Genomic DNA, 144,179 nt, shown 5'->3' on the forward strand with positions numbered 1-144,179 from the left:
GATATGTGGCGTTTAACGTCCCAAAACCACCATATGATTATGAGAGACGCCGCAGTGGAGGGCTCCGGAAATTTCGACCACCTGGGGTTCTTTAACGTGCACCCAAATCTGAGCACACGAGCCTACAACATTTCCGCCTCCATCGGCATATACCGAGCAGCTTACCTCAAATTATTAGGGCACAAGCTACCGCGCGGTGTTACAGTGCCCCGTAATTCTGAAAAATCTACTTTGATACTTGACACCATAACTCGGGCTCCCACCCCAGGTTGTCGAAATTTCTAATGGCGTGGTTTTGAGACGTTGAACCCTAACAAATGTTTATGCTATAGAATTGAAAAGCTCGTTTCACAGAAATTCTTCGGTCGGCATCAGTGTCTGCATGGGCGCCGTTGTTTGTGAGCAAAAAATCATCTTAAGCGCTGCCTAAAAATTCAAAGACGCAAATAAAATAAATTGTGGGTAGAAGTCAGGATCGTACATATGCCGCTTTTGTGGCAAGCAGGCGTTCTACCACACAGTCATACGCCTGCTCAGATACACAGTTAAAGTAACTTCCTCTGCTTGGAAATGCAAGGAAAACAACCTTCATGTTTTATGGCCACGCGTCATACAGGCTTCAAACTGAAACTGGTAATATCGCAGTAATATTGCTTGGTAGAAGCGTACATTGCCATCGGCCATCAGAACATGTCATCATAATCACTTAATAGTTTAGAGCCAGCCACCGATAACAAAACACACACACGCTACTGCGCATATTCTCTTAGGACCATGTGGTGGCTCCATAGCAAGTTCGAAGAAATTTCACGTGCATAAGTGCTCGTGATCTAAAGCATGCCACCCGTTATACATAATGCAGCCATCTGTGAATGCTTCCTAGACACAAGCAGTTTTCACCTTTATGAATTACATTGCAGTAATCTACAATTTGAACTTTTTGTGTAACATCAAACAATTGAAGTACGCACTAAGTTGTTGAGGCACGCACTAGGGACAAAATATTGCTATCGCATCCAACACTTGAAGATGTAGATTAGGATCCCCCAACTTTCTCTCTCACGCGTATACCTTTTTCTTAATTTAAAAAAAAACACAGGTGATCCTTCCGTCAAAAGAATTGGTTTAGCCAGAAAATAAAATGTATCTTTTTAGAAGTAGTTGAATGTAAAGTTTTATCTTCAGTGACACCTATTTAGCATGACACTGCGTAAAAAGGAAAGATTCGGCAGATCCCACATACAGTGGGAATTGCTGATTTGCGAAGCACGAATGAGGAAGGTTGATATGTCACTTTAAAATCAGCACAGCATTACAAAGCGGGGGTAAATTATGCCGTATATGACTTTCATGTCATGATTATCATGTTTGTACGGGCCATTTATTTTCGTCATCATTCACGTCCCTTGATACGAAATTTGGTATATGTAGTGCTAGCGAAATGGCCGTGAGTGGGCTATGAACATAGCTTATAGTCAAGTTTTACATGGCACGAATATCATTATTATCATGTTTGGACGTGTCACATACCTTCGTCGTCTATTAAAGTACCGTAATACCAAACTTGGTATATGTGAAGCTAGTGAAACGGCGGCGCGCACACGTAACATTCACACGTGCGCACGCTGCGTGCAGGGACGTTACTCTAGCAAAACGCGAGAACTCTATAGTCCGACCACGGACGCCTGGAACGACGTTACCCAGACAGCACGACGTCTGTTTAGCTTCGTGACGGAAGGACGCAAAGCGCGCTCAAACGCGCATGCGTCAAAGCAACGCAGCGCACCGTGCGCCTGCGAGTATATGCCAGGCTAATCGGCGCCTGGCGTGGAGTCGCCGGCGTGACGCGACGAAACGAACGCCGACGTGCACGCGCGCCGGGTCACGTAGAAGTCTTTTGGCATCTTGAGTGTGGCACGAATCATGTTTTTACATGACACACATCTCAATATTATCATGTTTGTACCAGTCACATACCTTCGCCATACATTCAAGTGACGTAATACCAAATTTGGCATATACGAACCCAGCGAAACGGCCGCGAGCACATCATAAGTGTGGCATGTAGTCATGTTGTTACATGACACGCATGTCAGGATTATCATGCTTGGACGTGTTAGTTACATGTCATCCGTTGACGTAACGTAATACCAAATTTGGTACATGTGAAGCTAGCGTAATGGCCGCAAGCGCATCATGAGCGTAGCATGTAGTCATGTTCTTACATAACACGCATCTCATGATTATCATGTTTGCATCAGTCACATAGCTTCGTCATCCATTCCCGTCCCGTAATACCCAATTCGGTGCATGTGAACCTAGCGAAACGACCACGAGCGCATCATGAGTGTGGCATGTAGTCATGTTGTTACATGACATGCGTCTCATGATTATCATGTTTGCACCAGTCATATACCTTCGTCATCCATTCACGTCACGTAATACCAAATGTGGTGTATGTGAATAGGGAAACGACAGCAAGTGTACCATGATCATGGAGCTAAGTCATGAATCATGACTTACATGGTTTAGATGACAAGCATGTCATGATTTCTACGTTAGAGTTTGTCACTTGTGTTCGCAGTGCAGTCATTTCATATCATACCGATTTTGCATGATCTCATGTGAACGAAACCACCGCAAGAGCAACAAGACCATGAAATGTAAATCATGACATTCATGACTTGACATGACAGTCATGTTATGACTAGCCAGTTATACTCGCCATACAATCATGTTATGCCATGCGGAATTCGGTATTTATAGCACAAACGGAACGACCAGGAGAGCTAAAAGCCGTAGGCGGATAGATAGATAGATAGATAGATAGATAGATAGATAGATAGATAGATAGATAGATAGATAGATAGATAGATAGATAGATAGATAGACTTTTACATTGAACAAAGTATTGAACAGAGTCGAGCGTTGCGGTTGGTGGAGAAAGTGCAGCGACAGAGAAGTGTGTTGGGAGTGGGTGAAGGAGCCGACAGGTGCGTGTGCTGGGGCGAGCGTGCTGCGTGTGACGGTGAGAGTGACGTCAGGGTGCATCTGCGACAGAAGCGTGTGAGGGGAGCGTGATGTGAATGTGCAGCTGCGGCTTAACCCCCTTGGCAGAGCTCCAACAACTGTGACGAGGAGAACACGTCGCGGCACGTTCGTACAGATGCACGTACGTACGGCATGGCACGTGTGGGACAAAAAGCTGCTGCGCATATAAAAATGAACACAAAAGGCACTAAAAACGGTGATGTTGTGTTTCTGACTTGCCTTCGTTCTTTTGAGCTGCCACTGTAAGACATCCATATATCATGAAACCCAGAGCACTTTGAATCAGATGAGATTGATAATAACACTGTAGTATAGCAGTGCTACTACATATGTCGGAAGTTTCTTTGTTGAATACAAAAGGGGTGGGTGGAATTCCCCCAGAAGAGCTCTAGAATATCTGTCGAACATTATGTAAAACTGCTATGATGCTTCTGGTCATTTGCTTTCGACAGAGGCGCCAGCGTGGCAGCGCGTTTCTTTTTACAACTAAACCCGTTACCACACCATCGACCATTTTTGGTTCCGTAGTTGTCCACCGCCACTCCCACCAGTGTCCTCAATATCACTCGAAATGAAAAAATCGCAGCATATGCATAGCGTGAATTATAATGAGTGGGGTGAAGCGTTCATTCGTCCGTGTGTCCGAACGTGCGAGCGGGCTGATGGACGCATGGATGGACGGACGAACGGAAGCATGGATGGACAAACGCATTGGCGGACGTTCTTCCAGCACCCGCGTCGACGCCTGTTTCAACCGGGTCAACGCCTTGAGCACCACTGCTGCTTCGCATCCCATCACGGTTTCCTTCAGGGAGATGGTGAAAATTTTTCTACTTTCTCGCTATAATGTTACGTGCACCGACCCGCCCAACTGTCGATTCAAACGCATGTACGGGGGTAGCGTTTCATTGTTCCTTTTGTTGCCTAAAAGATATTGACTTATAACGAAAATGTAAATTCAGTGCTTGTCAAAAGAGATAAACCAGATAAGAATGAAAGAATAACGACGTACATTTAAAACACATTGACCCATCTTTACATAATAGTGTTAGCACGACTACTTCCACTTTCAATCACTCGAGCCCACTGTGTCGTGTCGCAATTGTGTACGTAACTTTGCGTTTAAATACAGATCATCGCCATCTCACTACCTAATACTTTTATGAACTTTATATGGCGAAGCAGACAGCCTACTAGTGAGCACCTGCGAGAAACCGGGTTCGTTCTACATCAGTGCTACAATATTTATGTACAGATATCATGCGTACTGTTAAGGGGAACACTAGCGTAACCGCCATACTTGGATTTAAATCTTGCAAAATCACAGTGGCTCAAGTTTACGTAAAACCACCGGTGATCGAGAGTTTCACTCCTTTTGACAGACTTGGGCCAAGCATGAACATTTTTTTTATCGACGCACTGTTCGAGGGTCCGAAATGAACGGTGCCCCTTGTAGTGTTTTATCTAATAGAGGACCACTCGTGCTGTAAATTTGGGTGCTTTGTTAACGCAATATATGCCAATATATTATTCACTACAATATCAATGAGAACCAACACACAGTGATACCGATATTCTACATATATACACCACAAAGTAGAAGGGGGGAGGGGGGGAGGCCACTGTTGTAGCTCAGTTGGTAGAGCATCGGACGCGTTATTTCAAGGTTGTAGGTTCGGTCTTTTTCAACGACAAGTAATTTTTTGTCCACTTCTCTTTCTTCCCATTTGCATTGATGTGACAACTTATAAGATACCCTCTACATTCATTGACCTGTCGTATTTCTCAATAATACTGCGTCTATCAAAAACAAAAACAAGCTTGTAAGTTGGCACTGCTAAACCACGATATCAAAAACACGTTTATCAATTATTTATCAATTAACTCATTTGATACGATGCAAAGACACTTTACCAGGTAACGACTGAATCTAAACACTGCTGTAAGCTTTGAAGATCAGTGTACATGTCTACGCTCAGAAAATATCGCTTGTTTTTCGTAGTGATCTGGTCCCGGCCAATGCGCTGAAGCAACACGTAAAAAGTACACATTAAAAACTGCCACATATACGTTTTTATTACTGTTGTTGGCAGGATATTACGTATGTACAAGTATGCTGCTCGCCGTTTGGTCTGGCTATAATTGAAACGCGTGGACCTATCTCTTCAGCTTTAGCCTGGTCATATACCCAGAGAGGTCGCAGATGGGTTGTTCGTCCGTCGTAGTGCTGCAGCGGCTGCCTCGCTCACTTGCTTGCGCGTCACACTGAGGAAGATTTGCTCTAGTGAAGTGTCGGTGATATAGAAGTCCTGCAGCTTGAAGCGCTTTTTTATCCTTGCCATGCGGGTGAACATCTCGCTCCAGAGCATCTGAATCCGGGATACCCGGAACTCAAGCAGTCCCTGCACTCCAGAAAAGAAGCGATGCGGCTCTTTGAGGTTCGATACTATTGGCACAAAAGTGCTCCCGTTTCTGTTTTTGTGTCAACGACCCGTTTGTTACATGCTTAAGAATTGCCTAGCACAGGTTGTGCCGAGATATCTCGAAAAGTTCCCGAATGATTTAGAATCGTGCGATAAGATTACGCGCACATTGCTAATGATAAGAGTTTATCCTAGGATTACTGCAGCCACTAACAATGCTCCGGAAATATTTCAGGTTACAAGCATAAATGCCGAACTGCTTTACAGGCATTTATGCTTGTGAATACAAAATACGTAATGGTTGTGCACCGTGTCGAAGACACAACGCCGCCGATATTTCCTCGCGAGCATACGTCGATCCCAGACCCGACATTGATGTCGACCAGTGACATTGATGTCGACCAGTAACCTCGGTTGTCATGACACATGGTGCGCAGCAGTGTAAACGCTACTCATTGCTATGGGTCGCGTGCCCCCTTCTGGCATTTGTGTACATGAAATCTCGCTACCATCAATTGCATACGAGGCGTCTGCCACCAGCTCCTTCACTTCCTCCGTTGCCGCCGCAACAAAGTGATCCTGCTACTCTTCCTCTGGTTCTCTTTTATTTCACTGTACGCCTTACAGCTAATTAGATCACTTGACGATCGATTAGTTTACGCGCCGTTACGCATTCAGTATCAATATTTTTCTTGGCACAAGTTCACCAATAATTGTTTTCTCCAACGTCACAATCACGTGGCATTATCTGATTCATACAATCTTTAAAAGCGCTCCTTTATGACAAAATGGTTTTTGAAGGATATGAAATATAAAACAACGCATTTTGTTAGAAGCATTTTGTAATGCGTGGCAGAATCTTAAAATTGCACCAGGGGCCAAAACGTGCAATATTACAAAGTACGCAGCTGCGCCGGTACGCGTGCAACCTTACGGACTTATTATCAGGTATTTCGGAACATTTAAAATAAAACAATATGTCGTAGAAAGCACTTCGAAGCAGAATTTGCTGTAGGCATTCTAGGATACTTTGGAACAGTCAGTCATACACCTTCAAGTATTTCTTTCCTGGAAGTGTGGTTGAAGCGAAGCTATACAGCGTTCTCCAGCTTTTCTGCATGAACGCATGTACAGCTGTCAGCACCTTTAACTTGAATGCTCCGGCGCGTGTCCTCAGCTTGCTTGGACTGAGGTCAACGCCACCAAGCGTTGAAAATGATATGTTTGCTGCAGTTAAGGATAGATGTAGCGCGCGTATGTTTCACTGAGCTTCATCGATTTACCAAGTCCCGGATCACTCGCCAGCGGCCCGCAGACGCCTCGGCTCATAGGCGGCTACGTCATATGCACGTGGTCTTAAAGTCCCGAACGAGCCCGATCGGCCTCAGGCCATCTGCGCGCTTCATGCTGGCTGCATCCGCTGTGGCATCTCCTATGCCAGGCTATGCTGTCTGCTCCCTCCATAGCTGTGACACAGGCCACAACGCTGACCTAATTTCAACCTAAGCAGCAGTTAGGTAGTGAATAATACCTATTTCTGCTGTGATGCAACTTACTGTAAGTGAACTACTCGAGCACGTGCGCACCATAGACCAGTCCAGTAGTTCCACCGCTGTTTCTATTAGCGAGTATAACGCGTGTTTGCCCGACTTTCAAGAATACGCACATCCTCGACGTGGCTCAGAACACCGATGACAAGAACTGTGTGCGCACACAATGCGAAATCCAGAAACATGCAAGAAGCGGACAGGAAAGCAAAGAGAGAGCAAGAGCACGTCAAACATTTCTGTGACTAACTTAAGGTGGCCGCACTGGCATGCGCCCCACGTTGTCGGCTGCCGGCTGTCTGAAAGAAAACATTCGGACGGTCCCGGGCCGCCCGCAGGCCGCCAGGCACGCAAAAAAGCGAACATGCGCCCGAGCGATCCCGGACCAGTGGGCGGAGATTCCAGTTCGTCCCCTAGAAAAACGAATGCGGCGCCGGTGTCCAGGGCCGTACGCAGCCGTCCGGGACGTGTAAATCGATTAAGCTCACTATTACATTGCCGTTTCCAGTCTGCCTGACCAGCGGGTCGAATGCATTCGCTTCGCATCCAGTTTTCGCCACGTTTCGCTCGTGTCTCTGTTATCGCGTGCACCTATGACGTTCGTTGTCTTATATTTATCTCGACAATGAACCATTGCGTGCGGCAGGTCACGCACTTTTCGTGCAGGAAAGAACGCCATGGGCACGTGATAACGTGGCCACGAGCAATACTTGGCGAAAATGGGATGCTAAGTGAGTGCATTCAACCCGCTGGTCAGGCAGACTGGAAACAGAAATTTACTAGTGAAACAGACGTGCGCTGCATCTATCCTTAACTGCAGGAAGCATATCACTTTCAACGCTTGGTGACGTTGACTTCTAAGCGAGTCGAGACCACGCGTCGGAGCGTTCAGATTAAAGGTGCTGACGGCTGTACAAGCGTAATAGGGTAGCTTGTGGTCTTTAAGTTTCATCCTTGACTACCTTGCTACGAAGCTCTGCAAGAGTTCCGCGCACATATTTTTTGTACTCATAGAAAATGTCAAGCGGAACCTTATCTTGACGGTGGCATAGCCACAACGAATTAGGTTTACCAATTTTATGCTCTCATCCTGGTCACCACAATCACAATGAAATGGCGGCAAGTTCTCCTTGTACAGTTCACTTGAGTCCGCATGAAATTAGAAGTGGGGCTCCTTAGTGTCTAGCAATTCTGACATAAATGACTAGGAGCTTGAGAGGGTAACTCTAGACGTTGTTTTAACGAAACTTGCCTCGTAGCTGTGCATAAGCTCCACGTCTTGGAAATTCTTCCTGACTTCCCGGGCCACATCTCGCTGATACAAGATGTCTTGTTTGCGGTCCGGGTATGTTTTCACGGTGATAGTGTAGCCCTGGCCGAACTTTTGTTTCAGGTGTGCCAGCGAACCCAGGCACTGCAGCCTTCCGTCTCCAAGAATGGCAATGCGATTGCATAGAAACTCCACATCTGCGAGGCTACAGATGACAGAGTTCAGAGCCCATTATTCATTACAGCGAAACAAGAATATTGCTTCGTAAATATATAGAAAAGTCACAGTTTCGCCACAAGGGGGAATCAGTGAATGAAATAACAGCAAATTAGACTGTCATATGAAAACAGCCTTACCACTCGCACAGTTACTAAGCATGGGTGCTACAGTAAACGAGGTGACCTTCGTGGGGTCTGTGGCTTCCATGCCCTGTGCGTCTAAGTAGGGCGCGTTACCGCCACCTTGCGGGTGGTAGCGAATAAGCCTCTGCCACGGCTTAATCCTCTTCGCAGTGTGTTGTAAGGGCAGCTCCGAACTGGCAATTGCTCCATGTGTGCAGTTCTATTTGTGCCCTTCGTTATATACTTAGCGAGTTTTGAACAGATTGTCTTTAGTCCGCCAACACAAAGTGGTTCCCTGAAGCTTCGACAGCAAGTGTGGTGTCTCGTAATTGTTTTTCGCATCGTAGGTAAAACGAATTTTTGGGCTTCATTTCAGTTTACATTAAATAAGTTGGTGCACCGCCCATTGTTAAAAACACTCGCTATAATGAACCACAGAGACCCGCAGGCAGAGCTTAGCCGCAGAAAAAAAATATTTTTATTTATTACTAAATCAAAAGGCATATACGTCATCAAACATGAAACTTCAACAGCGTCCCGCGTTGGCAGTGTCAAGACGATTCCTACAAAAATATAACCACGCGATGACGTCACACGTGATGGGTCCATTCCCCCATAGGGTTAAGTTTAGGAAACTATGCATTCCCACCTAAGTTCCTTGGCGAGTATAATGTCTGAGATCAACCACATTTTGTCATTATGACTTAACTAGGTCGTCGAATAGTGCCGTCATTGCATGACATCATCGTTTGGGCAAAGGTGGGTCAATCATGGAGGCAGTGTTAAACCAGGCGGGTGGCTCCCATCGTGGAGGCAGTGCATAACTGCGTTCAGTGCGCTAATCACTTGGAGGGCAGTGGGAATGGTTTAATTAATCGACTGAGAAGAAATAGATTGCTTCTGCCTTTCTGTAGGGTCAGGTGTATACATAAAGGACGCCGTGAACTATTTCTTTTCTGTGCGCAAGCTGTGGATGAGGCCGGATATTGCAACATCGCCAGCTGCACAAGTTAATTCTATTCACCTTAAGTTTATCGGCAAGAATACTTAAAATAATTTTGGTAACATTTTCGCCTGCGTTTTGCTGACATCAATTCTGTGAGAAAAAAAATGACGTCGAAAAAATTCGCTGAACGCTGGCGCAAAGCGCTTCTGTTTTCAAAGATGTTGACTTTCGTTGGTTAGACTACTCTATTTCGCCATGTATGGGTTAGCTCGAGTCTCTTACCTGTGAGAGGATAGCACAATAGAAATCTTCGTGCGCCTCTGCAGGGAGCTAATGTATTTGACAATTCGCTTCCGCGAAAGGATTCCTATTCCGGAGTAAGGCTCGTCCAGCAGGAGCATCCTCGGCATGCCGATGAGCGACACGCACAGGCACAGCTTGCGCCGGTTCCCGGCGCTGCACATGCACGTGGCAGTAACGCATGTAGGCGCCTGCACACTTTCATAAGCAGGCTTAGTGCTATTCTAAAGACATATTCTTCACCAGTCGGGAAGTTGCTAGTCGAGCCACTCTGTCTATATTGTTTCTTAAGGAAACAATAAATTAGTGAGGTGCTTTTTGCCAAATTATTGGGCACGAAAAACAAGAGATTTCAGTCTGCAGTCTGACGAACATTTCACGAGGTTGGTTGCATTTAAAAAGAAACAGCTTGGAGAACGCTTGAGCCTCACCCTCAAAAGAGCCACGTGATAGGAAAACTGGATTTCCCTAAACACTGCCTTCTCAAACGCTGTGCTAGCAGTGTGGCAGTTTGGGCTAGGTGGTATGACATGACGATAGCTTTAGCGTGAGAACAGAACGACAAAAGAGAGACAAGAAGGACACGAAGGACACGAGCGCTCGTGTCCTTCTTGTCTCTTTGTCGTCGTTCTGTCCTCGCGCTATAACTATCGTCGTGCTGTGCTAGCATCGGTTCTCGGCTCATGCCAGAACCATGCTGTAAGAAAATGAATGACTATGCGTGTAACGTTGGCTGTTTCAAAGTATCCTTGAAGGTATACAGCCAGTTCAGTTGTTGGGCCTCCACTACGCCATAAATTATGCCTCTTGCAAACATAGAAGGGCCCACTATGCTTCCGTAAGGCGACACGCGAACCTACGCAGCTGTATATTCGCTTCGTATCCACGCACTCGGCTGTTCGCGTTTCACTCTATACCACTAGTAGACTCATTGTTGACCTACTGCACCATAATTAGTGGCTGTAAATATTGGACTAATTCAATTTTCAGAGATTCCTGCAGCTTACACAAAGGAATTACAAATTCTCCTGAATAGTTGGCAAGCTGTATCATTCATTACAGAACAGGATGACTCAAATTTGTTCCAACACATCATGTCTTGCTACCAGCTCCAAATAGGCACTTTGATCAAAGCCCTAATTTGGCCGGCATACTGACCTACTTTTTCCCAATTAAAGGTGACGCACATTGACTTGGCTGAAAGTAAGCTTCGCTTCTCCCTAATTAACAAAACAGAGTGGCAGAAGTGTAAATTACAATTGAATATGTATGCGCAGTAAAAATGAAGTTCAGGTAAAGGGCCAGTGGCAGAGAAATGAACGAGATATTTAGTGTTGTGACGGGAAGATATAAAAAAGCGTTGCAGATAAAACCTGCAGGAAGGAAACAGGCAGTGTCATGATTGGCTGAACAGTATAATCTTACGGTTACGCCAATTCTTTTTAACGCGACAGCGTTAAACAGATTGTTTCACCGAAATACAGGTGTCTGCATCGGAGTCGCCGGTGCCTTCGTTGACTGTGAGGTGAAAATTGGGATTTTACGACCGTAAGAATTCAAGATACAGGCAAATAACTAATATACGATCTTCGGTCTGAGTGAACATCAAAACCGGGAAGGCTGTGTAACAGGCAGATGTTCTACCATTGGAGGGCTAACGTCATTTTCGTAAGAAAACGCTATAAGAATTTATAGAGAGGAGTCTCCTTAACGCATGTAGTTTATTGCATGTGAGAATTGTAGAATAACTGTAGAATAAATATTTGACTTGCGCAGCAAGTGGGTGGTTTACACCAGCGAACCCAGCACAGACTGTGCAGCTCGGCAGGTACACTTGCCACCTCATACAAACGCGTAGCGGCCCGTTATTTTTAAAAAAAATGAGGGATTCGGTTTTGTGGAAATTTCGCAGCGGCATTTGCAGTTGCGTTTACCTTCAAACAGAATATGTTACGAGCACAAATGTTCCTTTCCTTCCGGTGCAACTGAATGTGATCAGCAATAAGCCCAGTTACGCTATCGCATTCTACTCTTGATGTTGAAGCTCGAGAAACGCCTAAGTTTTTCTTCCTTTCTAAGAGCGTGAGTACTCGACCACATGACGTAAGTATGAGGCAATCGAGTGCCGTAATTTGCGAAAATTGTGCCTACCTATACGTGCCGACTAGATGATCTCCGATGTCATTCAGATTGAAAATCTCCAGCAACGCATCCACGTATTCTTCGGTGATCGGAATCCCACGCAACCGGATGTACAGCATCAATGTCTCGATGCCCGTCAGAGCATCCAGCAGGGCGTTGCTTTGCGGGCAGTAGCCGAGGTGGCTATGAAACTGTTGGCACGAGAATGAGCGGGAGTGACTTTGACGCACATACCCACATTTTTGAACGTACATCTGCATAGCGCTGCTCAACGATAGTTGCAAAGTATGCGCCCAGAATAATAAATTACTGCAGGTGTGTTGTGCCTTAGTGCAAAGAAAACAAAAAAAAACGCATCAACTGGCGTAGGCTATTCTCGAGTAATATTTTTACTAGAATAAAGGTGTATATAAAAAGCTTGATAAAAGTGAAGGAAGGAAGTTTAGAGAGCTTGTTTTTGTTAACACGAAAACATGTAATCCCTAGGTCCCTGCACTGGCGTGTTTCTGTCATAAAGGTGATGTTATAAAAATAATGTACTGACACATTTCAAAAAAGAAATGACAGCATATCCACGGGATGAATGATGGAGAGTGGGGCGAAACTGGGTCTGCACGCCGCTGCCGCGTCGCTTCGACCTCCCGCTGTCGTAGGCTGGGATCTTGTCGGCACTGCCTCACAGCTGCACGGCACGCTTCTGTCTCGCGCGCTCGCACATCGGGGTTCTGTCTTCGAGCGCGAGCTACCGCCGCCTTGCGCGCACTCCGTTCTGCAACCTTGCTAATCTGCCGACCTTCTCAACACGCACGTGTGCCAAAACGGCTTTTGCTTTGCTACACCACGCCCCCTAGCGTACGGCACCGCCGACAAACACGCGATCGCTAGCGTCTTCGTGTAGCGTCATTCCTATTTTTTCGCGCGCTCGCACATCGGGGTTCCGTCTTCGAGCGCAAGCTACCGCGCCTTGCGCGTATGATACATTTTTCGGCAAACCATGAATACCCACTGGCCGCGTCTAACCGTGTTTGGCTGTCTGTCTGTCTGACGCATAGAAGGAAGAATGAACGGACGCATGTACGAATCCACGAACGGACGGACGTATGGATGTACGCGCGAGAGGATGGACAGACGCATGAACAGACGGATAGACGCATGGACGAACACAGAGCTTGAGGCATGGACGGATGGATGGACGGACGCACAGACGAACGCACGAATGAACGGACGTATGGATGAACGGATAGATGCATGGCCGGACGGAAGCGCGTACGAAAGCGCGAAAGGAAGAGCGGACGGACTCATGGACGCTTCGCCCCACTCATCATCACTCACTCCATGGATATGCTGCGATTTTTCTTATTTATCATATTACAAGTAACGTCCTTTAGTATCGTACCGTTTTCATTTTTCAGCGTATATGCATTTCGTTCAATGTACAAGTACCGCCCACTACGGCTGATTCAAGTACTAACGAGAGGTGGCTACATACCATTACGATGGGACGCTTACCCCACGCTTTAAGGAGCTTCTCTCCTAAAATAAACACGACAGCACAAGGCACTGTTGCGGAGCATCAAACCAGCGACCGTATACGATTTGCAGCGTACGACGCAAACCACTCGGCCACAGAACGTACGTTGTCAAGCTTGCTAATGGGAAGCCCTTTAGTAGACCTCAGAGCTCTAACTTCGGCGAGTTTTCGTCGTCAGTAGCGCGACGCGCTCGCGTTGGGCGCGCTAAGCTTGTCGCCTCTTGCGTTTTGTTGAGCGCCGCCTGCACAGAGCGTGGTCTGTCCAGCACACGCGAATATGAGACTCGTGATTCGGGAGGACACAAAGGTCACTTCTTTTGCTGCCGCGGCCGGGTTTACGAAAAGAGCACGCTGTTCCCACACGAAGAATCACGAATTGAGGGAGTTATTCACGGTTGTTCCGTGTAAAATTGTATGTTCGTTTCGTGCGTATTTATTTCTGTTTGAACAACGCGTTTTAAGTGTCCATCTGCGAAAGCTGGTCGTCCACATTTGCCCTGTGCATGCTCATTTCATGAGTGCTTTTTGTGGAGGAGGGCGCTGCGAATTTCAAGCTTCTTGCCATTCTACGCGGGACTTCGCGATTCGTTGCTGTAGCATTCATTCATTCACCCCTTCGCGAAACAATGCACATTAAACGCTCAACTACCTCTGTCATGACATGTCTCACTTTTGTGTTATACCGATTCCTAGAAAAATGGATCAGCCATGCTTTTTGACGAAATTCTGATGAAAACCACCGAATAATGAAACCAAGGATTTTACAATCGCGTTAACGGTACTGTTTGAGGTGAACTTTATAGGTTGTGACAAAGATGCGGGAAAACATGTGGACGAAGAGACAACTTACTACCGACTGGGTGGAAAGTTGTCACTTGGCCGTTAGTGCTCTGTCCTCTTGTGTTGATCAGCTCAGCCCCTTTTTTTGTATTCCGTAATGCGCTACACCTGTTCAAGTACAAACAACCGACTTGCTCAAACTTTAACACTTGTGGACCGAGCTGGAACCTATGGATTACGCACCCAATGCTCTTATTCATTGTGTTACAGTGACACTTAGTGTGTTCGGGGGAGAGGGGTATAAATTTGCATGCACACCCTGGGAGTGTTGCCGCTCGCAGCCATGACGATGAGGTTGGGGCCCTAGTTTGCCAGCGTGCGTCACTTAGCAAGTGAAAATTTTATTGAATGGGCAGCCGACCTATCAATAAGGCTTCGCATTCTGCATCAAATCTGCTGAAACGCGACCCGCGCTATGACCCTCCTTAGCATCTTTATCTCCTATAGTTTCATTTTTATAAAGGTTGTGCCAAACGAAGAAACGAACGGAAGGCAAGCAGATTGGGCGAGTCAATGAGGTTTCATAATAAAAATTTCAAACCATACCTCAACACAGGAGACAGGAAAGAAGAAACACACAGGGCGCAGAAATTGCAACTCCGAGTTCACGTTGCATGTTCAGCGCCGTTTGTGTATCTTCTTTTCTGTCGCCTGGGTTAAATAGCTGCTTTATATTTTTATCACGGAATAAACGAACCATCCAAGTTATGCTCATTTATTCATCGCAAGAATCCCACTCCGGCAGAATTCAGGCCCACAGGTAGAATGGTAAATTTTAATGAAAGCTTGGCTACCCATTCGTAAAAATTATCACGGGATTCGATCCCTCAACCTACTATAGTCAGCACTCGAGCACCATGGAGGGTTTACAGACTGGATAGATGCGCACATTCTTTGCAAATTATTTATATTCATTGCCCTGATTCTGCCACCTTGCTTCTCACATTGCTTGGCAACATTGTGTGTGTCAAGTCATTCAGAACCAAGCGACGGAAGTGATGGAACCGACGTACCACTAAAGCGTCCGCATTCTGCAAGGCAACAAGCACACGTGTTTGGTCAGCGCTCAGTTGGTTGGCCGTGCGAATTTCCGCGCAATCTCAGTGTGCTTGCGGTGAGCGCCAAGTGTCGCACTGTGGGCGACGCATGAATACCTTTGGCAGTCAGCAATCGCAAAACACTCGCACCAAACGATTACCGCGGCTTGTACTGGCATGCTTTATGTTTCATTGACCCTACCAATGCAGAGTTAAACGCCATTATCTGCAAGTTTATGCATTCTTTTCATAGCGATCATAAACAGCTTTTTCCCATCCCCAAAGTTTTAGATCTGGCTTTTGTCCGACCGCTGCGGCTACACAATTGGGCCTTTAGGATTGCCTGGGCAGCAATGCCATCTAGCGACGGAATAAATAATCAAGAGAGCCCATAACTGAGCAGGTTGTAAAGGGGGTTTATTGAAGGACTGAGCAAGCGGGTGGTAGCTCTAAAGAAACGCAGGCGAACCCAGGTGACGGTGCTTGATCGCTGATCTCATGCCTCTTTCTTGTGTTATATAGCTGAGCTGATGGTATCAACGTCTTTCTTATTCACTACAATTACCCCCGGCGAAAATGTTGAAGCCATCCTGGCAATCTAACACGTGGGGACAAACGGGTCAAAGTAGGGCTTCAGATGGTTTACGTGAACGATATCACGTCCACGCCGACGACGTTCGCTCGGTGGCGTGGGGGGTTCAATGGCGTAGTTCACGGGTGAAGTACGCTCGACCACGCGGTAAGGACCATGATAATTAAAGAGTAGCTTGGGTGATACACCAGGGGCGCAGGGCGGTACATGAAGCCATACAAGTGCTCCAGGAACGAACGTTGGTGCAGAACGATGGTCGTCGTCACGGGTCTCCTTCTGGCGCTGTTGATCGGATGTAGTAAACCGCTTAGCTAGCTTGCGGCACTCTTCTGCGTAACGAGCGGCTTCCGAGACAGGCTTGCATTTGGAGGGATCTGGCGAGTATGGCAGTAAAGTGTCGATGGTGTGCGATGGTTGGCGACCGTACAGGAGAAAAACCGGGGAAAACCCGGTAGTGACTTGCGTAGCGGTGTTATACGCGTATGTCACAAATGAAAGAACGAGGTCCCAGTTTGTTTGATCAGAAGCGACATGCGTAGCGAGCAGGTCCCCCAGAGTACGGTTAAACCGCTCAGTCAAGCCGTTCGTCTGTGGGTGGTAGGCTGCACTCTTCTGGTGAACAATACGGCACTGTTGAAGAAGTGCTTGTATTACATCGGAGAGGAAAACACGCCCTCGGTCACTGAGGAGTTCTCGAGGAGGACCATGACGAAGCACAAAACGATTGAGTATGAAAGTTGCGACGTCCTGTGCTGCAGCTGTGGGGAGAGCAGCAGTTTCAGCGTACCATGTTGGATGATTCACTGCCACGATAGCCCATCGGTTGCCTGCCGTTGTTAATAGTAGTGGTCCGTAGAGGTCGATTCCTACACGGTTGAATGGGCGGTCTGGGCATGGAAGTGGCTGCAATGAACCTGTTGCAGGATGTGGCGGGCTTTTCCGCCGCTGACATTCGTGGCAGCCGCGAATGAACTGGCGGACGAAGGTAAACATTCCGCGCCAGTAATACCCTTTTCGTAGGCACTCGTGGGTCTTGAAAACACCAGCGTGAGCACATTGCGGGTCGGAATGAAACGACGCGCAGATGGTAGAGCGCAGCGTTCGGGAAATTATTAGTAGCCATTTCCTACCATCTGCTGAATAGTTGCGCCGGTACAAAACGCCATCCTGAATACTGAAGTGCGGAGTCTGGCGGCGAAGGGTTCGAGTGGTTGGAAGTATCGGTGCCTCGGATAACGCGTCAAGAAGCGAAGCGATCCATGGGTCATTGCGTTGTGCAGAAGAGATGGTGTCCTCGTCAAGAGCTGACAACGTGTTGTCCGAGGAAACAGATGCAATGTCCGGGGATAGGGGAAATCGTGACAGTGCATCAGCATCGGTATGCTTGTGGCCGGAACGATATACAACGCGAATGTCATATTCTTGAAGCCGAAGAGTCTAACGGGCAAGACGACCCGATGGGTCCTTAAGCGAAGATAACCAGCATAATGCGTGGTGGTCCGTTACTACATCGAAAGCACGGCCATAAAGGTATGGGCGGAACTTGACAAGCGCCCAAACTATCGCCAAGCATTCCTTCTCGGTGACGCTGTACTTTTATTCAGCCTTGGTGAGAGTTCTGCTGGCGTAGGCGACGACATACTCGGCGAATCCAGGCTTGCGTTGCGCGAGAATCGCACCGAGGCCGACACCACTGGCGTCGGTGTGGACCTCAGTTGCTGCCGTAGGATCGAAGTGACGCAGTATTGGTGGCGAAGTGAGGAGACGACGAAGGATACAGAAGGCTTGGTCACACTCAGAAGACCATGACGAAATATCAGTGGTGTTGCCTATAAGTTCGGTCAAAGGCGCAATGATAGAGGCGAAGTTGCGCACGAACCGGCGAAAGTAGGAGCATAACCCCACGAAGCTTCGTAACTGCTTCATAGTCGTTGATTTGGGGAAGTCGGCGACAGCACGTAACTTAGCCGGGTCTGGAAGTATACCGTCCTTTGATACAACGTGCCCAAGAATCGTAAGTTGCCGAGCAGCGAAGCGACACTTCTTGAGGTTGAGTTGGAGCTGAGCATTCTTCAGGCACGTGAGGACGTGTTTGAGGCGCTCGAGATGTGTTCCAAAGTCTGGCGCAAAGATGACAATATCGTCGAGATAGCAGAGACAGATTTGCCATTTTAAACCCTGAAGAACCGAGTCCATCATGCGCTCGAAGGTGGCAGGCGCACTGCAGAGGCCGAAGGGCATGACATTAAACTGATACAGACCGTCCGGTGTCATGAAGGTTGTTTTTGGTCGATCGGCATCTACAAAGAGGACCTGCCAGTGCGCTGTGCGCAAATGTAATGATGAAAAAAACTCGGCCCCTTGTAAAGTATCAAGGACATCGTCAATCCTGGGTAAAGGATACACGTCTTTTCGAGTGATCTTATTTAGGCGCCGGTAATCTACGCAGAAGCGAACGGAACCATCCTTTTTTTAACGAGCACTACAGGTGAGGCCCATGGACTTTGTGAAGGTTGAATGACACCGTGTTGCTGCGTATCGTTCACCTGTTCGGTAATAACTTGGCGTTCTGCCGCAGACACACGGTATGGTCGCTGTCGTAGTGGCGCATGGAAACCGGTATCGATGTAATGTAGAGTGGTAGAAGTGCGGCCAAGTGAAGGTTGAACAACATCGAAAGATTCATGGTACCGGTACAGCAGTTGGAGGAGTTCAGATAGTTCAGATGGTGACAGCTCGTCTGCGATTGCCGAATCGAACACTTTAGAAGCCTGTAGATCAGAGTGGTTAAGAGCACTGACGGCGGTGAGGTCACTTTGGGATGATTCTTGCGGCACGGTAAAAATTTGTCCGTTATCAATGGGCTGTACGCATTCAAGAGACTCCGCCTTTAAACAATTTGATGGTGTGCGGGAAGGGATTGGTAAGGCAGAGAGCACTGGCTCCATTAGAAATTGAGAGGGGTGAATAAGGGAACAGAAGTGGTTTCCGACTTAGAAAGAGGCTTGATGGCTCAAAAATTGCTACTTCATCACGCATGCCGTCGGAGACCACAGGGAGCAAAACAGCTGTTGTCGGTGGAATGTCAGTGTCCTCTTTGACAACTACCTTGTGCGCGGCTTGATTAGTGTGGTCGTAGGGCTGGTCGAACAACGGAAGCAGTTCAAGTGCGGAACGGGCACAATCTACAACGGCACGATTACGCGATAGGAAATCCCAGCCAAGTATGATGTCATGAGAGCACGAGGAAAGGACGATAAACTCAACAATGTATTGGTCCTCCGCATTTGTGAGTCGGGCAGTGCAGACGGCTATAGGTCGAACAGGTTCTCTATTTGCTGCACGTAAGGACATCATATCAAGTGGCGTGGTCACCTTTCGGAGCTTGCGGCAAAGTTTGGCGTCTATAACAGACACAGCGGCACCGGTATCCACAAGAGCGTATGCATGGGCGCCGTCTACAAAAACTTCGACGTTATTTGACGGCAAGGTGCGAGGACTTGAACATTTCGATAGCGCAGTTCTTGCCCCTTGAACTGCGACGGCTAGTTTCCCTCATTTTGAGGGGCTGGTGTGGGCGCATGGGTGACAAGGAGCATCGATTGGGTGAAGGTGAGCGACGAGACGAAGTTGCCGGATTGTCACGGGAAGACGTGTTTGAATGACGATCCGAACTTTCATAACCAAAAGGGGGTCAGTCCATGTAGTTTCTTTGTGGTTGGACGTCTGTGTAGGCGGGCACGCGACGACGGCAGTACCGGAAGATATGGCCAGGGCCGCCTCATGCAAAACAGATCGGCCGGTTATCGCGCGTTCGCCAGGCATTTGCAGCGAGGGGTGCCGCCCACGCGGCATACGGCTGAGTCGAGGCTGTGGTAGCGAGGGGAGGAGCCCATGCGACGCAAGACTGAATAGGAGCGGTGACATGCGGCAGTCCATTGAACGCCGAGGGCTGGTGTGGCTGCTGCCTCTTTACTGCGTCAGCATAAGTAAGAGGCGCAGCGACAACTTGCTGCTGAAAGGGCACTGGCATAGCCTCGGCAATCTGGTCCTGAAGTGTATGTCGGAGCATGGGAGCTAACGGTGTCGGTGGTCGCACTTGCTGCTGCTGCGGGGGCTCTTGGCGCTGACAAAACGGCAGGAGGGAAAGCTGACGTGCGACCTCCTCACGCACAAAGACTTTCATTTGTGCTAGAAGGCGGGAGTGGTCAGGTACAACGTCCAGTGCAGCGAGTGGTTGGTTAGGCTGAAATGGACGACGGGTGAGAGATCGTTGCAGTCGCAATTCGTCGTAGTTCTGGCACAGAGTTACCACTTCAGACACCATGCCAGGAGACTTCGCTAGGAGCATTTGAACGACGTCGTCATCAACGCCTTTCATAATGTGCTGGCTCTTGGCACTTTCGCTCATTGCGTCATCGACGTGCCTGCAGAGATCGAGTATATCTTCGATATAGGCGGTAAACGTTTCGCCAGGCTTTGTGCACGTGAGCGCAGGCGTTGTTCGGCGCGCAACTTCCGCACGGCAGGGCGACCGAAAACCGAGGATATTGCCTGCTTGAAAGTGGCCCAGTTTTCGAACTCGGATTCATGGTTTGTGTACCACATTTTCGCCACATTAGCCAAGTAAAAGTTGACGGTGCTCAACTTAGCAGCGTCATCCCACCTGTTTGGTCCACTGACTTTTTCGTAGGACGACAGCCAGTGCTCGACGTCCTGTTCTTCGGCGCCCTAAAAGATCGGGGGGTTTCGCTGGTGAAACGGGCTGGGGCAAGTAGCGGCCGCGAGAGGTGCTGTCTGTTGGGCAGCGTCAACTTGCATGGTCGACGGCAGGGTGCGGGATCGGAGTTCCAGGTTGTAGGTGATGCAGTTACCTAGCACGATCCACCAATTGTAAAGGGGGTTTACTGAAGGACTCAGCAAGCGGGTGGTAGCTCTAAAGGAACGCAGGCGAACCCAGGTGACGGTGCTTGATCGCCGATCTCGTGCCTTCTTCTTGTGTTGATGATAGCTGAGCTGATGATATCAACGCCTTTCTTATTCACTACAAGGTATACTTTATCGAAGCGGAATGGCGATTCCAGTTGGTCACCAACTGTGTCCGAATCTCAGATGACCTTGTCCGACGTCTAATTGGTACGTCTAATTCAATAAGGTTGAGAGCTGAGCTAGTTGGTAACTGATCATTATACCATATGGTTTAAAAGCCCACTTTTTTATGGGACAAAATTGACAAAAAAGACACCACACTTGTGGCGAATGTCGTGTCTTTTCTCTTTTCTCTCTCTAAAAAATGGCAGCATATCTACGGAGTGAATGATAGAGAGTGGGGCGAAGCATCCGTCCGTACATTCGTTCTTGCTTCCATCCGTTCATGCGTGCGTTTGTGTGGCCGCCCGTGCGTCCATCCGCCCGTCCGTGCGTGCGTCTGTTAGTGCATCCACACGTCCATCTGTGCGTCCGTCCATGCGTTCGTTCATGCTTCCCCTCCTGCGTCCGTCCATGCGTCTATCCGTCCATGCAGCCATCTGTGCGTCCGTCCATGCACCTGTCTGTGTGTCCGTTCGTCCACCTATTCAACACTCCTAGTACCATCATCTCGCATCTTCTCGTCATATATTCCTCATATAGAAGCACCGCCATCCAGCAGACATTCCAAGCACTGAACGAGAGGAGGCACACACACACTTTCTTACGGCTTGCGCTTCATGTCTACTTCCCACCTTTAACCACCTTGAGTTCATGGTATATACTAGTTCACTGTATTCATGGCACTACAGCCCAACGCTCACTAAACCTTTCTAAAACCAAAGAGGTTACGCCCGACGAGTATAATGTAGCAACCCTTTCTTGACAGATAGTGTTCAATGTACATGCCAATGGCTGCTAAGGGGAAATGAGAGAGAGGAGAATTCGGCTTTTAGTTAACGCGCACACTGCGAATTTTTTATTGTTCAAGAACGCACAAAAGAAATCTCCCACCGGCACCACCTTGGAGGTCGAAATGTAAGACTGGTTACACACTACTACTACTGCGACTACGAGGAACGAACAGGCGCCGTTATAAAGAGCTTCGCCCCTAAAAACGCACTACTTAACCATACCGTATAGTGGTACGTGTGTTGCGGCGTGGTCATCTTTCCATTGAGCGTTTGCTCTACGCCGCTTTCAAAGATTTCATACTCCGCGCTGCGGGATGTTGCGATAGTTCCGCTTTTTACCATATTTTACAGGACAAATAGAAAGTACTGCTTGGTTACGTTTCTTTTGGTGGGGCATTTCCATGCCTACTAGAACCTATTGTTAAACTAATCGAGTATTTCTACTATCAGGCCTGTGACAGGAGCGTCTCAGGAACGCAGAATCACTGCGACTACGACATGGTCAAAAATTGCCTGAGTTCACCTTTGACGCGACTGAACGCTACATTGTGCAGCTATGTGCAGCCAGATGCCCAGCGTCATCAACCTACCTCGTACACATTACGCACGACGGACACGCCACCAATGTATGCATCACCCTCCTGCGGCAGGATTTCGCCCGTCAGTATCTTGAAGGTGGTGGTCTTTCCAGCACCATTGACTCCGAGAAGGGCGAAGCACTCGCCCGAGCGCACGCTGAAGCTCAGGCCCTGCATCAGCGCAGATGACGTTCGAAATTGGTTTCATGCAGCAGTCCTTGTGAACATTCAATGCATATTCATACTATTTGTTCCCTTATTCAGTGCATAGCACCCTGACCTTGCAATTGCAGCGAGTATGAGTGTCCTAATGAAAAAAAAATTCTCACCTCACGTGCACGTTGCCTGACACAAGTATGAGGCTGTGAATGCAACGAAATTTTTTTATCACAGTTGACTTGTTCCTTGTTCAAGAAACCTTGCTCAACGAAAAGCCTTGTTCTTTTTACGTCCACCCATTCTAAGCTAGTCAAGTGAAGCATCGCTTTTTCCTGTCTAAAGGCAATTCTAACTGGCTCTTGTCACCGCCAGATAGAGTGCAGTTTCTCGCTCTAAGTTCACCGCCTTCAACAAGCAGGCTTTTCTAATCCCCAGCTAACTTCTATTGCCGAGGCTCTCCTAACGTCACTAAGATTGCCTGATAAGACACAAAGCAACAGCTAACTCAACAAGCCTCATTCTAGCAAGGCTGTTATTCTCCACGTACACGAAGTTTCCCAAAGGCTAAAGAAGGTCACTGGAAAAGGTGCTGGTTCCGGTGCGTGACACCACTGATCGTCTGCGCAGCGCATCGAATTGCGCGCGGCGGCGGCGGAGTATCATTGCGCATGCGCAGACCAGTGTCACGCGAATTTGGCTCAGCGAGACCATTGTACCTAACGCTACAAAATAGTGTAAGTGTTGCGTTCTGTGCACGCGACAAGCTCACTGGCCTATGTCGCAGGGTCAACAGTGAAGGACCTAAGAAAGAAGCAGGCACTAAGAAACACGCTATGTGCCATGTTGAATGTGTTTTATCAATTTTCTACAAGATATTATTTACTTGTGGACATTGGCCAAACAGGGCGATGCATGAATGATTGGTTCAGGGAGCACGCTAACTTTCTAAAAGGTTTCCTTCCCTGCCACTTGGCAGATCATTGTAATAGGTCTTGTTGTCAGCCAATTCTTGACAAGTGTTTGATCACGGGGGATATAAAAATCGGCGCGAGCACGAGATTAGTGAAGCCTTCTATATTCAACAACTTGGTGGTTCCTGTGTTAGCGTACCCTCTATTTTTCTTAACTGCTATGAAGTTAGTTATCTGGGGTCTACTTATATGACTGGTTGTTGATAAGGTAGGCCGTATGGTGCATGTATTCTGCTTATGGTGCGTGGTTATGAGCAGATTCTGTTTTATATATATTGCAGATAGTTTGCAGTAAACTTTGGTTGTTTGTTCAGGGCTCTGTTCTCGTCTCTTCTTTCCCTTCTTGTCGTTTGCGCTGTTAAGCACTTTCTTCGTCTACCACGCATTCAAGAACTTAGCCAAGATGTATTATATTTGCATTTTTTCTATTGTAATACTGCACTTTCTATGAGTGTCTGAGTTATGAATATTAACTACACAAAAGGTATGTTTCGAGGAAATAATATTATGAGACCTCTTAAGCTGCTAAACATTACAAGAAAGATTACAAATTTCACAGAATCGTCATTTTTGTCTATATTGAGATGTGATTTTCACTGTCGAGTGTTTCAAATAAATATGATTTTCAAACCTAAAAAGAAAGAGAAAAAAGAGGTATTTTCATATGCCAATTGTTATCATTACATATTTTTGTTTCAAGGAATAAAATAAGTTTTGAACTTTCCCATTGATGAAATTAAGGAGTTTCAAGGCGGCAGCTGTCGTATGACCAAATGGGAAGATAGGCGCCAATAGGAATGCTATAACAATATTTTCTTCCTTAAAACAAAAAACGTAATGATGGTATAGGAGAAGAACTGTTTTTTGCTTACAATTTATGTATAAAGGTAATTTTTAGTTGAGCCACCACATGGCGTAAATTGCATCCTAATGTGGACAAAAATTACGATTTTGTAGAATTTATGATTTTTTCTCATAAGGATTACCGACTTGAGAGATCTCAAATATTTTTTTCTCAAAATATACTTGGCGTAGAGTAAGTATTCACTACTCAGATATTCATACAAACGGCAGTACTTCAATAAAAAATTGCAAACATAACACATTTTGGATAAATTCTTAGAAGCATATGTGCCAGTATAATTGCAATAATATTAATGAGCTTCAAACACTTTACACAAGAATCTTTACTCAACATGTAGACAAAGTTTGGTATAGAACGTACTTTTAAAATAAATTTTTTCATAAACAACACCCAAACGACATTCCGGAAAGTTCCGAAGGCAACCACGCGACCAAACATTTTTTTCTCTCCGAAATAATCTACTGATTCACTGCTTTCAATACAGTTAATCAGCACAATAATTTTCGTAAGCATTTGAGATGGTCGCCAAAATGGCTGGGTTTTTGGCATAAAATCACCCTAACAGCTTGTCGTGAACACAGAAAAAGGTCCTATGCTTATTAAGCCCTTTATTTACCAAGAAATATATTGAAAGTGCCTCCTCACAGGCACTGTATAACGCTGCTTTTTTTCACAGTTCTAAGGCGGCTGCACGTGCTATTGTTGTTTACATGTGCAGCAGCGGCATTCATATCTAGTAGAACTCGCTGTTGGGATAGTTGGTGCATGTTTGCATTAAATATTAGTCAAATTTGCGCCAAAATGATGACCACACAAACAAAGAAAACACATAAACAGGATGGGCTCTCATTTGTAATTGTTTATTTCTTGAGGAAACAGGCTGATATAAACCCACTTTTCGCCAACGCATGTGCAACCTACTTGGGCCGTCCCTTACCTGATGACGCTATAGGACACATAAACGCTAGATACCGTGCTTGCAGCTCATACACGATGAGTGAAGTTTTGCTAACGCAATTGATACCCCGTTTCTTTTGTGAAAGCCCTTCGAAATTGCTCAGGGTGTGAATCCACATGAAGTGACATGCGCTCTTGAACGGGCACCGTCGTTATTCTTTGCCGTAAGGGCGTGTTCCCTCACTCGATCATTGACGCAGCGCCTCGTCGTCTGGCTAACATGTCTCTTTCTGCACGATAGGGGTATTTTGTAAACCACTTCAGTGCCAGACTACGTGAATAACCACGCATTCTTCTTTTTACAGCCTTTCAGCTGCTCAGCATGATTTCCAGCAATGCACCGGCACAACTATGCTAGTTTGTTTGGGGCACGACCTCCATCAGTACTTCATGCCGACTCGCCACCTTGTTAAGATCGTGTGTAAGAATATATGCTATATTAGGAATATATGGTACAAACAGCTGCTAGTGAGCACCCGTCCTGTCCATGTGTTTTCTTTGTGCGATCGTTGTTTCGTCGCGAAATTGACTATTCAATTCAGGCATTCATTTCTATTTACAGCACATGTTTAATGTCTGTAGCACAATATTACTTGCTATTTTCGTATTCATATTTGCATGTTCAAGAGAACAGCAGCCGCGCCACTTGTGTCAATTGGATACAATTTCCTAATTTTGCACAAAACCATTATGAAATGCCCAAGCAGCCTCAATTCTTTCTCAGTATTGTTAATTTTATCAAGAAACATAAAATCCATTATTCAACGTAAGCTTGTGCATCACCATCCAATTTATTAATGTGTGCAGTTTATTGTCCTAAAGCCACCATTTGATTACGAGACGCTTTAGGGGAGGGCTCCAGAAATGTCGGCCACCTGGGGTTCTTGTGCACCCAAATCTAAGCAAATGGGCCTACAGCATTTTCGCCTGCATGAAAAGTGCAGCTGAGTACCTTGGTGACTAAACCATCGAGGCGGGGTCATCATCATCCAATCTAATGCAGATGCTCCAACCGTAATTATAACTTTTATTTGACTATATTCTAACCTTACAGCAAAGAACAGTAGAGCGGTTTAAAAGAAAGTTCTCCCCCCCCCCCTTTCTATGACCTACATAACGCGTTTTAAGTCGCTTTTGCCAGAGTGCGCTTTCGGTCTGCGGGAAAGTGCTTTATGATTTGGAAGTGGCTACTAATACTCGCTGTCACAGGACACAAAATATTTTTCCCTATATTACTCTGCCATGCAGATACCATTCAATAACGAGTACTAGTATGAGTGCTGGCCGTCTTTCAGAGTGATTTATGAAGTTTTTGCAGCCTTAAGCAACAAAAAAATCGTATGACACTTTTTTTTTGCCACCTCCTTGAGCGCCACCTCCTTTACGAATATTAGGAATTTCTGGGTCGCCTGTCAAACAGTTTGACAAGCTCGGCAAATATTACTGCGAGTTTTACCCCCGTATTTTAGAACGTCCCTTCACTAAATGCTTCACCTTGACTTGAGAAAATTAATTCCAGCGCAGTCACTAGGCAGAGCAAGTCGCCCAATATCGGGGATAATCTGCAGCGATTCTCAAGAAACGTAGCGTCATTTTTAGACAAGCGGTGGTGCTGTGCTCGGATAGTTCAAGTGAAGGACGAGATTCGAGTCGAGGAGTGTTCGTAACGCGGGAGGTTAGCATCATTTGCACTGTGGGACAGTTCAATAGTGCTTTTATTGAAGTAGCTGCGCTCTCGTAAATTTTGAATGTATTAGCGGATATAAAATAATTTCTACATATAATTTTCTTTTTGTGTGATTCAGTCTAACTTGTTGTACTACTGTAAATTAGGAGCCCCACCGCGCTGGTCTAGGGGCTATGGTACTCGGCTGCTGACCCCCAGGTCGCGGGATCGAATCACGGCTGCGGTGGCTGCACTTGCGATGGAGACAGAAACGCTGTAGGTCTGTGTGCTCAGATTTGGGTGCACATTAAAGAACCCCAGGTGGTCAAAATTTCCGGAGCCCTCCAGTACGACGTTTCTCATAACCATATGGTAATTTTGGGACGCTAAACTGCACATATCAACCAATGCTGTAAATTTGGAATTTCAGGCTCAAAAATGATGCGTTTGCTTTTCCTGAAACCTGCTCCAAATTTAAATTTTTTCTCTGGAAAAGCAAGATATGATGCTCCAAAATATTGCTTCAGATGATAGCTTGGCTGCTCTACCTCTGCTAGCTGTAAGTGGTTAATTTTTCACCCCGCTTTTGTGTGTCAATTTTATGTTCCTTGATGTTTCATTGTTTCAGGGGGACATAATATGTGATGCGCTTGAAATTTTACATCTTTAATTCAATTATTCTGCATGGTTAGTATCTAGTGACACTGTTAAGCTATTGTAATTTTGCCTATTGTTTTCACTCCTTATTATTGTTTTTCCAGTATTCTGAATGTCTGAACACACAAGGTTTATTGTGAAATGGAAATGCCATTTTAAGACTGATTTGTCATTACGTTCATTAGACTACCACTAGCCATGCATAATCTGCATAACGCATGCCACAACTCATGCAAACTGTGGCGTATCAATGAGGCAATTGTAGTGTGCTATAATATCACGAGTGTTGAAGATTGGGCGAGTTGGTTAGTCGTACTTGAACTGGTTTAGCGCATTACGGGGAAGAAGAAATGGCCGAGCAGACCGACACAAGTGGACAGAGCGCTATGTCCTCTTGTGTCGGTTTGCTCGGCCGTTTCTTCTTCCCCGTCATGCACTATACCAGTTCAAGTGCATTGATATAATATTTCAGTATATTGGAGAAATAAGGCATGCAGCATTGCACTACTCTTCCTGCTGTTTGTGTGCTTCACTGCATTTTGCTTTTGTGCTGCATTGAAGCGTGTTCAAATTAGTTCTTCATATTTAAGTGCAAATGAAGGCTCTTCTGTTGTACTTTGATATGCATGCATCGGTCGTTAGAGCTCCATGCCGTACCATTGACGTGTGATTTTCGGTCTTCTTTTGTAGCAAATGGCATTCTGCTCTGCACAGCTAAAAAGGGCTTTTGATTAAGGTACAATTTATCTCTGAAGCCTGTATGAGCTGTGTCTAATAAAATAAAGCTTGCTTTCATTTTGCACTATGGCATGACTTTGTGAACGTTCTGTTATGTGTGACAGCTCATTTTGATTGATGTCTTCGCATTCAGCTAGGATTACATGGTATATGTGAGAGCCTTATATGCAGTGCTTCATATTAGCACCATAAAAACTGTGCTAGGGTCAGCATTACCACACGGCGACAGGAGCCACTACAATAGGACATCTGCATATGAAAGGTCTAGCTAAAGGGTAAGCTTTCACGTGCTTCTACAAGGGCCTACTGGAAAGGGGTAACACTCGAATTATGGTATTTTTTGCAGGGGTGTTGGGGCATTATTCAGCATGAACACCCCCACACCCTTTTTGCTGTTTGGGCGAATTACACCCTACACTACTTTTGTTTTTCAAGAGTGTTAGGGTGTCATAGCAATATTACACCCTTACGCTCTTAATATTACTTGGGTGTACATCGCTTTCACACCCTCTCTCCCTTAAGGCCATTTGGGTTTACATTTGCTTTTACATCCCAAAAAATATTTGTGCCATAGGATGTAAATTTGAAAATCCGCCCACGGTATAGGTGGAGTCCTGTTTGATACACCCATTTCGTAGGGTGTAGGGGTGTCAGTAATAGACACTATAAAACACCTATATGGGTGTAATTTGGTTTACAGTCTTTTCTACGAATTTACCTCACCCATAAACCACGAGGTTGCTGAGGATGAGACGAGTAAGCACTCAAGATATTGTGTATCCACATAAAATATTCTCTCAGCGACAAGATGATGTAAAAAAAGTAGCATAACTTCCCTATCCACTGACGTACGTAATACGCGAATCCCACTAGTCGAACCGCAGTTAGCAGGGCTCTTATGGAGGCCGGAGGCAATCGTTCGGTTTGATTACCGTACTGCAATGCTTCATTTTTGGTCGCAACAGGTCAATTCAGACCTAACAGGTTGAACAGACCCTAACCCTTCGTAGAGTACTCGTTAAATAGGTAACAACTTTTTCTTAACACGTCACGTCTGCTGATCAGAGTGCAGTTCGGCATCACTGGCAAGCAGAATAATAAGGCTCAACTTGCGTTTAACAAATAGTTTAAGTGCAGCTAACCTCATTATTACTTTATTTGGGCCATGAGTGCAACTCATGTGGATCTCACGTGCAATGGCAAAATATTGTTCACGAACTTCTTGCTTATTAAACACTTATAAAAATTTTATTCAACCTGCAGTTCCAATTGCAACGTTGCAAGTCTCAATGACGCTGCAGCAAGATAAGCCCCAAAGCTGAACTCGTTGACTCATAAGTTGAGCCCTGAGTTGGTTCAAGTCGTAAGACAATTACGAAAGCTCCTTGACCGAAACGTGACAAATTCTGCTTATATTTGTACGTTTTACAGTGTTTCACACGCAATTTTTGGGCGGTACTTAGCAATTACAATAGCTTTTGTTTAAGCGTTGAAACCGAACGTTGTTGCATCCGATACATTACTTGTGTTAACAGCTGAGCGCTCAGTGCAGGCTGAAGTTCGTGGCACCAAGTTTCAATTATAGAAATGATGTTCACCTGTAGCACAATGTGGCCTTCCATGTAACCGTAAGCCTTGTGGAGGCGGTACACCACCATGGCCGGCTGCGTGCTGTCTGGAACCTGGGACGGCATCTTTGGTTGCTGCTTAGCCTGCAACTGGGTCTGTGATTTGGAAGGCTGGTTTGTCAACGTCTGTGGAATTAGCGAAGATATCACCGGATTCTCCACAAGATTCGCTACAAGTTTGTCTTCATCCACAACATCCGTGTCCTCGTGGTGCTTGACGGCCGGCTGCAAGTACGATTGAAATCGTAAAGAAAGAAAAAAGCCAAATTATCTGAAGAAAAAAACAACCTTCAGCTGTATTTGAGTTCAAGTGAAAAACATTTAGCTGCCTAAAATAAAGATGTATTGTGTGCAGATGAATCTCAAAAAGCAAAATTTAAGTAAATTTGTTATTGGGTTGCCATGGTTAGCAGTTAGTGATTCGTGCGATGACGTTTCCGTTTGGATGCTATCACCTTTGTTTCTGCAAAATAATTGTTTCTTACAGGAATGGTATGTTCACTGTGAGATTGTTCTTAGTGTAACGATTGATTTAAAGCGTAATCAACCATCCTATGTCTATTGTTGCTATAGCTGCTTTGTTTTTCACAGCTGTTGTCATCACTAATGTCGTTTATTCCTAATTTCATATGTGTGCACCCTGCCGTGCTCATACGATGGCCACAGGAGAGCTCATAAATATCAGCAAATGGACATTCTTACGTTGTGTGAGATGCGAAAAGGCTTACTTAAACCGAAAAGAACGACTGATTTGCCGGTTCAAACTTTTGCTCGTGTTATTCAGTAATTCATTACTGGTTCCTGGCATAATGTTTCTAGACTCGTCAGTGTAGCTTATATAAAACCTGAAATCACGTAAGCGATGAAATGCTTATTTGGTACTATAAGGAAGCATCTCGGCTCATTTACATGCGGGCAGTTTCTGCACAAGTGAGATGTGTCAAAGTTACACATTCCACGCTGCATGTGTGCTCACAAGCTCAGTTCGGAATAGCAGAGATCTATAATTATGAGAGTACAACTTGCGTCAAGGGTATATGAATCATTCTGAAAGTCTTGCAATTTGATTCTTTGTCTCTGCAGAACATAACACAAAATGGCCTGTATTACCGCCATATGCGCGCTTCCAGGTCAGATTGTAGTAATATTTTAGTAAGCTCCCCAGGTTTCTAATATTACTGCGTCATAATACATACTGCCTACGATAGAAGTGGGGTAGCAAAACGCTGCCAAGATGGGTTCTTGCATGTACATGTGTCCCTGCAGCGTGACATACATTCTATATCCCTGTGGACCAAAAATTCTGCAGATTCAACGCACCCATTCAGCACTCGCTTGCAGCCAAACTCCTAACCATCAGCTCTTTTCTAGCAACGCTGCAATCCGCATGATAAGAAGTGTCTTCTTGGACCACTTCCACATACTTTCTTGCTCCAGTGCATCGGGCTCGTGATGTCGACAATTTTTTATCGAGGTTCTCTCAGATGCTAACGTTAGCACAGTTGTAACCGAAAGTGAAGTATAGACCAAAAGGTCAGGTACAACGATGCTTACCTTAGTACGATTGCAACCGGAGGTGAAGCATAGACCAAAAGGGCATACACGAAGTGATAGACGCGAAGCACGCACACGAAGTGGAAGAACTACTGAACCAGAAGACTGAAAATGGACATCTGCTGTTGACAACGGAAGTTGTTAAAAGTGGTGTAGCGGAATGTTGGTGTCATGAACCAACCACCTAGTTGGCATCGGTAAACCGGCGGCAGTGTGACCATGATTTGGCATGTGGCCCCCATGCGATAATTATGACCAGTGTGCTTCATCTCTGCTTAGTCCGAGTTTGTTACCACCGTTGGCAAGCTTCCATTCCCCAAAACAGAGACAGCGCCATCTCCACGAAATGAATAATGGCCAGTCAGTGAAGCTCTGTGCATCGTATGTGTGAGCAACCATGCGTTACCCGAGCATCTATTCATGTAATGTAAGTCAAGATACACCAGTGAATTATTATATAAATGTAAATTTATTTCGCCTTCTTGCTGTATTAGGTCATTCAAGGAGGATTCGGGTAATTGCTAGAATGTACAGTGCATGAAAGCGAATACGAGAACGCGCCATCTTATTGGTGCCAAGATGTGTGTATAACGAAAGTGTTTCATTATTCAGAGTGTTTGGTACCCTTCTATGGGGGAGCAGAGGCCGTCCTACTGCTGCTGGCAGAGGTCCGCAAAACTTGTGTGTTTAGAACACGTGGTTAACGATTTAGACTACTCGGTACTTTATACTATTTAAATATCAAAACTTATATACGGAATGATGGAAAATATGAGAAATTAATGAAGGATGTATAGTTCTCGACGTGTGCTTTTGTGTGGCAGGTTTGTTTGAGAAGCCTCGACATTTAGGCACAATTTACAAGAGATCAACTCTTCTCGATAGGTTATTTTCACTGGTAACAGCGATCTTTTACCGTGCCATTCATTGTGAAAGTTTTTTCTTTAGTTTCACATATGTTTTGACTATAGCAGCGATTGCATGCTACGACCACAACAGAAGACAAGCCCAGGTCTAAGGAGCTTCATCCCTGAAAAATGCAGGCGTCTCTGATCATGGGCTCTGCTGACCGGCAGTTAAACTTCTCGTGGTGTTCAAGGGCCTTGCTGTGTTTTCTTGGTCGACTTTGCGTTTGATCATGGTGCGGAAGTGGATCTCGGAACTCGCGTCGCAAAAATCTCGTGATTCAGATCTGCCTTGTCCGGTGTTTGGAAAATTCCAGCTGCTCATAACAAAAAACCGCCCGCTTCATTAATGAAGTCCTTAAATACATTGACTTTATTTAAGGGCGAGCGGTACTTGGCCATTATATTAGGCAAACTTATACTGTGATACACCATGTATGATAGTTATTCCTTACTTCAGCCAGCATCATAACCTTCGTTCCAGTTTTGTGTTCTACGAGACTTCTGATTATTCTCAAAACCGCAAGCCCACGCCCAACCTGAAGTGCTTGGAGTGAGAACACGAGCTTTGCTCGGTACTCAAGCCACTAATGAACAGTTTTGAGAACTTCTAGCGTAACGCACCCGACAGAAAGCCATGCATATGTACCTTGGAGAGCGATAATACTCCGATGGCCCCTTGCTCTGCAGGCGGGACTAGGAGGCGCAGATTGTTTTCGTCCTCGGGCGCAGTCAAGTGTCGGTCGAGTTGGCGCAGCAAGTAGTAGTCGGCGTACACTAGCAGAATGAAAAGCAGCGGCCCTTCCAGAAACAGGGTGACCACCTCGTAAAAAGCAGAGTACGAGTGCACGTCCAGAGGACCGATTGCGTAACGATAAGGATCAGGGTCAGCGATGTCTGCACGCATAGCAAAAGAGAAGAAATTCAGTCTGTTAAAAGATATGTTCAGCTATCCTTAGCCAACACCTCATCGAAAGAAATAGAGGCGCGGCCTTAGCTTATTTTTCTGACGGTGGCTCATGGAAAAAAAGCAAAGCGTGTTTAGAAAAGAATATGTATCAAAAGAGAGCACTTGATACTTTACCATGAAAGAGCATAAAGCCGTCCCTGGTGTAATGAACTTGTACCTATCCAAAGCGTGTTTAGAAGTAGTGGTTAACAATTTAGAGTACTCAGTACTCAACCATGAGAGAGCATGAATCCATCCGCTAACATCCTTTCATTCAAGATTTAAATGGTGGCATCGTCGTACTAGAAGGCACCTGGTGCCAGCAGCCCTGCATAAGTGCCCCTCAGAAGTGCGTTGGTCGTATATGAATTTGCATGTATCATTTTTAATTACCTCATGCTCTCTCAATTCTGGGCTTATCAATTATTAGCGTTTTTTATATGCAGATTGTTCAAATGCATAACTGATTTGAACGCATATAAACCAATCGTGGCAAAAGACTCACATTCGGGGCCAGCACCGGAACGTGAGTCTTGTGTCACAATTAGGTGCAGTTGCCGTCGTGTTTAATGTGATGAAAAAAATCACAGTATATCCACGAAGAGAATATTGATAGGTGGGGTGAAGCGTCCATCAGTCCGTCCGCGCTTCTGTGCATCTGTTTGTTCTCGCTTACGTCCGTCTGTGCGTCTGTCCATCTATCTGTGCGTCCATCCATCCGTCCATGCATCTGTCGGTTCGTCTGCGCGTCCGTGCTTGCATCTGTGTGTTCATCCGTGCGTCCATCGGTCCATACGTCCCTCCATCCATGCGTCCCTTTGAGTGTCCATCCATCCGTTTGTATTCCGTGCGTCCTTCCAGGCGTCCCTCCATGCGTTCGCCTGTGCGTCTATTTATCCGTCCACCCATGGGTCCATCTGTGCGACCGTCTGTACGTTCATCAGTCCATACGTGGAACCGTACCTGCGTTCGTCCATGCGTCCATCTGTCCGTAAAACATACATACATACATACATACATACATACATACATACATACATACATACATACATACATACATACATACATACATACATACATACATACATACATACATACATACATACATACATACATACATACATACATACATACATACATGCATACGTACGTCCATACATACATACATACATACATACATACATACATACATACATACATACATACATACATACATACATACATACATACATACATACATACATACAGACAGATGATGAACGGACGCGGCCAGCACAGAATTCATGGTTTCCCGATAAAAACCTCCGAAGCTTCGCCCCACTCATCATCATTCACTCCGTGGGTATGCTGTGAGGTGGTTACTACATACATGCATACATACAGGTGACGACAGACCTACGCCTTAGGAGCTTCACCCCTAAAAAGACGGGAAGCAATAAAAATCACAGCCTCAGCACTCCATGCAAACGGTTAACAAGCGAAACCTGAAACGTGCGGCCCCTGTGTTTAGCAAAGGGTTCAACCCGACATGACATTGAATAGTTCCACAATTATAGTTTATATGTTCATGCAGCTTAATGAGATTCGACACGCGTTTTGCTCGGGTTCATCACAGTGTCTGTCTCACATGCGGCATACTGTGTCTCGCACGATTACGGTCATGGTGGAATGTAATAAGCTGGTAAATGCGTTACGCTATGCGTTAACAACAGTTGTAGTTCTTGAACCACAGGCGGTCACAGACGTCGCAGCCAAAGCCAATGCGCCGCAGGAGAAACTCCCGCCGAAACTGGCGTTTGCGGCAGTGAACGTGTTCCTGCTATCATCACATTGACGCCGAAACATCACGTTGTTGCAAGCATCTGACATCGCGAGCCAACTCTACAGTATGTTTCAGGAGAAACGGTTGGATGTTGCTTCGGCACCATGGCTGCGACGACGTCACTCGGAACCTAGCCAATGGCGCACGTGATTGCGAACGGCGTAACTGATAAGACAGCCAATGGAGAGCGCTTGTGACACCCTTTCCATACGGCTTTTCATTACTCCTAACCATATACAGCTTTCGCTGCAAAAAGCTGTATTTGAGGCACGCACTTGACAGGCTTAGCTTTCCAATTTTTTCCGCTAGAAAAAGGGCTCTTGAATTTTTTGTTTTCTGTACAAACCCTTTTTTGCACAGTGTACGTTCTAGAATGCGCAAACAAAATACAAGACCTATATTTCATTTACGCGTGACGTGCAAAATCTCTCACTCTTGCAGCACTGTAGCAGTGACATCTTGAAGGCAACAGACTTTTCTTGGCAGGCAGTCTCGAGGTCCTCTCCACCACGTTGGCACACCGCGTTCTCGGTGGCCAACTGCAGCACTTTCGTCATGCCACGCGAGTACGAGTAGGAAGGCAGAAGCCGCGCCATTTGGAGTATCGTCTCGATGAAGACCATGAGTGGGACGTTGTTCAGCGTTTCCGCGTAGTGCTCCATGAACACGGCACCCGTGCAGCAAAGTGACGCTGGACATGAACGATAGACAGATATGAGCATTCTTGATTAACCGGTTCGACGTGAACAATTTGTTTGCACACAATATGTGCGTAATTACGAGTGTGATGAAAATTACCCTATCAGCGATTACCATGATTAAAAAGCTGTGGTTATTTACAAAGTCAGTGTGCCAAACAACAGCAAAAGAAAACAGAAATATAAAAAAGCTTGAAAAGTAAGTCTGGAATCCACACGTTTTCCGCGATCACGCAAAGTATGCACATTTGCTGGCGTCCGATCATACGCGAACAATTATGTGCCGGCTTAACCCTGTCATAGAGGCACTTTTGTTTGGTGGAGAGGCGAGATTGGCAGTATTCACTGTTACGGTGACGATACAAATACCACTGATACCCAAACAGCACGTCACTTTAACTCAGGCTGGTGAGGCCGACGGAGACGCACGCCAGCTGCACAATATCACTGCATTTGTTTTGTGCCGCAAATGTTGGTGCGCACTCATCGAAAATACGAACCCTTTTGGCACCATAAGATCAGTTCGTGTCTTCGCAGGCGACCAAAGAAATACTTTTCAGAAGCGGAGAATTCTGTTTTCTGAAATCACGCAGACAAATTAATCACCTCGGTCACTTCGCAGTCGTGTCTGTGGCATAGACCATACCTCAATACCAACGCCCATTCACCGTCGTCTTCCACTAGTCGTATTGTTAGTGTGTATTTTAGGATAAAAAGGCCTAACAGCTGATAAGAACGTCTCGAAATTGGCGGCCATTGGTAATCATGAGAAAAAATCGAACCAAACACTTTCTTTGCAGTCGACTAGCTTAACCGGATTTCCTGGCAAAATATGGCCGCTAGTTGGTGGATCCATAAATTCTTGTCTATACATAGAGAAACCTAAATGAAAGAGAACTAGTTTAACGTTATTGGTGTGTGGGCATTAGGCACACCTTGTTCTTCTCAAAGTATAGTGAAGCTCGCATCTTCAATCATATGCAAGTTTTTCTAGCATGAAGAGATTAATCACAAGCAGCATAAATGTTCTCGTGAACCCATGGTACACTTCAAATCAAAGGAGTGTTCATGGATTAGTTGAAGCTTAACTGCGCCTGATTTGTGAAATAAAATTAAACTGAGGCTAGCTATGCCCCATACATTGCGACAGTGCAAAGCTAATTGCCTACTCACATATTATAAACGTAGAGATGGCAAGCGCAGAGAATCCGAAGCCAGGGTTGTCGAAACAGAAGGAACATATGTAGATGAACGGTAGCGCAGCGTAGCCGTGCAGTATATTCAATATAAATATGAGTTCTGCAAGCCGAGAAGAGAGAGATTAAGATAACAACACTGATTAGTACTGGTTAGAGGATGCGCCGCAATACCCTGGGAAATTATTTAAACCGAGAGCAATTTGATATGTGTGCTTACAGTAAAGGCCACAGAGGGTGAAAGCCCTGCAGCCTCTTCGGACGCGAATTATCAACTGTACGAAAAGGAATCAAATTCATACAGCCGGATTCTACAGCACTGGACATTATAACCGGAGAAAAAAAATAGATATGTCTTTGTGTGTGTTTCAGCAATTATTGCTCATTGGCCTGAAATAAATACTTTCTCTACAGCCAGTCATATTCTATTATTACTTGAATAGACACATACCTTAGGTTTTGAAAGCGCGCGTAAATTTTTGTGGCTGTGTTCATTTGGAGCTTAACTTTTGACTTTGGTCTTGGAACGTGTCACAGTGAAATAGCTGTCGAACATCATAAGTGGTCAGTGTAAGCTTACGAAGCACATAAAAAATGGCTACGCAATAAATGACTTTTATCTTTTTGCACAATGTAACTTGCTCTTTCTTGGCCACTAGTGTGAATAATTGGCAAAAAGGAACTTATGACCACGTATGTGGACATGTCACTTCAAGGGGTAGCCTGAATGAAGGACTCTTTTTGAGTATTTATTTATAGAAATGTCATCTGTATTTCAATAATAAATATAATGCTATTTGGCCTTATAATCTAAATGCAACTGTGCACAAATATATACAATTAAATACACGAACCTTCTGAAAGGCAAATGTACGTTAACTCTCTTCCACCAGGAAATATGGACACAAGACATCATAGCGTGTGGTACAAGAACTGCCCTTAACTTGAGCAGCCGCATTTAACTAATAGACACAACAACCACTCACGATCGACGAAACTTTCTTGTATGTGGAGGTTCTGCTGATCTATGCTACATTTTTAATTATTGCCAAAGACAAGAAGAGGAGCGAAGGCGCCATATGGGCGTGTGGGCGAAGGTGTGCCCTCTCCTACGTAACTCGAGGACTTACGAATGTAGTTAAAATCCAGCGAATCGGCGTGGAAGTAAGCAATGGGCGGCAAGATGAAAATGGCGGTGCCCATGTAAAACATAAAGTCCCAAAGGAAATTGGTGATCCAGTAGAGGAACGGTCCGATTCCCGTAATGATATGGAGGTGCTTTACCTGCGAGTAAAAAATAATAAAGCAAGCTTTCAACGCTCTTGCAGCGAGGAGAAACGTATAAAGCTTCACGCACTGAGCTATACAGTGTAGCCGAAGCCGAGCGAAACACCCTGTTTGCAGAATTAGTTGTAAGTGGGAAACAATGGGCACGTATTCAAGTTCACCGTAACTGCGAACCTCACAGTCAAGCTAGGGCTGGGCACGACCGCTCTCTAAGATTGCAACAATGCGTCGTTGCTCTGTAAGTTTGAAAGTGCGTGTTGTGTCCTTCGCAAAGCAAAACGTTGAAGTATATCTAGAGAATATGACCAACATACAGTGTAGAGCTTCTTTGTGTCTGCACCTCCCGGGTGAACCTGTGATATTTTTTCGAATTTTTAAACTATTAAAACTGTGTAGCGTAGTCCTTGGGGCCCAGCTTACGCACTTCACGCGAAATCAATCCGACTATATTTTACTTGCAGGCTCTTTATCCCACATTTTGGCAGTGCTGCTCATCCGAATAAAAATAATTCGATGCAGGGACATATCTTTAACTCCTAAACAAGTAGCCTAATTTACCCTTCCAGTAATCTGGACAGCTTATGGATTAAAAGATGGCATTCCCGAGGCTTGCATATTAATGTAGCTGGCCGATCGGTCACTAGCAAAGCACACTGAATACAAATAGTATGTCCAAATTCAGCCTTTCAGTCACGTCTCATCAGCATTCAGCATCCCGAATGCACGTGTTTTGAGCGCGGAGATCCCACAAAGTCGGAGCAATCAATGCTATTGCAAAGTTTTCTTTCAGAACTTCGCGGGGTAACACAGAATCTCGTCATGTCAAGCCAAGTCACAACAAATCACCACACCCTGTCGATTTCCCTTAATACAGCCATTCAGTCAAACACTGTAGAATCGGTGTATATAAGGTCTGACCTCAAGTACTTTTTTTCATTAAGGTGTATTTGCTCCTCGCTCTTTAGAGTACCCATAGAGTAAAACGTGGAGCCACACCTGGACATCAATATGGCAGATACACAAAATAAAAAGCACTCTTTTGTTAGTTAATGTTTACAGCCCGCATTACCGAGGCTTGTAATTTAATGCAGCTGACCGATCGCTTTACCACCAGCAAAGCACACTGAATACAAGTGGTATGTCCAAAATTAGCCTTTCGGTGACGTCCCATTAGCATTCTGCATCCCGAATAAACTGCGTTCATGCAGGCGAAGAAAACATGAGGGTTGAATTCCACCCGCTGTAGTTGTATTTCAGTTAAGTCCAAACGCCATAGTGCCATGCACTTGGCTTTAGCAAGTCCAGATATTCTGGACGAAAGAGCCCTCCTTTACAGAATTCGTCTTAATGATACCATGGTTTTCGGACGTAAAACTATTCGAACTTCGGAAACGTGGTGGCTGTGGGTGTGGTTTGCCCTTCAAAATAAATACTTCGGGCATTTATAAGACGCTTCTTCGTCACCAGCACATAACCATCATCACAAGGTGTTCTTCATTTTAAACGTTTGTGGGGACATATAATCAGTTTTGTGCCGTAGAAGACTGTTTCTGTTCACGCCTTCTAGGCCTACTAAAGGCGTGTAAAGCACTACATATTAATACTCATTATCTCAATTAAAATTGAAATGCGTCACTAGGAAAGCGGTGCTTGAAAAATATTGTGTCCACTTCATACTTAGAACAAGCAATATATAAAAAGTCATGTGTTCAGCAGTGTCTCACACGCATTATTATGTAAGATGGTAGAAATTAGGGGGCAAGCTGCAATGAAGGTCTTTATCATTTATGAAAACATAATATTCACAAGGGCTTGCGCTGTGCCATGATGCTATTGCTTTTTTTATATTCAAAGAGACACATAAATTTTTTAGTCTTCTACATAATTTCTTGCTCAGACTTTTCACAACAAGCCAAATATAAAAATCTGTACGATGTGCACCTACATGTGGGAAGCTTTTGGTACTCACAAATGTCTTAGGAAGTAGGTGAAGAAAACAGAATGGCTATATCTTCATATGATGTGGAATGGCTCAGAGTTCATTGACAGAAACTGCTTAGAAAATGGAAGCTGAGAAAATGCAGGTTTCAGAAATTAGAGCTAGAGGCTAAGAAAACCAATATACGAAAAAAGTAGGGTCTATTTTTATTGTGGAAATGCAGCGTTAATGCTATCTGGAGCTCTAATATCTCCTCTCTACAATTATGCTAATTATGCTTAGTATGGTGACTGTGTGCTAAAAGAAAGGTGCAGATATTCATTTTCCAAAGCTCCACTTTGTCAAAGTTTTTCATGAGAGAACACTAATAAAATGCTTTTTTTTCTTGACTTACCTTACTTACGTTGGTCTAATAAATCCCCATGCAATAAACAAACATGGTCTCAGGATTGCAGAAAAAGATAACTTGCAAATTGTACATTTTGACCAAATTAATCATTCTTATTGCCACGTTCCCCCTAAAAAATAAAAGTTTGGCAAGCTATACCTGCAGTGCCCGCTCGGTGATTGGAAAAAGCACAAAATTGCTGCACATCAGGCTGGACACCATGGGCAGAAATATGGAGCGCAGGATCTGAGGCAGCAGCTCCCGATAGGCGCCATGGCTTTCCCCGTGCTCTCCTTCACCACCCACATTGGCGCTGTCGAGCACAGTCACATCGAAGCTGAACAGCACGTCGGTTTTACCGGTGACGAAGTGCAGGCGTCCATTGTTGAACAGTGTCAGTACCAATAGCGCCATGTGCTGGATCTCGCCGTTGTACCAGAGAACCGTACTGAGAGGATCGTGAAATGACGAAGGGTTTGGGTGATCAGAATCCTCAATAATTAGTGTCCTAAATGAAAATACGAATAGAGGTATGGTGTGCTGATGGGCTCAATCGAAACAATTACTAAGCGACTGCTTTCAAGATACGGCGCTAGCTAAAAACTTACCGGTTTCTGGGTGTAATCACATACCAGTAACGCCAAACGCAACACGATACGCCTATATTGAAATTTTGTGCTTCAGCATTCGTCGCACTGCCGAGGCGGACCGCAGAAGCCACATAGAAAAAAGATCAGGATTGCCATATTCTCAGCCTGCAGGAGGCGAAACGGTGCTAGCTGCTGTCATGAAAACCACCTGCTGTTTCATTGAGTTTAACAAGTATCCTGACAATTAACTGGTCCTTATACTACTGAGACATAAGCTTCGATATCATATTTATGTAAAATACCTTAACATTAAGTATAAGTATCGATATCATAGCAGTTTTACTTCTGTTAAGCGCATTTCGTCAATAGCCGCCAAACCTGAAGTTATCAATTGGGCGTGTTTGGAAGAAGCACACAAAAAATCTAACTCGCTGCCGCTACCTCTAATAACACTTATTGAAGTGCGGCGTCCTTCGCTTTGCCCATTCGTGCCTATCACTTATTCTGAACAGCTTTTCGCAGTGGTAGCTTAGTGACCTGACGGTGGTACCTTCCGTGTTCCAGCAGCTGCACGCCAAAGTGCGTCATGAAAACGTAATGACGCAAATCGTCCTTGGCCAACTGGAGCAGCCACTCGTCCACGTTTTCGTCAGGAAGGATGATCTCTACGGTGGTTACACCTGGCCTTAATAAGGGCAATATGTAGTCGACGTAGAACACTCCATCTTCTCTAACTTGCGCGAACCCCTGCAAAGCGAGAATATGTTTGCCACACAGGTACATCACTGAATGCGAAGTAAGGCTATTTGTTTGCTTCTAAATCATAATAATTGATCAAGTTTAACGTCCCAAAATCATGGTCCGCTTGTAGAAGACACTGTCATCGAGAGAGAAGTACAGTTTACTAATTTCCGGCAGATCGCTGGGTGGGGCTACCACCTATATAGGAGTTAACGAAGAGGCCGTGTCTCCCGACAGCTTCCTTGGCCGGCTCGATCGCCCAAAGTTGCTCCTCCAGACCCCAACTTAGCAGCGCGTTCTGGCAATGCGCCCGAATGTCTTCATTGGAGGTTGCCATCTAAGAATCGCTGAATAATGCTGGACATTTTCATAGGATATGGTCAAGAGTGGCTCTGCAGCTACAGTACTGGCGTAGATTAGTGTTATAGACTTTGGGATATACGTGGTGCAAGATTACGGGGATCGTGTACGTGCGTGTTTGTAGCTGCCGCCACTGAACGGACTGGACCCGATTTAGGTTGGCGTGAGGAGGAAGGTACTTCCGCATTTGAATTCGATAGTGTTGAGATATGTCACAAAATTTAGAGAACCGATCGTTCCATTCCCATACCAGCGCAGAAAAGTTCGTTTGCGTGGCCACTTTATCTAACGCGACTCGGAAAGCATAGATGTCAAGCCACGTTGTAAGCCATGTCATTCAGACTGACATCCGGGTTACTTAAGGGTGTGTGGGCTGGGAATCAAAGGCTGTCTACCCATTCGTCCGCCTCGTGAATTTGGCCTGTACATTGCCTCAAGGGGAGATTCTGCCACTGGCGTAGTTCCGAACGGCCGTCAGCGAGTCGTTTTATCACATATGACACTTCATGTGGTCTATGGCCATCGAGATGGTCACTTCCTCTGCCGTTTCTACGTATCGTGAGATGATTGACGCGCTGCTTTTGCATTGTTGTTAGTGATCTACGGCAGCAGCCGCGAAGCGGTGACGTTCTTGGTAGCGTGCTGCATCGACAAAGACCACCTCATGGTTGAGCTCAAAAATCTTGAACTTGTCTGTCTTTACTGACACGTCTGATTTTGTTGTGTTCAGGGTGCATGTTTTTTGGTATGGGTGGTACTGTAAGCTCACCACGGATAGTGCGTGGTATCTTATGTTTGTCTCTGTGTAAAATGTGGTCGGAAATTCCGAGATTGGGTAGAATCTGGCGCCATGGCTTAATCTTGGCTAATCACTTGAATCGGAAGATTTGTTGTCCCTCGATAAGTTCCTCAAGGGTAAAGTGTAAACCCAGTTGAAGAAGGAGTTCAGTTCTGATGTTTTCAGGCAAACCTAGCGTTTGTTTTTAGTTCTTCTAATTAGAATTTGGAGTTTTGACTTTTCTGCAGTGAGCCATTAAGTCACAGGACAGCTCAAGATTTTATGTTCATATCAGGTTTTAAATCTAAGTACATCTAAGTCTACAACTACATGGGCCTGAATCATTTTCACCTTCATAGAAAATGCAGCTGCGAACCATGATTCAATCGTATGACGTGCAATTAAGTCAGCTGTGGAGCGCCGTGACCCCTAGATCACCGCTGGTAAACGCAGCCGCTGCATTGAATGGCGCAGCGTTCGTGCTACTTCTGAATTCAAGACTATCTTGGCGATGAGAACTCCACACGCACAAATGTATGAACCGTTGTTTGTACCCTGTAAAGACGCGGCCTGCGCTACCCCGGGTGACTCCACCCAGATGGTAAAAGGATGTCCTTTCTTCTGGAGTGAGAGGCAAATACGTGGCTAGAAAATTTTTCGGTAGAGGGGGACAAAAGCTAGAAACCTCGACTCTCAGAAAAAAATATTGATTTTCAGCATTTTTAGTATTTATTTTCACTAGAACACCACCATTATCAATACTGCGGGGGAGGTTAGAGCATTCTTTCTGGCTGTGGTCCTCAACAAAGGCGTCTCTACCCACCCCTTTTTTCAGCAACCTTCATGCTTCTTTCGCACGGCGGAGACACCAGGCTCGTTTCATCACCGTTCGAGCCACATTCGTCGGAAGAGCTTCGCTGCTTTCACAAAGCACATCATGCCGGAAGATGGTAATCACTTGGACTTGTTTGGAACATGGCAGCGGCAGAAAAACTGCGTCTAACAGTGTCGCTTGCAGATATATCTCTCTCTTTGCTGCACACATGAACTACACGAGAACTTTCATCATGCATACTCGTGCGTTACCTAATTTGTTCATTGAGTACATTGAAAAAGTGGAAATGTCTTTTCGCCTTAAGGGCTGAAGTTAACGACTGTAGTTTTGATGCGTACTTTACCAAAGACCTCACAACCCTTTTTTTGCTGCGTTTGGTGAACAAATCGTAACTGCTATGTTTCATATTTTTCCATGTATGGCGCTACTCCCCTTTTTAATGCTTCACGATGTTACTTCTATTTTTTCTTTTTTTCTCTTTTTTAAATGTCTTGATATAAATTTATTGGCTTACATAGTGTGTAATATTGTAGTATTATCAATGTATTACATAATGTCGGTAATATTCTATTAAAAAAATCCCTATTTTTATTCTTGTGAACGTATGTAATGCCCTATTTTAAGTAATGCCTGTGGCCCTGTGCATAATTGAATAGATGAATAAACCTGAAAATTTAGAGAACGACGGTAATAGAATTACATCTGTGCTTTTGTATTACGCATGCTGTGCTGCGAAGCAAGGGTTGGTGCAAGTACAACCAAGTTGAGCCCTACGCCAGTACCTGGGTCATCTTTGAAATGATCTTTGAAATGCCTCTTTCATTGCACTTTACACCAACCCATTCCAATGTTTCACAGTGTGTGGCACGAAGTCACAAGAACCGCTCATTAAAGCTATGGCATCATCATTTTAATTTACCACCATTGTCATAATGCTCTTCAACATCGACATATTACCTCATATTACACATCTCTCGCGCAACTCATGCTAGATAGAGCTCGAGACGCATTCGAGCGAAAAGAACGAGCACGCTGCTGGCGAACTGACCACCGGCAGCCTCAGCTGCTCTGCTTTTGCTGTGTGAATAACAGTGGCGAAATCGACACCGATACAAAGGCTGCATTCGCGTATCTCACGTTCCTCGCTAGACAACGCATGGGAAGACCGAAAAACTCGCGTCAAAATGGAACACGAGGAAGAAAATACAATCCCACTGATTAGAAGCAGTGTGTTTATGACGTGGCTTAGCCTTTCATACACTGATATGAGGCCGCGGCACCGTGATCGTGAATGAAAACAAAGAGGGACACAGTTACATTGATTACTGTCTTATTAACTGCGTGCAAAAGGCTTATGAACATATCAAACGCGCAGTAGTTATTTATCAAAGCAGGGAAAAAATTGTAAAGGGTAGAGGTAGACGATTCGGGTGAGTTTTTTATGGTGAATTAATCGCTACCCTACTTGCTCGTCCGCGCAGTTTGTGTGCGTTCACGTGTTTCTGTGAGGCACAGGGAGAGAGCGGAGAGAAGATCCGTTTCTTTCAGTCATGCTGAACCTACTACCCAGGCAGTAAGTCCTAACACACGTAAGGTAACCTGAATGCAGATTGTAGAAAACGTGGGTTCGTTCGAAAAAAAGTCGGCACTGTATTTTCGCTATGAAATTTGTTTTGTATTCCTGTTTTCAGAAATATGACGGTTACGTTTCCCAGTATGCTTCAGTAAAACAGCGTTGTTATTTGTACAGATGTCTTAGAAAGAAACTCAACATTGCTGGGATCAGCCACTCGAAAGAGATAAAGATGACAAGTAAATAGGACCGAAGGAATACATTCGCTTTTCTGCGTTAAGCATGCAGAACTCACCTAACTAAATACAAAATGGGATGTTTTTATTTAACACTAGAAAAAACGCCGATCCATTCGCAATATCAGTATTTCTAGCTATTCATGCAAAACGATCCGTTTATGCCTCGCATCTAAAAGTCGAGACCTAGATATTTCACGTCCTGTGTTGGTTTAGTCAGTTCGAGATTGAATGACAACACGTTCCTGCGTCTGTCTGTTCTAAATAAAGACAGCATAAAAGGCAAAAATGCTTCTCATTTGATCGCCTTGCATGCGTGCATTGCTTTTTCGTAATAGGAAGGTATATAATTATCATAAGACGAGGTCCTTGGACGTCGGCATCGCTAAACTGTCTCCATTATTGTGTATATACCATACTTAAGTCCACGCATGGTCGTACGAATCTATACCAAATACGTCGGCGCATCATAGCACTTTCTCAATTCGTACTCAGTCACACTGAGCGTGTAAGGGCAAAACTGCAGAATTTCACTGCGGCGTCTGCTTTATGTTCGAGAGATGGAACACCAAATTCAAAGAGAATAATAGTTAACAACAAAAAATTACCATCATACTGTTTATGTTATGCTGGTCAGCATGTCTTCATTTGTTGATATAATATTAGAAGCAATGAATTAGGCACACATTCAACAGCGTGCTCCAAATTTTGTTTTTGTTTTTTCAGAATCTAGATGGGAGACGACAGATGGAAACGCGTACCGGGATAATCAGGGTGAGCAGTGGATTTGCCTCAAAAAGGCTGGCCAACGTTTCGATAGGAGGACCTACCTTTGTCGAATGCACCTTGTCATCCTTGGTGTGTTAGTTAAAACTAACAAAGGACCATGCTGAAAAATAGTCTTACGTTGGCCTTGCCGACAAGATCGACGAAGCTGTAGGAGAGCGTGTTGCCCACGTGTTCGGCAACGATGGCGTTCCGGTACAGTGCCACGTCCTCGAAAGTGAAGAGCAGCCAGAGCAGCATCATGGGCAGCAGCCAACTGAACAGAGGGATCTTGAGCTGCCGCGAGACGCAGGTGGCTCGCTTGCAGAACACCGCCCACATGCGGCGTGCGCATCCCGGATTCGAGGAGACCGTGCTCACCATTACGTTTACTAAGGTGTCTGCACGAAGGCGAAATACAATTATTCAATTGATTCCTGTATAGCCTGACCTTTTCAACGAATGATGAATCGACTGTAATTGCTGGGTATATCTCCCCCAAAATCAGGATACCACGGTTAGGGACGCTATGTGCCCGAATGAAAGAAACAGAATCATTTTAGAACATTAGGACGTTGGGCAAGTTGGTGCAAAGTTTAATAAAATATTTGTCGCGCAACTCAGCTAAGCAGGAGAAAAAAGGCGTCGACGAAGTTGAGCGCCGGGCTTTCAACACGTTTATTCTTTACTCACATCACCCAATTATATATGCTTCCAGAAGGCGCGCGAAGAGGAGGTGCAGCACAAGGAACTCTCATATTGCATAAAAAATGGAGCAAAGCTATAGCACAGTGATATCTAGAAATAGGAATTCTTTCTTGTACAAAATGATCGACGAGCCACTGACGCATTCGTTCCCCATCATCTGTATCTGATATGCATCTAGTACTTCGCCTGCTAACGTCTGCCTGGTTTATTCTATCAGAGGAGTTCGTCCAAACAGTGGTGCGCAGCCGCACGAAGCACAACGAAGTGGCAAGTCCACGCATGGTCGTGCGCATCTATACTAAGCACGTCGGCGCAGCAAAAAGCTTTCTCAATTCATGCTTAGTCGCACTTGAGCGTGCAAGGACAAAACTGCGAAATTTCGCTGCAGCGGCTCCTATATTCTCGATAGATGGAACACCAAATACAGGGAATGCGGGCACAGAGCTCCAAGAGCTAGCTGGGGGCCGAGAATACCACTGAAACGTCCCGCCTGTTTGGAACATTCTTTTTTCAAATTGTGGGCGGAACCCGTGGTTTCTTTTCCTGCACAGCCTCGTGCTTCCTGCTGCACCATTTAAGCTTCCGAACGAGAGATTCGGACACCGTGGTAATGGCCCCCAAAGGAAAACCTGCTGAAACCTGCCTTGAAAGCAGCTCCTGACAACTGTCCTTCACGGGGGGATTGCACGACTTCAACAACGCCGACCGCCGACACAATGTCGCAGTGGCTTTGTGGCAAACACTGTGCAGAAACCTGCGCAGCCACGTTTCGTCTGTGGTTAGGGCGGCGTGACACGGCCACTTGCTGCAACACGCGTACGATAAGGGACAGTTCCACCGCCGCTTAATCACTGGCTTACGTCACCACTAGTGGTTATAAAACCTAAGCTGCCAAGCTCGGTTCATTCATTTCTCGGTTACTTCTGACAATACTTCTGAATAGCGTGGCGTCAGTGTGTTCCATCTGATGCTTTTCCTATAGATCGAATAAACAATTGTGTTTTCCTGTTGATTTGATTTGATTGATATGTGGGCTTTAACGTTTCAAAAGTATACATGGTTATGAGAGATGCCGTAGTGGAGGACGCCGCAAATTTTTACCACCTGGGGTTTTTTAACGGGCACCCAAATCTGAACACATGGGCCTACTGCATCGAAAATGAATGTTTGTCATGTTGATATCCGTCTTTCGTGAACAGGGAATCCCGCAGCTGTTTTCGTGGTTTTCGAGGGTGCAGAATGATAAGGTAGGAGGTATCCCGTGCACGGGGGCTGTATAGTCAGGACGAATGTGTAGCGCCTAATGACAGGTTAATGAAAAAAAATTCGAATAATTGTCATGAGGTAGCTTATCCGTAAACGTCAAGCCTTTACCGTGCTGTATAAAAGCAGATAAAACATTCTTTACATCGTCACAAGAACTTGATTGATATGCGGGGTGTAACATCCCGAAACCACCATATGATTATCAAAAGACGCCATGGTGGAGGGCTCCGAAAATTTCGACCACCTGGGGTTCTTTAATGAGCACTTAAATTTGAGCACACGGGCCTACAACATTTCCGCCTCCATCGGAAACTCAGTTGCCGCCGCCGAGATTTGATTCCGCGACCTGCGGGTCAGCAGCCGAGTACTTCAGCCACTACACCACCACGGTGAGGCATCGTCACAAGGAGTCACAGTGTTGAAGGTGCTTAAAAATACAAGAAACTCGTCATCTTTTCTTTAGTGCAATGTGATAGTCACTTGTGCAGCACTCCATTCTTGTGCGCAATCTGGAATCTTGTATATTTGAGTGATGTAAAGAAATAACCGAGTCTCACACCCTAACCTGTCTCCTCCTTTATTCCATGCTAATCTCCGTAGCGCAGCAAATATTTCATTGAAAAAAACTGAATCGCTCTTGCAGAAAGCGTGTACATGAGCTAAGAACGCTCAGAATTTCGTTTTACTACACCACATCAGTTTTCTAGGTTATATTTTCAAAAGATGTTGAAAGGCAGCTCACAGCACAGAACCATGTCTTTATGTCTGCACGTTTCCGTTGGCAGTTTAACCAGTTTTCATGTTATTGGCCCTTGTGCCATAACACTTCGTTTATCATCAGTTTTCATCTCATGGAAGAGCACTAATTCCAGGCATGGTGATTTCAAGCTATGCTCCCTTATGAGTACCGCCCCTCATGATTCTTAAAGCATTCATGACCGTTGGCAATTACACAGTCTTTGTATTTTGTCCCCTGAGTCACAACCGGTGAAATTTGATAGATGGAGGAGCACACTTGATGATAAAATTAAGATTTCTGTCTTAAATATTGTTTTGTTTGACCAGATCAATTGGGCAAGCGATGAAACGTCACTACAGACTCAATAAGTATTTTCGATCCAAAAAAAGTAATAGAATAAATATCTTATCCCAAAAGTTGCCACGGTACTGCGCCATACAGAGGAATGATCACAGGAGAAGAAAGCGACACTTCGAGCACGCAGAAGTCGTGAATCTCCCCCACAAATAAGCCCTGATTTAGAGGTTGGAGTGATTTGATAACAACAAATATCATTCACTACATAGTTTTTAATATTTATTGCTTAGTCTACTTGTATATTATAATCTAAAAATTGTTTGGAAATTTTAAATCAGTTACGTGTCATTGCGGCATTCGCAGAAAAAGCATCACCAAAAATGGATTAATTGTTCAAATCTAGCAGTTTTGTGGCGTTCACCTAAGGTGGACGTGGACGCACTAATACTGTACAGAAGCTGTATACTGTAGTCCGTGAGTAATTCGGGCCCATTTCTTAGTTGAAATTAACTACAACACTTAAGTCATACGTTTGACCGTTTTCTTATTGTTACTTTTTTCATTCGGTTGCCACGTTTTCACAAACGTTATTTTTTCACACAAATTCAAAGCAATATAATCCTTCGTCCAGCTCGTAGGTGAGCAACAGCTGGCTGAAATTTTGCAATCACTTAAGAAAAAGCTGCGCATGGTGTAAGACCAACCCTTGGTTTCGATCATGGACGCATCATGCTGCTTGATGGTCTCGGTGAGCTTATGGTGGTGCACGTGGTGTTCTTCGGCGACACCTATGAACACGTCTTCGAGTGAGGTCACCGTCAAGCCCAGCGACTCGATGCCCAAGTGTCTGCTCTGCTTTTCGATGTCCTGTAACGTTGAAAGAATATAATTTTTTTCTCTGATTCACTGCACTCCACTTGACGCTTGGTCGCATCTAGAAAATGATGGGGGAGATAAGGAAGCAATTTAAACAAATTTCCGCTATTGCGTTCAACGTCTACTTCTGCAACTTGGAAGGGGGCCGAATATGTTCTAAGTATAGTGATAGAACGCGCATACTAAAAATGATTGCCTACAAAAACACTGGGGTGGCAGGCAGTGCTTTTAGTCAAATGGGGCGTGCGCATGAAGTCATTCACTTTGCTCCTTTAAAGATAAACAAATTATGTGCTACTATTTTCGTGGAGCTACGACTTGTCAAAGATATCATTATCATCATCATAAGCCTGATTACGTCCACTGCAGGACAAACGCCTCTCCTATGTTCCGCCAGTCAACTCGGTCCAATGCTTGCTGCTGCCAATTTCTACTCGCAAACCTCTTTTAATCTCATCTGCCCACCTAACCTTCTGTCTACCCTTAACCCGCTTGCCTTCTCTGGGAATCCAGTTTGTTAACCTTAATGACGAGTGATTATCCTGTCTATGCGCTACATGACCAGCCCATGTCCATTTCTTTTTCTTGATTTCAACTAAGATATTTTAACCCCAGTTTGCTCCCTAATCCCCTCTGCTCTCTTCTTGTCGCTCAAGGTTACACCTACCATTTTTCTTTCCGTTGCTCACTGCGCCGTCCTCAATTTAAGCCTAACCCTCTTTGTAAGTGTCCAGATTTCTGCTCCGTAGCTAGGTACCGGCAATATGCAGCTGTTATGTACCTTCCTCTTGAGAGATATAGTGGCAATCTACCAGTCATGAGTTGAGAGTGCTTGCCAAATGTGCTCCACCTTATTCTGATAGTTCTAGTTACTTGAATCTCGTGGTGCGGCTCCGCAGTTATTACCTGTCCTAAGTATATGTAGTCTTTTACAACTTCAAGTGCACTGTTACCTATCTCGAAGCGCTCTTCTCTTCCCAGGTTGTTCTACATTACTTTCGTTTTCAGCAGATAAATTTTTGGTCCGACTTTTCTGCTCTCCTTTTCTAACTCCGTAATCATGAGTGGCCATTCGTCCCCTAAATTATTCATCAATACAATGTCATCTGCGAAGCGCAGGTTACTAAGGTACTCTCCATTAACTCTCATGCTTGACTGTTTACATTCTAGGCCTCTGAAAACCCCCTGTAAGCACGCGGTAAATAGGATTGGGGATATTGTATCCCCCTGCCTTACACCCTTCTGGATTGGTAGTTTGTTGCTTTCTTTATGAATCACTATGGTAGCAGTTGATCCCCTGTAGATTTCTTCCAGGATGTTTATATATTCTTCGTCGACGCCCTGATTGCACAGTGTCTGCATGACTGCTGATATTTCAACTGAATCAAACGCCTTCTCGTAATCTATGAAGGCTACGTATTGTGGTTGGCTATGTTCTGAGCAATTCTTTATTACCTGATTGATAGTATGAATGTGGTCGATTGTTGACTAGCCTGTTCGAAATTCTGCTTGTTTTTTTGGTTGATTGAATTCTAATGTCTTAATTCTGTAAGCAGTTAGCTTTATAAATAGCTACTATACTACGGAACGCAAGCTGATGGGCCTGTAATCCTTAGAGTCCTTGTCATCTCCTTTCTTATGTATTAAGAGGATGTTGTCATTCTTCCAAGATTCCGGTACTCTTCCTGTCAGGAGACACCTCGTAAACAGGGTCGCTAGTTTCTCTAACACATTCTGTCTTTCATATTTCAGCAGATCCGATGCTACCTGATTCTCACCAGCAGCTTTGCCTCTTTGCATGCTCTCTAAGGCTTTTCTGACTTCTTTCATTACTGGTGGAGTGTCATCTGGGTTTCATCTAGTTCTTATATCAAGGTCGTGGTTGTGCTGGCTACTCTACAGATATCTGTAAAACTTCTTTGCTAATTTTACTATCCTATTCATATTGCTAGTTACCTTGCCTTCTTTGTCCCTTAGTGCATACATTTGTTGTTTCGTTTTGCCTATCCCAAGTTTTTTTATCACTGCTTCGACGCTTTCTCCGTTCTTCAGAGCGTGTTTAATTCTCTCCATGTTATACCTACTTACGTTGTATACATTACGCTTATTATTCAACTTCGAAAGCTCTACCAACTCTATTTTGTCGGTTGTACTTGAGGCTTTCATGCTTTGACGCTTCCTAATGCGATTATTCGTTTCCTAGGACAGCTAGCTAGTGTCCTGTCTAACTACAGTACCCCCAGTACACTCCGTAGTGATACTCGCCATATTATCACTGATTTCGTCAACGCTAATGCTGCTTTCCTCGATAAGAGCCGAGTACCTGTGCTGAAGCGTGACTCTGAATTCTTGTACTTTCCCTCTCAGTGCTAGCTCAATAATTGGCTTCTTGCGTATACGTTCCTCTCATTCCTTCTTCAAGTATAGGTGAATTCGGGACCGTACCATTCTATGATCACTGCATCGTACCATGCCAAGCACTTCCACATCTTGCACGATGCCGGATTGTGCACTCAGTATAAAGTCTATTTCGTTATTTTCGCCATTAGGGCTCCTTCATGGCCACTTACGGTTCCCTCGCTTTCGGTAGAAGGTATCCAGAATCCGTCAATTATTGCGTTATGCTAATTATACTGGTAGCTCCCGTATGGCATTTCTACTACCAATGCCATAATCTCCTACTGCCTGGTTTCCAGCTTGTTTCTTCCCTATTTTTGCATTAAAGTCTCCCATGAGTACAGTATACTGTGTTTTTATCTTACTCATCGGCAATTTCACGTCTTTTAAGAGATGCGTTAACAAACTTTTGGTTGGTACAACTCTCAAACAATAGCATAAAAATACCAAAAAGAACTCACCTGTATTCTCAAAGACACATCTAGCCTACTAGTAAGGACTCGCAAAAATGAATCGAAGGACTGCTTTCTTTAGAACGTGACACTGACTTGCTGCCTGTGTTATATAATGCACGAGTTTTGTACCAAAAGTGAGATACCCATATTTTTACAAATAAAAACTATTACTGTTATCAATTGATACGTCATTAAAAACCTTACACTTTTGTCTAGTTTTCAACCTCGCTTCCATTTTTTGACACACTTTTGAAGATTGTGTTCCAGCGTTTGTATTGCTCAGTTAAAGAAGCCTTCCACCAACCCATTGAGGAAGCGCATCGCCTCTGCTCAGACTTGATCGTTGCTCTTGAAGGGAGGTGGCACAGAACCAGACTGACGCCACGGACGAGATTGTTGTTTTGTTTCTGGTGTATAATCAAACACCCACGTTTATTCTCCCGTGACAACAGAGCCCAACAACTTCACTTTGTTGTCTTCCTACAACAATAAGTTGCCTCTCTGCACAATTTGCGGACGTGCTTAACGGACATGCACTATTCACGATAAACCTATGTCATTTGCTATGAACCTTCATGGGTGGCCGTTTCCTTGCGTGGAGAAAGTGAAGTAATGCTCGAACGTCGCACTCGACGGGAGCGGTGATTAACACTTCAACTCCGACGGCTGCCAAGCGAACACTGAGGGACGTAGCGAATCGCGCATGAATGTGCTTGAGAGAGGGGATCCACTGTTCACGGTACTGTTGTCGGAATTACCGTAGCACCTTCTCTCAAGGCTGTAGCTCAATGGGAACCTCAGTTTTGATACAGACTTCGAACAACTGCGTCAAACATGTCGGGTGAACTCACCCGAAACATGTTGATGATGCGTTTAGTGGAGGGAGTATGTCCCAAAAGGAAGGTGACCTCGTTGAAGGAGTCGCTCTGCAGTTTCACTTTAGGTGCATACTTGCGCAGAAGCATCTCTATGCGAGACACGTCGCAAGTGGGGCTCTTGTAGATTAACATGCGGTAGCCAGTGTTGAAGCGCTGCTTTAGGAATGTCGGAGGACCGGCGCATCTGGACAAAACAAAAACAGCGAGCTTTCATTTTTATGTGCCTAAATAAATGTCTCCTTAATGTTAAAATGAATAAGGTCCTTTTTTCAGCACTATTATGGCTCAAATTACTTATTATAGACAACTCTGTCAGTGGGAGTTATAGAAGCGTTGGCATTTGATTAGTTATGCACACTTCAGATTAAATAGAGTTTGGAGATAATCAGTTACGTAGCTCTCAGAGCGACGATAGTTATAGCGCGAGAACAGAACAACGACACAAAGACAAGAAGGACACGTGTCCTTTGTGTCCTTCCGGTCTCTGTGTCCTTCCTGTCTCTGTGCTGTAACTATCGTCATGTCATACCAACTAGCCCAAGCTGCCACACTTCTCAGGGCGAGCCCCGCCGCGGTGGTCTAGTGGCTAAGGTTCTCGGCTGCTGAGCCGCAGGTCGCGGGATTGAATCCCGGCTGCGGCGGCTGCATTTCCGATGAAGGCGGAAATGCTGTAGGCCCGTGTGCTCAGATTTGGGTGCATGTTAAAGAACCCCAGGTGGTCGAAATTTCCGGAGCCCTCCACTACGACGTCTCTCATAATCATATGGTGGTTTAGGGAAGTTAAACCCTACATATCATCATCATCAGCTTTCTGAGCGAGTTGGTTTGTAGTAACAGGAAAAAATAACCAGCGAAAAACCACACGAAGACAGCGAAAAAGAACCAGCGCTTGTCCTGTGTGGTGTTGTTCTTTGCTGTCTCCATGTGGTTTTTCACTGGTTCTTTTTTTTTCCTATGTTCGAAGATAATCATAGCTAATGCAAACGACCCCAAACGAACGATTCTTAATTGCTAAACTTTCATTCGTAGTTGTCCTCAAGGGACACTTGTCACGTAACAACGTTGTGTTCACTGTTAGTACAACTATTATACAATGTGATAATGTGGTAGGCTTGCAATATGCTGTAATATTGACTGAGAGGAAAGATCCGCAAAAGATAAACTCCAGGGGGCAGCTCACACCAAGCACGTAGCGTGCCTATACTGTACGCATCCTTACCCTTTTCACCAATAAACGATCAGTGCAACGAAGCTTAAGATCTTTAGTTAGTGTATGCGAATCGTGCCATAAAATCAGTCTGTAGCGTTCGCTTCACTAGCATGGTATAGTGGGTAATTTGAATAGCTCATTGCGCGTGCTCTGCTTGTATGAATGTTTCTCGGTGATTTCATTCTTGACTGAATAAAAACAACAAATCCCTTATTCACACACTCCACATAAACTTATGTGGGCCAATAACAGATAATAAGGCATCTGTACGGAACCTGAATGCTGCCATAATCACACAATTCATGCCATCTTAGCCACCAAGGGTGCATGGTGTGTAGCTGTGCAGTCTAATACTCGGGGAGGCAGCATCCAGGATCCATAAGGTGGTACAAAGAAGTACTGTATACTTAGCTCCGAAAGCAGTGTTCTAGTGCTCCCATATCCCCTTTAAGACCAAGAAGGAACTATACGAATGGGCATGCACGCGAGCATGCATGATGAAGCTTCGAGCTCTGGCACGAAGATTGTCACAGTACAAGCATTTTTTTTCGTGGCAGCCCGAAGTAAAAGGAGTCAAAGTGGCGACATTACCATTTCTAAAACCATGCGCGCAATACATTACAGACATCCTGTGCTGTGTTAACAGGATTTTCGTAACATGCGTGAGAACGGTATAGCTACTCATAGATTTCCACCATTCAATGAAAACTGCGGCATCTACCGTATTCTGCCATTGACTATGATGAGTATGCGGTCAGCCAGGACGTCTGCTTCATCAAGATGCTGGGTCGTGAGGAATAGCGCGCAGCTCCTACGAATCTTAAGGAGAAGCTCCCACATCTCACGGCGGCCCTCCGGGTCCATGTTGGCCGTGGGCTCATCCAAGATGATCACCTGGGTAGTTGTTTACTGCGATTTAGTCAGTGACACGCTATAGTTATGATAACATTAAGCCCGCAAGGAAAGAAAATGGCACCCGATGAAATCAGGTAAAGTTGCGGTAGTCCACGAATTCACATCTCCCCTCTGTCACCCATTCCATAGACTTGAAGGTGAAAATCCAGCCTTACAGTGAAACACAGCCTATAGGTGCGAAGAAAACCTTCGTAGAAAGACATATTTATTACTGTTAAAAGAAAGTCATAAAATGATTGGAGTATCATCAACCACTCCTTCTCATTAACGTTCTGGAGCCACTACACTAACCGAAAAGCAGTGGGAGGCCCAGTTATGAGACCTGGGCCTGAATAATCAGAGAAGCATGCTTCAACGAGTGCGAGCTATGGCGAAGGCCCGCGGCTACCTTTCATAAGGAGGTCATCCACCTTGGGCGCATAATGCGTTTTCTCAAATAAAAGTCTATTTTAACTCTCTAGATAGCGTGCATGTTTTCCCTGGACTAATTAGGCTAGTTTCGTATATCTGACGTTTCAGCTGTCAATTGCTTCAGTTGGAATCTGGCAGCCTCTGTGTCAGCTGACATGGCAGAGCGACTACGGAACAAAGGATCTAAGATTGACTAAGACAATAGGCCAGTAATAATTTTCGATAGGCGGCAAAGATGTATATAATAGTGCTGGATGGGTGTAGTTTTTAACACTTTCATGCAATAGCACTTCGATGACGCTTTTTTTTTTGTGAGCATCAGTCATCTTCGCTGGCTTTTAAAGAGCAAAGCCCATGAGAACGCATGTGATTTGCGACAGTGGTGGACGAAAGCAGCTATTGTTACACACTTTTCCGATGCTACCTCGAACTTTCGTCCACCACCTTCACGTATGAACAAAAGTGGTGTGCGCCTAAAGCGAGTTCCATAGCCTTGAATTAGAATTACTTATGTATTAAAGCTGCCATAGAGTTCACTATGACAACAGCGGCCACTTTCATCGTATCTTCAGCTTTACCAAGCAATTATCAGTGCTTTTTTAATTATGCCTTTGGGTGGACAACTGTTTCTGTGCTATTATTCTATCGAGACTTAAACATAACTTCAGCATGCTATCGTTTACAATAAGAATAAATTGAAGAAGTGCAGCCCCAGCCCAATACCACGGTATGTCAGGAAAAGATTGAGCGAATCTACAAACGTGCTTTTGCACTGTTACACATCTCTGCATTGTATTATGAGCGCTCTAAGTACCATTGCATTGCTCGTGCTTACAGCAGTGTGAACGGAAGTGTTAAGGACGAACCTATTTCAACAATAACAACGCCATCGGGTACAATCGTTGCTACCGGACATGACGCATTGTCAGTGCGCTGATACAGCATAAAATGAATCGCTCTTATGCATCGTACCATGTCTGGCTGCACAATTCTCTTGAATACAGGGTGTACAACACTCCCAACGTTTGCATATTTTCTCCCCTACCTTCGGTTTGGACACAATGGCCAGAGCAGCGCAGAGGCGTCGCTGTTGGCCCAAGGACAACGTGTCCACCAGATCAGAGCGGTACTGAATCAGACCAGTTTCGTTCAGCAGGGTGACCACTTCCTGCCGAACGCTGTCGTATGGGGTGCCCTTAACCTATAAATGACAGTGAACAGTCAAGTAGACAAGGTGGCAGTGAAGATTAGGCAGGAGCCGCGTGTTACATGCAACCATACAAGTGATAGGAAGCTTACGACAGCGAAGAAAACTAGATGCTCTTCAACGGTGAGGTCATCGAACAGGATGTTGTCCTGAGCACAGTAGGCGATGCTTTCGCGGGCATCCTTGGTGCACGTCATGACGTCATATCCGCCCACCAGCACATTGCCCGAGGTGGAGTTAGTGAACCCTGTAATGTTAGTTTAAAAAAGCTCGTTGTCGTTGCCGACAGCGTGTCCGACCCTTATTAAAATATCACTGCTACTCTCGTGTTTCAGATCTCTCCTGTGCAAATAATAAAGTATGAGGTCTGGGAGAAAATGCATTCCTGTTTTTTTGGCCATATTATTGTCAATTGATGGCTCATCATTTCGCTTCACATACTTTCTGTCTACGCAGTTTTTTTTCAGCGGATAAAAGAAAAAAGTGTTAGACCCTTCTCCCCTTACATTCGAAAGCGGAACTAAAGGTAATCATTTTTAACCTTTCATAAGTCATAATCCTTTCGCTTGGTAAACTCGCAATGTCAGGTGTGCGTGAGCCTGACGATCCTCAAATTTACTTTGTGTGACGCTGTGAGTAAATTGAATATGTCTGTACAGACTCATATTTGATGCCGGGTAGCAAGTTGTCATTTAACTTGCCCTCCACACTGCATGAGCTTGCCTCACAAGTAGTCGACACTGCAATGCGGAAAACATGTTTTCGTGCCACTGACACTGAAAACCAAGCTACAAATTAAAAAATTGGACTGCTGCTAGCGAAAAAGCAGACAAAAAGAGCGGGCTACTTCTAGCGAGAAAGCCGACAAGAGCGAAAACCGCAATGGAACTAGATACAAGTGCGGTGGACTTTAAGTCGCTCAATCATCTTGTGTAAGCGCCACAGCTGTTTCAAAGTTTTTTCGTTTATGTTCTCAAAACCCATATTTTTTATGAATTTAGACATAACACGCAAACATGGACACGAGAAGGAAGTCAGGACATCAAAAAAGGTGTTTGTGGCGTCCTTAATTCTTTCTTGTGCCCGTATCGGCATGCCCTGTAGTTTCAAAATGAATGCGTAATGAAGCAGTCTGCTGCAAGTTATATTTTTGGTATTTTTTCATGCCTGAGCAAGTTCAACCTTTCTAGTAATGAAGATTTTTCTACTAAAACTTGAAATAACTTATCAATTTAGAGGTTTTGCAATGAACTTCAAGAAATATAACCCTGCACGAAAGTATATTATGGCGGCTTGTTATGCAATGGTGTCCCTGTTGCCGAAGCATTATTTTTGTAATATACCCTCATGTTTTATTTATTATCTAGTCTAATTTATTTTAGTTGATTGTGCTGGTAAAAGCTTCTTTCATTCCCTTAGAGCAAATTAGTTTTTTCGTTAGAATTTAAGTGAGGAGTGTTTGCGCAGTTCTCTTTTATTGAAACGTTTTACTTTTGAAAATTAACAAAACAAGAACTTGCTTTCGAAATTCCCCATATGAACAAGAAGGTGTTCTTTAAGATGCTTACTTCTGTGTCAGGCTTGGCCTTATTTTAACATTTTTTCGAAGCACTTCTTCCTATTTTTTAGGCTTTTCAAGATTTTGCATAACCTAACTGAAGTAGTGCTTGTCGCAAGGCATTCTCGCTGCCATCAATGCGGATATTAGCATAAGTAAAAAGCCGTCGTTGCATATTGGCATTTGAGGTTGCAGGGTTTTATTGTAAGGGTATCTGAGCTTCAACATTTAACGTCAACGCAAATAAAAACTACGCTTTGTCGTATTGAGGAGAATGAGGTTTCGCAGCGCTTATTCCTAAACTGAGTCTCTGCTTGACGATCGATGTGCTGGTGGTATAATTTACGGAGGTACGGAGTCATATAAAAGCCGTAATTCAAGTCAACATTGTGTTAACTCGAAATATCTGATCTGTGAATCATAAGAAGTGCATTATCTGATGACGTACAAAAAGAAAAGGGAGGCTCTGCCTAAAGGTGACAAAATTCCAGTGCGGCATGTGATGTCTAAATAACTTTCTACGCGAACTCGAACAAAACAGCAATACTGCTTTTCGAAGCCGCACTAATAGATGTTTAGTTTGTGCCGAAGTAGCCCGAGTCTTCTCTCTCGGGCATCGACAGTACTACAATTATAGCCACAAGTGAGACCACTTGCTTCAACGGAGAACTTGTTTTATATCTATTTAGTTCCAATTCACTTATGTCTTTGTACTAAGTTTTCGGTATCACATGTCATCATAAAATCTACTGGAGTGCGTCACAAAGTAAACCTTAAAACGCCGGCAAAAATTTAGAGATTCAATGCAATTTGCGCCTAAATATAGTGAACTATGCAACAGCAACACTAAGTGTGATTAAGAATTGAGAGCTCCACACATATAGTGTAGCCAAGGTTGGTCGCTTCCTCTCAGATACCCAGCCTCGGCAACCAACTTTCGGCTGTCCAAGCAAGCCCGCGAACTGGTGGTGAGGTATAGCCTCGACGTCTCCACATGGGAGATCAAAGGCTAGGTCGGAGAAAGCTCTGCAGGCTGCTAGTTAACATGGTACCAACCGAAACGACTGAACGCTGTAGTAGCTGATCCTCTACAGAGACATCTAGTGGGTCTGTCCCTGCGGCGTACTGCTTGTGGACGCCACTCGCTCGCAGGGTCCGTGAATTGAGCATCTGAAAAACCTTGTCAAACTTACCGGTGATCATGTTCAGCAGCGTTGTCTTGCCGGCGCCGTTGTGGCCAAGAAGCACGGTAATCTGGTTGTTGAAGATGCGCAAACTGACGTCATGAACGGCTTCCACGCCATCGTAATCCTGCGACACGTACGCATCAGAAGCACCGTGTCAAAATCTCGTTCAGTCCAGTTTAACCACTTGTGAATGAATCAATCAAAAACAGCTTTTATTAGAATTATCAGGATGTCAACTGGTATTCACTTTTCATGGTCATGACTGCATGAGATCACATATATCGGAAGTGGCTAGTTGTATGTACGCGGCCCTTCTTTGCTTTACCTATCGATTGAAAACTGTTTATGCTTATCTAGCTGCTAGAAGCACACCTTCTCGTTGTGAAAGCTCTTCTCGGTCCTGGAAGCTTATCCGACGCAAGCCCTGTGTTTAATGTAATCGGACGAAATGTGATTAGACAATTTGCTTTTGTTTTGGCACACTCTCAATACATGGAACTATTCAAAATGTTCCCCGAGACGCCAAGACAACCAAGTGCAAATTTTAAACTTGTAAGAACTAGTACACAAATAAATTTATTAGGGGAAAGTAACAGCGATATCATAGTTGCTTCGGGTCGCGGTGTTGATGGCGATTGGTGCTTGCCTTGCTGACGTGAAAGAGGTCTATAGCGACACATTGATCTCTTGGTTCCGGCTCGAAGTTTGCAACCTCTTTAGCCGACCTCAAAGGCTCCTTGAGGTACGTCATACTGGGCAGCCAATACTCCATCTGCACAGTATATTGGGAGGAAAACCATACGATTGCTGGATCAGCACTATTTTCATGAATATTTATGAAGACTGCACGCATATTTTTTTCTTTCAAACTTTACATACAAGAACGAGATGAGGATACCTCTCAAGTTCAACCCATGTATCACAGCGCCAAGTTTTACAGGTCCTCTCTCGTGTTCACGTAGAGGTTTGGATCACGATGCAAATTCAAAACTGTGTCTTTATGACATTGTAGAAAAACATTTTTATCGGTAGTTTCATCATTCGATCTATTGAGCGGCACTATCTGATTCTGCCTTACATCATCATCAGCCTGTCTACGTCCACTGCAGGACAAAGGCCTCTCCCATGTTCCGCCAGTTAACCCGGTCCTGTGCTCACTGTTGCCAATTTATACCCGCAAACTTCTTAATCTCATCTGCCCACCTAACCTTCTGTCTCCCCCTACCCCGCTTCCCTTCTCTGGGAATCCAGTTGGTGACCCTTAATGACCAGCGGTTATCCTGTCTACGTGCTACATGCCCGGCCCATGTCCATTTCCTCTTCTTTATTGCAGCTATGATATCCTTAACTCCCGTTTGTCCCCTAATCCACTCTGCTCTCTTCTTGTCTCTTAAGGTTACACCTACCATTTTTCTTTCCATTGCTCGCTGCGTCGTCCTCAATTTAAGTTGAACCCTCTTTGTGAGTCTCCAGGTTTCTGCTCCGTAACTAAGTACCGGCAAGATACAGCTGTTATATACCTTCCTCTTGAGGGACAGTGGCAATCTACTTGTCATAATTTGAGAGTGCCTGCCGAATGTGCTCCACCCCATTCTTATTCTTCTAGTTACTTCAATCTCGTGGTTAGGCTCTGCGGTTATTACCTGCCCTAAGTAGACATAGTCTTTTACAACTTCAAGTGCACTATTACCTATCGCAAAGCGCTGCTCCTTTCCGAGGTTGTTGTACATTACTTTCGTTTTCTGCAGATTAATTTTAAGACCCACCTTTCTGCTCTCCCTGTCTAACTCCGTAATCATGAGTTGCAATTCGTCCCCTGAGTTACTCAGCAATGCAATGTCATCGGCGAAGCGCAGGTTACTGAGGTACTCTCCATTAACTCTTATCCCTAACTGTTCCCATTCTAGGCTTCTGAAAACGTCCTGTAAGCACGCAGTGAATAGCATTGGGGAGATTGTGTCCCCCTGCCTTACACCCTTCTTTATTGGTATTCTGTTGCTTTTTTTATGAAGCACTATGGTAGCAGTTGATCCCCTCTGCCTTACAAAGTGACCTCAAAACGGCAGCTATATGCGTTTGTGTGAATGAGATGAAGTATGTAAGCTCGTACTGCTGATCACTTCATAAATGGCGGCCTCCTCGCTAACACTTCATCTTCAGATTGGCTGCGAAGAGCCTACCTTATACAGGCCCCCGAGAACGCCACATTCATTTCAGGCCATTGACATGACCTGAAATGGACGAGCAGTCATTACTAGTGTCTTCCGCCATTTTTACCCGACAAGTGCACAGTGCATTCTCCTTTTCTTCGTAACTGGTGCAATTTACAACAGTGCACCCCTTTTCCCTTTTTCCACGCATACGCCGATCATTGTGGCCTCTGTATCGCATTCGAGGAAACGGTGTAAGACTATAAATCTGTTTCTGCTGTGGGAGTAGACCATTAGTCGGTGCTTCGCAATGAACTAAGACGTCAGTCACCTTGAATGGGTACAGGAGGGGCTTGGCGATTCCGGGCCCAATAGGAATTACGTTGTCCAAGTACCAGACCACGACTCCGATTAAGCAGTCGCACATCAGGCCCACGAACACAATTTCGGCAAGAGTCACGTTGTCAGGTGTGGCGGCGTGGCTAGCGAAGTTGGACCAGTTTGCCCCAAAGGGCACTGCAAAGCCCCCAGAGCATAAAGCAACCACAGAGAACCCAGAAAATAAAGCAATGATAACAACACTAACTGTAGAAACATAACTTGAGCTTTATATCTGAATTAGAGTAAGCCATGCAGGTAACTAAGTTTCCAACAGTACTTGTTAGTCTGAGAGATTCTGCAATCAATCGTTGCTTTCAAAAAGCCGCCCGCATCTTCCCACGGTGAAACTCGAGTAAATGCGTCGCCGAGTGAGATGGGGAGGGGGAGGGAGTATCGCGCGGAAATCGCGTAACTGGGTATGGCTTGGAAATGCTTAATTCTTATTTCGTCTTTATTGTTCCTAGTTATCAAATGAAAGAAAAGCGTTGTTTCTACGAGTGGTGGGACGCTGATGTTGAGTTGTGCCCTACTACTGGTTGAAGATACTGTTACTTCCATCGCATATACTAGAGTCAATCAAAGCTACAAGTCAAGCGAAAGCCAGCTATAGACGCCCTTGACAGAATGCCTAACGCGACTATACCGCTTATGTACACATCGCCAGTGTTCGAGGGAGAGGAGTACGGGGACGCGCATACACACCGGAGCAGGCGTCTCGTCGCTAGATCGTGCGTCGGTGCCTTTGGCCACGCGATCCGGTGGTCTGCACACTTATGATCACGCCTGCGTGTGTTCTTGAGCTGTACATTGCGCTGAGTCACATTGAAAATTTTAATTCTAACGGTGAATTAACCAAATGCTTACTTCCCGTTAACTTTAGTCTAGAACAAGAACATAGCCCTCTGACCTCCATTGTGGTCTGTCCAAACAAATAGTTCCCTATTTGATACGATCCCCTGTACAATGCTATTCGCAAAAGGTCACACAACCTGATCTCACATCGTACTTCTAAAGAACTGTAGAATTAGGATCATCGACAAAGATTTGATATGCTTTTGGCGGCCCTCTCTCACGATTAATTATTTTGAAAAAAAAATGCCAACTCCGTGCAGCTAAAAACAGGCAAAAGAAATACAAATTGGCTGGTGTGAAAGGCTGCATGTATGTTCGGTGAGCTTCGTGCTGTCGTGTCAACCGCTATATACTACCCTGGTAAATTTCTTCTCAGAGTGAATATTACAACGCATATCTGCTCAAACAGCTTCCTGCGCGCACGCGCACACACACGCACACACACACACGCACACGCACACACACACACGCACACACATACGCACACGGACACGCACACACACACACACGCACGCACACACACACGCACACGCAAACACACACACACGCACGCACACGCACACGCACACGAACACACACACACGCACACACGCACGCACACACGCACGCACACACACACGCACACACACACACACAGGCGCACACACGCACGCACACGCACACGCACACACGCACACGCACACGCACACACGCACGCACACACGCACACAAACACACACAAACACGCACACGCACACACACACGAATCACTCAAGCAAACGCTCGCGAATCACGATCCCGAATCACTCAAGAAAACACTCAACAAACGCAAAAAAAGCAGTAAATTGGAACAGATTCACTTATGACGTGTGACGTGAAGCAATTTTTTTCCCTAGTTAAAACGGCAGTAAAGGAAATTCAATATTTCCCTTCCGAACTCCAAAAAAACGTGTATGCCACCTTCTGATAAAGGCTTCTTCACTCTGAGTTTCAACCTGTTTCGTAAGGTACCGAACCATGATCATGCTAATCTTCTGTAACGCTCGGTATCCAGCTCGTTGGGGTCGTCGCCGCGCTTCGGCCATACAGCTGGCGTTACTTTGTCGATTTCTTAGTTTTTCTGGAGGAAAACGGCATAAGTGGTCTTTATTATTCGCGTGGCCATATTACCAGACTTTCTTTCTGGATTCATTAGTTTTGTTTGCATTGTGAAACTTAAGCCGGTGCTAGCGATCGTAAAATGCCTGAAAAGTGAGAGTGTGCCCATCGTGGCCAATGTATATATATATATATATATATATATATATATATATATATATATATATATATATATATATATATATATATATATATGAAATAGATGATCACAGTTTCTTCCGGCTACCGTAATAAATGTTATACACTTCGAGAATAGTGCAGTATAGGAAACAAAACAATAAAATATTTATTTAATCCTAACAGTTTCGGCTGGTGGACCAGCCTTCTTCGGAGGATGTCTCGCTTTTCTTGGAGGGTCTTCAAACTGTGAGGGTGACCCTCTTGTTCGGGAACTTGTACCATTTCACTTACATCCTCCGAAGAAGGCTGGTCCACCAGCCGAAACTGTTAGAATTAAATAAATATTTTATTGTTTTGTTTCCTATACTGCACTATTCTCGAAGTGTATAACATAATATATATATATATATATATATATATATATATATATATAGTGGGAGTAATAATTCAATGGGCCAGTTAGTCTTCGTGAAGGTATGGGAAATGGCACAACGGGAACGTTGTCAACAAGGATAAATATATTTATTTCCCAACAGTTTCTGGAGGGGTACTCCGTTCTTCAGGGGATGCGTTATAGGGGATATATATATATATTGAATTAACTTGAAGATAGCACATAAGAAAAGGATCGTGCTATCAGTTAATTCAATATAGAAAATACCCGGACCTGTCGTGCCTTCCCTTTAAGTTCTATATATATATATGAGGTCTAACAGACAGTAATGCCTTGGCATTACTGTCTGTTAGATCTCATTATTATTGTGTTAAAACACGGAAAAACGAGCCGTTAGATGTACACTTCTTTCCCTTATATATATATATATGAAATAGATGATCAGAGTTTCTTCCGGCTACCGTAATAAAAGTTATAAACTTCGAGAATAGTGCAGTATAGGAAACAAAACAATAAAATATTTATTTAATCCTTACAGTTTCGGCTGGTGGACCAGCCTTCTTCGGAGGATGTAAGTGAAATGGTACAAGTTCCCGAACAAGAGGGTCACCCTCACAGTTTGAAGACCCTCCAAGAAAAGCGAGACAAACGGGCGAACGAGGTAGCAACAGACAACAAGAAGCAGAAGAAGGAGATGAACTGGAAAGGAGCGACGGAGAGCCGCCGGAAACGAGCGGGTAATTCTGGCATTGTTACTGGGTATAGGTAAGACGCGCCGCCAGCGGAGGCGACCAAGAAAAACGGAAAGATGTGGAACATGTTGCCGCTTACTCGCACCCACACATGGATCGAGTTTAAGTTCACGTGGTTCGGCGGCTGGCCCGCGGCATCAGGCCACACACACACACACACACACACACACACACACACACACACACACACACACACACACACACACACACACAAGAAGCATACGACGCGCTCCAGCTTTCGGAAAATAATGGCCACGTTGAAATGCTAATGTGCCCTCTTCCCCTCCCTCCACCTGCCCTCTCTTGCAGAAAACTGTACAACCAGTCATACTGAAAATTAATGAATGGGTATTCTTGTAAAGGATGAACAAACAAAACCGTAAACAAAAAATATAAAAATAAATAATACTAAAAAGTACTCAGAAATGAAAATAAAGTCTTATAATACTAACACGCGCCGTTCGGTTCACGTAGCATCGAATTCGTTTAGTTTCACGCGCTATATCGACCAACTTACCTGTACGACTTCACGTATGTATAAATAAATTAATGAGTAATTCAATTACTGTGTTTCACGAAACGACGCGGAAGCACGTCAGTCGCCCAGGGCTCTCGTTTATTCCGTGGGTAAGTGATCTGAATTTTTTTATGAAGTATGACTCCCGCTGTTCGCGCTCCCGTGTGTTCTGGAAGCCGCATTGTAGGAGTATGACACTTACGCGTTCGAAAGAGTGACCAGGAAGTTGGTCAATATAGCGCGTGAAACTAAACGAATTCAATGCTACGTGAACCGAACGGCGTGTGTTAGTATTATTAGACTTTATTTTCATTTCCGAGTGCTTTTTCAGTATTATATATTTTTATATTTTTTGTTTACGTTTTTGTTTGTTCATCGTTTACAAGAATACCCATTCATTTATTTTCAGTATGACTGGTTGTACAGTTTTCTGCAAGAGAGGGCAGGTGGAGGGAGGGGGAGAGGGCACATTAGCTTTCCAACGTGGCCATTATTTTCCGAAAGCTGGAGCGGGTCGTATGCTTCTTGTGTGTGTGTGTGTGTGTGTGTGTGTGTGTGTGTGTGTGTGTGTGTGTGTGTGTGTGTGTGTGTGTGTGTGTGTGTGTGTGTGTGTGTGTGTGTGTGTGTGTGTGTGTGTGTGTGTGTGTGTGTGTGTGTGTGTGTGTGTGTGTGTGTGTGTGTTTGTGTGTGTGTGTGTGTGTGTGTGTGTGTGTGTGTGTGTGTGTGTGTGTGTGTGTGTGTGTGTGTGTGTGTGTGTGTGTGTGTGTGTGTGTGTGTGTGTGTGGCCCGATGCTGCGGGCCAGCTGCCGAACCACGTGAACTTAAACTCGATCCATGTGTGGGATGCGAGTAAGCGGCAACATGTTCCACATCTTTCCGTTTTTCTTGGTCGCCTCTGCTGGCGGCGCGTCTTACCTATACCCAGTAACAATGCCAGAATTACCCGCTCGTTTCCGGCGGCTCTCCGCCGCTCCTTTCTAGTTCCTCTCCTTCTTCTGCTTCTTGTTGTCTGTTGCTACCTCGTTCGCCCGTTTGTCTCGTTTTTTTTTTTTTGGAGGGTCTTCAAACTGTGAGGGTGACCCTCTGCTACGGGAACTTTTACCATTTCACTTACATCCTCCGAAGAAGGCTGGTCCACCAGCCGAAACTCTTAGGATTAAATAAATATTTTATTGTTTTGTTTCCTATACTGCACTATTCTCGAAGTGTATATATATATATATATATATATACATTATATATTTATATATATATGCGCAAAAACATGCGCATAAGAGTGTTTTCACACTCGTCGTTTGGCTTAAAGATGGCGCTGACTGTCACTCCTACTTCTAAATTCACAGATAAACTCAAAAAAGTGGATGGAGGGAGGGCCGCTGTGATAGCTCAGTGGTTAGAGCATCGAACGCGTAATTCGAAGGTCGTAGGTTCGATTCCTGCTCACAGTTGGTAATTCTCTCATCCACTTTTCTTTCTTCTTATTTACATTCCATTGGTTTTATTACCTTCCCCTATACATTTCTTGGCATTACTGTCTGTTATATTTCATTAATATTGTGTTAAAACACGAAAAAACGAGCCCTTAGTTAAACAATTCTTTCCCTTATATATATATATATATATATATATATATATATATATATATATATATATATATATGTTGATAAGACAGCACGCAATGTGAGACGTGGGCACAATTTCCCTCTCAATATTTTGCGCACTGCAAAAGGCACGCAGTAAGTTGCAATGTCTCACCGAACTTCTCGAAGCGCTCGAGAACGCGGAAGCTCCAGTGCAAACTCATGCCGGGGAAGATGGACGTCACCAATTTGTGGCTTCGCTTGATGAAGTGATAGCCCTGGCCACCGGCATTCTCGAGCGCGAGGAACGGCATCAGGCAGCTGAAGGTCCAGTACAACATGGCAGCGGCTACCGCAGTGTGTGCTGCGCCGGAAAAAAAGGTAGTGCAAAGGGCGAGGTGTGCAGAACCACAAATCTGAGAGTTTTAAGCCATATTTTTACTCTGTCCACTCAATGCTAGGTGACCTTAGGTGCAATTGAGGCCCTTCCGGCTCTACGTCGTGGTGAGTTTATCACGTGTGTTCGATATGCTTTTCAGCTCTGTTCGAGGCTCTGTAAACATTGCGCTTGCAACGTTCTGTTCCCACACGCTCATTGGCTAAAAGCGTCGCTTCATACTGCTCCGGGGAGTTTGGGAATACAGATATAGAAGCCCCACTGCTTCAGCAAGTGCATGCGTTCACCACTGCGAACTCCCAAGAGCTAAGGGCTGAGTACCTCAGTGGTTCACGGAATGATATTGCCATCGGTATCAATGTCGTATACCTTTCATTAAAACGCCACTATGTCGGAAGTTACGTGAGGGACTGCGTAATACTTTTATTGGGCGTGAAATGGTACCTCTGTACAGCGTATTTTGTTTCTGTATAACTGGAAATGGGTTAGGAAATAATATATAAGCACATCGTTTACAGGCATTGGTTACGGACGACATAAAAATAATAGAGTGATTATGAATATTGTCACGGGGTCGTGACGTGGCCGAAGACAGGAGACTTGGTATTAGGATTTAACTGTTTATTTGGGCGAACCTGTGCCCGGTGAACGGAAAGTCCAATTACAGCAGCAGTCTCCCAAAGATAGCAGTCTCGGACTGATAGCGGCGAACGGAGCGTCGGCCTTCGATCAACAACAACTGACAAGCGGCGAAGCGCGTCGATAATTATACTCTTGCCGTCGAATGTTCTAGCGTTATCGCTGGCGGTGGCGTAGGTTCGAGAATAATCTGTACCGTTCGCACAGTGGGCGTGATCTTCTCGAAATGATCTACTTAAGTCCGAAACCTTCTCGAAAACTGCAGGCGCAGTTTGCGCTGAGAATCGTGTGGTGTTTCGGGACGATAACAAAAACTTGGGAAATGGAACGTTAATAAAGGGGACAAAACCTCAAGCAAGAACTCCGGCTGAGCAGTTACCACCTTGAGCGGATAATATTTTAGAGCTGCTTGTTAGAAATTTAATATTTATTACATATAATATAATATATTAAATATATTATAATATATTAAAATATTAAGATATACAATAAACCTGCACGTATATCAATAAACACCTAAGCAATACGGGCAAATTGAAGTCTAACTTGTGTGTACACCATGGCGACAAAGTAGACAGATTCGCATTGTCGGCGTCCAATACAAAAGCGTGCAGGCTAATAACTGGCAAAGACAAGATGGCGGCTTAACAGAATGCGCGTGCTGGCACGCTGGTCTTCTCACAGGAAGACCTGGGGCCGGTTTCTAATGTGCGATGAATTCTCTACAGATTCGAACATAAGTTAAGTTGAAGAAGCAAGGATTTCATAGGCTTTGCTTAGCTTGATATAGGCATCATGAATTAGTTCATGTGGCACATCAGGCGCTATCTATTACTACTTGCACTCGAGGCTTTCTCTCCAGCGCCCAACCTAAATGTTGGCAAGACTGGCCCGATTTTAAACTCCCACCTAACAGCAGTTAGATCAAGGTTCCGTAGAGCTAATCCTGGCGACTTGTAAGTAAGTAGCACAAAATTTTTGAAAAAGAGGGTTAGTCAGATAGTGACATATTGATGCGCTTACCCTGCAATTGCATTTTTAAAAGTGCATTCAAGCACAAAAATTTATGAAACATGATGGGATGCGAAGCAGCAGTGGTGCGCACGGCGTCGACCCAGTTGAAACGAACGTCAACTAGGGTGTTGCGAGAACGGTTTGAAGCGAAACTTAGTGCAACGTTTACTCGAGTAAACGTTTGTTTGAAACGCAAAGACATGGGAGCCGAGTTGGGTTATATCTAAGTTTCACCGCAGTTAAACGAGCCACAAAAGTTTTTCCACTCGACGTGTGGTTGAGCGCTGCAGGTGCCGAAGAGAGTGAAGCGAGAGAAAATTGAGTTGCGTGTGGGCGCTGCGGCGAGCGTGCTGTGGGTGAGGGAGAAAGTGACGTCAACGCACAGCTACGGTGTGACCTACTCAGCACAGCTCCAATAGCTATAGCGTGGGTAACGCGTTGCGGCGCATTTGTGCAGATACACGCTGGTACGGCATTACATACGTGAATCAAAAGCTGCTTTGCATCTAAACATACGGAAAATGTTTCATATATAGATGCTGGATCACTGTAGCTGCATAGACAAATCCATGCGTGAGAAAACAATACTAGTGTCGCAGTTTGCTCAGCTGCCCGATTTCGGGCATATTTAGTGTATTACTTTATCATATACAGCATGAAGCTTGGGCAGTTTTTGCTACACCAATCTTTAAAGCCACGAAAATGGGTGCATTTTGTGGAAGGAAAACCACCATGTACAGACAAAAATTTCAGAAAATTGCTGTGGTCCTCGACCAAAGCCAAAGTCTAGTGTGCACTTTTAAAAATAATAAAAGGGTTGCTTAAGCAAGCTAGAGCCCTATAAGTACGGATAGTCAAGTGCTGTTTGGTTTGTGTGTATGGTTTGTTCACGTCTCGGTCGGGCTAAAAAGGGACTTGCTCCCAGCAGATATTTGTGGAGTTTTTCTTCTCTTCACAAACAATTGAGACGTTTTACTGGTACCTAGTCTTAACTACGCCGCATATACCTTACAAGAAAAATAGGAGACAGCAAATATTGTAGCAGACCTGCCCAATATCATGCAAGCTAGCGACTACTTGTACCCTCTGCGTTTGAAAGAGTCCAGTATAGATCATATGTCGGCTGTGCTACCATGAAGCAAAAAACAAGAACTTCACAAAGGTCATTGAACTGCTGTCCTGGTAAAATACGTTTCCATACCGTTAAATGCGAAAATATTTTTTGACGTAGAGAGCGCATGTAAAAAAACTGGCAGAATCATCGTACAGTGGGAACAGAAGACATGCGAAGCACGAATGATGAAGGTCGCTAGGTCACTTTAAAATCAGCACAACGTTACAAGGCGGAGGTAAAAGGTGCCGTACATGAGAACCATGTCATGATTATCATGTTTGGACGTGTCATTTACCTTCGTAATCTATTCACATCACGTGAAACCAAATTAGGTATATGTAGAGCTAGCGAAACAGCAGCGAGCGCATCATGAGTGTGGCATGTAGTCATGAGGTTAAATGACAGGCAGGCCATGATTATCATATTTGCACCAGTCACATACCTTCGCCATTCTTTCAAGTACCGTAACACCAAATCTAGTATATGTGAGTCTAGAGAAACGACTGCGAGCGCATCATGAACGTGGGATGTAGTCATGTTTTTACATGACACGGATCTCATGATTATCATGTTTGCATCAGTCGCGTACCTCCATCGTCCATTCACGTCCCGTAATAGTAATTTTGGTATATGCGAAATTAGTGGAACGGCCGCGAGCGCATCACGAGCGCAGCATGTAGTCATGTTGTTACATGACACCCATGTCATGAGTTTCTTGTTACAGTCTGTCGCTTGTGTTCGTCATGCCGTCATGTCATACCATACCAGTTTTATAACATGTCATGTGAACGAAACCACCGCAAGAGCAGCAAAACCATGATTGTAAATCATGACATTCATGAAGTAAGTGTCTTGATTTTCATGTCATGACTAGTCACTTATGCTCATCATACAGTCATTTTATGCCATACCAATTTTGGTATCAATACCATTACCGATACGGCCAGGAGAGCTAGAAGTCCTAGGCGGCTAGACAGACAGACAGACAGACAGACAGACAGACGGACGGATGGACGGACGGACGGACGGACGGACGGACAGACAGACAGACAGACAGACAGACAGACAGACAGACAGACAGACAGACAGACAGACAGACAGACAGACAGACAGATAGATAGATAGATATATAGATAAATAGATAGATAGATAGATAGATAGATAGATAGATAGATAGATAGATAGATAGATAGACAGATAGATAGATAGATAGATAGATAGATAGATAGATAGATAGATAGATAGATAGATAGATAGATAGATAGATAGATACGCTCAAGGTCGCCGAAGTTCGCTAAGAAATGCTTCGCATTTAAAAATACTCACGACTGGCGAAAATCATGGAGAGCAACGTGGCGTGCATGAGACACGAGCTGCAGAAGCACATAAGGATGCAGAACAAAAGGAACGGATCACTGAACTGAATGAACGCGCGTCCATCTTCGTTCCTTTTGACGCACAGAATGAGCAGCATCAGGGTCACAATAATCAGGTGCATGAAGAAGCCACTGATGTAGTGGCTCACCCAGTAGACGCAATCGTTTAGGCCCACCACGCGCAGCATCTCTTTCATACCTGAGCGAAAGGCAACCACTCGTTAAAATATAGCATTATAGGTGAACCCGTGCGGTCGGAAGCTCGTGGCGAAATAAATCAAGCGCTCACCAATTGTGCACAAACACACACGGAAACACAGAGCCATTTTAGTCCAGCTACGAGAACCTAGATCGAGCCCCGCCACGGTAGTCCAGAGGCTGAGGTACTAGGCTGCTGACCTGCAGGTCGTGGGATCGAATCCTAGTTCAGCGGCTGCATTTTCTATGGAGACCCGAATGATGTTGGCCCATGTGCTCACATATGGCTGCACGTTAAAGAACCCCAGGTAGTCGAAATTTCCGGAGCCCTCCACTACGGCGTCTATCATCATCATGCTGGTTTTGGGACGTTAAACCCCACATATCAATCGAGAACTTAGATCAACGTCCCCATATTGTCACCGAAACGTCTTTGCCTCTATACGTTTTGAACGATTGGTCGGCCCTTGATTTTGTCACCAAGCATGTTTTAAGGAAGAAGCCTTAAATGCTTCATCTAGTCATGAAATCAGGAAATTTGGTGCATGCTTCCGTATCATCGCGAGACGATGATGTCAGCATGAATGATGCGTAAAAGACCAACCAAGTGATAATAAACTGTCAAAACTAACGTGGTACTCATGTGGCCGTACGTGGGCCGATGGCGTACCGATGCTTCCAAAGTTTCATTGTGACATGAAATGCCGTCATTTAAGCAGAAAGGTGTAACGCCAGAGAGTCCCTGTAACACCACAACGTCGCCACCATGGCCTCATGTAAGGAGATCATCACGCGACATCGGCGTTTGGTGCCGAAAACAGGCCGATCACCGAGACCATGCAAAGCCATCTAAGCAGCAGAAAACGTATGGAGATAGGGTCAGTACATACAGAAGACGTACAGTACATACATACAAGTACAGTACAAACAGAAGACGAAGAGTAATTATAAAAAGAGGATGGCTTTTGACTTCCAGTAGTCTTAGGCGTGTGAGTTTCAACAGTTCAGCTGCTTAATACTGTTACTGCACCGCGTAGTGAGAATAAAGAGAGGTTGAGGGAAGGAAAAGACGCGACTTCTGCAGCCCGAACTGGGAGCACGGCTCAGGGCCATGTAGGGGGAAGAGCATATATCGTGAAACCATCAGTGACATGCGCTCGCTTCGTACTACACTTCCATCTTTCACGTGCTCCGATTCGTTAAGAATGAGAATTCGGAAACTAGGGTGGACAAATATTAACGTGCAACGAAACTTAACTACTTAATGAGCAGACAAAAATCCCGCAACATCACGTACCTGCTAATCTCGTAACCAAATATTACACAATGTTATGTAACGATAGTCAAATCCTCAAAATCACATAACATCACGTAACTAGTGACGTGACCAAAATCAAGTAAAATCGAGTCACGAGACTAAAATCACGCATCTTCACGTAGCAACTCCTCACGTTCCTAATATATATATACGCAATATCACGAAGCATCTGTTCATTTCACTAAAAGCGAGAAATCTCATGTGAAAACTAGTCACATGACAGAAATAAATATGATGTCAGATAAACCTTAGTCGCATGGCTACAAATCACGTGTCATAAGGTGACTAAAATCATGTACCATCACGTAACCAAGTGACATCAGGGACACGGGCACTGATGTCACTTGGTTACGTGTCAATAGTAACGTAACTAAATGGGCCCTGATGTCACTTGGTTACGTGTCAATAGTAACGTAACTAAATATCACGTAACCGCCAGTCTCATGATTTGTCACAAAAAACTGCGTATAACTAAATATGTAACCACTATTGTGTAACATCACAAGACATACACACGCGACTAAAATGGCATGGTGTCGGTGTCGGGTAAAAGCGTGTCACTTGACAAAAGATTATGTCATATCGAGGAAAAACTGTAGTTTGGCTCAAACAACGTAACGCCCGTAATAATCAGTCACGTCGCTGTGTTCGCGCAACATCATGTTACATATCAAGTGCCACGTTCCAGACAGAAGCCATCTAACAGCTCTCTCAAGTCCCCGTCAAAATCACGCAAGAATTACGTAGTGTGGCGAACCGATTCAAATAGGTGAATTACCATGTGGGACCCTACTTAGTACTACTGTGACTATACCTTCAGCATTACAAGCAAAAACTTTGAAGGTGATTTGGCCACCAGCGCAGCTATTTCTTTCAAACTTGCCCACTTGCGCTAGCTGTAATTTTTTCTATAAAAAGAGGGCGATTGCACGTAAGTTCTAAGTTTACTTGGAAACACGGTATTTCTAGAAAAATAAAGTACTACAATAAAAAAATTCTAAAAAAAGCAGGCGGAGTGCCTACGCTAACGAAGCATGAATTAGGAATGTTTTACAATGAAGTGTAAAGTCGTGTTACTCAGAAAACCTACTACAGCAATTCCTTGCAAGCATTTCGCATATGTACTGACACTCTTCAATTTATTTCTTTGAAGTAAGGTTCCTAACTAGTCGCTAACGCACAATGCCCCGCTAAAAAATATAGTGATGGTACATAGCTGGATATGTTGCCAGAAAGAGAATTTAGTTGTTCAGATACAATGACAAAATATATAAAGCAAACTAATTTTCTGCATGCAAACTAATTACTGCATGCATTTAGCAACGAATGAAACTGCATTTTATAGTGTAGCCAATGTAAGTGATAGCCGCTTTTCGTCGAAACTTGATAATCATTTACTTGTAAAAAGATGTTCAAATTACCAGCCAAAAGCTACCTATGTCATACTGAAGTCATATTTCGTAGCCTGAAAGTTATGGCATAGCACTTAGTAGTGACGGCTTTCACAACGTGTTATTCGAACAACATGCATAGTAAGCTCTTGATTATACAAAAATTCCACCTTATGGTGCCTTCGATTGAACTGCTCTTTTCATTTAATGGAAGGAAAGTGGGCTCCTGTGGGGATGTGGTTCAAGCTGCTGCCACACGCGCGAACACGCTCAGCCCCAGCGACCCCGTTTTCACGTATCACGCGCTCATGCAGATTAGCTGGTAGCATTGAGTTCAGTGTATCTAAACACATAACAGGAACTCATTATTCAAACTCGCATTATATATGTGTCATTGTTTGAGATGTTCCGAATATAGCACCCTTACATTTATTGATGAACATGTGATTATTTGGTATGCCATATAGCTTGCGTACAATTTACGCCATGAACACCAAGTACTGGCGATAGAATTGTTCTTGATGGACAGTGTCGCTTGATATGAAGGGAGCGATCTCAATTCCGTATATTAAACGGTAGCGTAAAGGAACTCACATCGCAGAAATTCTAGCGCCGGGGTTGGTGGTGGGAAAAAATACCTTGTCCGTCATCAAATACATTAAAAAAAGTCAAAATAAAAAATATAAATTTGCCAGCCCTAAGTGAGGATTGAACCCACCTGGGTCGTTTGTGGGACAGGTAAATGTTCTACCACACAGCCACGTATCTGCTTGAAAAAAACTGGAGGCACCTTCCGCTGGTTGGAAATTCAGTGAAAGTATTTTACAGGATGTATAAACGCTTTCTGTACACAGGATTCATAATGCAACATGCAATGTCGCAATAATGTTGCATGGTTCAAGCGTATAACTTTCCATCGGGTGTCGGAACATGTGTTTATTATAATGACTTCGTGCTGTAAAGTCGGCGAGCCATTAGGAAGGCCCACAGGCTACTGGGCGTTTTCTCTTAAGACTATGTATCGGGTGCATAGCCAGTTCAAAGACATTTCACCTCCACAATTTCTTGTAGTTTAAGGTATTCTACCCATTACACACAATACAGCCATATGCGAAAGCTGCACTAGCACGAGTAAATTTCAGCTTTATCGATTACCTAGTAGCGATCCCCAATTTAAACTTCCTATTATTACCATACAATAAAAAAGCATAACCCGAGCCCACCTTACAAATCGTAAACCAGCGAAAGCTGAAACGTGCGTCCATAGTGTTAAGCAGTGGGTTCACGCCGACGTAGCCCTGAAGCCTTTCACAATTATTGGTACATTTTCACGTGCAGTTTGACGTCCCAAAACCGCCATATGCTTATGAGAGATGCCGTATTGGTGGGCTCCGAAAATTTCTACTACCTGAGGTTCTTTAACGTGCAGCCAAATCTGAGCACATGGGCCTACACCGTTTTCACCTCCATCGAAAATGTAGCCGCTGCATCAGGGATTCGATCTCGCGACATGAGGGTCAGCAGCCGAGTACCTTGGCCACTAGACCACCATGCATGGCTGGGCTTTCACAATTATTCGTTGCATGTTCGTTCTTCTATTGAGGTTACACACCCGTCTGCCTTGGGTCTACCACCATGCTTATTTCACGTGCAGCACATATACCTTGCATGATCACAGTCATTCAGAACTGTAATGAGCGGTTAAGTCCGTTCTACAAAGCGTCAATCACAGTGGTTGTTCTCGAACCACAGGCGGTCACACACGTCGCCTGTGACTCCAGTGGTCACTGACAACAGCTGCAGAAGCTACCAGCGAACACGTGCCCGCAATCACCACATTGACGCCGCCACTTCGCGTTGGCGCAAGCGTTCGACATCGCAAGCTAACTCGGTTGCTTGGTTCTGCAGCATCCGCCGGCGACCAGCGCTTGCATTCCCGTTCGTGATTTAGCGCGGCTTGGAAGGTTGCCGAATCATGGGTACACGCAGTTGCTGCCAGCACTCGGACTCCCTGGCCTGTTCTTGTGCCCGGACTGCACCATCGGCCCGTCTGGACACGGCGAATGCGAGCTCTCTTATATTTTCATTGTCGGCGCCCTTATAGAGTCGTCCTTGGCATACCCAAGTGCAAGGTTTCAAGAGAAACTTATGTGCGCATGCTGCGTGCCCCGGCTGTGGCGGGATGGATGACGTCACTCATAATTCAGCCAATGTCTCGCGTACTTAGGTACGATGCTGCGACTGACGTACCTGATAAGACAGCCAATGGAGACCAATTGGGACACTGCTGCCGGACGGTTTTTCATTTCTTCTAGCCATATACAGCTTTTGCCGTAGAAGTACGTTCGAAGTGGTTAATATATGCACTAAAGACAGAATGTCGCTATCGCGTTCAACACTTAAACGCGAAACTTAAAGGTGCCCAAAATGTTTTCGTGCTTTTACCAAAACACCCCCGCACACATTAACTACAATTAGGTACAATACGCCAGACTGGAGCATATTCTCAGGAATTGTGTGTGATTCGGACTCCCCTGGCACAATGCTTACGTTAAAGAAAATCATCAACTCTTGTGTTTTCGGAGAAATGACGACAAGCGAAGTTATGCGCCTCTGCACTTGCATAGTTATTTTTTTTTCTTTTACACAACCCCATATACTCTCTCTCCTACTGCTTATGCTTTCCTTACTCTATGGGGAAATTGTACCGCTATTTACGCGCTTAGAAGCCACGTTGCAAGATACAAAGAAATTGTGTCTTACACCGTGTTAAAAGCTATACACTCCAATTCTGCAGGCAACATCGATGGTCATGTGTTCATAATTAGGAATCAAATATGGTGATGTAATGTAACAAGCGACCTTAATAAAATATCAGATCATCACTTCAGAAATGGCAAATTGTCTACAAACCCATGATCGAGGCTATCACAGGAAATGAAAAGCGGCGCACATATGGGGACCTCTTCTATACACTCGATGGTGTGCCCTTCGCGCGTGAGGCCGGAATCTTGTTTCCTACACAGCAATATGCTGTGGTTTCAGGCCATACTCAAAATCGTTAACACCTTCTTATAAACACAATTTCCGCTACGGGACGGCTTCATGCTCTCCCATAGTAGAGTACCAAGTAATCTGAATTATTAACCACTCTTTTTAAACAATCAAGTATCTTCCAACGCTTACTCAGACATTGAGAACCACGCGACGACTTTGAGCTCTCTCATAGTAGAGTATACCTTGTGCTCTAAATCGTTACCCACTTTTCCTAAGCACAAGTCTTGGCCACCGGGACGGCTTTGGGCTATTCCATAGTAGAGTACCAGGTACTCTGAATTGTTAGCCACTTTCTTCTCAACGCGCGCACTATCTCGAGTAAAAACCTCCCTTCAACTCGAAGGCTCTCGTTATCCCATTACCCGTTCTTCAGGCCCCTAAAAAGCCCTTCCAAAACGACAGAGGGTAGCACGGGAAAATAGAAAAGATATGTTCGCGAGTCATAAAATTCCGCATGAAAAAGAAAAAAAAAAGCTTTGTTCGCACCGGTTGTTTTCTCCTCGCTGAGTCTAGCAACGAAGACGGCGAACGGAACCAGCATTCCGACGCAGAACCGCGTCAGTACGAGCGCGTAGTTCTTGGTGTCCTTGTGCTCTATGTAGGTCGGGTACGGGAATCGCTGTAGGTGCACGGGCCGCGTCCGGCTTGTGGTGCGATTGTGCCTAATTGACTGGTACTCGAGGTGCCGCTGCTGCAGGGCGCCCATGATGGGCAGCAGCGTGTTAACCTCGGGGAAGCGCTCTTCCTTCGAGGGCCCCTCGGGTTGCGACAGAAGGCGTTGCGGATAGTTGACCTGCGGACAAAGTGAAGAAACCTTTTAAAACCCGCTTGTAGACACGTACGTAGAACAAAAAATGAAACAATATTTGTAGAAGATCTAGCGCTCTCCGATAAATATATGCATACAGCGCAGGTCTCTCGGGACTTTATCTTAAGGGGACCAAGACGAAACGTTTCTTGAACTATTTTTTACGGTGTAATAGAAATATCACTCTCAGCAGTATTTGTAGCTGCGGAAGGTATTATCACAAGAACGTAGTTGCATGAGAGGCTCTGAACGCAGATGTACCTTTGCTCCATCAACGTTGAGAACTTATAGAGACGCCACCAGCCCTTCTCGCAATTGGTGAAAGCTCTCGTCGTTCTGCTTTCGTTGGAGTTCCTATAACTATGCTTGACCATCGTGATTTCGAATTTCCGACGGTTTTCAAAAACAACAAGCTATTACGTTGAGATGACATGACATCATACACCTCTGTATAAGCAACATGCTTCGTGCACCTGCGTCATGTCTGGCGGGCCCCGGCGTTGCTGCTGTCTCAGTACACGAACGAAGCTAAACCATCGAAAACATCTGGTCATGCCGAGTAGCAGTGCGCGTCGTTTCTGAGAGGAAGTGTAGGTGGCCAAACTACGTCACTCCAAAATCTTGATTCGGCTGTGGCGACTGCATTTCCGATGGAGGCGGAAATGTTGTAGGCCCGTGTACTCAGATTTGGGTGCACGTTCAAGAACCCCAGGTGGTCAAAATTTCCGGAGCCCTCCACTACGGCGTCTCTCATAGTCAAATGGTGGTTTTAGAACATTAAACCCCACAAATCAATCCAAAATCTTTATTGATATGTAGGGTTTAATGTCCCATAACCATCATATGATAATGAAAGATGCCGTAGTGGTGAGCTCCGAATATTTCGACCACCTAGGGTTCTTTAACGTGCAACCACATCTGAGCACACGGGCCTACAACATTTCCGCCTCCATCGGAAATGCAGCCACCGCAGCCGGGATTCGATCCCACGACATGCGGGTCAGCAGCCGAGTACCTTAGCCCCTAGACGACTGCAGTGGGGCCACTCCAAAATCTTAGCGACCTGGAAATTGCGTGCATGGTTGCATGAGCATGCTGAAATGTAGCTCAAGACGCGCTGACGATCATAGGGTCATTACGTCACACGAAGGAAGTGCTACTTTAATGCATAATGTTAACGCAGGTTTATATTGAAATTTTTGTGGAGTAACATATTTTGATATAACAAAACAAACAATATTTGAATGAATACTATTGAAAAAAATTGGCAGATCCCACGTACAGTGGAAATCGATGATGTGCGTAGCACGAATAGGAAATGTTAATATGTCACTTTAAAATCAGCACAACGTTACGAGGTGGAGGTAATGATGCGTACATGACTTCCGTGTCGTGAGTATCATGTTTGGTTCTGTCGTTTACATTCGTCTTCTAATCACGTCACGTGATACCAAAGTTAGTATATGTGGAGCTAGCGAAACGGCCGCGAGCACGCAATGAGCGTGGCATGTTGTCATGTTCTTACATCATACGCGTGTCAGTATTATCTTGTTTGCACCAGTCATATATATCGTCATCCATTGACGTCACGTAACACCAAATTTGGTATATGTGGAGCTAGCAAAATGGCCGCGGGCGCATCATGAAGAGCCCAATATAGGTGTTGACGCGCGCGCACGCTGAGCATAGTGACGCTACGTTAGCGAAACACGAGCATTCTATATAGTCTGACGCCAGGTGCCACCAGCGTCCATTAGCGCAGTCCGATGGTAACCTGTGTGAAACGTGACATGCTGCATTCGGCACCGATGCGCTACCCAGGGAACAGTACGTCTCCCTCTTTTCGTGACGGAGTATCGCCGGATGCGCTGAAACGCGCACGCGTCAAACAACGCAGAGTGAAGCGCGCCTGCGAGTATGTGGCAGGACCGGTGCCTGGCGAGGCACCGTCGGCGTGACGCGACGAAACGAATGCCGTTGAGCATGCGCACCGCGTCACGTTGCCATGTACTGGCGCCTTGACTGTGGCATGTTGTCATGTTCTCACATGACACGCATCTAATGATTATCATGTTTGCACCAGTCACGTACGTTCGTCATCCATTCACGTACTGTTATACCATATGTGGTACATGTGACGCCAGCGAAACGGCCGCGAGTGAATCATGAGCGTGGCATGCAGTCATGCTGTTACATGACACGCATGTCACGATTTTCATGTTAGGGTCTGTCTCTTGTGTTCACCGGACTGTCATATCATACCATACCAGCTTTTGCAATATGCCTGGTGAACGAAACTACCACTACTGCAGGATCATGACATGTTATTCATGACATTAATGGCATACAGGTCATGATTTTAATGTTATGACTAGTCAAATCTGATCTTCATTAAGTCATGTTATGCCATACCTTGTTTGGTATCGATATCATGATCAAAACTGCCAGGAGAACTAAATGTCGTAGATAGATAGATAGATAGATAGATAGATAGATAGATAGATAGATAGATAGATAGATAGATAGAGAGATAGATACATAGATAGATAGATAGATAGATAGATAGATAGATAGATAGATAGATAGATAGATAGATAGATGATAGATAGATAGATAGATAGATAGATAGATAGATAGATAGATAGATAGATAGATAGATAGATAGATAGATAGATAGATAGATAATGCTCAAAGTGTCCTAAGTTTGCTAAGAAACTTCTCATTTAAAGTTGTTGCCCACGTACGGCAGTCCATGGCCACGTGGTCCGCAGACATCAGATCGTTCATGATTTGCCGCAAGAAGCATTACAGGTCATTTTTCGTGGCTTTCAATGAAAAGATAAACATACAAAGCACCCTCTCATGAAAAAGAAAAAAAACTGGGTTCATTTGAGTCAATGCGGCGGAAAATCTTCACATCCGTGAGCTCACCTCATTTGAGTTTCCGGCATGTTGTCAGTCCCTTTAAATCCAACGTGCTCCAGTGAATATGAATTTACATCTCCTGCTCGCACTCTCCGCCCAGCAAATGTAGTGAGACATGACGGCGATCGTATTCCCCATCACTTACGACTTGTGTTTCCTCGGAGCTCAAGCTCTGATATAGAAGTTGCTTGTCTTGTCACAGAGGTAAGCTATGGCGCGAAGTGAAAAGGAAACTGACAAAAAGTGAAGTACGAACTGGAACTAGATTGAAATAGGAGACCGGGAGGAAAGACCAAAACTAAGCGTAGGAAGTCAATTTATCACTAGAAAGTATTTTTTAGGCAGCAGCAGCAAAAGTCAGCTGAACTAGCTGTGGTTCACGATGAAAGATTATTCCACATAATAATACAGCGCCAAATTTCGTCATTTTACTTGCTGCTTACCTCTTTGACGGAATCGCTTTGCATCGGTTTGTTCTGAAACGACCAAACGAAAGATCGCAAAACAAATCCCTACATTTCCTGGTTTTCAACAAACTCATCACCGGTCTGTGTCATTTTGTTGTCTATTCCCTCGGTGTGTTCCAGGCCACCCTGATTATTTTATTTGTGATTTTATAACTTCGAAACAAGAATAAGGTAAGGTGTGAGTTCATTTTACTATCGCCCCAACAGGTCTGCGCCAGGTGTTTCTAAGCGACTGTGGCGCGCAATCTGTGCCATCAAAAGATGTGCAGTTGGTGAGTGAAAGCAATAAAACAGATGTGACTTGACATCAAACAGATTTCACATTGCAACGTTTGCATCGTTATCGCGAAATATAGTGTGCTGGATGTGAACCTTTTGAAGTTGCTTTTTTTAGCGCACGCAAACTGACTTTACTGCACCAATTCAAATGGTCTCAAAGATTGCCGTTTCCTCTTTCGATCATAAGACGTTGCCATTCAGAAGTTTTAAATGTAGCTAGCTTAATTTCAATCTGAACTTACCGTTCCTGCGGAAGTTCAAGCGCACCTATAAACCCTTCTAATAATAAAAATACCCTCACTCGGTGCACGCCAGTTCCTGCTAGACACCTTTATAAATACTTACTTTACTCGCGGTAACTACAAATCAGTGAGAAGTAATCGCCAACATTGTATACAACGTCATAATGGAGTACGGAAGTAGGGCGGCAGCATCACACAAAAAGACCGCCTTCGAAATACACTCAGTGCTGATTTGGCGATCGAATCCCGAGGGGACCCAACAAGTGGAAAGCTCTGGGGGCGCAGTTTAATTAGCCTTTAGGCTTTCTGCTGATTATGAAAAATAAATCACTACGTCCGCACTCTTTCTTTTCGTTTTCTTTTTTTCTGCACCTTGGTTGAGGTGATTGTGCCATGCAGCACATTTACAGCACTCAAAATACTTCGGAGAACGCCGCTGTAAGAAACTCCAGAATAATTTTATCCGCCCAGTGTTCATAAACATTCACGCATATTTAATACGTTGGTGTTCTTTCACTTTAGCGTCATCGACCACGAAATGGCGAGGCAACGCGACGCCCTTCATGCTTAGCAACCAATAAAGTTTCATAGCAAACACATACCTCCCAGTTTTTACTGGTGCCTCCCTACTGGTATTCTTTCCAGCTTTAACTGGATACTAACATCGTAAATCATGCAGTGGGCGACTAGAGCTGGTTACACCAGTACATTCTACGGAACATTGCATAGACAACGACGGCGGAAGACCGGTTGGAGGTTATCTGAGACAGCTATCGCAGTAATGATGTTTCTTTATGTTCTCGCTGTCGAAAGCTTCGTCTCACTTCCTTACTGTTACTTCGTTACTGTTATGCGCGTGCTTGAATTCGTCGTGGCATCTCGTGTACTTACGCGCACGTCGAATGGTAGCCGACCTCCGAAAAAGTTGACGTGCAGGCTGACTGGCACGCTGTCTCGGTCCCCTGGAGCCACGTCCGTATACAGCAGCGCCACTGTGTGCACAGACGTGCCGTTTTGGAGGCGCATCGCTGCCACGAGCTCTTTTTCGGTCGCGAAGCCAGTCAAGTGGACCACCCGCAGATCCGCCATGGCATCATGCGTCAATCTCGCAAGGTACCTGTTCTCTACGGGCGCAAAGTACACCTGAAGACCCGTGAGCAAAGTGTGAATGAGTACGGAACATGCAAGCAATTATGATTTAAGTGAACAATATTGAGTATTTATGCCTCAACATTTAATGACGTGCCTTTCTATATACATAGCAAAGTGAGGGGCCTGTATGGGCCGCACCACACAGTCAAGTCAATCAGGACAGGACGATGCCTGATTGTCTCTAAAGATTATCGTAAACGCTCGTTCTTACTTTCGCGTTCAATATAACGTCATTCTCAATGATTTAATTATCAGTGATAATAAGTTATTTGATTAGCTTCAACTCACATCACCTCCAATGGCACCTTAACGGACGGCAAAGTCATGGTTGTAAGCAGGGTTGTGCGGTGTAAGGCCATGGAGCAAGAATACTTACGTCGTTCCCGAAGGTCACGTGTAGCCAATGAATGGCATGCTGATGTGGTGGTAATTTTGAATGCTGAGTTTCTGTGGTGCGGTGTAAAGTGCCTCTAATGCTGACGAAAGAGTTAAAATAACGGCTGCGTGCAACTTCACCAACACGCAATGATGGAGGCTACCTATTTCTATCTCCACAATATGGCGCAGAGTCTTATGTTTCGGTATTACGGAGTTGTCCGGGAGCATTATGAGAAAAAAAGAGGTAGACAAAGTAATGCACTCTCATATTTTGTTCATATCGTCTCATCATGGGCGAGAACATTGCACATTACCATGGCGCTATGAAGAAATGCAAGGTCTGCTTTGAAAGATCAAAAGAACACACGTTCGAGCACCGTCCTCACAACAAAAACGGTGGTTTCTGCTCGTTCTCCACACATCGATATCCTCTGTCATTGTGTCGGCTTTCGATAATGACAGTACTAGGAAGCTCGGGCAATTTCAGTCATGGCCATGATGTTCTGCCTCCCTATGTCGAAGCTTTTTAAAACGGGGTTTTACAAAGTGCAAGTATCTTTTCAAGTATAGTAAAATTTGCTTTAGTGTTATCACCTGGACCATTGTGTTCCTATTCCGTTACCTTCCCTTCTTATATCCCTTCTTTATATCAAAGCATATTGAAGTAACAGAGACGGGTACTTTTAAGGACGCTGTAACGTTCTGCAGTGCTGCCGCCTTCTGTGGAGGAGGTGCTTGGAGGGAGTAAAGGCCGAAGCAGTTCTACGTGAGAGTCAATTCAAGACGCGATAGCACGTTCAGTACGGAGGGCTTAGGTACTCTCCACAATACTGTACTAGGAATGAACTATATCGGGAAAGGTGCTGCTATATACGCCAGGATATGTAATGGGTTAGTGCGATTCCTGCCCTTATCGATTCACACCGCAATATACAAAAAGAAGGAAACACTCGTTTCGTGAGGACTGGCTAACCTCCCTGTCCTTCCTCTTTCAATCCTCCTCCTCGTTTAACAAACCAAAATGGCAGTGCCCATGTGTTTTACGTAAAAATAATCTGCAGCATCTCTTCATTTTTACAACTGCTCAACCACTGTGCTCGAATATAATCTATGAAATTGTGATACCCCGTAGAAGTGTACCGGAGACTAACATATACGTTCCCACCTGGATGATGTGTGCCATGTCGGGCTGCGTGTTCCAGTAGGTATAGGTGCTTATGGGCCGAAAGTAGGTGTCCCCTCTGCGCACTAGGGGTTCAACAACCACGGCGTCGTCCTGGATGCCCAGCAGCAGCACCACCATCAGCACAATCTCGAGCAGCGTGGTGGTGTAGTGGCGCTGCATGCGCTTTATGTAGATATTCTTCCACAGCACCATCAGAAGCTGGCGCCAGGGAGATGCGCCGGGATGGAGCGCCTCGGAGGTCGCACACTCTGGGCTACCTGCTTTAACATCGCCAGCTGCATTGGCACCTGCAATAGTAGCGGGCCACTACTGTGAGGGGTACGGGACAATGAGTCCTAAGTTAGTGCCCTTTGAAGCGATTTATAAGACTGCTTTCATCGTAATGGTGCTGAACAACGAACAACCTTTATTGAAAAGGCGTTGTGTTGCATGGGAATGTTCGCTTTTGGTTTTCTTCATCGCACGCCCACAGGACATTACGTAATTGAACTAGGTGTAGCTGTGAATTATTTGGCTGCGGCAAAAATACCAGCCGCCTTGCCTGAAAAAAAAGATCTTTGCCTCAAATTCTTCCAAGCTGTGCCTACCGATATCCTTCGTGACCGCGCTGCTCCTGTGTTCGAGCATCCAATGTCCTTTATGCGACAACAGCAGTGGCATTTTAATAGAGTAAACAATATTCCACTGAAGCTTTCGACATAAAAATAAAGCCTTCATTGTCGCACGAGGCAATCGCCCAAACGTTTCATTCCCCACACAACACTGGCATTGAATGCAGTGCAAATATTGTTTTTCTTTAGCCATAGCGCACGCCTTTATGTCTGCGTAAATATCTAAGAAGCATATTTTATAGCCTATTTCAGCAATGCTGGCTCTGTACTGTCGCCTCATAATTATGAAACGCCTGGTGAGTAGGATATGAAAAGTCCGGAGCGGCACCGTCTCGGTGACCGAAGCACGCTAGCTGATCGCCTCCGTGACGAATGTAATGGTCCGGCTATTTTTAGATTTGTAACGCTTTTGTAGTTTTTTCGACGACACATGACTTGTATTTGTTGTGTGCGCCGGGTAAACAGTAGGTGCTTATACCCCTGTCACACGTAGCAATTTAAGTTCGCTTTGAGCGAGTACACTTAGCTGCGACTGTCATTTGCGCGCTGTCACACGAGCAAGTTTAGTGTCACTCGCTGCAAAGTACACTTCGCGGCAAGCGCGTTCGTTAACCTTACTTCACTGCGACAGCTGCGATGAAGTGTGTAGCCTCGGTATACAAGTGGCTTGTACAGAAAGACGCTGTTGCCTAAAGCAGCGCTCATAATATATTTAAACCATTGTTTTTGTTATGATGGATATTCGTGTGTATAAAAAAAGTTATGCAATACAACAATAAGCTTGCTACTTTCGCCGTTGGGCTCTTTCCAGCCACACCCGCTAGGGGGATGCGGAAGCACATGCACAACAATGGCTGCGTCCGTCGCGTTGTTTACTTCCATATGCACTTGCACATGTGTGGGTGAGGTCTTCTCTAGTAATTTAAGATGGCATGTACCACAGGTGCTACTTCCACGAAGACATCGTGGTCTGAAGATGAGACACAGGTGCGAAAATAACAAATATACGTTGTGCTACAAATCCGTCAATCGCCACTGCCATCATTTCCTAATTACTCTTCGCTTTCTCATGTAGCAGTGAACCGCCAAAATGACACTTCGTGAGTGTAAGTACACTCGCACAAAATTGCACTTAAGATGCCACGTGTGACAGGGGTATTGGTCTGAGTTCTTGCGGAGGAACTCATTTTTTACCATGTGGTCGCTGACTGACCTACAAAAATTACCATCCGTTTCTCAATCACCGAGCTTGCAAGGGTTAATTGTCTTGAAAGCAAACTGTGGCCTTCATTTTGTCATTTTTATGCCCCGATATCATAATTATCAAGCATGACTGCCAGTTTGATTTTTCAAACAGTGGAGGCGGAAATGTTGTAGGCCCGTGTGCTCAGATTTGGGTGCACGTTAAAGAACCCCAGGTGGTCAAAATTTCCGGAGCCCTCCACTACGGCGTCTCTCATAATCATATGGTGGTTTTGGGACGTTAAACCCCACATATCAATCAATTTTTCAAACAGTTTCAGAAGTGCTTCAATAAAAAAGGTCTTTTTCACCGCAAAGGCGAAGCAATAAATGCGATAGTGACAAATCGGAATGTCACGCTAATCACGGCAAGCAACTCGGAACTAGCAGCGCGCTGCTCAAGCACAACAAGTGCGCGAAAAGAACACACATGGGCTGACAGCCAACTGCAAACTGTCACAGTTTAGTACTTAAAGCACACTCCCAAACACAAAAGAGAACGCACAGGTATACAAAAGACAGCTGAGAAATAAGCCCTGTTACAGTTTTTGCATCGTGTTTCAGCAGAACGCTTTTTTGGCAGAAGTGGTCACTTTGGTGAGGGAAGTAACAATTGTTTGCTACGTAACGTCAATGCAAACTTTCTAGAGAAAACAGAAACCATTCAAATCACCCTAACACGAGGTAAGCTCGTGCGCATGCGTGACCACACTCTGTAGGGCAAATAACAGGTGGTAAAGTTAGCGACATGCAACGATCGGAGTGACGATTTTTAAAGGACGCGTTTCGCGCCATTTTATTGGTGATCAAAAGAACCCGATAAAACACTTCCAAGATCTGCCTACCACACTCAGTTATTGGTGTATCTAATTAATACGCTGTTGATATTCTGAAAGACATATCCTCTGTGGCCGTGTCATCTAAGGCCACGCGCTGTGAACCGAGGAATCTCAAGCAGATATCTTTGCCACGAAAAATATGTTCCTTTGTTGCGCCCTAGAGCAAAATCGTGTGGCATGACGTAGTACATTGAAAGGGAGAGCCGTGACGACGCTCTGAGGATGCGTCTGGCCCACCACAATAGTGCCACCTGCTATAGCACACAACTCCCGCCTATTAGCGCTGTAGCTCAAAACAAACAATAACGGCAGCCCGCTATGGTTTTGACACGGCTGGAAGCTTGCGCGTCAGGTGCATCATCAAAGACAGTTTACCTGTCGCATGTAAAGTAAGCAATCATTATTCTATGCAATCGCGCCACCGAATCTGTCATCTGTCTTCACTATAAGAAGTCATGTAGGAATCGTTAAGGGAATAATTAACTGGTGCTGACTCACCTTTGGGCTCTTGCAGAGCAGGTTCTCCTGGTTCTTCGAAAGCAACATGCATCTTCAATATCAGGCCTAGTGTTCTTGAAAGAGCACGTAAAGCAACGCGTGCTAGATCACGGACAGATTCTTCTTCCTCTATTGCGATGGCACGTTGTCTCGAGCATCGCCACCTCTACCAAGCTTTTGTTTTTTTTTCGAATGAAAGTCACAGTAGGACAGGCACCAAAATCGGACGGCAACCTGACACGAAACTCGTTGCAGTGTGTGTTTTGCCTGCTCGCACGAAGAGCTGCATGTTTATTATGAACAGTGTACCGGATACTAGCCTTCTCAGGCTATCGTTCCAGATACCTGTATAAGCATTATTTAATGAAGAAATGAAAATAAAGCACTTCACATGAAAAAAATATTCCTGATTCACTCATGCCTTTGGTAATTAGGAAAGTACCTTGAAGTGTTGGCGTATACGGCTTCAAACGGCCCATTGGTACTCTGGCCTTAGCTCTCCTAAATTAGGCAATTTAGGTTCACTAAATTAGCTGCAATATAGCAGTTGAAGAGTAACTTTGAGTCAAAACTCTACAATGACCGCCTTTTGATTACGGCGAAGGCCGGAACGTGGTGGCCTGGTCTGTATTAGATGTCCACCGGAAAACAGGCCATTGACGCAGCCTCTGTATCACTCCCAATGAGGACGTTTTACCACGGTGAAAGTAACGATGAACGCTGTCATCTGCTTGAAGATGGCTGTAAAATCCAGCTTTTCTTCGTGTGCTCACGTCGCGTTAAATCGATCCGGGGGAGTTGCACAACAGACCAAAAATTACTCGTAGAAAGCCATCTATTAGCCACTCGCTGGTTTGAACGTGGCGTGCTGGTTCGTCATAGAGATTACAGCGGCAGGCCCCGACTTGTTCAAGCGTGCACGCACGATCACACTGGAAAAGCCGCGAATTCCAAAAAAGTGCTTAAGGTCACGAGGCGCGCGTGGCGTATTTTCCTCGCCCTGCCTGTTTAGCTTCAAGCTCTTTTGTCGAGACTAGGGAAGATATAATATAATTGCAGCATGCGGCAAATCTTTGTAACTTCACTCGCACCGGATGGATTCTTAAAATTTTATGTGGAGTTGAATTCGTGAGAAAACGCAAGCTCTGGGACTGTAGAGACACTCCCCCAAGCTCTACCTCAAGCAAGTGGGAGATGTCCCTCAGGAACACAGTTCTCCTCGACCAGCAATGGGTCGTCCAGCAGGCCCACGAAACAGCCGCCAGGTATTCCCTGTCGGTCCCTACGTGGGAGACGCCCGCTACGCGCTAAGCGTGCCCTGCAGGACTAAAATTAAGTTGTTTAATTCCATTTCATATGCTCTTTCAGTCAATTCATTCCATCGTTACTTGAAAAAGTGTTTCAGGGCTACTTTAACGTATGACAAAACGAAGGTTACTTTGACCTATCATACACGGTGACGTAGCGGACTTCGGAAATACATGTCGCGTTAAGTCGGGTATAGATGTCGTCTGCTCCACAACGTAGACGTGATCAAACTCTTCTGCTTTGGTAAAGTTTGATTTCGAAGTGCCTGCCCCGCTGGGAGATTTTTAAGCTTTGCATATCGCGGCGCTGCAAATTCCTTCCACGTACGTGCACGGGAGCGATTGGCGGCACGGCGTAGAGTAGGGAAAACACGCGACGTACATCCCTGGTTTCCATTTTTCTACCAGAGATGGCACTGACTATCCTGAGTCGCAGTGCCACCAAGCGTTGCATTGGGATCCTATTACGGCACCGTTTAAAAAAATTCTCACGAGTCGATTGTCGTTGTACACTCGTGCAAAACTTCCCCATAGCAACTGAAAGTCGACCTTTGGGTGGTTTAGATGCCATTCAAGGTCTCGAACTGGCTGGCCGCCTACTTTCTCGCTCCTGGTTCGCACCTCTTGAGAGAGGTTTTAAACCACTTTCAAGAGATTGGCTACGAAACATCATTAGAGCACGTTAACAATCGTGCACATTTTATTTCGTGATATCGGGGCTTTTACATGCCAAAACCATGAAATAACTATGCGACGCACCGTAGTGAACGGCTCCGTAAATTGCGACCCTCTGGTGTTCTTTAGCGTGAACTGACATCAAACAGCACACGAGCCCATGGCACATTCACCTCCATCGAAATGCTATCACCTCTGCTCGGATCAAATCGAACCTGAAACCAACCATGATCATAACAGTCTTAACCATAACCACCACAATTACTGTACCGCTGAAGCGGACTGGTTGGAACTATACTTTATAGTTCCAACTCGATTCCTTGAGAGACATTCCGCAGTCTGCTTCAGCGGTACTGTGGTCGCGGTGGTTATGGTTAAGGTTGTTGTGGTCGTGGTTGGTCTCGCTCCTGAAACGCGAATAAAGTAATATTGTAGGCATTCAGTACACCTATCCTCTTCACTTGTACATTATCATCATTCAATCAATCAATCAATGAAGCTTTATTTTCATAAATAGATATATGCAATTACAGGGATTATTTGGACCGATAGCCTAAAGTGGCTAGTGGACGGTCCAATACAATGTGCAACATAAAAAAGTGTTCAGGTCAGCTCTGAGGTAACAACATAAAAAAAACAATCATGTGATACAGATAACACAGTAATACATTTTTTCTTGCAGATATGCATACTTATTAGCTTGCAGCTAGTTTCTATACATAGGCACTTATTAAAAAAATACAATGAAAATCGAATCACACACACATGCTTACATGTCTTGACTCCACAGAAAAAATGATTTACATGCCATGCTGAAATTACGTGCCGTTTTAATCTCTAGGGGGACCGTGTTCCATATTTTTGTTCCACTAAACTGTATCAGTCTTTCTCCGTAAACATTAAAACATTTGGGCAGATTGAAATTACCATTCGAAGCATGTCGCGTATTGCGTTTAGGAATTGAAAAAAGATCAGCAGGCAAAGGTGAATTTCTATTAATTATGTTATTTACTGAAACAGCAATTTTGTAGTCACGCAACATCGGAACCGAGAGAATGCGTTGTGATTGGAAAATATTACTTACTGATTCATTATCATGTGTTGCTCATGCATCCTCATCGTTGTCGCGTAGCATCATCATCTTGGTCGATTCATCGTAGCTGTCGGCTGCCGGTTCCTCGGGCCTAATAAACGTCATCCAAACCAAGACTTCATACGTGGTGGAGCGTGCTATTAGATCCCCCGTCGTCCTCTCGACCAGTCTACGCCCTGGAGCTTGGGCCAGGTGTCCGGAAATATGTCGCACGAAGATGAGGTCGCTGCTGCAGCCATTCCCACTCCACCAACGCGTGCCGCGCCTTTTTACGTCACCAACAACTCCAGCGTGAGCCCCATCCCTTCGCTGGTATGCGCGGGGAATATGTGGAGGAATGGCTGGGCGATTTCAAACGTGTCGGCGGTGCTAACCGGTGGGACAACACCTACAAACTCGCTCACGTCTCATTTTACTTCACGGGTGTCGTGAAGACGTCGTTCCTCAACCACTTCATCAATATCCCCGACTGGTCAGCCTTCAAAGATCAGCTTCACCATGTCTTTGGCACACCGGCTGTTTGTTCGGCTCTCACTAAGAAAGCTCTCGCGACTCGGAAACAGCACATCGGGGAGTCGTATACATCCTACATCGAGGATGTTCTTTCACTTTGCCGCCGGGTTGACACACCAATGACAAAGTCAGACAAGGTACGCCAGCTTCTTAAGGGGATTGCACCCGTCGCATTCAATGCCCTTGCAATCAAAAATCCGGCTACCGTTGCTGACGTTACGACAACTTGTCGGCGCCTCGAAGAACTTGAGTCTATGAGCTTACAACCGGAAAGTGACGTGGCTCGTATTACGGCGGATCCAAACCTACGAGACACGATAAGGGTGATTATACGCGAAGAATAAGAATCAATGAGATTCACACTATCTTCAGTGTGTCCCATTCAGTCTTCTTCAACGTCATTGCTTTATGTCATCAGGGAGGAGCTCACGTCCATGACCCACATGGCCCACTTGCAGCCCACTGTCGCTCGCACTCTCCCATCGTTCCCGGATGCCACAGCCGCGCCATCAGGCACGGTCAGCTCGACATCCCCGCCACGAACGTACGCGTCGGTTGGTGCCGAACCCCCCACAAGCTTTCCCACGAGCTTTCCATCACCACCGCCTGAGCCGTCATCTGTCCCTCTCACTGCTCTCTCGCGCGGTGCAGTTAGCGCAAGCTACAACCCTCCTTATCGATCGACTCGCCATACGTGCTATTATTGCGGATATCGTGGTCACATTTCACGCTTTTGCCGCAAGCGCCAGCAAGACGAGCGTCGAGGGTACGACATACGCGAACGGGACTAAACCGCAGGAGCCTTGTACCAGGGCCGCCGTTATTCCTCACCGCCCCATTGGTTTCCATCTCCGCCAGCATCGCGTGAACTGCGCAGTAGTCATCGATCCACCCGACGCCGTTCACCGTCGGCCTACCTTCGCTTCTCTTCTCCTCTTCAGCCTGCTTTCCTCGCTTCTGATCGGCGTCCGGAAAAGTAAGCGATGCAGTTTTTGGAGGACAAACTGCATTACAACAAAGGACTCCAATTCCTCCAGCGCGCCCTTACAGTATGATTGCGGTCACAGTTGAGGGAGTGGACGTTGATGCTTTGGTGGACACTGGGGCTGCGTTTTCTGTTATTCGTGCTGATTTGTGTGCCCGTCTTCGAAAATTCACGACGCCTTATGATGGACCAACACTGGTTACAGACCAGGGAACAATGATTCGCCCTTCCGCTCTCTGTACTGCCCGTGTGCTCTCACGAACTCATTTTAGGCTGGGACTTTCTTTTCTCTGTTTCCGCGGCTATTTGTTGTGCACAACATATTGTCCATCCTACTGACACGGACCACTTGCTCAACGACGAAACCTACAGGCCACTTCGACTCATCGCTGCGGTGGACATTGAGTTACCACCACACGAACATATCAAGTCACAGTTTTGTCCAACGATGACGACTCTCGTGACATTTTGGTCACTCTGTCACCCCGTTGCCTTAATAAAGACATAGCTCTCGCATCAGGTGTGGCTTGCTTCAACAATGGATCAACTGTCCTCGCTGCTACCAACGCCACACCAGATAAAATTTTACTGCCACGAGGCACTACTGTCGCCTGCGTTGCCGATCTGGAGCCGGTGTGCGTTGTGCCTCTTACCCCTTTTTTTGCTTCATTGCCTGTTTATAGGCGCGCACATCAAACCACAAGCAGAACAAAAACAAGCAGTAACAGTCCGACAGAAATTAGAATTCCCTACGTGCTGCCAAGGGCTCCACCCTCGACAACCACTCAGGTAAAATCTCCTGAGTTTTCTGCAGTTACTTACTTGGCCATACATTCACGAAAATACATTCGTGCAGGCCGTGCATCCTCATCGCGATTGCAACCCGCCACACGGGCCCGCCATAAACAGTGAAGTCCACATAGCATAATCAAATCAAAAGGCATTCCCTCTTCGTCCACTATTAGCAGAAATCTTATACCATATGAATTTAAATGTAATTCTTTCTGTAACGTCCTTTGAAGTACATCCCAAAAATATACTCCCTCCCAACAATGTAAGAAAACATGGTCAATAGTTTCCGGTTTTTTACAGATAAGGCAATTTGTCCCCCAAGGTAAGTTAAAACCACGGTCTGCTTGAAATGTCCTGACTGATAATGTACCTGTATGCAGCTTGAAAAAGAAAGGCTTCGCGCCAGGAGCCACGTGCATTCTCTTCACTCGTTTAAGCAATTCTTTCCCATCACCTCCAGCGTACATGGCACGGTACAGCGGTTCAGGTAAAACAACATCGCATACATCTTTGTACAACTTCTTTCGAATCGCTGAAAACAGATATTCATTGGAAAATCTACCAGATAAAAACCGTACACTTAGAATAACCTCTTTAAGATACCCGCGCACAGCACCAGTCATGTCATTCGTGCTAACCACATATCCATGTAAAGCCCGCATCAGTCTCATTTGGCACACTGTACGTAAGAAAGGGTCCCTTGAGTAGCGAAAAAAAAGAACCTATTTACGACTTGGCGTATGAAAAGATGTGTCAAACCAAGCCCTCCGTGTTTCACTTTTCGAAACAGATTAGTTCGAATGCATCTCTCCCAGTTCGAAGCCCACACGAACACTGCGAAGATGCAATGGAACTTCTGTATGTTTGCCCTTGAAGAATGCAATACTTGCATCACATACCAAAGTTTTGAGGCAAAGAAAAGATTACAGACAGTCGCCCTAGCAAACACTGACAGATGATAACCGTTGCATCTATTAGCTTTCGTTCGGATTTCTTTCGCTTGTTCTTGCCAGTAGTTCTCATTATCTTTATAAAATTCCAGTGGCACCCCTAGGTACTTGACAGGTGTGGTCACCCATTTAACATTGGCAAAATAGTCTGGTTTTGACGACCACTCTCCGTGCCAGAAACCCAGACACTTTCCCCAGTTTACTAGGCTGCCAGTTGCATTGCCGAACCTTTTAACCACACTGATGGTAGTGGTAACACTATCTTGATCGATACAACAAACAGCCACATCTTCGACATATGCCAAATTTTTAACTTCAGATTCTTGTAATCTAAAGCCACGTATGCAACTGTTTTGAGTTATTGCTAAGCACAACGATTCTATATATAAACTGAAAAGCAGCGGACTCAGCGGACAGCCCTGACGGACCGAACGCTTTATGTTAATTGTATCTCCTAGCGTCCCATTGATTACCAGTCGGGTTGTGCAGTTCCGGTATGCCATAGATACTCCATCTCTGATTACAAAACCAACGTTGACATGGTCAAGAATGGCAAGCAGAAGGTTGTGGGAAACACAATCAAAAGTTTCTCGAGATGAATCTGTAGAATGGCGGCCCCTACTTGATTGGCATCGCTACACTCGAGCATGCAGCGCATCTTGTGTATATTGGTCTCAATGGAGCGTCCCATAATCCCGCATGTTTGGTGCGGCCCTACCAATTCTTTGATTACCCCTTGAAGTCGCCGTGCTAGTACTTTTATTAAAATTTTGTAATTACAATTAGTTAGTGATATAGGTCTTTACGAAGAAACTAATTTTAACTTCTCCGAGTGTTCTGTCTTAGGTATCAAAACTGTATGTGCTTCACTAAAGGACCTAGGGAGACCATTAAGTTTATAAGCTTGATTGAAGACATCTGCAAGTACTTGGGATAATTCATTTTTAAACTCCTTATAAAACGAAGCACGAAGCCCGTCCGCCCCCGGAGATTTACCAGAATTCATTTTATCTATAGCCCTTTCTACTTCCGTTGGCGTTATAGATAGCTCTAAAGCTGATTTGGTGTTATCTGACAACTTTGGCATTCTGCTAAGGAACTCCTGCTTAAATGCCTCTGAATCAATGGGCGTGGCAGCGAAGAGTCCTTCGTAGTGTTTGCCAAACGCTCGTCCTATGCTCTTATTGTCTGAAACTTCGATACCGTTGACTTCAATGGCATCTATATGATTTCGTCTGGCATGACTCTTCTCTAATCCAAGCGCTGGCTTCGTCGGGCGATCATCCACAATCATTTATGTTGCTCTGGCTCGCACTAGCGCTCCGCGAAAGCGTTCCTCCTCATATACCTCTATCCTCTGTTTGATACTCCGCAAATCGTCACCATATACTCCGCGTTTTTCACATTCAAGAGCTGTTAGCCTCTCAAGTGTTCGTCTAAGCTCTTTCTCATTCTTCTTATATTCAAAAGATAAAACGCTAGATCTCTCTATTGCTTTTATTTTGATTCACTGCTTGAATAGCTCCCATTCTTCTCCTATTTTGTCCATACACTCTATGTTAATATTACTTATTTCTTTAATAACTGATGCGCTAAACGACTCATTCCTTCAGGGGTTAGAGTTTATTTTCCACTGTTCCCAAGAAAAGGCGTTCCTTTGTTTTTTGACCCGATATTGCATTTTACAAGACAGTGATCGGAAAAGGAAACAGGGACAACATTATAACTGCTACACTGGGATATCGCATCTGCAGTAAGGTAAAGTCGATCCAATCGGGCATTACTTGTGCCTTGAAAGCGGGTATACTTCACATCTCGGGAGCTACGCAAACACTCCGCTACATCTACTAATTCGTGTTCAATAATTACCTGTGCCAGGACATCACTGCTTCTGTCTTTAACGTTGCGCCTGCTTGATCTATCACTTTCATTCAAGACACAAATGAAATCACCCACCAGTAAGAGTTTCCTACTAGTACACATATGTTGTCGTAAATTGGAAAAAAAACGATCTTTCCTGGCCAATAGTTGGAGCGTAAACACATAAAATGCGCCATTCAGTGCCACAATAAACAATATCACGCCATACTACTCGGCCTGAAGAGCAAGAAAAGACATTTTCTATGACTAATCCGGGCCGTTTTCTAACAAAAAGAACACATCCCCCTGATGTGCCTATGGCCTGGCTCACAGTGGCAAAATACCGTGATGTAAACTTAAGCACCAAGCTCCCAGTCTCCTCCTCGCCTTCAACTTTCGTCTCCTGCACTGCAAGCACATCCAGGTTTTCTTACAATAACAACCGGTAGACTTGGCGCTTTGCTTCTTCTTTGAAGCCAAGCCTCTAACATTCAGCGTGGCGAAGCTAAATGATACTTGAGGCGCCATTACAACCATGTGGAGGAGTTAGGCCCGGAGCATGGTGCTTACCTTGCACGTCTACCGCTACGCTAGACGCCTCCAGGACCGGCCGGCCGCCCGGTTTCACTGCACAGTAGAATTTAATTGCTCACAGCTTTTTTGTCCGTCGTGCCACCAGCTCTTGCTCTCATGCTGGTGCGTCTACCAGTCGGCGTCTTCGCCGGTGGTTCTTCCACGCTACTTGCACTGTTCTTGTCTCCCGTCTCCACAGGTTCTTCCAAAAGTCTTTTAATGGCTGGGACGGCACCGCTAGGCCAAGAGACGCAGCTGGCGTTGCACATGTTTCCGTCTATCTTCATGTCGAAACCAACGCTACAAGAGGCACCATCGACTACTTGGCCTTGTTCCGACGCATGGGCAGACGCTCCGACTACTTCACCGCCTGCGTCTGTCACTGCATTGTCAGCTGTCTCGGTCGATACAGCTGCAGAACCTGGTCGAGTGTCCACAGGTGCCGGTGTAGATTCGTCTACTGATGTTGCAGATGTGCAGTTCAAATTTTCTGCGACTTGATCTCCTCAACCTTCAGCCGCGTCCTCTGCTTCTGTAACGTCCATAATGTGTTCTGACGCATCTTCGGCTTCCGCTGACGCGGTCACTGCGGCGTACGAACGGACGCATTCCGCGTCCCCGTGCCCGAAACGCCGGCAGCGAGAACACCGTGGCACCTTACACTCGCGAAGCACATGTTCTGTTCGGCTGCAACGCAGGCATTGAATAGGCCGACCTGGGCCAACACTAAGGCTAATTCACCGGCGACTCTTATCTGATGAAGTAGGTTCTCGACTTTCATACTGCTTTTCAGCTTAATGAAAACAGTGCGGGTCGTCGAACTCTTCTCATTTACTCCTTCCACACGCAAGCGTTCCCGGGTCACTTCTGTAAATTTCCCGAACGCTGCCAACGCCGCGCGTACATCTTCGTCCGAAACTCCGTGTAACAGCCAGTGAAGCCGCAGCCTCACTTTCTGCTCCTGAGGGTCGATAACGAGGCAGCGGCGTCCCTTGACCTGGATTTCTTTCAGTTCAGTCAACCTCTTCGTCGCCTCCTGGCTGTTAAAGGTGACGGCCCACACTTGGTTGATCTGGTAGGCGCCCAATGCAATTACGTCGGGGAGCAGTCGTTCCTTGTCCAGGGCGTTTCGGAAATCTTCGACCTTGAAAGGCCTCACTGGAATATCACCGTGAAAAACACTGTGTTCAAAACAATACGTCCTGTTGGCGGATTCGGCAAGATGATCTCAAAATCCTTGTCACTTTCGTCTGTAATCCTGTTTCAGCGGCCACCAAGGACCACCTTTGCCGCTCCGCGGGAGCCCATGATTCCTGCGTCCGACGAGTGCGAGTGCCGGCGAAAGAATGTTATGCCTCTTACCCCTGTCTCCTCTAAAGGCCATCCTGCAGATTATGCTGCTTCCTCAGCCTTTACAGCAGCCATCAACAAAGACTTGACAGACTCACAGAAGCAGAAGCTGCTTAATTTGTTGGAAAAGCGCGCAAACTCTTTTTACGTACATTCACCCACCCTGGGCCAGACAACCGCTCGGGCACATAGTATTCAGACCGACGGAACATCTATTGTGCACCGCCGTCCGTACCGCGTCTCTCTAGCCGAAGGAAAAGTCATTGAGGAAAACGTAGACGATATCCTGCAACGGGAGATAATCCGACCCTCAACAAGTCCTTGGTCGCCTCCCATCGTTCTGCTGCGTAAAAATGGCGGTTCCGTACAATTTTACGTCGATTGCCGAGCACTCAATAAGATCACTAGGAAGGACGTATACCCCATGCCACGCATCGATGGCACCCTCGATTCCTTACCGGGTGCTGAATGCTTTTCGAGCTTCGACTTGCGTTGCGGCTATTGGCAAATCCCCATGCACGAAGATGATAAAGAAAAAACTGCGTTCGCAACCACGGACGGCCTATACGAATACAATGTTATGCCGTTCGGTCTATGCAATGCGCCCGCAACTTTTCAGCGCATGATTGACACCGTGCTGCGCGGCCTGAATTAGAACACTTGCCTATGTTACCTCGATAATATTGTTGCCTTTTCATCGACGATTCCTCAACATCTTCATTGCTTGGAAGAGGTCCTGACTTGTCTTGCTGGCGCTGGTCTTCAAATTAACACCAAGAAGTACCATTTCGCCAACAGATCTATCAAGGTCCTCGGTCATGTTGTGAGCAAGGACGGAATTCGTCCAGACCCTGATAAACTGCTGCAGTGCTTCGCTTCCCTCGCCCTGACAAACCGAAACATTTGTGAAGTTTTCTTCGTCTCGCCTCTTACTTTCGGCGATTCATGCAAAACTTTGCCTCCATAGCTGCACCACTCCATAAGCTACTTGCTTCCGGTATGCCCTTTCAGTGGTCTCAGGAATGTGAATCGGCTTTCGACAGGTTGAACAGTGCCCTTACGACCAACCCTGTGCTTTCTCATTTTCACGATGATTCATCGACTTTCCTGTACAGAGACGCTAGCGGCCGCGGTTTAGGAGCCGTGCTCCTGCAACGCGACAACTCTTCGCGAGAGCGAGTCGTTGCATACGCCAGCCGCGTCCTCTCCGCCGCCGAGAGGAACTACACGATCACCGAGCAGGAGTGCCTCGCCATCGTTTGGTCAGTGCAGAAATTTCGTCCATATCTGCACGGCCTCCATTTCACCATTGCGACCGACCAGCACGCTTTATGTTGACTTTCGACACACAAGAACTTGTCGGGACGCCTCGGCCGCTGGATTCTATGCCTCCAAGAATAAGATTTTGACATCGTATACAAGTGTGGCAAGAAACATAGTGACGCCGACGCTCTTTCTGGATGCCCACTACCAGCGGCTCCACTCGGGGTTTCCGCAATCACTTTGCCCAACACACCCTAGGAGTCCACGTCTACGGCGGTTTCCTCTCTCGCCGCTATGGACCAGCTGCCTTCGGTTGACCCCCACGTTTTTCCTTCTCGACAACTGGCTGACCCATACTGTCGACGTATTATAGGCTACCTCACTGGCAGTTCCCGTCCACCTAATTCAAGGCTCCGTCGCTAACTCTCGCAAATTAGCTGGACAGCTCGGTGCTGTACCGCAAAATTTACCATCTTGACGGTCAACGCTGGGTTCCCGTTCTACCCCGATCGCTACATTCCGAAGTCCTCAGAGCGCTTCATGACCATCCGACTCCTGGTCACCTTGGTTACCACAAAACCTACGATCGCCTTCGAAGTCGGTTTTATTCGCCAGGCATTACCACTAGTGCAGCTCAGTATGTCAGGTCCTGCACTATCTGCCAATGTAGAAAACTACCAGCATTTGCTCCAACCGGTACACTACAGCCTCTTCTGTGCCCAGCCACACCATTCGAAGTTGTAGGCGTCAATCTTTATGGCCTCCTTCCTGTCAGTGCTGCTAAAACCGTAGATAGTAACAGCCGTTGACCATTTGACGCGCTACGCCGAGACGGCATCCATCACTACTGGTTCAGCTTCTGAAATTGCCTATTTCATCTTCCGAGCCATTATACTACGTCATGGTGCTCAATGTGTATTGCTCGGTGACCGTGGAAGGACCTTCTTTTCACAACTAGTGAACGAACTTCTTCACACCTCTGGCACAACTCACAAGACTGCCTTTAGTTATCATCCCCAGACTAACGGCCTAACTGAGCGATTCCACCGCACCCTTGCTGACATGATCGCCGCCTATATTCAACCAGAGCACAAGAACTGGGACGTAGTTCTACTATTCGTCACTTTCGCCTACAATACGGCCATTCAGCGGACAACCGGCTACTCACCATTTCACCTAGTTTATGGACGCTCTCCTATACTTCTTTCCTGGACGTATCTTTCTTTACCTGCCATCAAATTCATCTCCATCCTCTTCAGAGGAATCTTGTTTTACGACTCGCACAGTGCTGCCAACGTGCTCGTATAAACACTGAAGCCTGACAGCAAGACGGAAAGCTGGTTTATGATGAATCGCATCCTGCTGTATCCTTCTAACCTGGAGACGAAGTGCTCGTTTTGACGCCTATTCGCACCCCTGGTTTGTGTGACAAATTTCAGCCACGGTTTACCGGGCCGCACGCAGTTCTTAAAAAAGACTTCACCAGTGAATTATCGCGTGACGCCAGTTGTAGCCCCAGCAAGTTGCCGTTATCGAACTACAGAGGTCGTCCATGTCTCCCGTATGAAGCCCTTCATGCGACGTTCTTTGTCCCCCCTTGACTTGCCGTGGCCAGGCTGGCCACTTTACGGGGGGGGGGGAATCGGCGTGGGCATTTAGTATACCCATCCTCTTCACTTGTACATTATCATCATTATCATGTGTTGCTCATGCATCCTCATCGTTGTAGCGTAGCATCATCTTAGTTCATTCATCGTAGCTGTCGGCTGCTGGTTCTTCGGGCCTAATAAAGGTCATCCAAACCAAGACTTCATAGTATATTCGCGTTTCAGGAGCTGGATTTCATCAACATTTTTACTAGAAAACATGCACGCAACTCGACATCAGTATTGCATTTAAGTTTCGTAAGGCTTGAGGCCACTTGTGTTAGTCAATGCTCAATTTGAAGCAAACGAATTTAGAGCGCGAGTTTCGTTTCCGGCTGCATTTCGATGACACCAAAAAGCAATGAATGCCCGTGTACTAAAGTGAAGGTGCACGTTAGTTACGCCAAGTGGCCGACAATTCCGAATTCGCTCCCCATAACGGCATCTCTCACTCATATCGTGATTTTAAAACGTTAAACCCCAACCATTATTATTAATAACAAACGAAGCACAATTGTTTTTGTGTAGAAAATGCAGCATGAAGAAAGAATCGTGCGAACGTGCGCGCTGAGCTCAGCAGACGACGAATAATAAATCCGTGCCCTCCAGCTTAGCAGTGTGACTCCTCACCTTCCAGTGGGTCACTGCTGAGACATGCATTTGCATTTTCACTGTATCCTCTACTTCAATAAATGCCAGTGCAAACGCGCGCTCTTCAACTGAATCCGCCGTTGCACCTTAGTTCAGAGAGTGGTCGGGGAGTGACGCCACATGAGGGGCACGGCTGCGTGCATCACACGTGATTCCGAGCAGTTTCCGCCGGAAATGCGATGTAAGTACGTGTTTCCCACTCCAATGTCATACGCACGGCAGCTCGCCATGCCTCTGTCAGGTTTCTTCCATCGTATTCTTCTTTGTGGCTGGAAGCAATGCCACCGCCACCTCACAGTGCTACAGTCGATGAGAAGCTAAGCATAAAAAGTAAAGTGTTCCGCAGTTCATTTGTATGCGGTAAAATTACTGCCCTTTTTTGGAACTACTACTTTTGTAGGGTAGATCCATGGAAAATGGAAGAAATGTGGCGTCGTGGGTGGAGTTTCAATTTATTCTCAGGTTGTCACCGACTATAGTTTTGCAGCAGGGTCCCCGTGACGTGTTTCTATTCGTTGCCTGTATAGCACCGCGAACGGCGACACGCTAGCTCAAAACATCGTATCACTTACAGAGCCAGCGTGACCGCCAACATTGTGATGAAAAAGAATGCAAGACGCCCCCCCTCCTCTCCCACGGATATGTACACAACTGAACAACAATTACTTTATATTATTCCCGTCGTGAGGCACTGCATGAGGGGCTCTCTTTCCCTTGGCCGCAAAGCGCACGCAAAGGCTCGGTAATGGGGAGAACAGGAAAGGGCTAAAAGAGGTGGCCATGAACGGCTGGATTGGAAGCATCTGCCTAGCATTCATAAAATAGAGGAGGCGCTTGTATTATCACACGTGGCAATCCACTTGCTTAGATGTATATCTGTTCATTTTTTAAGTTGGCTTATCTTGCTTGAATGACCCGTGCACGCAATGCTTTGAAAAGACACATACACAAACACACACGCGCGCGCTGCTCCTAGAACCCTTGAAATCATCATCATCGCAAGCATTAAACGAAAATGCGCATATTTAAATTGTCATAAAGAAACCAGACAAATGCAGGTGACGTGAATCTCGCCACATTTTTCCGTTTTTAGTCTCTCTCTCTCTCTCTCTCTTTTTTTTGATGAGTCAGAATGTCAGCCAAGCTCACACAGTCTTCTTCTCTCTTACCCATTTGGGCCGCAAGCATTTGCCTAATCCTGTTCAGAGTGAATGGTCTCCAACCTTGCGTCTAGGCGTGACCAGCGTGAGCCGTCAACTTTCGAAGCAATTTGTCGCTGCGGCAACTGAACGACGTCATCCCGGCTGTGGCGGCTGCATTTCCGATGGAGGCGGAAATGTTGTAGGCCCGTGTACTCAGATTTGGGTGCACGTTAAAGAACCCCAGGTAGTCAAAATTTCCGGAGCCCTCCACTACGTCGTCTCTCATAATCAAATGGTGGTTTTGGGACGTTAAACCCCACATATCTATCAATCAACTGAACGACGTCTTATAGCGGCTTCTGACCACGCCTGAGCTCACAGCCACAGTGTTCTGTTCGCGCCCTTATGCGCATGCGCTTCGGTGCCACCTCCTCGCCGAGCACCCGACAAATATGATATGCTCGGCAATACGCGGCGATTCTGGTGATGCTTGGGTGACGTATCAGTCGTTGCTGATAAGAGCGCGGCCGCTACCGCAGGCCAGTACCACCACCGCTGCGCAGCAGCCGCATAAGTGTCTGGACTCGACCGCCGCGGACGAGGTAAGGCTTGTCTGGCACTAACAGGGCACGTTTATAGTGAGCTCTTTACCGACCCAAGTGTACTAATTTTGTGCTTCTCTTGTTTCTTCTTTGTGTTAGGGGATTTACTAACACGGATACGACGATTGGTAACTTGGACGAGCGCTCTTTGTACTAGCTTTAGCACTAACGTTGACTTAAAGATGTTGCCAGCGGTGACTTCGTTGTTGCGTATCACGACAGTTACGCATTACAAAAAAAAACTTGCGAGGGATTAACTAACAAATGATTTTTGTGAGCCGTCATCACTGGTGACGTGTGATGCGTTGGCTCGAGTCTGGAAAAGAACGTCCTGAAGAGCAAAATAGCTAATGCTTTGTGCTGTGAAATAAGTATATGCTGAGTCAATCTGTCAGGACGAAAAGACTCACCGTATTACTGTTTCGATAGATGTGAAAGTTGTCGCATCCACAGCGACAAAGGTCATGAGGGCGTTATCGAATACATGTTATCAACATTGACTCAGGGCTCTGAAAAATGATACACGTTCACCGGATCAGTGACTAAGATTTCGAAGTGTCAGCCCTGGCTATCAAGGTGATGGCTTCAGTTCATCAACGGTAAAGAAGATTGTTTGCCAAGCTACCCTGTCATTACAGCATCGCAGAAACATTTGCGAGCGTTGCCAATGGCGTGCCTAGTGCTGGCGGTCTTCTCGAGTTATCGCAATCATTCGCAATTTGTGGGTACAAAAGGATAATCCGTCGTATGTGACAGATGGGTGTGGCCTTCGAAAATGGCTTGTAGGCTACAGTATCAAACGAAATCAAGAGGTTGTTTTTTTTCTCATAGCGCGCAGCATGGAAAGTGTAATGAGAAGTAGTTGCGTTGAAGAGGTCAGCGAGCAAGGAATGTACCGTATTCCAAGACTCACTTACGTTGAATGTGTCGCTCTGTGCAAAGTGTAACCTGGCACATTCTGTGACGGCCGTCACAACGTGCCCGCCTTCGTCTGCTCTCGCATCAGCGTGCACCAATAGCAATATCGTGGTGATATTTATTATTTGGAATACCGCCCGAAGATAGCACTGCTTTGTGGTTGAACTTCTGCGCAGCGATGAAAGTAGGACACGCACTGCAAAGAGTGGCGAGTGGACTCGATGGTTACCGAAATCTAATACAACTCGTCACTTTACTTACACGCGCCATATTCCAGTACAAAGTCGAGTACTCGCATGTGATTGGGGCGAAACTACACGTGTCTCATCAGAAATGCAAGGGGTTAAGAACCAACCAAGCCATTTTGAAATGGTTGGACGCGCCAAGGCACGGCATGTTCCGAGCGATGGAAAGTCCAACTCCGTTTCAGACATTAAAACTTCTTGCGGTGAAAAAAAAGTGATTTACACGTAGCAATACGAAGTCCAAGTAAAACCGCTCAGTGGTGTCGTTGTTGCGATCATGGTGTACCACAATATCTATCTGTATACGCGACCACCGGCGAGAAAGCGCTTGGATAACAGAAGGCGTACAACACCAAGTCGCATTGTCTGTATTGTCTGTCTCCAAGATATTCACGAGCAGGTGTGTGGTGGCGGGTGTAACAGTGACGATGGGAATTTGGAGATCACATGCCATTACCGCAATAAACAGGTTTGGCTTATCTCACAGAAGAGGATTGACGGTGCTGATGGAGCGTTGTCTTCTGAGCGTCATTGGTAAGGCCGAGGAGCGTTTTCGCTGCTCACGCCAAGGGTCATTGCGGCCCAAACAACGAGATTGTCGTAAAACGGTTCGGCAAGTCCACGTGCTGCGCCCATGCCCTTCCATTGCAAGAACGAAAAGAAAATTGCGTAGCCGGTTTCGCCTTTGCTGGTAAAGAATTATTTTTGTTGGGTCGTATTTGCAGGTGTCGAGAATCCTTCGGTTTTGTGGTGATAAGACCATAAAACGAGATTATCGTGCATGGCCGTGGTGACGACATGCGTGCTTCAGATTACAAGCTGAAATGGTGAAGTAAGATGGCAACCAGGAAGAAGAAGTGAATGGAAGAAGCCCGTAGCTTCATTTCGCTCTCTTAATTCAGTTATTATATTGAGTTCAGGATCTTTTTACAGTGTGTGTGGTGGGTGGACTGTCTCCAGAGTGGCAGCTAAACATCGGTGAGTCGGAGTTTCACTACGCATCGCGATCAGAGTTGCCCCTTAGCGGGCCCGTGCCTCATACCTGGCGAAGCCCGGGTATGGGGGACAACGAGGTGCCGCTAGCGCCAAGAGGAGCACCACTTATCCATCCCGCTCGACTTCAAGTTGCTGCAGGCTCAGCAACAATATCAACGTCCCATACAGAGAGCAGCGAGGCCTCGCAGTGCAAGAAGAGGCGTACAGAGGAGGAAGAGGTTGACAACGATGACGCTACATCGACGTACTCTCTCAATGACATGACACAGATGGATACAGAAGCACCCAAGGAAGACGAGGGAGCTTACACGGTGGTCACCCATCACAAGAACAGAGCTACGGGGATACCGGTGGTATTCAGACCAATCGCTGCCGAGGATTCTTTCTGGAAGGTGAATCCCAATCGCATAGCGTCTGAGATAATCTCTGCTATCAATGAGAAAGTGACATCATCAAGAATCAACAGAGACGGAAGTTTTTGTGTTGGAGTACGGTCGTTGTACTCGGCAAACAAGTTACTGCTGATCAAGAGTCTGGCTGGATTGCCTGTACAAGTGATGATACCTCAGTCTTACATGAAGACCCTAGCAAAGATAAGAGTTGTTCCACTCGAATACAGTGATTATGACCTACTGGATTATCTTAAAGATGCTGGAGTAATCTCGGTCACACGACAAAAGAGATGGGTAAGAAATGAAGATGGAAGTGCCACAATGCAGCCCATACGTAATGTAATACTCCAGTTTAGACATGACAAGCCATTGCCAAAAAGAGTTGCTCTCGGCTTTACGGTCCACACTGTCGAGGAATACATTGAGCCGGCGGTAAGGTGTTACAACTGCCAGAGATATGGGCATAAGGCTAAGACTTGCAGGGGAACCAAGAGATGCAAGGTATGTGCGGGCGCACATGATTACAAAGAATGCACCTCGAAGCGTCAACCTAAGTGTGCAAACTGTGCTGGACCACATCCGGCGTCGTTCTCAGGCTGCTCTCGAAATCGTTTGGCATCAGCGGCACAAAGAGAGAGAATTGTAAAAGGGTACCATAAGATACAAAAAGGTCCAGCACCCAATGCGGATATAGTCGAAGATGTTCCTGCGGCACAAAGAAGTGCAAAACAGCGGCGCCACGACTCTTACTCGGAAGTATTGAAGCGCTCAGCACCAAAACATCGCGTTGGAAAAGAAGTCCGGGCCCAGGAACATGCTGAAGTGGAACTTTCTACCAGGCCAGACACAGCCAAGGAGCCACTGACTACCAAAGAGAAGGGTCACAGCAGCTTGCTGAGCAAAACTTCTTCGAGAAATGCGATCTCGGCGGAGACAGCCGGAAGCGAGCAAGTCATTTTGCCAATAATCTTTGCGGCTCTCAAAGCAATTTTACGATCCCTGCCACAAGCAGGTTCTTTACCAGAAGTGAAATTGCTGCTAGATGTTGAGCATCTTCTCTTGTCGTAATCATGGCTACCGGACTATCTAACTGGTACAAAAGAAGTGCAATATTCCAGTGGAACTGCAACGGTTTGCAGAATAAGAGTGGAGATTTTCGGAAATTCGTCGCTCAGCACGGGTTTCCGATTTTGTGTATTTCCGAAACAAGAGTATCCACTAACTTTCGCTTGTCCAATTATGTGGTGTACCAAGCAGACCGTCCTGCTGCAAAAAGCAGAGTGATGTTGTGTGTGAGACGCGATATTCCGTCGACACTTGTGGCTACTTCAAAAACAGATGCGCCGGAATTTGTTAGATGCAAAGTGAAGTTTGGTAACATTACTGTAACTGTAGTTAGTGTTTACGTGCACCCTCAAGCAAACGTTTCATACGCAGAGTTGGCTGCAGTGTGTAGATCTGACCATGATCCCATAATTATATGTGGTGATTTTAACGCGCACCATGAATTGTGGGGTAGTGAGCGTTGTAGTGTAAGGGGATCTGCTATAGCAAAAATATGCGAAGATTATGGTTACACTATACTAAATGATGGTTCTCCAACGTTTCTACGGGGGCATAACTACTGCAGCGTACTAGACATTACGGTGTGCTCCTCTGAATTAGCGGCTGGAGCAGACTGGACTGCAGACGCTGACACAAGAGGAAGTGACCATTTGCCAGTATTCATATATCACCCAAAGTTGAAGAAAACAAGAAATAACCGCACAACAAGAATTACAAACTGGGCAATCTTTCGAGAACTACAGAGACAAAATCTTGAACCCTGTACTGACGCAGAAACGTATGCATCTAAGATAAAAAAGTTTCTAACAAAAGCAACTCGTACAGTACCCATTCCAGATGGGTATTCGGGTGTTGACGCTGAGTATGAGAGGCTTCGGGCAATACGACGCCGATCTGAAAGAAGATATCGCAGGTCAGGTAATTTAGAAGATTTCAAGGTTGCACAGAAAGTACACACTACAATGCGTAACCAACTACAGAAGCTTTCAACCAAAAGGTGGCAAGATTTATGTGCCTCACTTTCCCCATTTACCTCGGCGACTCAACTGTGGAACATGGTACGCGCCCTCCGACAGCCAGTAGTCCACTCGAGACCACTACAGGCTCTAGCGCTGTCTCGAGGAGTTAGCGAACGGGTGATTGCCGAAGAATTTTGCAATCTTATACTGAGAAATGGAGAGACCGCCCAAACGAGCGAATATAAATCCTCGGCAGAATCAGCTTCGGCGGTTGTAACAAAGTCCTCTGCGATCAGTTCATCAGATCTGGATGACAGCTTCACACCAGAGGAGCTCCAATATGTGTTGTCTTCAGTAAAACGAACAAGTTCACCAGGAACAGATGGAGTTACATACGCTGCTCTTGCTAATTTGGGCAAAAAAGGAAAATTACACCTGTTGGACATCTATAATAAAATTTGGCAAGAAGAAAAAGTTCCGGAAAGTTGGAAGATATCAAAAGTAGTACCGTTGCTAAAGCCAGGGAAGAGCCCTATGCAGTTGGACTCGTTTAGGCCGGTTAGTTTGACGAGTTGTTTTTCAAAAGTGATGGAAAAAATGATCAATGAACGAATTTTATGGTGGCAAGACATGAAAAAACTACTACCAGAAAGCATAGCCGGCTTCAGAAGAGGTAGATGCACAATGGACTGCATTCTGGATTTGGTCACAGATGTGGAAAACCAACGAACGCAAGGAAACATCACTGTCGCTGTATTCCTTGATGTCCACCGAGCATACGACACAGTGAGTCACGTTCACGTTCTGGAAGGCCTGGCGTTACAGGGATTCAAGGGCAAGATACTGCGTTGGATCGCTGACTTCCTGAAGCACCGGAAAATTTTTGTAGTTACGCAGGAGGGCCCAACGTCAGAACATGTCGTCAACCAAGGAGTGCCACAGGGCAGCGTACTAAGCCCTACTCTCTTTAATGCAGTCATGGCGCAGCTCCCATATAATCTTCCACCCAACATCAGATGTTCAATATATGCTGATGATATAAGTATATGGACGTCTGGTCCATCGTTTTTGGATATACAACAAACTCTACAAGAAGGATTGGATAATGTAGACCATTTTCTAAAACAAAGAGGTATGGCACTGAGTCTGGCCAAAACAGCCATACTTCCGTTTACATTAAAAAGACCTGGAAATTTCCAGATTATTCTGCAAAATCAGCCTATTAAAATGGTTAAAACTCATAAATTCTTGGGAGTAATTTTAGACCGGAGACTAACATGGTCGCCTCATGTCCAGTCCCTGGAACAAAAAGTGAATCAGGCCATTCGAATCCTCCGGCATCTCTGCGGGGCCAAATGGGGTGGTACTACAGAGTCGTTATTAGCCCTACATGTTGCCTGGATACGCCCCATCGTAACTTACTCACTGCCCCTGCTGCACGGACTCCCAGCCTCCACCGAAAGGAGACTTCACTTGTTATTGGCAAGGAGCTTGAGGGTATGTCTGGGTTTACCACGGTCAACTTCCAGTGATTTAGTGTATGCGGAGGCTCGAGAGCCACCTTTGGCAGTACTGCGAACTAAAGAAACATCTCGAAATTTATTTAGAATTTTCACGCAACATGAAAGTCATTTTTTATCTGGTGCACTAACACAAAGAACGGCAACGAGACTACAGGATACTATATCATCATTTCAAGCAGTAGTACCAGAATTTAAACAATGGAAACCTTCAAAACCACCTTGGACGCTGCCACTTCTCAACGTTATCCGTGAAATAGACGGCATAGAGAAGAAAGCAGCCATGGCACCTCTAGTAGCGGCACAGTTGGTACTTCAACAGCTTCATGTAATGCATAATGAAAAAACGAAGATATATACAGATGGATCATGCACAGAAGAAGCGTCAGCCTGTGCGGTCTTTATACCCGAAATTCAGGAAAAGAAGATGTACAAATTATCGCACAAATCTTCATCGACGACAGCAGAATTGGTGGCTATCTTTGAAGCAGTTAAGCTTATCTGCGAGAATCCAGATCCACGAAAATGGGTGATATGCACTGATAGCAAACCTGCGCTTCAGCTAATCAGAAATGTGAGATCATCTTACAGAAATGGTGAAATACCACAATGTATCGCAGAAACTGTGGAATATGCCTCATCGCAGGGTCACAACATCGTATTCCAATGGATACCCAGCCACATTGGAATAAAGGGAAATGAAGATGCTGATAGTCTCGCGAAGAAAGCATTGAAGGAAGGACGGGATTACACAATCCCTATATCTGGGACGGATATTCGACATTTTTTATCGCAAGGGGCTAACCATTGTTCGATAGAGAAGTGGTTTGAGAGCCCTAAATCAAAGGAAACGGTACTTTATGAGGTTGATCCACACAGAAAATTTTCCATAGCGACAGACCTTCCACGACACCTAGAGACATTGATCCACCGACTTAGATTGGAAGTAGCATACACAAACAGCTTCCTGCACAAGATACATCGATCCAACTCACCGGAATGCCATTGTGGTCATGCAGAAGAAAATGTTCGCCATATTCTTTTGGAGTGCATTAAATACGCGAAAGAAAGAGAAAAATTAAAGAACAGATTAGCAAGTTTGGACAGACGGCCCCTCACAATAAAGAAACTACTTGGACCATGGCCTGAGATGCATCTTCAGAAAAAGGCAATAATCTTCCTGACAGACTTTTTAGTGGAGACCGGACTGGACAAGCGCCTATGACTGACAGCCAGAAATGAGTATTATGTAAAGTGTGGTCATGTATATACTGGCATTAGAGTACTAAGGTGTGCGTGAAAGTAGTTTATGACTGAGTGAACTGCGTGAAAAAAACTGTGTATTGACAGGTTATTTGAACTGGTTTCAGTGTGCTATTATGTTTTTTTTTCTCCTTTTCCGTATTGTTAATTTTTGGGTACCGTTCTGTATTATTATTTTATTTTTCGCTGCAGAACTCTGTGATATGGAGTAGCCGAGGCAATAGGCTCCTCAACCTCTCCACAGCAAAACAGTTAAAACAACAACAACAACAACAAGATGGCAACCACGTTCTGTTTGTGCAGCCGCTCGTGATAAGAGCGTGAGGTGGAGTATAGGGACTATATGGTTGTCCCTGACACGAATACAAAGTGTGGTGTTTTTGTAAGAAGGGGATTTACTAGCACGGAGTGTTTTACATTGGTACATTCAATGTGATAAGCAACCAGAGTATATCTGAGCAGCTCGACACCATCAATTACGCTGCATCAATGTACGCTGCAATTACGCTGCGTAAATGTACAGAAGAGTTCCATAAATGCCAGAGCCCTATAACCTTGTGCAATACAAATGTATCGAGACAAGGAGTGAAAGTATGTCCAGGAATACCAGTGGGACAAGAAAGAATTGTACAGAGGCTCGAACAATTGATACGAGCAGTGCATACCATTGCAGGAACAGTCACCACAACTGTAGACAATTCAATAGTGATGACATTTATTAAGTTAATGGCTTGTCATGCAGCTCGGCTTTTGTTGCGGTTTGTGGGCTGGACGGTAGAAGCGGCTGAATTATAGATCGATCGCGACGATGCAAGGAACGGGCATTCCTATGAATATCGCAGTACAAATGTGAGCGTTTAGTCTGCAATGCCACCACTTTTGTGGGCCATTTTTAACTGCGAAAACGCATCATCTCACACGAGCAAAGGCTGAAACTCGACTGGGAAGGACGCGCACATCCAAGCAAGAATTTTCAAGCAAGTGTAAGACATAGCCGCGTAGATCTAAGCAGCTCATCAAGTGCCGACGAAACTACGCAATGAGCGTTTCAATGTGGATTGGGTTTCGAGTGCATGAAGAAAATTCATCGTTCCCGACTGTGTTTGGTCCGTGTGCGTCATACCTTGCCGAGTTTATAGCGCAGCACAAATATGACGGCCAAGTAATTTGCACGAGGCGCATGGTTAAAATCACGCCTATTAACCGGGAAAGAGTGAAGATTAACATCTTCGTGCTGAGCCATGATGCTGTTGAGCAGTCACATAGTTTCAAGCTTTTCAAGTCAACCACATTTTGCCTAAAGAGAATGGGGCTAGTGTGGTCAAGGTCCGTCCGACCTCAAACGCTATCATATATGTATACATATATATATCTGCACCAAAGGAGCGCTTTATAGGTCACTGCCGCAGTTGAGTGGCTCGCAAGGCATTACTTATTGATATAGATTTGTCTGAGTGAATGAGAGCGTAGATATAGTTGTGGCCGTGGCTTCCAGCCTCGCCAATGCCGCTCTTCAATCAAACCTTCTGCAGCCCTGGTGGCATGTGAGCCAGAGCCTCCGGTTTTGACGTATTTCCCTGGTTGAGGCAAGAAGCTTGCTTAGATGTGGGGCGTTTATTTCTGTCATTGGCACCAAGTTGTCGCTTTTAGAACTGCGCTCTTCGTAATAGAAGGCGAAATGGGGATTGTGTATCAAGAGTAGCAGGTATAATGTCAGAGAATGAACGATTACGTAAATACAAAGCACGAATGTTGAATGACCAACTGGATTGACACGCCGCAGGAACGGCACCGACTGGCTCACGTACATTGATTCTCCGCGGTGACAAACAGCTGAACAGGACGTATTCGGACAAGAAGATTGACTTCCTCGGCATGTCTCACCACAGTCCAGCGCAGCAGAAGCCCAATGGCGTCGAAACCCAGAAACACCTGTGTAGTCTCTCGATATAGATGCACTTCCAAGAAACCACGTATGTCAATACAAATCTGCAGTTCCCTCGCTGCAACTTGCCTCGTCACCATATGGTGGTTTTGATTCGTGACACCTCAATATTTCGACTTAGCACCACATTTAACCTTGCGAGTACTGACAACGCTGTTATAAAATATTTTATTAGGAGTGGCACCGCCTACACTGGCTGTAAGAACGTTAAACTAACACAACGTCCAAACGCACTGCTCTGGCTATCCGTGTTAATAAACACTCGTGCAAGTGGCGCAGGGGCTCTACGCCAAGTATTCATCCTTGAACTGCCGATTCTCTTCAGCGGGAAAAGTTGATTATTGTTGGTCAGCTTAGTGCTTGTAGTGCAAGTGCAGGTAAGCTTGCATGACTTGACATTGTTATCGTTGGCTTATGTTGTTTTATAAATGTGATGTGGGCTGTTCCACCCCGTACGCTACTAATCCGGCCTTATTCGAAGTTCTCGGGTACCAACAGCATCTTTGCAGAGCGGCCGCGGCAACCTATCAAGACTTGGACTGGTTACCCGCTTATTATATGCGATGTTGACCTGTGCAATGAAATTGAAGCGTCTCTATTTGTTTACAAAAGATACGGCGATCACGGTACGCGTTCCCGGCGGCGTTTATTGTTGCTGCTCGGGCTTGAGTGAAATTCGACGTGCTCCAAGCTGAATTTTAGTTGCCATCTCGCGCCTTACTTGGCTCGCTGCCTGCCTTTACGGATTTGTAGACCACGCCTTCGTCACCAGCGTCAGCCATGGTGAGTTCGCGCTTTCACTCGTTCATTTTCAATCTCTAACAATCATCTCATTTCTGCTTTCAGAACCACGGGCTTCTTTGTTCAATGCCTCTGAAAGCCTTATAAGGTAAGTATTGTTCAATCTGGATAGAATATGCGCGAGCGTGCAGCTGACCCTTTTGGTGATGAAGACCTGGGAAATACAGTAAAACGCGCGCACACTATATATACTATATATATATATATATATATATATATATATATATATATATATATATATATATATATATATATATATATATATATATATATATATATATATATATATATATATATATATATATTGTAAGGCAACGTTTTTAGCTGCAAGACACTTATTTTACTTGCCGAGCCTCTGCACTACAACAACACTGGTCAGACTGATGATGAGTGTGTACATATAAGATGACGCTTATGAATAATGCTCATACTTATTTTCCCCCCATGCGTAAGCGCCCGGACGCGTCTTAGATGGAAAGGGAACGTCGAATGAATGGCTTCAGACGCGATACGTGGACAATCTCCGAACCACGACAGCGACGATCCGAAGAAAGGTCGGTAGGAGTGACACGATAGCTCACTGGAGACGTTTGTTCATTGATTGTATATGGTTCAATTAAGTGTGACTGAAACTTGTCAGACAATCCTGGAGTACGAATGGGCGTCCAAAGCAACACATCATCCCCCGGACTGAAGGAGACGTCGCGATGAGAGCTGTCGTAGCGTTGCTTGCGATCTTGCTGATTGGCTTCTGTATTAAGGCGAGCCCGTTGCCGACATTCTTCGAGCCTTGTGATGAACTGCTCTGATACGGTTGCCGAGGCGTCGGTTGGCACATTTAGGAAAGAGTCGTCGATGGTGAATGTCGTTGAACGGCCGTACACGAGGTAGAAAGGCGAGTAGCCAGTAGCTCTTTGAACAGCAGTGTTATGGGCGAACGTCACAAAAGGCAAAATTGTATCCCAGTTGTAGTGGTTTGGTGCGATGTACATCGACAGCATCATGGTGGTTTTGGGACGTTAAACCCCACCTATTAATTAATATCAATTACATCTACAGCATGTCTGTTAGTGTCCGAGGAAATCTCTCTGTCAGCCCATTAGCTTGGGGATGGTAGGCTGACGTCGTCTTATGTACTGTGCCACAGGTTGTGAGCAGGGTTTCGAATATGGTGGACAGGAACATCTTGTCGTGATCACTCAGGAGGACGCGAGGTGCACCGTGACGCAATACAATGGCGTTGAGAAAGAAGTCTGCGACGTCTGAAGCAGAACTTGTGCGTAGTGCAGCAGTCTCTGCGTACCGTGTCAGGTGGTCGACAGCAGTCACAATCCAAAGATTACCTGCAGGCGTGATGGGGAGAGGTCCGAGTAGGTCTATGCCAACGATGGCAAAAGGAGTCTCGGGACACGGGATAGGTTGCAGAAGGCCAGCAGGAGACGAAGTTGGTCGCTTCCGCCGTTGACACAGATGGCAAGATGCAACGTACTTGGCCACAAAGGTAGAGATGCCTGGCCAAAAGAAATGGTTTCTGATGCGGCTTTGTGTTTTGTGAAATCCAAAGTGGCCTGCACATGGGTCGTCATGAAAAGCTTCGAGGACTTGATAACGTAGAGAACGCGGAAGTACTGGAACCCAGCGGTATCCATCAGTAGTGTAAACATAACGATGGAGCACATTGTTATCGAGATTAAATAGCCGTAGTTGTCGGCGCAATCTAGCATTAGGATGAGGTGGTACGCCATTTAGGCGTTGGATAATGCGATTGCAATATGGATCATCATGCTGGCGTGTGGCGAACTCGGTGTAGCGATTTGAAGCCGGCGTGTCGATAACCCCAGGGTGGGATAATGTGAGGGGTGACACAGTGCCTTGCCCACCGGACGAGCAATAAGCTGACGTACTTGATTTTGAAAGCGGAAGGGGCAGCGAGAGAGAGCATCTGCATCTTGGTGTCTTTTGCCAGACTTATAGATGACGTCAAAATCGTACTCTTGTAGGCGGAGCACCCAACGACCGAGGTGACCAGACAAGTTTCTCAGTGTCGAGAGCCAGCACAACGCGTGGTGGTCTGTATTAACCGTGAAGTGGCGTCCGTAAAGATACGGTCGAAATTTTTGTATGGCCCAAACGACAGCAAGGCACTCCTGCTCAGTTATGGAGTAGTTCTGTTCAGCAGCCGTAAGAGCACGACTAGCGTACGCTATAACTCTTTCCCGTGAAGTGGTATCCCGCTGTAGAAGAACTGCACCAATGTCATGGCCGCTCGCGTCGGTGTGCAGACATGTAGGTGCGTTCTCGTCGAAATGGCACAGAACAGGGTCGGACGTTAAATCATTCTCGAGGGCTTGAAAAGCACGCTCGCCGTCGTCGTTCCAAGCGAAAGTTGATACGGATGTGAGCAGCTCGTGCAGTCGCGACGCGATGGCAGCAAAATGACTAATGAAGCGGCGGAAGTAAGATGCCAGGCCCAGGAAACTTCGGTGTTTCTGATTTTCTGGCCGAGGGAAGCGTATCACGGCAGCAAGCTTGTCAGGATCCGGACGAATGCCATCTTTGCTGACAAGGTGCCCGACACCTTGATGTTCTTGTTGGCGAAATGGCATTTTTTGTGTTAAGCTGAAGTCCTGCACTAGAAATACACGTCAAAACTTCGTCCAAACGATCAAGATGCTAACGAAAAGAATAGAAGAAAATGACGACGTCATCTACATAACAGAGACAAGTTTTCCATTTTAGGCCGCATAGAACTGTGTCCATCATGCGTTCAAACGTGGCAGGAGCGTTACATAAACCGAATGGCATGACGTGGAATTCGTACAGCCCGTCTGGTGTTGCAAAGGCAGTTTTTTTTGTCCGCTTCGTGCATAGGTATTTGCCAACAACCAGACCGTAAATCGAGGCTCCAGAAAAATTCAGCGCCTTGCAGAGAGTCAAGTGCGTCGTCGACTCGGGGCATCGGGTAGACGTATTTGCGCGTGACCTTATTAAGTGCTCGATAATCAACACAAACACACAATCGCGCCGAACCATCCTTCTTTCGGACTAGCACTACACGTGATGACCACGAGCTGGACGAAGGCCGGATAACATCTCGTTTGAGCATATCAGCGTTGTCCTCGATAATTTTCTGCTCTGTGGATGACACTCGATATGGGCGGCTGCGTACGATTGTATTGCCTTCCGTTTCAATTCGATGCACGGCGACAGAAATGCGACCCAGAAGCTTGAAAGATACATCAAATGAAGCGCTGTGTTTTTGAAGCATACCCAAAAGTTCTTGCTTTTGCGCTGACGTGAGATCGGGATTTATGTGGCTGTTAAAGCAGCGGTCGTAGCATCGCCATCAGTACTCGTAGAGAAAGATGATGAGTCTGCGTGAAGGGGCACCGGAGAAAGTGGTTCGGTATCTGTGAAGCAAACCACACTGGTGCCCTGGGGCAGTGCAACAGGCAGTGAACTGGGGTTAACTGCCGTAACTAATGCTATGCCATCACGAAAGCGCACCAGGCTAGGAGCGATGGTATCTCCACCAGAGATGTAGCGTCCACGCGGTGCTAGGAACACATCACCAGTACCGATCTTATCTGATGTTAGGATCAGATTATGCTCATTATCTGTAGGAATGAAACAGTCATCAGCGGTGACAAAACGCTGGCTATGGGCATAGTTATCAGACGAAAGCGCAGTATCTGACATGCGAATGACCCTCTGACGGCAAGATATCACGGCTGAAGCTGAGGAGAGAAAGTCCCAACCTAAAATGAGCGCATTGGTACAGGATGACAGAACGACGAACTGTATATGGTGAAGGATGCCCTCAATAAAAACTCGTGCTGTGCAAACACCAGAAGGCTGAACAAAAACCGCATTGGCACAGCGAAGGGGAGGGCCATCATACGGTGTCTTCACTTTGCGCAAACGGTAACACAAGTCCACACTAATAACTGAGAGCGATGCACCTGTGTCCACCAAGGCTTCAGTCCATATACCCTCAACACACACCGAAAGTACATTTGAGGGGCGTTCCGGAGGAGTTCGATGCTGTCCGCAAAATGCAGCTTTCCCTCCTGAAGCTGCACTGTTTAGTTTTCCGGGCGATGATCAGACGCCGTGGTAGCCGGACGAAGTGGTGACGAGGAACGACGCCTAGGTGACGGGGAGCGACGGCGCGAGGAGCGGAAGGTACTGGCTGCATCGAAGTGCTGTGGAGAGGGTGAGCGGCGTTGGTAAAGTTGGTATGGGTGACGATGTTGTGGAGAGGGGGCAAACTCATCCCTCTCGAAGTCACCATAGCCACGCCTTTCGTCTTGTTGACGTCGACGACAGAACCGTGAGATGTGACCGCGCACTCCGCAATAATAGCAAATTGGTCTAGATGGACGCCAGGCTTGAAAAGAAGTAGGCGTTGCTCTTGGGGCGAGGACTTTCAGTGAAGGCTGCATAGTTGACCCATACTGTGGTGATTGCTGAGGAGGAGACGCTGCAACCACCTGAGCGTACGTCGGTTTTGGAGTGGTATGCGAGCTCGGAACTTGCTCACACGTCATGGACGCTAGTTCCTCTCTCACAATGTTGCGGAGGCTGTCTGCAGAAGGCGTCATGCGGAGCTCACAAGATGACGAGGTGGCCTGGAGCTGCAGCTCCTCGCGGATCATGGACCGTATCGGCGCACGGAGCTCACCGTCATGCGTTGGCCTGATATCTGCTGTTTCAGGTTGTAAACGTATCAGTTGAAGGTCATCGAGTCACTGACACGTACCGATGAATCAGCGACCGTGGTCGGGTTCTTTGCCGCCAGAGCGTTAAATGCGGCGGCACCTATGCCCTTGAGCAAGTGGCGAACGCGGTCATGCTCCGCCATTGAGCTGTCGACGCGACGGCATAGGGCGAGGACATCTTCAATGTACGAAGTATAGGACTCGCTGGAGTGCTGGACACGTTCAGCAAGCTTCCGTTTGGCGATGTCTGCACGTACAGAATGGTTGGCAAATATCTGACGGAGCTGCTGCTTAAAGGTATGCCAGTCTGGGAAATCCAGCTGATGGTTGAGAAACCATGTCTTAGCGACACCTGTCAGATAGAACGGTACGCGGGACAGCTTGACAGAATCATGCCAATAGTTAAGCGCACTCACACGGTCGTATTCATCTAAGCAGTCTTTAACGTCTTCACCGCGAAGGCCGGCGAACATCGGTGGATCTTTTTGAGGGGCGGTGACAGTCCAAGAAGGCATTCCCAGGGATGCAGGCGGGGTGAATGGAGCCGTGTTGTGCTCGTCTTGCGACATGACCGTAGGCTGACTGCGCAGACGGCGACCCGACCGGAGCTCCAGGGATGGTTTGTAGTCGAAGATAACGAAAAAGCGCTGCAGGGAGAGGACCAGGGGACCGGAAAGCACTCTCTACCACTTGCAAGGCAACGTTTTTGGCACAAGACACTTCTTTTACTTGCCGAGCCTCTGCCCCACAACACAGGTCAGACTGATGATGAATATGTACATATAAGATGACGCGTATAAATAAAGCTCACAATATATATATATATATATATATATATATATATATTGTTACGGGGAAGATTTATTCACCGAGAGCTGGTCTTATTAACGGCTTATAGAGCGCACAGCCAGGAAGGCCAACGGGAGAAGCTCGAGAGTCCAACCCACATCAACCACGTTGTCGTCTTCTTCATTAGAGTGCCAATTCAGCTGTGTCAGGGCGACAGTTCCATACACGTATCATCCCCTCGGCCCGTAAGGAACCGTCTCGGTGCCTGTTAAATGAGCGAGTCGGCGTTGTAGGGCTTGAGACGATAAACGTGGACTACTTCCGTTCTGGGTGCAGCAGCTGATGAGTTTGTGGTAGCGGCAATCTCGTAGGTCACAGGTGTGACCTGACGAATGACTCGGTAGGGCCCAGCGTATCGCGATAGTAGTCTCTCGCAGAGGCCAACACGTCGAGATGGGAGCCACAGGAGAACAACAGATCTCGCATAAAAAACGGCATCTCTATGTCGACGGTCATAAAGGGATTTCTGTGTTGTCTGCGACGACGACAGCCGAGCGCGCGCTACCGCGCGTGCCGTGAGGGCACGGGTGATCGCATCCTGAGCGTACGAAGTGGAGGATGGGTGGTCTGATGAAAGCAGTGTGTCGAAGTGCAGTAAGGGATGACGTCCGAAGAGTAGATAAAAAGGGGAGTAGCCCGCTGTTTCATGACGCGACGAGTTATAGGCGAAGGTTACGAACGGAAGAGCTGTGTCCCAATCAGTGTGGTCGGTAGATACGTACATGGAAAGCATGTCTGTCAATGTGCGGTTTAGGCGCTCCGTAAGGCCGTTAGTCTGAGGGTGGCAAGATGTGGTGTAGTTGTGACGGGTATCACAAGATCGCAGTAGATCATCAACCACACGAGATAGAAAGTAGCGACCATGGTCTGTGACCCGTTGAGACGGAGCGCCATGCTGGAGAATAATGTCGTACAGAAGGAAGTCGGTAACATCGGTTTCGCAGCTGGTTGGTAGCGCTCGAGTGATTGCATACCGAGTGGCATAGTCTGTGTCCACTGCAATCCATTTATTTCCAGTTGTAGAAGTAGGAAAGCGACCTAGCAAGTTTAACCCCACTCGACAAAATGGCTCGGCTGGAACTTCAATAGGTCGAAGAAGACCAGCAGGGGGAGTCGTAGGCTTCTTTCGGCACTGTCAGAGGTCACAAGATGCGACGTAACGGCGAACAGAGTGGTAGAGACCCTTCCAGAACACTCGTCGTCGAATGCAGTCGTAAGTTCTGGAGACTTCTAGATGTCCAGAAGTTGGAGCGTCGTGGAATTGTCGCAGAACATCCTTTCGCAGGTGATGCGGTACGACGAGTAAAAATTCCGTGCCGTCAGGGTGTAAGTTGCGGCGGTACAAAACGTTGTCTTGGAGCAGGTATCTGCTAAGAGAAGGGTCAGCATAACGCGATTAAAGGCGGTCAATGATGGTGAGCAGCGATGGATCTCGGCGCTGTTCGTCGGCCACGTTCAGAAAGTCAGTGATGGCTAAAACGCAGGCATCGGATTCCAAATCAGTGGAGATAGGTGGATCAACGGGGTGCCGGGATATGCAGTCAGCATCACTGTGCAGCTTTCCAGATTTGTAAACAACCGAGAACGTGTACTCCTGTAATCGAAGTGCCCATCGGCCGCGTCTTCCTGTAGGGTCCTTAAGCGTCGACAGCCAGCAAAGCGCATGATGGTCCGTGATGACTGCGAACGGACGTCCGTATAAGTACGGACGGAATTTCACAATAGCCTAAACGAGGGCTAAGCATTCCCGCTCAGTGATGGAATAATTTCGTTCCGCTTGCGACAAAATGTGGCTAGCGTAGGCTATCACACGGTTGGTGCCATTCTGTATCTGAGCGAGTATAGCACCCATGCCATGGCCGCTTGCATCGGTGCGAAGCTCTGTTCGAGCCGCTGGATCAAAATGAGTCAACACATGTGGTGATGTGAGGGCGGTAATTAGCGACGCGAAGGAATGTTCTTGGTCCCTACCCCAAGAAAAGGCCACACTCTTTTTGAGAAGATCCGTGAGGGCCCTAGCAATATCCGCGAAGTTGAAGACAAAGCGGCGGAAGTATGAGCAGAGCCCAATAAAACTGCGAACTTCTTGTGTGGAACGCGGAACCGGGAATTCTCGGACTGCACGGACTTTGTCAGGGTCAGGCTGAACACCAGTGGCGTCAACAAGGTGGCTGAGTACATGAATCTGCCAGCGTCCAAATGAGCATTTCGAAGAATTCAGTTGGAGACCAGCGAAACGAAAAACGTCAAGATTGCCGAGATGCGTGACAGGTGGCTTTCGAAGGAAGGCGAGAAAACGATTACATCATCTAGATAGCAAAGGCAGGTCGACCATTTGAAACCGCAAAGAAGAGAGTCCATCATACGTTCAAAAGTAGCCGGGGCATTGCACAACCCAAAAGGCATGACCTTGAATTGGTGTGTAAAAAACTGAAGTATAGTACGTTAAAAGGAATTTCACAATGTTTTGTCGATAAAATTACCGAAGGCGTAATCTTTTTCCCTACTATGAACCATATGATCTAAAGCGTTGCCTCCGAGATGTGGCGCACAGCAATTCATCTGTAGAGCAGACGACGGATGACAACTTGCCCTAAAGCGTGTTCTACAGTCTAATGCGGCTGTGTTCGTGCCCCAAATGATAACAATTTGTTATGAATCGTTTATGAACTCATTCAACATTCAATTCTCTTACCCAACGTGTTGCAAACACATGGCTGTCACAGCAGCTCCATCTGTTTGTCAGTAATGGAGAGGCACTACATATTAGAAGTCTCAGTGCTCTATGTATAAGAGTGAATTCAGATAATGTAGAATACCGTGTTCAAAATAGTTACTCCTATCTGCTAAAACAGCCTTCACCAACTGCGGTCACGTTTACTCGCTTTTGAAGCTTATTGCCGCTTTTCCGTTCCGATTTCTAGATTTCTCAACTTATCAGCGCCTTCTCAAAAAGCTCTGATTTGTACCACGAATATTGTCGCTAAAAACGAAATAATGCAACATGTTTTTCTATATTACTGTATGATGGCCTTCGGTTGTCTATTTACGAGATTTTAAGAAAAATCGAAGATGGGGTTTTTTATTATTCAAATTTCAGTGGAGTACACTTTTGCCAGTATGAGAACTTTGAGGCAATATATAAAAATTTACATTTCCCCTACGGCAGCAATAATTTATGTACCTAATGAACACACTATATTCTTAAAACGTAAAAAAGGGGGAATACGTGACTTATTTTGAAGTGTCGCAAAATTAGACATTTTAAAAGCTATTTTCTTGAGGTCTACAAACTAGAAACCGTATGCATTCATTCTTCATTAGACATGCATTTCAGGTAAAAAATATCTTCCTTGAAAGAAAAACATTTGTCTTTTTATAGCATCTGCAATTTTCGAGAATGACAGGTGACGAAATTGGTGCCTCCGTGTTGGTGAAGTTTGATATTTTATCCCGTAAGTTATGCCGTTAATCATAAAACGAAGTTGACTTTCGGGCTACCTGGTGAGACGTGCACAAAATATAAAATACTCAATAAATCTAAAATATCGACTTTTGGACCCGTGTCGATCTCTCGTGGAATCACCCGGATGTTATAGGCACCCGACAGTGCAGTTTACGAGATCTGATGGTAGCGCTAGAACGCACAGCTCAGCCAACAGGCGCAGCAAAACCAAACCTTCCAATGTGTAGCCTTGCTGTAAGCGCCAAGGAAGCCTTTGAAAACGCGCCAAAAAGGGCATTGACACTGCAGCGTCTAAATGTGTTCAGCAAGAGTTTCATTTCCATGGTATCCCTAACGGTCGGTACTAACAATGCTGAGGTGGCCCAAAAAGATTCGTCTCACCCTCTGGTCCACTATCGGGTGCATATATGTCGCAGAATCCGTGGTTCTCTCGCAGAAACTTTCGGTGCTTTTTTTGCGTACCATGCCGCAGCATCTACGGCTTCTCAGCAGGAGCCTCTTTTCCGTATTTTTTGGCTATGTCGCAGCGTCCGGGTTTCCTTCACAGAAACCCTTTAGGCGCTTCTCTCTGCGTATTTTGGCGCAGCGTCTGCGGCAAAACAAATCTCCCAATTCGAGCGATTAGCGAAGACTAAGCCAGGCCGCCAGATTTTATGTAACCTCGGTATTTGTTACCACACTCAACATGGAGAGAAACACGACATACCACGCACTATCCATGCTCAGCTCACAGTACCACCCATACTAAGAAACATGCAACCTGAACACAACAAGGGCAAACGTGTCAATAGAACCAGAGCCATGTCAAAGATGTTTGCGCGCAACCATGAGGCAGTCTTTGTCGACGCAGCACGCTACCAGAAACGTCACCGCTTCATGGCTGCTGTCGTAGACCACACACAACAATGCAAAAACAGCGCGTCAATCATCACATGGAACGTAGTAACAGCAAAGGAAGTGGCTATCGTGATGGCTATAGCCCACTCTAACCCCTCACGTAATCAGCGCGTAATCAGCGACTCGCAGACAGCCGTTCGAAACTACGCCCGCGGCAGAATCTCCCCCGAGGCATTGCATATTCTAGTACAGGCTAAATTCGCGAGGCGGGCAAATACGTGCACATCTTGTGGTTCCCTGCCCACACACCACTAGGTAACGCGGAGAACAGTCCGAATGAAGTGGCGCACAACGTGGCTCGAGGTCTTACGTTCCGAGTCACTTCAGACGAAGCGGCCACCCAAACGCACCTTTCTGCGCCAGTGTGGGAATGGGACGATCGTCTCACTAAATTTAATGACATATTTCAACAATATCGATTGCAAAGGCGGGAGTGCCCTCCGCCTCACCCCAAGCTAAATCGGGCCCAGTCCGTTCAGTGGCGGCAGCTACAAATAGGCACATACACGAACCCTGTCATCATGCACCATATATCCCGACGTCTATAGTTCTAATCTGTGCCAGTACTGTACCACCAGAGCCACTCTTGACCATATCTTACGGGAATATCCAGTATTAATCAGAATAGTGCACTTGAAGTTGTAAAAGACTATGTTTACTTAGGGCTGGTAATAACCGCAGAGCCGAACCACGAGATTGAAGTAACTAGAAGAATAAGAATGGGGTGGAGCACATTCGGCAAGCACACTCAAATTATGACAGGTAGATTGCCACTATCCCTCAAGAGGAAGGTATATAACAGCTGTATCTTGCTGGTACTTAGCTACGGAGAAGAAACGTGGAGACTTACAAAGAGGGTTCAGCTAAAATTGAGGACGACGCAGCGAGCAATGGAAAGAAAAGTGGTAGGTGTAACCTTAAGAGACAAGAAGAGAGCAGAGTGGATTAGAGAACAAACCAGGGTTAAGGATATCATAGCTGAAATCAAGAAGAAGAAATGGACATGGGCAGGGCATGTAGCGCGTAGACAGGATAACCGCTGGTCATTAAGGGTAACTGACTGGATTCCCAGAGAAGAGAAGCGGGTTAGGGGGAGACAGAAGGTTAGGTGGGCAGATGAGATTAAGAAGTTTGCGGGTATAAATTGGCAGCAGCAAGCACAGGACCGGGTTAACTGGTGAAACATGGGAGAGGCCTTTGTTCTGCAGTGGACGTAGTCAGGCTGATGATGATGATGAATCAGAAATTTTGGGGTCGCGGCCTCCAATGAAGACCTTCAGGTGCGTTGGCGGACTGCGCTGATCAGTTCGGGCCTGGACAAACAACTTTGGGCGATCCAGCAGGCCAAGGAAGCTGCCGGGTGACACGGACTCTCTGGTGGACCCTAGGTGGGAGCCCATCCCAGCCATCTGGCGGAAATCAGTAAAGTCTGCATCTCTATCTCTTTCTTTCTGCGTACCGTGCCACAGAGTCTAGGAGTTCTCGGCTGAAGCCTTTTTCCGTATTTTTGGCTGCTATGTCGCAGTGTCCACGGTTCATTCGCGAAAACTTTTTAAGCGCTTTTTTCTTACGTACCGTGCCGCAGAGTCTACGGCTTTTCGGCACGAGCCTTTTCCTGTGTTTTTTGCTGCTATGTCGCAGCTTCCGTGGTTTTTTCACAGGAATTCTTTTGGCGCTTTTCTCTGAATACTGTGCCGCAGCGCCTACGGCTTCTCGGCAGGACGTTTTCATTTCGTAATTTTTGGCTGCTATGTCGCCGCGTCCACGAATCCTTCACAGGAACTATTTGAGCGCTTTGTTTCTGCGTACCATACCCCAGCGTCTATGGCTTCTCGGCAGGAGCCTTTTTCTTCGTATATTTTCGCCATGTCTCAGCGTCCGCGGTTATTTCGCGGATATTCTTTTGGCACTTTTTTCTTCGTACCGTGCCGCATAGTCTACGGCTTCTCGGCTGGAGCCTTTTTCCGTATTTTTTGGCTGCTATATCGCAGGGTCCAGGGTTCATTCGCGAAAACTTCTTTAGCACTTTCTTGCATACCGTGCCGCAGAGTCTATGGCTTCTCGGCGTGAGCCTTTTCCCGTGTTTTTGGCTGCTATGTCGCAGCGTCCGTGGTTTTTTCACAGGAACTCTTTAGGCGCTTTTTTCTGAATACTGTGCCGCAGCGCCTACGGCTTCTCGGCAGGACGTTTTCATTTCGTAATTTTTGGCTGCTATGTCGCAGCGTCCATGGATCCTTCACAGGAACTATTTTAGCGCTTTTTTTCTGCGTACCGTGCCCCGGCGTCTATGGCTTCTCGGCAGGAGCCTTTTTCTTCGTATATTTTCGCCATGTCGCAGCGTTTGCGGTTATTTTGCGGAAATTCTTTTGGCACTTTTTTTCTACGTACCGTGCCGCATAGTCTACGGCTTCTCGGCTGGAGCCTTTTTCCGTATTTTTTGGCTGCTATATCGCAGTGTCCACGGTTCATACGCGAAAACTTTTTTAGCGCTTTTTTGCGTACCGTGCCGCAGTCTATGGCTTCTCAGCGTGAGCCTTTTCCCGTGTTTTTGGCTGCTATGTCGCAGCGTCCGTGGTTTTTTTCACAGAAACTCATTTTGCGCTTTTTTCTGAATACCTTGCCACAGCGTCTATGGCTTCTCGAGGGAGCCTTTTTCTTCGTAATTTTCCGCCATGTCGCAGCGCCCGCGGTTCTTTTGCAGGAATTCTTTTTGTGCTTTCTTTCTACGTACGGTGCCGCAGGGTCTACGGCTTCTCGGCTGAAGCCTTTTTCCGTATTTTTTGGCTGCTATATCGCAGTGTCCACGGTTCATACGCGAAAACTTTTTAGCGCATTTTTGCGTACCGTGCCGCAGTCTATGGCTTCTAAGCATGGGCCTTTTCGCGTGTTTGCTGCTACGTCGCAGCGTCCGTGGTTTTTTTCACAGGAACTCATTTGGCGCTTTTTTCTAAATACTGTGCCACAGCGTCTACGGCTTCTCGGAGGAGCATTTTTCTTCGTATTTTTCCGCCATGTCGCAGCGCCCGCGGTTCTTTCGCAGAAATTCTTTTGGTGCTTTCTTTCTACGTGTGGTGCTGCAGGGTCTACGGCTTCTCGGCTGAAGCCTTTTTCCGTATTTTTTGGCTGCTATGTCGCAGTGTCCACAGTTCATTAGCGAAAACTTTTTTAGCGCTTTTTTGCGTACTTTGCCGCAGAGTCTACGGCTTCTAGGCACGAGCCTTTTTCCGTGTTTTTGGCTGCTATGTCGCAGCGTCCGTGGTTTTTTTACAGGAACTCTTTTGGTGCTTTTTTCTGAATACTGTGCCGCAGCGCCTACGGCTTCTCGGCAGGACCTTTTCATTTTGTATTTCTGGCTGCTATGTCGCAGCGTCCACGGATCCTTCACAGAAACTATTTTAGCGCTTTTTTTCTGCGTACCGTTCCCCAGCGTCTACGGCTTCTCGGCAGGAGCCTTTTTCTTCATATATTTTCTCCATGTCGCAGTGTCCGCGGTTCTTTCGCAGAAATTCTTTTGGCGCTTTCTTTCTACGTACTGTGCCGCAGAGTCTACGGCTTCTCGGCTAGAGCCTTTTCCCGTGTTTTTGGCTGCTATGTCGCAGCGTCCGGGGCTTTTCACAGGATCTCTTTTGGCGCTTTTTTCTGCATACTGTGCCGCAGCGCCTACGGCTTCTCGGCATGAGCCTTTTCGCGTGTTTTGGCTGCTATGTCGCAGCGTCCGTGGTTTTTTTCACAGGAGCTCATTTGGCGCTTTTTTCTAAATACTGTGCCACAGCGTCTACGCCTTCTCGGCAGGAGCCTTTTTCTTCGTACTTTTTCGTCATGTCGCAGCACCCACGGTTCTTTCGCAGTCATTCTTTTGGCGCTTTCTTTCTACGTACCGTGCCGCAGAGTCTACGGCTTCTCGGCTGGAGCCTTTTTCTGTATTTTTTGGCTGCTATGTCGCAGTGTCCATGGTTCATTCGCGAAAACTTTTTAGCGCTTTTTTTTCCTACCGTGCCGCAGAGTCTACGGCTTCTCGCCACGAGCTTTTTCCCGTATTTTTGGCTGCTATGTCGCAGCGTCCGTAATTTTTTTCACAGGAACTCTTTTGGCGCTTTTTTCTGAATACTGTGCCGCAGCCCCTACGGCTTCTCGGCAGGGCCTTTTCATTTTGTATTTTTTGGCTGCTATGTCGCAGCGTCCACGGATCCTTCACACAAACTATTTTAGCGCTTTTTTCTGGGTGCCGTGTCCCAGCATCTACGGCTTCTCGGCAGGAGCCTTTTTCTTCATATATTTTCGCCATGTCGCGGCATCCGCGGTTCTTTCGCGGAAATTCTTTTGGCGCCTTCTTTCTACGTACCGTGCCGCAGAGTCTACGGCTTCTCGGCTGGAGCCTTTTTCCGTATGTTTTGGCTGCTATGTCGCAGTGTCCACGGTTCATTCGCGAAAACTTTTTAGCGCTTTTTTTTCCTACCGTGCCGCAGAGTCTACGTCTTCTCGGCACGAGCCTTTTCCTGTATTTTTGGCTGCTATGTTGCAGCGTCCGTGGCTTTTAACAGGATCTCTTTTGGCGCTTTTTTCTGAATACTGTGCCGCAGCGCCTACGGCTTTTTGGCAGGACCTTTTCATTTCGTATTTCTGGCTGCTATGTCACAGCATCCCTGGATCCTTCACAGAAACTATTTTAGCGCTTTTATTCTGCGTACCGTGCCCCAGCGTCTACGGCTTCTCGGCAGGAGCCTTTTTCTTTGTATATTTTCGCCATGTCGCAGTGTCCGCGGTTATTTCCCGGAAATTCTTTTGGCGCTTTTGTTCTACGTACCGTGCCGCAGAGTCTACGGCTTCTCGGCAGGAGCCTTTTTCTTTGTATATTTTCGCCATGTCGCAGTGTCCGCGGTTATTTCCCGGAAATTCTTTTGGCGCTTTTGTTCTGCGAACCTTGCCGCAGAGACTAGGCTTCTCGTCTGGAGCATTTTTTCGTATTTTTTGCTGCTATATCGCATTGTTCACGGTTCATTCGCGAAAACTTTTTAGCGTTTTTTTGCGTACCGTGCCGCAGAGTTTACGGCTTCTCGGCATGAGGCTTTTCCCGTGTTTTTGGCTGCTATGTCACAGCGTCCGTGGTTTTTTCACAGGAACTCTTTTGGCGCTTTTTTCTGAATACTGTGCCGCAGCGTCTACGGCTTCTCGGCAGGAGCCTGTTTTTTTTGTATTTTTCGCCATGTCGCAGCGCCCGCGGTTCTTTCGCAAAAATTTTTTTGGCACTTTCTTTCTACGTACCGTGCCGCAGAGTCTACGACTTCCCGGCAGAAGCCTTTATCTTCGTACATTTTCGCCATATCGCAGCATCCGCGGTTATTTCGCGGAAATTCTATTGGCGCTTTTTTTCTACGTACCGTGCCGCAGGGTCTACGGCTTCTCGGCTGGAGCCATTTTCCGTATTTTATGGCTGCTATATCGCAGTGTCCACGGTTCATTCGCGAAAACTTTTTTAGCGCTTTTTTGCGTACCGTGCCGCAGAGTCTATGGCTTCTCGGCAGGACCTTTTCATTTTTTATTTTTGGCTGCTATGTCGCAGCGTCCACGGATCCTTCACAGAAACTATTTGAGCGCTTTTTTTCTGCGTACCGTTCCCCAGCGTCTACGGCTTCTCGGCGGGAGCATTTTTCTTCATATATTTTCGCCATGTCGCAGCGTCCGCGGTTCTTTCGCAGAAATTCTTTTGGCGCTTTCTTTCTACGTACTGTGCCGCAGAGTCTATGGCTTCTCGGCATGATCCTTTTCGCGTGTTTTGGCTGCTATGTTGCAGCGTCCACGGTTCATTAGCGAAAACTTTTTAGCGCTATTTTGCGTACCGTGCCGCAGAGTCTACGGCTTCTAGACACGAGCCTTTTCCCGTGTTCTTGGCTGCTATGTCGCAGCGTCCGGGGCTTTTCACAGGATCTCTTTTGGCACTTTTTTCTGCATACTGTGCCGCAGCGCCTACGGCTTCTCGGCAGGACCTTTTAATTTCGTATTTTTTTGGCTGCTATGTCACAGCGTCCACGGATCATTCACAGAAACTATTTTAGCACTTTTATTCTGCGTACCGTGCCCCAGCGTCTACCGCTTCTCGGCAGGCGCCTTTTTCTTCGTATATTTTCGCCATGTCGCAGTGTCCGCGGTTATTTCCCGGAAATTATTTTGGCGCTTTTGTTATACGTACCGTGCCGCAGAGTCTAGGCTTCTCGGCTGGAGCCTTTTTCCGTATTTTTTGGCTGCTATGTCGCAGTGTCCACGGTTCTTTCGCAGAAATTCTTTTGGCGCTTTCTTTCTACGTACCATGCCGCAGAGTCTACGACTTCCCGGCTGGAGCCTTTTTCCGTATTATTTGGCTGCTATGTCGCAGTGTCCACGGTTCATTGGCGAAAACTTTTTTAGCGCTTTTTTTGCGTACCGTGCCCCAGCGTCTACGGCTTCTCGGCAGGAGTCTTTATCTTCGTACATTTTCGCCATATCGCAGCGTCCGCGGTTATTTTGCGGAAATTCTTTTGGCGCTTTTGTTCTACGTACCGTGCCGCAGAGTCTAAGCTTCTCGGCTGGAGCCTTTTTCTTTGTATATTTTCGCCATGTCGCAGTGTCCGCGGTTATTTCCCGGAAATTCTTTTGGCGCTTTTGTTCTACGTACCGTGCTGCAGAGTCTAGGCTTCTCGGCTGGAGCCTTTTGCTGTATTTTTTGGCTGCTATATCGCAGTGTCCACGGTTCATTGGCGACAACTTTTTCGCGCTTTTTTTGCGTACCGTGCCGCAGAGTCTACGGCTTCTCGGCGCGAGCCTTTTTCCATGTTTTTGGCTCCTATGTCGCAGCGTCCGTGGCTTTTAACAGGATCTCTTTTGGCGCTTTTTTCTGAATACTGTGCCACAGCGTCTACGGCTTCTCGGAGGAGCATTTTTCTTCGTATTTTTCCGCCATGTCGCAGCGCCCGCGGTTCTTTCGCAGAAATTCTTTTGGCGCTTTCTTTCTACGTACCGTGCCGAAGAGTCTACGGCTTCTCGGCTGGAGCCTTTTTCCGTATTTTTGGCTGCTATGTCGCAGTGTCCACGGTTCATTAGCGAAAACTTTTTAGCGTTTTTTTGCGTACCGTGCCGCAGAGTCTACGGCTTCTCGGCATGAGCCTTTTCTTATGTTCTGGGCTGCTATGTCACAGCGTCCGTGGTTTTTTCACTGGAACTCTTTTGGTGCTTTTTTCTGAATACTGTGCCGCAGCGCCTACGGCTTCTCGGCAGGACCTTTTCATTTTGTATTTTTGGTTGCTATGTCGCAGCGTCCACGGATCCTTCACAGAAACTATTTTAGCGCTTTTTTCTGGGTGCCGTGTCCCAGCGTCTACGGCTTCTCGGTAGGAGCCTTTTTCTTCATATATTTTCGCCATGTCGCGGCGTCCGCGGTTCTTTCGCGGAAATTTTTTTGGCGCTTTCTTTCTACGTACCGTGCCGCAGAGTCTACGGCTTCTCGGCTGGAGCCTTTTTCCGTATGTTTTGGCTGCTATGTCGCACTGTCCACGGTTCATTCGCGAAAACTTTTTAGCGCTTTTTTTTCCTACCATGCCGCAGAGTCTACGTCTTCTCGGCACGAGCCTTTTCCTGTATTTTTGGCTGCTATGTCGCAGTGTCCGTGGCTTTTAACAGGATCTCTTTTGGCGCTTTTTTCTGAATACTGTTCCGCAGCGCCTACGGCTTCTTGGCAGAAACTTTTCATTTCGTATTTCTGGCTGCTATGTCACAGCATCCCTGGATCCTTCACAGAAACTATTTTAGCGCTTTTATTCTGCGTACCGTGCCCCAGCGTCCACGGCTTCTCGGCAGGAGCCTTTTTCTTTGTATATTTTCGCCATGTCGCAGTGTCCGCGGTTATTTCCCGGAAATTCTTTTGGCGCTTTTGTTCTACGTACCGTGCCGCAGAGTCTACGGCTTCTCGGCAGGAGCCTTTTTCTTTGTATATTTTCGCCATGTTGCAGTGTCCGCGGTTATTTCCCGGAAATTCTTTTGGCGCTTTTGTTCTGTGAACCTTGCCGCAGAGACTAGGCTTCTCGTCTGGAGCCTTTTTCCGTATTTTTTGCTGCTATATCGCATTGTTCACGGTTCATTCGCGAAAACTTTTTAGCGTTTTTTTTTGCGTACCGTGCCGCAGAGTCTACGGCTTCTCGGAATGAGGCTTTTCCCGTGTTTTTGGCTGCTATGTCACAGCGTCCGTGGTTTTTTCACAGGAACTCTTTTGGCGCTTTTTTCTGAATACTGTGCCGCAGCGTCTACGGCTTCTCGGCAGGAGCCTGATTTTTGTATTTTTCGCCATGTCGCAGCGCCCGCAGTTCTTTCGCAGAAATTTTTTGGGGCTTTCTTTCTACGTACCGTGCCGCAGAGTCTACGACTTCCTGGCTGGAGCCTTTTTCCGTATTTTTTGACTGCTATGTCACAGTGTTCCCGGTTCATTGGCGAAAACTTTTTTGCGCTTTTTTTGCGTACGGTGCCCCAGCGTCTACGGCTTCTCGGCAGGAGCCTTTATCTTCGTACATTTTCGCCATATCGCAGCATCCGCGGTTATTTCGCGGAAATTCTATTGGCGCTTTTTTTCGACGTACCGTGCCGCAGTGTCTACGGCTTCTCGGCTGGAGCCTTTTTCCGTAATTTATGGCTGCTATATCGCAGTGTCCACGGTTCATTCGCGAAAACTTTTTTAGCGCTTTTTTGCGTACCGTGCCGCAGAGTCTATGGCTTCTCGGCAGGACCTTTTCATTTTGTATTTTTGGCTGCTATGTCGCAGCGTCCACGGATCCTTCACAGAAACTATTTGAGCGCTTTTTTTCTGCGTACCGTTCCCCAGTGTCTACGGCTTCTCGGCAGGAGCCTTTTTCTTCATATATTTTCGCCATGTCGCAGCGTCCGCGGTTCTTTCGCAGAAATTCTTTTGCCACTTTCTTTCTACGTACTGTGCCGCAGAGTCTATGGCTTCTCGGCATGGGCCTTTTTGCGTGTTTTGGCTGCTATGTCGCAGCGTCCGCGATTTTTTTCACTGGTACTCATTTGGCGCTTTTTTCTGAATACTGTGCCACAGCGTCTATGCCTTCTCGGCAGGAGCGTTTTTCTTCGTATTTTTTCGCCATGTCGCAGCACCCGTGGTTCTCTCGCAGAAATTCTTTTGGCGCTTTCTTTCTACGTACCGTGCCGAAGAGTCTACGGCTTCTCGGCTGGAGCCTTTTTCCGTATTTTTTTGGCTGCTATGTCGCAGTGTCCACGGTTCATTAGCGAAAACTTTTTTAGCGCTATTTGGCGTACCGTGCCGCAGAGTCTACGGCTTCTAGGCACGAGCCTTTTTCCGTGTTCTTGGCTGCTATGTCGCAGCGTCCGGGGCTTTTCACAGGATCTCTTTTGGCACTTTTTTCTGCATACTGTGCAGCAGCGCCTACGGCTTCTCGGCAGGACCTTTTAATTTCGTATTTTTTTGGCTGCTATGTCACAGCATCCACGGATCATTCACAGAAACTATTTTAGCACTTTTATTCTGCGTACCGTGCCCCAGCGTCTACCGCTTCTCGGCAGGCGCCTTTTTCTTCGTATATTTTCGCCATGTCGCAGTGTCCGCGGTTATTTGCCGGAAATTATTTTGGCGCTTTTGTTATACGTACCGTGCCGCAGAGTCTAGGCTTCTCGGCTGGAGCTTTTTTCCGTATTTTTTGGCTGCTATACCGCAGTGTCCACGGTTCATTCGCGAAAACTTTTTAGCGTTTTATTGCGTACCATGCCGCAGAGTCTACGGCTTCTCGGCATGAGCCTTTTCCCGTGTTTTGGGCTGCTATGTCACAACGTCCGTGGTTTTAGATGTGGAAGCATCTTATACTCGCGCCTTGTAGTGCGCTGTCCGCAGCGCTTCTCGAACATTCCACAGCTGACGCGCGCGCATGCGCCGTCGCGCCGTCGCCCGCCATCTGTGCCGCCCGCGCTTCTCCTTCGAGAACATTCGACAGCTGACAGCGCATGCGCCGTCGCGCCGTCGCCATCTGTGCCGCGCGCGCGCTTCTCCTTCGAGAACATTCGACAGCTGACAGCGCATGCGCCGTCGCGCTGTATATATACACAAGGTCTGCGCTCGCTCGCTATGTTGCCGCTCGTTCGTTGGTTTGTACGGCGCGTCGACGTCCGAAGTCGCCGTGAAATGAATGCCAACGAATCCACAAACAGAATGATCGCCGTCCCTTCGACCAGCGCCGGCCAAACTGTTGGCGGAACCGCTTCCGCATCCTCCTCAGTGTTCCCCCGAGGGAAGCTGCGGGCAATTTTTTCACAGGAACTCTTTTGGCGCTTTTTTCAGAATACTGTGTTGCGGCGTCTACAGCTTCTCGGCAGGAGCCTTTTTCTTCGTATTTTTCTCGCCATGTCGCAGCGTCCGCGGTTCTTTCGCAGAAATTCTTTTGGCGCTTTCTTTCTACGTACCGTGCTGAAGAGTCTACGGCTTCTCGGCATGAGCCTTTTCTTGTGTTCTGGGCTGCTATGTCACAGCGTCCGTGGTTTCTTCACGGGAACTCTTTTGGTGCTTTTTTTTGAATACTGTGCCGCAGCGCCTACGGCTTCACGGCAGGACCTTTTCATTTTGTATTTTTTGGCTGCTATGTCGCAGCGTCCACGGCTCCTTCACAGAAACTATTTTAGAGCTTTTTTCTGCGTACCGTGCCCAAGCATCTACGGCTTCTCGGCAGGAGCATTTTTCTTTGTATATTTTCGCCATGTCGCAGTGTCCGCGGTTATTTCCCGGAAATTCTTTTGGCGCTTTTGTTCTACGTACCGTGCTGCAGAGTCTAGGCTTCTCGGCTGGAGCCTTTTTCCGTATTTTTTGGCTGCTATAATGCAGTGTCCACGGTTCATTCGCGAAAACTTTTTAGTGTTTTTTGCGTACCGTGCCGCAGAGTCTACGGCTTCTCGGCATGAGCCTTTTCTCGTGTTTTGGGCTGCTATGTCACAGCGTCCGTGGCTTTTTCACAGGAACTCTTTTGGCGCTTTTTTCTGAATACTCTGCCGCAGCGTCTACGGCTTCTCGGCAGGAGCCTTTTTTTCGTATTTTTTCGCCATGTCGCAGCGTCCGCGGTTCTTTTGCAGAAATTCTTTTGGCGCTTTCTTTCTACGTACCATGCCGCAGAGTCTACGACTTCCCGCCTGGAGCCTTTTTCCGTATTTTTTGGCTGCTATGTCGCAGTGTCCACGGTTCATTGGCGAGAACATTTTAGCGTTTTTTTGCGTACTGTGCCGCAGAGTCTACGGCTACTCGGCATGAGCCTTTTCTCGTGTTTTGGGCTGCTATGTCACAGCGTCCGTGGTTTTTTCACAGGAACTCTTTTGGCGCTTTTTTCTGAATACTGTGCCGCAGCGTCTATGGCTTCTTGGCAGGAGCCTTTTTTTTCGTATTTTTTCGCCATGTCGCAGCGCCCGCGGTTCTTTCGCTGAAATTCTTTTGGCGCTTTTTTTCTACGTACCGTGCCGCAGGGTCTACAGCTTCTCGGCTGGAGCCTATTTCCGTATTTTTTGGCTGCTATATCGCAGTGTCCACGGTTCATACGCGAAAACTTTTTTAGCGCTTTTTTGCGTACCGTGCCGCAGTCTATGGCTTCTCAGCGTGAGCCTTTTCCCGTGTTTTTGGCTGCTATGTCGCAGCGTCCGTGGTTTTTTTCACAGGAACTCATTTGGCACTTTTTCTGAATACCTTGCCACAGCGTCTACGGCTTCTCGGCAGGACGTTTTCATTTCGTATTTTTTGGCTGCTACGTCGCAGCGTCCACGGATCCTTCACAGAAACTATTTTAGCGCTTTTTTTCTGCGTACCGTGCCCCAGCGTCTACGGCTTCTCGGCAGGAGCCTTTTTCTTCATATATTTTCGCCATGTCGCGGCATCCGCGGTTCTTTCGCGGAAATTCTTTTGGCGCCTTCTTTCTACGTACCGTGCCGCAGAGTCTACGGCTTCTCGGCTGGAGCCTTTTTCCGTATGTTTTGGCTGCTATGTCGCAGTGTCCACGGTTCATTCGCGAAAACTTTTTAGCGCTTTTTTTTCCTACCGTGCCGCAGAGTCTACGTCTTCTCGGCACGAGCCTTTTCCTGTATTTTTGGCTGCTATGTTGCAGCGTCCGTGGCTTTTAACAGGATCTCTTTTGGCGCTTTTTTCTGAATACTGTGCCGCAGCGCCTACGGCTTTTTGGCAGGACCTTTTCATTTCGTATTTCTGGCTGCTATGTCACAGCATCCCTGGATCCTTCACAGAAACTATTTTAGCGCTTTTATTCTGCGTACCGTGCCCCAGCGTCTACGGCTTCTCGGCAGGAGCCTTTTTCTTTGTATATTTTCGCCATGTCGCAGTGTCCGCGGTTATTTCCCGGAAATTCTTTTGGCCCTTTTGTTCTACGTACCGTGCCGCAGAGTCTACGGCTTCTCGGCAGGAGCCTTTTTCTTTGTATATTTTCGCCATGTCGCAGTGTCCGCGGTTATTTCCCGGAAATTCTTTTGGCGCTTTTGTTCTGCGAACCTTGCCGCAGAGACTAGGCTTCTCGTCTGGAGCATTTTTTCGTATTTTTTGCTGCTATATCGCATTGTTCACGGTTCATTCGCGAAAACTTTTTAGCGTTTTTTTGCGTACCGTGCCGCAGAGTTTACGGCTTCTCGGCATGAGGCTTTTCCCGTGTTTTTGGCTGCTATGTCACAGCGTCCGTGGTTTTTTCACAGGAACTCTTTTGGCGCTTTTTTCTGAATACTGTGCCGCAGCGTCTACGGCTTCTCGGCAGGAGCCTGTTTTTTTTGTATTTTTCGCCATGTCGCAGCGCCCGCGGTTCTTTCGCAAAAATTTTTTTGGCACTTTCTTTCTACGTACCGTGCCGCAGAGTCTACGACTTCCCGGCAGAAGCCTTTATCTTCGTACATTTTCGCCATATCGCAGCATCCGCGGTTATTTCGCGGAAATTCTATTGGCGCTTTTTTTCTACGTACCGTGCCGCAGGGTCTACGGCTTCTCGGCTGGAGCCATTTTCCGTATTTTATGGCTGCTATATCGCAGTGTCCACGGTTCATTCGCGAAAACTTTTTTAGCGCTTTTTTGCGTACCGTGCCGCAGAGTCTATGGCTTCTCGGCAGGACCTTTTCATTTTTTATTTTTGGCTGCTATGTCGCAGCGTCCACGGATCCTTCACAGAAACTATTTGAGCGCTTTTTTTCTGCGTACCGTTCCCCAGCGTCTACGGCTTCTCGGCGGGAGCATTTTTCTTCATATATTTTCGCCATGTCGCAGCGTCCGCGGTTCTTTCGCAGAAATTCTTTTGGCGCTTTCTTTCTACGTACTGTGCCGCAGAGTCTATGGCTTCTCGGCATGATCCTTTTCGCGTGTTTTGGCTGCTATGTTGCAGCGTCCACGGTTCATTAGCAAAAACTTTTTAGCGCTATTTTGCGTACCGTGCCGCAGAGTCTACGGCTTCTAGGCACGAGCCTTTTCCCGTGTTCTTGGCTGCTATGTCGCAGCGTCCGGGGCTTTTCACAGGATCTCTTTTGGCACTTTTTTCTGCATACTGTGCCGCAGCGCCTACGGCTTCTCGGCAGGACCTTTTAATTTCGTATTTTTTTGGCTGCTATGTCACAGCGTCCACGGATCATTCACAGAAACTATTTTAGCACTTTTATTCTGCGTACCGTGCCCCAGCGTCTACCGCTTCTCGGCAGGCGCCTTTTTCTTCGTATATTTTCGCCATGTCGCAGTGTCCGCGGTTATTTCCCGGAAATTATTTTGGCGCTTTTGTTATACGTACCGTGCCGCAGAGTCTAGGCTTCTCGGCTGGAGCCTTTTTCCGTATTTTTTGGCTGCTATGTCGCAGTGTCCACGGTTCTTTCGCAGAAATTCTTTTGGCGCTTTCTTTCTACGTACCATGCCGCAGAGTCTACGACTTCCCGGCTGGAGCCTTTTTCCGTATTATTTGGCTGCTATGTCGCAGTGTCCACGGTTCATTGGCAAAAACTTTTTTAGCGCTTTTTTTGCGTACCGTGCCCCAGCGTCTACGGCTTCTCGGCAGGAGTCTTTATCTTCGTACATTTTCGCCATATCGCAGCGTCCGCGGTTATTTTGCGGAAATTCTTTTGGCGCTTTTGTTCTACGTACCGTGCCGCAGAGTCTAAGCTTCTCGACTGGAGCCTTTTTCTTTGTATATTTTCGCCATGTCGCAGTGTCCGCGGTTATTTCCCGGAAATTCTTTTGGCGCTTTTGTTCTACGTACCGTGCTGCAGAGTCTAGGCTTCTCGGCTGGAGCCTTTTGCTGTATTTTTTGGCTGCTATATCGCAGTGTCCACGGTTCATTGGCGACAACTTTTTTCGCGCTTTTTTTTGCGTACCGTGCCGCAGAGTCTACGGCTTCTCGGCGCGAGCCTTTTCCCATGTTTTTGGCTCCTATGTCGCAGCGTCCGTGGCTTTTAACAGGATCTCTTTTGGCGCTTTTTTCTGAATACTGTGCCACAGCGTCTACGGCTTCTCGGAGGAGCATTTTTCTTCGTATTTTTCCGCCATGTCGCAGCGCCCGCGGTTCTTTCGCAGAAATTCTTTTGGCGCTTTCTTTCTACGTACCGTGCCGAAGAGTCTACGGCTTCTCGGCTGGAGCCTTTTTCCGTATTTTTGGCTGCTATGTCGCAGTGTCCACGGTTCATTAGCGAAAACTTTTTAGCGTTTTTTTGCGTACCGTGCCGCAGAGTCTACGGCTTCTCGGCATGAGCCTTTTCTTATGTTCTCGGCTGCTATGTCACAGCGTCCGTGGTTTTTTCACTGGAACTCTTTTGGTGCTTTTTTCTGAATACTGTGCCGCAGCGCCTACGGCTTCTCGGCAGGACCTTTTCATTTTGTATTTTTGGTTGCTATGTCGCAGCGTCCACGGATCCTTCACAGAAACTATTTTAGCGCTTTTTTCTGGGTGCCGTGTCCCAGCGTCTACGGCTTCTCGGTAGGAGCCTTTTTCTTCATATATTTTCGCCATGTCGCGGCGTCCGCGGTTCTTTCGCGGAAATTTTTTTGGCGCTTTCTTTCTATGTACCGTGCCGCAGAGTCTACGGCTTCTCGGCTGGAGCCTTTTTCCGTATGTTTTGGCTGCTATGTCGCACTGTCCACGGTTCATTCGCGAAAACTTTTTAGCGCTTTTTTTTCCTACCGTGCCGCAGAGTCTACGTCTTCTCGGCACGAGCCTTTTCCTGTATTTTTGGCTGCTATGTCGCAGTGTCCGTGGCTTTTAACAGGATCTCTTTTGGCGCTTTTTTCTGAATACTGTTCCGCAGCGCCTACGGCTTCTTGGCAGAAACTTTTCATTTCGTATTTCTGGCTGCTATGTCACAGCATCCCTGGATCCTTCACAGAAACTATTTTAGCGCTTTTATTCTGCGTACCCTGCCCCAGCGTCCACGGCTTCTCGGCAGGAGCTTTTTTCTTTGTATATTTTCGCCATGTCGCAGTGTCCGCGGTTATTTCCCGGAAATTCTTTTGGCGCTTTTGTTCTACGTACCGTGCCGCAGAGTCTACGGCTTCTCGGCAGGAGCCTTTTTCTTTGTATATTTTCGCCATGTCGCAGTGTCCGCGGTTATTTCCCGGAAATTCTTTTGGCGCTTTTGTTCTGTGAACCTTGCCGCAGAGACTAGGCTTCTCGTCTGGAGCCTTTTTCCGTATTTTTTGCTGCTATATCGCATTGTTCACGGTTCATTCGCGAAAACTTTTTAGCGTTTTTTTTTGCGTACCGTGCCGCAGAGTCTACGGCTTCTCGGAATGAGGCTTTTCCCGTGTTTTTGGCTGCTATGTCACAGCGTCCGTGGTTTTTTCACAGGAACTCTTTTGGCGCTTTTTTCTGAATACTGTGCCGCAGCGTCTACGGCTTCTCGGCAGGAGCCTGATTTTTGTATTTTTCGCCATGTCGCAGCGCCCGCAGTTCTTTCGCAGAAATTTTTTGGGGCTTTCTTTCTACGTACCGTGCCGCAGAGTCTACGACTTCCTGGCTGGAGCCTTTTTCCGTATTTTTTGACTGCTATGTCACAGTGTTCCCGGTTCATTGGCGAAAACTTTTTAGCGCTTTTTTTGCGTACGGTGCCCCAGCGTCTACGGCTTCTCGGCAGGAGCCTTTATCTTCGTACATTTTCGCCATATCGCAGCATCCGCGGTTATTTCGCGGAAATTCTATTGGCGCTTTTTTTCTACGTACCGTGCCGCAGTGTCTACGGCTTCTCGGCTGGAGCCTTTTTCCGTAATTTATGGCTGCTATATCGCAGTGTCCACGGTTCATTCGCGAAAACTTTTTTAGCGCTTTTTTGCGTACCGTGCCGCAGAGTCTATGGCTTCTCGGCAGGACCTTTTCATTTTGTATTTTTGGCTGCTATGTCGCAGCGTCCACGGATCCTTCACAGAAACTATTTGAGCGCTTTTTTTCTGCGTACCGTTCCCCAGTGTCTACGGCTTCTCGGCAGGAGCCTTTTTCTTCATATATTTTCGCCATGTCGCAGCGTCCGCGGTTCTTTCGCAGAAATTCTTTTGCCACTTTCTTTCTACGTACTGTGCCGCAGAGTCTATGGCTTCTCGGCATGGGCCTTTTTGCGTGTTTTGGCTGCTATGTCGCAGCGTCCGCGATTTTTTTCACTGGTACTCATTTGGCGCTTTTTTCTGAATACTGTGCCACAGCGTCTATGCCTTCTCGGCAGGAGCGTTTTTCTTCGTATTTTTTCGCCATGTCGCAGCACCCGTGGTTCTCTCGCAGAAATTCTTTTGGCGCTTTCTTTCTACGTACCGTGCCGAAGAGTCTACGGCTTCTCGGCTGGAGCCTTTTTCCGTATTTTTTTGGCTGCTATGTCGCAGTGTCCACGGTTCATTAGCGAAAACTTTTTTAGCGCTATTTGGCGTACCGTGCCGCAGAGTCTACGGCTTCTAGGCACGAGCCTTTTTCCGTGTTCTTGGCTGCTATGTCGCAGCGTCCGGGGCTTTTCACAGGATCTCTTTTGGCACTTTTTTCTGCATACTGTGCAGCAGCGCCTACGGCTTCTCGGCAGGACCTTTTAATTTCGTATTTTTTTGGCTGCTATGTCACAGCATCCACGGATCATTCACAGAAACTATTTTAGCACTTTTATTCTGCGTACCGTGCCCCAGCGTCTACCGCTTCTCGGCAGGCGCCTTTTTCTTCGTATATTTTCGCCATGTCGCAGTGTCCGCGGTTATTTGCCGGAAATTATTTTGGCGCTTTTGTTATACGTACCGTGCCGCAGAGTCTAGGCTTCTCGGCTGGAGCTTTTTTCCGTATTTTTTGGCTGCTATACCGCAGTGTCCACGGTTCATTCGCGAAAACTTTTTAGCGTTTTATTGCGTACCATGCCGCAGAGTCTACGGCTTCTCGGCATGAGCCTTTTCCCGTGTTTTGGGCTGCTATGTCACAACGTCCGTGGTTTTAGATGTGGAAGCATCTTATACTCGCGCCTTGTAGTGCGCTGTCCGCAGCGCTTCTCGAACATTCCACAGCTGACGCGCGCGCATGCGCCGTCGCGCCGTCGCCCGCCATCTGTGCCGCCCGCGCTTCTCCTTCGAGAACATTCGACAGCTGACAGCGCATGCGCCGTCGCGCCGTCGCCATCTGTGCCGCGCGCGCGCTTCTCCTTCGAGAACATTCGACAGCTGACAGCGCATGCGCCGTCGCGCTGTATATATACACAAGGTCTGCGCTCGCTCGCTATGTTGCCGCTCGTTCGTTGGTTTGTACGGCGCGTCGACGTCCGAAGTCGCCGTGAAATGAATGCCAACGAATCCACAAACAGAATGATCGCCGTCCCTTCGACCAGCGCCGGCCAAACTGTTGGCGGAACCGCTTCCGCATCCTCCTCAGTGTTCCCCCGAGGGAAGCTGCGGGCAATTTTTTCACAGGAACTCTTTTGGCGCTTTTTTCAGAATACTGTGTTGCGGCGTCTACAGCTTCTCGGCAGGAGCCTTTTTCTTCGTATTTTTCTCGCCATGTCGCAGCGTCCGCGGTTCTTTCGCAGAAATTCTTTTGGCGCTTTCTTTCTACGTACCGTGCTGAAGAGTCTACGGCTTCTCGGCATGAGCCTTTTCTTGTGTTCTGGGCTGCTATGTCACAGCGTCCGTGGTTTCTTCACGGGAACTCTTTTGGTGCTTTTTTTGAATACTGTGCCGCAGCGCCTACGGCTTCACGGCAGGACCTTTTCATTTTGTATTTTTTGGCTGCTATGTCGCAGCGTCCACGGCTCCTTCACAGAAACTATTTTAGAGCTTTTTTCTGCGTACCGTGCCCAAGCATCTACGGCTTCTCGGCAGGAGCATTTTTCTTTGTATATTTTCGCCATGTCGCAGTGTCCGCGGTTATTTCCCGGAAATTCTTTTGGCGCTTTTGTTCTACGTACCATGCCGCAGAGTCTACGACTTCCCGCCTGGAGCCTTTTTCCGTATTTTTTGGCTGCTATGTCGCAGTGTCCACGGTTCATTGGCGAGAACATTTTAGCGTTTTTTTGCGTACTGTGCCGCAGAGTCTACGGCTACTCGGCATGAGCCTTTTCTCGTGTTTTGGGCTGCTATGTCACAGCGTCCGTGGTTTTTTCACAGGAACTCTTTTGGCGCTTTTTTCTGAATACTGTGCCGCAGCGTCTATGGCTTCTTGGCAGGAGCCTTTTTTTTCGTATTTTTTCGCCATGTCGCAGCGCCCGCGGTTCTTTCGCTGAAATTCTTTTGGCGCTTTTTTTTCTACGTACCGTGCCGCAGGGTCTACAGCTTCTCGGCTGGAGCCTATTTCCGTATTTTTTGGCTGCTATATCGCAGTGTCCACGGTTCATACGCGAAAACTTTTTTAGCGCTTTTTTGCGTACCGTGCCGCAGTCTATGGCTTCTCA

The 144,179-nt window shown here is 46.1% G+C and overlaps 1 protein-coding gene and 1 non-coding gene across 2 annotated transcripts; one reads left to right on the forward strand and one right to left on the reverse strand.

The window, feature by feature from the left end:
- Positions 1-5,210: 5,210 nt before the first annotated feature.
- LOC119177799 (phospholipid-transporting ATPase ABCA3-like) lies at positions 5,211-89,907 on the reverse strand. The gene is made up of 27 exons (XM_075867635.1): positions 89,856-89,907; positions 86,645-86,952; positions 84,841-85,092; positions 79,715-80,021; positions 73,215-73,463; positions 68,900-69,088; positions 63,323-63,507; positions 61,488-61,613; positions 60,848-60,965; positions 58,189-58,343; positions 57,935-58,090; positions 56,285-56,457; positions 54,327-54,537; positions 50,452-50,614; positions 46,879-47,138; positions 42,000-42,196; positions 41,019-41,307; positions 38,376-38,529; positions 37,223-37,348; positions 35,785-36,042; positions 33,230-33,477; positions 30,092-30,346; positions 22,493-22,651; positions 12,030-12,211; positions 9,861-10,034; positions 8,274-8,496; positions 5,211-5,453 (listed from the first exon to the last, which is right to left on the reverse strand). The coding sequence occupies exons 1-27, from the start codon at positions 89,905-89,907 to the stop codon at positions 5,232-5,234; spliced, it is 5,391 nt and encodes a 1,796-aa protein (XP_075723750.1). The 3' UTR covers positions 5,211-5,231.
- TRNAT-CGU (transfer RNA threonine (anticodon CGU)) lies at positions 68,520-68,592 on the forward strand. The gene has a single exon. It is a non-coding gene; the product is annotated as a tRNA-Thr (tRNA).
- Positions 89,908-144,179: the final 54,272 nt, after the last annotated feature.

This window comes from Rhipicephalus microplus, chromosome 1, assembly GCF_043290135.1.
Source record: "Rhipicephalus microplus isolate Deutch F79 chromosome 1, USDA_Rmic, whole genome shotgun sequence".
In the NCBI taxonomy this organism is placed as follows: Eukaryota; Metazoa; Arthropoda; class Arachnida; order Ixodida; family Ixodidae; genus Rhipicephalus; species Rhipicephalus microplus.

Bases quoted from the DNA above. Each gene is read 5' to 3' on its own strand.
- LOC119177799 (XM_075867635.1), bottom strand. From the start codon at position 89,907: ATGCATGTTGCTTTCGAAGAACCAGGAGAACCTGCTCTGCAAGAGCCC. The intron at 54,538-56,284 runs GTAGATGCCGCA...TGTTTTGTCCAG, and splicing joins ATAGTCAATGGCAGAATACG to ATGCGCCGGTCCTCCGACAT. The intron at 5,454-8,273 runs GCAAGTTTCGTT...TCTGGAGTGCAG, and splicing joins AGCTTATGCACAGCTACGAG to GGACTGCTTGAGTTCCGGGT.